Source organism: Staurois parvus, unplaced genomic scaffold, assembly GCF_062004578.1.
Source record: "Staurois parvus isolate SC_StPar_1 unplaced genomic scaffold, SC_StPar_1.0 ptg000715l, whole genome shotgun sequence".
Lineage (NCBI taxonomy): Eukaryota > Metazoa > Chordata > Amphibia > Anura > Ranidae > Staurois > Staurois parvus.
Window position 1 is genome coordinate 342,688 of NW_028318511.1, and position 144,179 is coordinate 486,866.

The following is a 144,179-nucleotide window of genomic DNA, read 5'->3' on the forward strand; positions in this document are numbered from 1 at the left end:
CATTGGTGAGGCTCACGGGGTTTCTGGGGGTACTGCGTGGCTTCGGTACGTTGAGCAGTTTAGGCAGCGGAGGGCGGTTCGCCAGTCGTTGCGTTGGGATCATAAGGACGTTGGCCTCTGGATGCGACTCATGACACCGGCGAGGGCCCCTGGTTTGTTTTTTCAGAGCGGGGCCGGCGGTTCGTTCTTCCCGGGACAATCGGCCTCCAGGCGTCAGGGGTTCTTCTGGCAGTTCCAAGAGGGGACGTGTTGATTTGGTGGGTCTTGCCGTTTTAGGCACAAATGTTCCGGGTGCGGGGGCTCCCATCCCTTGTCGCGCTGTTTCCAGCGGGGTCGAGGCCTTTCCGGAGAGCATGCTAGTAAGAGGGACGACTCCGGTGCGAGTGGAAAGGATGGGGCTTTTCTTAAAGAGGTATCCTGATCGCGCAGCTGCAGTGTTGCTGACGGCGGGTTTTTCGGAGGGTTTTCGCATCCCGTGTACTTTGACTTTGATTCCTCCCTTAGCTCGGAATTTGCGGTCGGCCTTGCGGCATGAGGAGGGGGTTTCGGCTAAGTTGCGTAAGGAAGTGGGGTTGGGACGCATGGGGGGGGTCCGTTTGCTTGCGCTCCGTTTTCGGATTTGGTTGTTTCTCCCTTGGGGGTTGTGCCCAAGAAGGAGCCGAATGCGTTTAGGTTAATTCACCACCTGTCCTTCCCTAAGGGGGGGTCGGTGAATGATGCTATTGATTCGGAGTCATGTTCGGTGTCTTACACGTCTTTTGATGTGGCTGTTTTCTGGGTCCGTCGGTATGGGCGCGGTGCGCTCATGGCAAAATCGTACGTTGAGTCGGCTTTTCGGCTGTTGCCAGTCCATCCGGACAGTTTTCGTTTTTTGGGTTGTCATTGGCAGGGCTATTTTTACGTTGATAAGTGCCTTCCTATGGGGTGTTCTATATCTTGCGCTTTGTTCGAGAGGTTCAGTTCATTCGTGGAGTGGGTGGTGCGGGATGTCTCAGGGGTGAATTCGGTCATCCAATATTTGGATGATTTTCTTTGCGTGGGTCCGCCAGATTCCGGAGTATGTGCAGTTTTGCTGGTCACTTTGCAACACTTTGCTGAACGTTTCGGGGTTCCTCTGGCGGTGGATAAGACTGTGGGCCCGGCTATGGAGATGACTTTCTTGGGCATTGTTTTGGATTCCGGCACGATGGAGTGCCGCTTGCCTGAGGTTAAGCTGGTGGCTCTACCAGGGGAACTACGTGGGGTGCTGGGGCAAGCGAAAAATTCAGCTGCGGGCCTTACAGTCGTTGTTGGGCAAAACTTCACTTCGCTTGTCGGATTCTGCCCATGGGTCGGGTGTTCTGCCGCCGGTTGGCGGCGGCGACGGCAGGGATTACCTTCCCTTTACATTTTATTCGGTTGACTCGGGATCTTCGGGAGGACTTGCATTTGTGGCACACCTTTTTGGATTCGTTTAATGGGCGGGCTCTCTGGATGTCTGGCCCTGTTAGCAATTTTGACTTGGAATGGTTCAGGGACGCGGCGGCGTCGGCGGGCTATGGGGCTTTTTCCAGGGTTGATGGAGTACGGCCTCGTGGCCAGCTTCCTGGCGGGAGGCGGGTTTTCTTCGCAACTTGGTGTTGTTGGAACTTTTTCCGGTGTTGGCGGTTGAGGTTTGGGGAGAGGATTTTCGAAATCTAAACGTGCGTTGTCACTGTGACAATTTGGGGGTGGTTCAGGTCATCAATCGGGTCTCAGCTTCTTCACGACCGGTGGTGGCCTTGCTTCGCCATTTAGTGTTGCGTTGTCTGCGTCTGAATGTTTTTCTCCATGCGGTGCGTCTCCCTGGGGTTGATAACACAGTGGCTGACGCTTTGTCTCGCTTTCAGTGGGACAAATTCCGAGAGGTGGCGCCGGCGGCGGAGCAACACGGGGTTCCTTGTCCCGACGGGCTGTGGGAGATTGCCTTGGAGTCCTTGCGGGCTGGATCCGGCGTTCGGTGAGTGAGGCGACTTGGTCTGCATACTCTAGGGTCTGGTGGGAGTGGCTGGATCTGCTACAGCGGGTTGAGATTGATCCCTGGGGGCCGGAGGTGTTTTTGGCGGTATTGTACTTTGTGGCGCGGAATTTTGAGCGGGGGGTGTCGGCTGCTGCGGTGGATCGCCGACTGGCGGGTTTGGCATTCTTCTTTAAGTTGCAAGGGTGTCAGGATTTCACTGAAGATTTTTTGGGTTCGGCAGGCTCTCCGGGGTTACCGGAGCGCTCATCGATGTAAGGATTCTCGTCGTCCGGTGTCTTTTGAGTTGTTGGGGTCTTTGTTTGTGCATTGGTGGTCTGTGTGTTCTTCGGACTTTGAGGTGTGCTTATTTCGGGCGGCTTTTGCGGTAGCCTTTTTTGGGGCGTTGCGTATTGGGGAGCTCGTTAGCCCGTCCAAATCGGTTCTTGGGGGGTTATTGGTGGATGAAGTCAGGTGCTTCGGTGAATGGGTGGAGGTGCTGGTACGTTGGTCTAAGACGGACCAATTGGGACGTGGTGGTCGGGTGCGTTTTTTCGTTCTTCCGGCTTCGCTGGTGTGCCCAGTGCGGGTGGTTCGGGAATTTTTGTCCCGTCGTCCAGTGGGGCATGGGTGTTTTTTTTTCAGGCACGCTGAGCGGGAGCTGGTGTGAGATGTCAAGCTGGACTTTCTTCAGTTGCGGCGGGCTTATCCGGGGATGGTGGTGGTGTGGTCCGACATTGTCGCCCGTGCCTCTTGGCGTTGGGCGCGGTCAGTAGAGAGGCTCAACAAGGCTCGGATTAAGGCTAACAGAGAGGTGGGGCGTTTCTTTAGTCACCATGGGGGGTTGGTGGTCTGGCGCTTGGAGTTGGAGGTGGATACTTGGCGGTATCTCAGGTGCGATGGGGTACATTTGAATGCGGTTGGGACGGATTTATGGTCCCTGGATCTGCAGGATGGCATGCAGCGGGCTGTTCGTTTGTGGCGTGGCACGCATGGGTAAGGGCTTACCCAGCGTGCTGTGGCGGTTGTTGGTCTTTGGAGGCGGTTCTTATTTGGAAGGTAAACAACAATGGTGTGGGACCCATCCGTGGTATGGGATGCCCGGGGACATTCCCAGTTAACCAAGGTTTAACTGGAAGGTGGTGGTGCTGCACTGCGGACGGTATGGTTGTCTCCGAGCTGGTTGGTTGCGGCTGGAGGCCTAGTGTATATGGTTGTCCGCAGGTGCATTTCGGATCGTTTTGGGGTGCCTTCGAAGACCAACAACAATTATGTGGGTTTCTGTTATAAGGAATGGTTGGTGTATTGTAACTTGAGTTGTTAATAAAAGGCCATGTTGGCCATTTACTCCAAAATTGGTGTTATGTCTTTTGTTAGTATAATTGGTTAAGGGGAAGGGGGTTGGTGCGGAACGGTAATGGTGGTAATGGGGAAGTGGACGAGCCTATCTCTGGTGCAATAGTCAAGAAATGCCCGTAGCGAAAGAAAGAAGAAATAGCGCAGGGCATACATGACTAGGCCCAGAGTGGGGGAAGGAAGAGCAGAAAGGGTTAAGGTAGCTCCAGGAGGATTGTGTTATTGTTAGTGGGGGGTAGCTGATTGGTAGAGGTTGGTGTAGGTGGGGTTTTGCTGCACCTTAGGATGGGAGGTTCTGTGAGGGGGAGTCAGTTAGCTGGACGGCAAGAGTGTGAGCTTCCCTCCCGCCCTCCCTGTTTGGGTGAGTTTTGGGTCCCTCCAGGTAGAGGGGGGGATTATGTTGGTTCATGGGCGGTTGTTGGTCTTTGGAGGCGGTTCTTATTTGGAAGGTAAACAACAATGGTGTGGGACCCATCCGTGGTATGGGATGCCCGGGGACATTCCCAGTTAACCAAGGTTTAACTGGAAGGTGGTGGTGCTGCACTGCGGACGGTATGGTTGTCTCTGAGCTGGTTGGTTGCGGCTGGAGGCCTAGTGTATATGGTTGTCCGCAGGTGCATTTCGGATCGTTTTGGGGTGCCTTCGAAGACCAACAACAATTCTGTGGGTTTCTGTTATAAGGAATGGTTGGTGGCGGTTGTTGGTCTTTGGAGGCGGTTCTTATTTGGAAGGTAAACAACAATGGTGTGGGACCCATCCGTGGTATGGGATGCCCGGGGACATTCCCAGTTAACCAAGGTTTAACTGGAAGGTGGTGGTGCTGCACTGCGGACGGTATGGTTGTCTCCGAGCTGGTTGGTTGCGGCTGGAGGCCTAGTGTATATGGTTGTCCGCAGGTGCATTTCGGATCGTTTTGGGGTGCCTTCGAAGACCAACAACAATTATGTGGGTTTCTGTTATAAGGAATGGTTGGTGTATTGTAACTTGAGTTGTTAATAAAAGGCCATGTTGGCCATTTACTCCAAAATTGGTGTTATGTCTTTTGTTAGTATAATTGGTTAAGGGGAAGGGGGTTGGTGCGGAACGGTAATGGTGGTAATGGGGAAGTGGACGAGCCTATCTCTGGTGCAATAGTCAAGTGTTTTGTGGAGACAGAGGGTTTGCCACGTTGTGCTAGCTGCTTTAATTTTTCCTTTTTTGTCTTGCCCTCACCATTTATTCTTTGCTGAGTTCAGTGGGTTGAGATCAGGGGGCATTAATCTGCCTGAATGGAGCAAACTAACAGCCCCCCTGTCAGGCTCGGTTCACACTGCCGCAACTTGGGATCCAACCTATGAGACCCCAAGTCACATGACGTGAAATCCCATGTTAGTCAATGAGAGCTGTCTTAGCAGTACTGAAGTCGTTCCGCCTTTTGAAAAGGTTCCTTTACTACTTCAAGGCGACTTCTATCTGACTTATGTCCATATACTTTAACAGAAGTCGCCTCCAAGTCGGATCCTCATCTATATTGATGTGATTTGGATCTGAAATTACAGGCATTCCCTGAAGGTTGCTTCAGAGTTGCTTCAAAGTAGTACTCAAGTTGCCTGGAAATGTTGCACTGCAAGTCGTACGACTTTCAGGTAGCAGTAGTGTGATCCGAGAGTAAATGTAGCCTTTTGGGAAGTGTTGCTCGTCTTTTAAAATAAATTGCAAAGGGGTATAAATCTAGGAATTACACACTTATATTTCACAATCTACTTCAACAGGTTGTCTGTTGGTGAAAGCTGTCCCTGTAAAAGCCATACATTTAAAAAAAAAAAAAAAAAAGAGTAGAGAAACTTCTGGCTGATACCTGATTCAAGTGGTCTGAAAGAAAAATAGTCATTGCTGTGAGCAGATTGTCATAACCTGAAAGGCGGGGATAGGCCTGATTGTAGGGCTGGGAGTGGCCCTCCTAAGCTTTTTACCTGCAGATCAGCTGCAAACACCTCTGCCTTCTCCACCTTCAGCCCCAGGCAGTCAGGGAGGAGTGATAGCAATCACGGAAGTCGCAACTTCTCTGGGACTCTACAGAATGGGAACTGCAACTTTACAAGATTAGGAATCCAAAAACACTGGAAAAGTAAAGTGTCAGCTCATTAGACAGGTGACATCTGTGTGTGTGCAGGACCCCGCACACCTGTGCCCAGGTACGCAGAGGGATGGTCCGGGGCCCCGCAGACGTTCCTAGGGGCAGAATAGGGCAGCAAGGAATGTAACCGTTCATGTCTCCTGGAGATCACAAATATTTCACAGCCATGAAAGAGCAGTTCCATCATTATTAGTGAGGGTGCAAGGCTTATACTGATACTTCGGAGCAGAAGGGACTTATTTCAGGACACCTGTGGACAGTGACACAGCAAGATGCAGGTAAGAACTGATACTGCATGTCTGTTCTGGTATGAAAGTAGGACTTGATAAGCAAAAGTGCCTATTGTAATTAGATGGGCTGTCTAATACCTGCACCAAGTGGACAGTAAGTTATACCCTCCCCATCATAGTACAATATCTAGACATAAGCAGCAAAACCAACTTCCCCTCCCCCATGATGAATGAGCAACCTGTGTTTAAGGACCTAGTTACATTGTTGTGAGTTAATGCGCACATTCCGACACGCTAAATTGAAAGTGATGTGGCTCCCCATGATAAAAATAGCTTTTTGTTCCTATCTTGGCTCTTTTAAAAAATATTTGTGTGGTGTGTTTTTTGCCAGCACATGAAAACATGTATATGATGTGTTGGCAACTGCTAATAACCACTTGCCCTCCAGAGGCTTTAAACCCCCCCCCTTCCTGACCTACCCATTTTTTGCAATACGGTGCTGCATTACTTTAGCTGACAATTGCGCGGTCATGCAATGCTGCACCCAAATTAAATTTGTCCTTTTTTTCCCCCACAAATAGAGCTTTCTTCTGGTGGTATTTGATCACCTCTGCATTTTTTATTTTTGCGCTATAAACAAAAAAAGATTAAAAAAAAACAAAAAAAAAAATCTAATTTCTTCATAAATTTAGGCCAAAATGTATTCTGCAACATGTCTTTGCTAAAACAAAATCCCAAAAGAAGTAAATTAATTGGTTTACGTGAAAGTCATAGCGTCTACAAATGGCGGTATAGATACTGAGTCGGGCATTCTGACCCCGGGGGAGAACTGACTAACTGCCCCGGACATCCCCAGTGATACTAATACAGCGATCAGTGCTAATAAAAAGCACTGGCACTGTACTAATGGCACTGGGCAGGAAGGGGGTAACATTTGGGGGCTCAAAGGGTTAACTGTGCTGTTTTAGTATGTAAGCACTCTGCTTTGTATTGCTCTGCTGTGCAGAGCAATACAAAGCATCAAGTTGGTGTTAACAGGGGAGATCTCTCTCCTGTCAGTGTTACTGGACGATCGCCAGGTGCAAGTGGGGAATCACCAGCTGGGACCCGGTGATCGACAGCTGTAGCCACCAATGGCGGCCCCCTACCCGGAAATGCAAAATTGTGTGTGTATATATACGTGATTTTGCGCAGCGCTGCTGCCCTGTAGCAGTAGTCCTGCTATAGTGCAGTTGGGAAGCAGTTAACAAGCTTTGAATAATGGCTGTTAACCCTATGCACTCCAAAACACCCATTGGCATATGACCATACACCTATGTAACACAAAAAAAACACCACTCTGCACATGCATAGATCTTAATGGGGAAATTTAAAGCAGCCAATTAGGTTTGCCATTCATATGTCGGGGTTTTTTTTCCCCCTGATTTGCCTATATATAGTGTAATACATGTATATACGTTTACTCAGGTTAAAGACTATTTAAACCCAACATTTCATATTCCAGATATGTGCCTGCTGTATCATGTACTTGTATGAAAAAGTATCCTTTTCTTTTTGTATTGCTTTCTTTGTGTGAAATCCCTGGTGTTCCTGCCAGTCCCTCTGCTTTTATATTAAAAACTGACCACACTAGGCATGAGAGCACAGTGTGGTCAGTTCTCTAGCTGTGCTGGGAACTCTGTGTGCTCTCCAGTGATAAGACCTCACATTACTTGGGCAAAGAAAGTGTATATAATGTTTTATATCTATACACAAATGTTTTGCCTTTCATTTTTTACTTTTACTGAAACTTGTTGTTTTACAAGGTGGGGATTTGCAATCACTATTATATTCATCTTACATTGAATTTCATCAGGAACCAATTGAAAATTTGCTAAATGAGTGACCCTATCGTCACCCATCCACCAGACCACCCTAAATTGAAGGAGCTGGGTGGAAAATTATTGGCTGAATGGTGACTGCACCCAGTCAGATGAAGCCGCTGTTTGGGTATTTTGACAGCCAGGAAGGCCAGCTATCAAAATACAATAGCTGCAATGGGAGATCAATCACTTGAAGAAGAATGGAAGGATCTGTTTTTTTTTTTTGTTTTTTTTTTGCTCAGGCCATAGTTTGTATATGTACATGGCCAAAGCTATTCTGGCTATACTTCTGTTGTGGGTCACATGAATGCAGTTAGTTCTGCTGTCCTGTGAGCCATTTTCAGCTGACATCACAGACTCAGGCCATGCTTCGAAAAGATCTCAACCATATGGTCGGGATCCGCCAAGAAGGCTAGACCAGCAGCTGGCTCAGCCTCTCAGCGAGCCATTGAGAAGCTAAGCCAGCTGCTCTCGCCCCTCCACAGCCCAGCGTTCCATTGAGTGCTGGAGGGGTAGCAGAGAGCTGGTGCTTGACAGTCACTCGAACTTAGAGACGGCAGTTTTTTTTTTGTGTTTTTGTTTTCCCCCCCCCCCCAAACTTCTTTTAAATTTAAAGTAAAATTTTAATTAGACTTGTTTCTCAATATGCTTTTAAATTTGAATTCACCTTTGTTTTTTAATGGAAAATTCTCCTAAGAGAAAAACAAAGCTTTTGTCTCAGCCAATGAGAGGGAGTCCAGGGACAGCCAAGGCTCTTGTGCATATCGCTGGATTGAGAGGGGTATCAAGTGAGTATTAGGGGGAAGGGAGGAGCAGCGCACAGAAGCTTTTTTACCTTCATGCATGAAGGTAAAAAAACGTTCTGCCTTTAGAACCACTTTAACTGCAATGTGCATATTAAGAGTGTCTGTATTTGTGCTGGTTTAGTGTAGAGTGCACTCTTGGAGAATGGCTAGGATATGGTGCAACGTCCCCTTGAGATTTACCTCTACGCCTAAACAATAGGTGAAGGTCTCTGTGTAGACGCTGTAATGGTCTTATCTCTTCAGTCATCTAGTGCTGGGGCCCAGTTGTACTGTTGGTTCACATGAGAATAGCCCCAGTGAAGCCTGCAGGCAGCAATCAGACTACTAAGATGGCTGTATGGCCTAAAGGGCTAAGTCTCTTAAGCAGCAGATGGTAAATTCCCACAGCAGCAGCTCACCAGTCCCAGTGATATTGCAGCTCACCATTCAGTCACACACAATTAGTCCACTCTCAGAGGATTCATTCTACAGGTAATGCTCGTGCACATGTATCGTCACACAAACACTATCGGGCTAAAATCCAGCATGCACCGATAAGTAGATGCACCTCTACGCGCATTGAGCACACATTCACGTGCATTGGCGCTAAAATGCCTATTTAAAGGAGACCCTGGTATGTGCTAATCGCTGGATGTTCTTCAGCTCCCCCGTGGCCTGCATTCTGGCTTATGCTGACTGATCTCTCATTGCTAACCTGACTAGTTCCTGACCTTACTCTGTGGAATTGGATACCGACCTTGGCTTGCGTCTGCCTGGTTCTTACCTCGGCCTGCTATTGGACCTCACTTTGCCTGCTTCTTGGGTATTGACCCCAGCCTGCTACCTAACCACGCTTCTGCCTCATTGTGTATGACCTTGTCTCATCCTGACTACGTCTCTCTGACCCTGGCAGATTCCTGCTATCAAGTTACCTTGCTTCATTGAGACTTGTACCTCTGTCACCACCTTCATGGGTGCTTGGATTAGGGCCGCAAGGGAAGCCCTCTTGTTAAGTTTGGCCTCTAGCCAAGGTACATTACATCCACCCTCTGCTCTTCACCCAGGTGACTCTGGCTGTCGGCACACCTGAACTCAGCACTCTGGATCCTGCTCAGGCTGCCATTATGCAGCAGTGATGGTTCACCCCCCCATCACGTTTTGTGGTTCCTTCCTCCAATTCAATGTCACTAGCAGGGGCGGACTGACAACTCATGGGGCCCCCGGGCAATAGGAAATCATGGGACCCCTGTGTCCTTGCCCACACTCAAACCACACCCAAAAAAGGCTATGAAAGGTATCAGGGGCATCTCATGGGGCCCACTACTGACCCTGGGCCCTCAGGCAGTGCCCGAGTGCCTAAATGGTCAGTTCTCCCCTGGTCACTAGTAAGCCTTGTATTGACAGAGGGGTCAGAGGAAGGTACCAGATCATAAATGATCAAATCTTTTCAAGGTTGCATGATCACTTACTTGTCAAGTTGACCTTTTAATTTTTTTTTTTTTTTAGAAAAATAATTGTATTGAAATGTGTTTAGGCACCATTGCTTTTTTTATGATCTGCCATACTAGACTTTCTCCCACCATCCATCACACTAAAAACTTTACATTTTTAAATTTTTTGGCTGGAGCCTCACCTTTTTAAGCCTTGTTCACATGGGCATATTCCAGTGTATGCCTGTGTGAGGGTCGTGTTTGCTCGTGCAAACCCACACAGATGTCCTGTTGGGAGCAGAGGCTCTGTCCATGCAGCCGCTGGGTCTCAATAGACATGAACAGGACTGCCTGCACAAAGCTGCACAGAACACATGGGAATCCTCGTGCTGGCACTCATAGCTCTCACGAGTGTACGCTGTATTATGCCTGTGTAAATGAGCCCTAATACTTTTTGCCATATAAGCATACTACCTTTTTTGCTTGTAACCAACCTCCGAGCTTAGTAAATGCACCTGCTCATAACCAGGTATTACCAGAGTCAAAGTACCAAACAAACTCTAATACACAATGACTCACAGGATCATTATTTAAGATTGATCTTTGGAAACCTGAGTCTTCCCCTGTAGGGTTGAAAAATGTTTTTCTCCTTAGTCATGAGTTTAAACTTTGCTAATCATTTTTTGTGTGCAATGCATATCAAACATATAGGCTGTAATTATAGTGGAAAACCATGCATACAGACATTATTTAAAGTGGAACTGAACTCAATAAGGGAAGGTTTGCTATACTATAGAGAAATGTAGAAATGTTAGTGTTACTAAACCCACAACGGTAAAATCAGTCAGTATAGCAAGCATGCTTTACTACATATACACATTGTGGAACCTAAGGAGTTAATCCTCTGCATTGTGTTAAATGGCTGTTTGATCCTGTCTTCTATGCCCCTCCTCCTTTTTGAAATGACCACCTGATGCAGACTGAACCCGTGGTCAGTTTGGTGTGTATTGCTAGAGAGGGGTGTTTTTTTTTTTTTTTTTTTTTTTTTTTTTTTCTTTTGGGAGGGTGCATGTGATCAGCACTGTCCAGACAGAGGGTCAGAGGTTTCACATCCTCCTAGAGCAGAAAGAAAGCTCCTAAAAGCTTTAATCAGTGCTCTGCTGAAGTCGCAAGACTGCTCTAACTGCTGATGAGAAAAGGTATTTAGCAGTTTATATTTACTAAAATAATTGCATTTCCATTTACTGTGGGATACCAGATATAGTGAATGCAGGGTCCTGGGTTTAGTATCACTTTAATTGTGTATAGCAGCACCCTGAGACAGGCATCCTTTGCCTGGAAATCCTGCAGGAAAAATTGCATTGTACCTTCTGGTGTTTGACTGTACCTATTGTCTGTGGCTACAGACTCACAGCTGCTATTGTTGGGAGATTTGGATTGAGAGTCACTACTGTGCTGCTCACTGTTCTCCTTGCTGAAGGCTCGCATTGAAGAAAAGCCCTGCCTCTACCAAGCTGGCCATCTCCACACAGACACAGAGCAGAACAAGGCATGGCAATTCCGTAATGTGAAAAGGTCATCTCCATGGTACTACGGGCAATGCTGGCGACTAGTCCCATTTTTTTTTTTTTTTTTTTTCCCCTTACGGCACAACTTAGCATTCAGTTGCTGTTTAATCGTAGGTGTAAATGCTAGCTTAAAGCACATTAGGGTCAGAAAGTATTTCTATCCTGACCAGTTCTTTTGGGGAGTGTTAGCTGTGCTGTTAAGGAATTAAAGGATAAGTTCACAAAAAATAATCCACTTTTTGCAGAAGAAATGTGCATTTACTATTTTTTTTTGTTTTGGTTTTTGTTCTGTGAGCCTGTAAAGCATTGCACCAGCGACCAATAGATTGCTAGTGCCATGCAGAACTCCTGCAGACTTGTCAGTGTATCTGTGTACAGGCAAGCAGATACTCAATGAACTACCACAGCAATCAACAGCACTGTGGTAGTTCATTGAAAACTACAAGTGGGCAGCTGCAAAGGCTGTTGGAACTTGTAGTTTACCCAGTCACAGAATACTGTGAGTGAAGTGGACAGGTGTGCGTGTGAGAAGATTCCCACTAGCTGTCAAAACATGATCAGGGAGGAACGGGGGTCACTTCTTTTTGTAACATATTGGACCCTGAATATGGGTGTAACATGTTACAAAAGGTGAACTTATCCTTTAAGTATCACCACAATAATGTTGTCAACTATACCCCCCCCCCCCCCGCCCTGCCAAAAGGAACTAGGTTCATGTAGCACTACCAAGTTGGCTGCCTCTATACACGGGACCAAGTGAATACATGTGGACATCAGGAAAAAATCAAATTCGGCAGCAAAATTGTGACCTAGGACAGAAAGTACACCAAGGGGAGGTGAGCCAAGAAAATACAGACAATGATCAGTTTATGGCCAGCTGAACCTGCTCAGCATTGCCAGTGTATTTTCCTCCAACAGGGCAGCAAAGGTGTCGCGTACAGCCTGCCAGTGATGAGAATGGCAGAGCTCTGCTGAACCTGTGTGTGTATATTGGTGGATTCGTGCACAAGGACAGAGTATGGGTGTGTAGCAAGGTGCTGGGCTACAGAAATATTGAGAAGAATTTTCCTTTTATTATTCTTCTCTCCTACTGAGATACTGATATGCTGCACTATCCTCCTCTGGCCAGCAGGGAGAGCGAATGTCAAGCAAAGCGCTGAGAATTCTGGGAGTTGTAGTTTGAGATATAAAAAATAAATGTACTGATAGTGCCGCGCTCCTGTATAAATTATCTGTAATAGTGTTATGATATCCAAATCAAACAAAACAAATGAAAATTAAACAAAATATGACATATAAAATATAATACATGATGCAGGATAATACATGATGCAGGAATTGATCATCTATTGCCTATAACATCATATAAAATTAATAGACCATAACTGTGCTTGTGATCATAAGTGAAATCTAATGGTGAGCAAAAATCAATAAATATATACACATAAAGTCCTCTTCCAATGTGAACTGCAATGGTGAAATACTACTCCCACAATCCAAGTGCAGTGTGGTCTTATTATGCGCTCACCTTAAGTTTTGCCTAAAAACAAATAGGCAAAACTGGCTTTTTGTCCTTACAGAACTGATGAGATAATCCTCCTATATGGGGTTTTCCGAATGGCAAATAGATGGTTGTAATTGAATCTTAATCCACCTGGGGTCTCTGCAGTGAATGTGACTGATGCTTGTCAGGAATGGATGGATAGATGGATATCTCCCTTTTTCCCCTCCAGGGGTCTCCTTCCTCCTGTATCAATCTCTCTCCAGTGTATCACGGATGGATAACATAAGGGAAAAAAAAAGCATGGTGCCTTTATCCTTTTTAAAGATCTATTTTATTACTGCTGGATATACTACTCACATTGATTACGTTTGCAGCAAGTAGAAAAAATGTCAGCATGGCCTGCAGTCTCTGCTGTACTCGCCGTGCTTATCCGAGACAATGTTGTGATGTCAGAGCCCCTCCCCCACGTGTTGCGTCACCGGGCCATGTGACTTCACCAGGGGGATACGATAACACTATTACAGATAATTTATATAGGAGCGTGGCACTACAGAACACTGTTTAATGAGTTGGTGTGAGTGCCAGTGAACCACAGGTGTATTACATTTTTGTTTGTCACAATCAATTGGAATATCTTAGATTCTCATCATAGTAGCTCACAAGTGTGTATATATACGTTTCATTATTGTAGTTTGAGATATAACACATAATGGAATGAATAGACTCCTTACACTACAGATCCCAATAGTCGCTGTGCAGTAGGAGGGGAGAGATGATTATTAAACTGCCTGGGAAAGTTTTCCTCTTAGCACAAAGGGAGTGAGAGAGCATTCACCTTTGCCTGGATATTGGACTGCCAACAGGAGACCACACCAGTGAAGATCCAAGCACTGCCCACATCACAGCACCTGCAGCACTGCTGCAGGGAAACTGGAGCATCCACTGACCCTCTGCTTCCCACCACTGATCACAGGAGGCTTTCGGGGGAAAAACCAAGAGGGCCTGCCTTCTACAGCGAGAGGTCACTCCAGCATCCTGGGAGCTAGTGGATGGGCTATTTGCCCAATGCTGATACTACTAGCAGGGACTGAGCCACTCAGAGCAGCACATAAAGTGTACCCAATCCATACTGCACTCTATACCGCACTTATTCCAAAACAAGACTTCCAGGTGGTTTTGGTTTGGTTTTTTTTTTTTTTTTTTTTTGTCAAAGCTTAACCCAGTGGTGTATTTTGGATTTTGTGCTGCCCTAGGCAACACAAAAATTGTCTGCCCCCACGGACAGCGACCAACACCAGTCCCCTTTCCCTTCCCATGGAGAGAGCCTGACATTGACCAACAACATCCCTGCCCCCTCCCGGCGATAGAGAGAAAGACCTTAACCTTCAAAGCTCCGGACATCCCTGGGAACAAGAGTCAAGTTCTACATACACCATCAAGCAGCCTCTCTTGGATCCTACCTGGTTCCCATGGCGTTCGTGTCCCTTCTTCTGAGGGGAGGTGCTGCCCCCCTGAAAGATTCCGCCCTAGGCAAGTGCCTTGTGGTAAATACGCCCCTGGCTTAACCACTTGCCTACTGGGCACGTTTACCCCCTCCTGCCCAGGCCATTTTTCAGATTTCAGCGCTGTTGCACTTTGACAATTGCGCAGTCATGCAACACTGTACCCGTATGACTTTTTTTTTTTTTTTCCTCACACAAATAGAGCTTTCTTTTAGTGGTATTTTAATCGCCACTGCGTGTTGGTTTTTTTTTTTTTTTTGGTTTGCACTATAAACGAAAAAAGAGCAAACTATTTGGAAAAGTTTATTCCTTTCTATTATATAATTTTGTAAACTGGTAAATTTTCTTCTTTGCTGATGTGGGTTGATGAGGCGGCACTGATAGGCTGCACTGGTGGGAATTGATGATGTAGCACTGATAATCAGGGGCTGCACTAATAATTGGGGCACTGACAGGGGCGGACTGACAACTCATGGGGCCCGCGGGCAATAGGGGATCATGAGGCCCCTGTGTCCTTGCCCAAACTCAAAAAAGCTTATGAAAAAGGTACCAGGGGCATCTCATGGGGCCCCTTACTGACCCCGGGCCGTGCCCGAGTTTCCAAATGGTCAGTCCGCCCCTGGGCAATGATAATCTGTGTTTAACCTTGAGTTTGTTTGGGTCAAGCTGGCTGGATGTGTGGTAATGTACATACAGTATACCGTGCTGAGCCAAGCTGGCTCAAAACAAATGTCCCTATGACAGATTCATCTGTCAGCCTGCTGGATGTGCGGTGAGCCAATCGGTTTCAAAACGTACCGGTACGTCCGTACTGTAATCAGCCCGCTGGATGTGTGTATGTACGGTAGCTGCGGCTACATACAGTATACACTGGGCCAATCATGGATTTTGAAGGATTTTAAGTACCGGTAAGTCACAGCCAGGGGCGGACTGACAACTCATGGGGCCCCCGGGCAATAGGGGATCATGGGACCCTTGTGTCCTTGCCCAAACTCAAAAAAGTCTATGAAAAAGGTACCAGGGGCATCTCATGGGGCCCCTTACTGACCCCGGGCCGTGCCCGAGTTTCCAAATGGTCAGTCCGCCCCTGGGCAATGATAATCTGTGCAGATTTCCTCTGTGACACTTGCTGTTTAACGGCAGTGCTTTCCTCATGCTATGACTTTGTGAGAAAAGTGCTGCAGATAACCGACAACTGTATTCATTTTGTGATCAGCTGGCATTGGACACAGCTGATCACGTGGTTACAGGCCGCTGTGATTGGCCTTTTACCTTGTGATGTCATCAGCGATCAGACAGCACTGGGGGCCATACGACACCCTCCCAGAACTGGACAACCACGCTGTAGCAGTCATTTGGCTATAGCATGGCTGTAAAACAGCTGCACCAGATTTTGCATTCTACAATTTCAGTAGATCCACCCTCCCAAATGTTCTCTTATGCCTAGTCCCTACTGTTAATACCCTTATATTTTTTTTTTTTTTTTGTATGCTAAATTGTGTTAATTACTATTGTTAATACATTTTATGCTTGCCTAGTTCCAACCATATTGGATGACAATACACTGTTTGCTTTTACTACCTGGTTTCGTGCCTTTTTTTTCTTTGATTTAGCACTACTATTGTTTTCTATGTATTACTATTTATGTATTACAGTGAATTCCTGTGATTATTGTATGTTTGTACACTCAACTTGGTGTGTCAGAGGGACTGAGATTCTTGAGAATGTCGAGGAAAGAATCTATCTGGTGGCTCCTACAGAGGTAGCGCTACAGGTTTGTGCAAAACCTAGAAAATTGCTGTTAGTACACCATTCAAAAGGATATAGGCTATGTCTGTGCACCCAACATCCAACTGCTACAGGTGGCCCTGACTCCTAGAAATGGTGAAAACTTTGTGGCTGTCCATATTGGTACAGTTTAATGTCTGTTGGAAATGAGTGCAACTAACTAGTCAGATACTAGTGCTGGATGGACGACCAGTAATGATGCATCAGCAAAATGAACAGAGTGCTCCTAATGGCTCTTGGTGCTGAAGGGTTTAATCCTAGAGTAATCTTGGGTGAAATCCTGCACCATCCCTTATCCTACGGCTGCCTAAGGTGGTTGACCTATATGGAACACATGCAGGTTCCAGCAGCAGAACTTCTTGAAAGAACATTCTCACTTTTGGGATTGCATAGCTGCTAAAGGTCCAGCATTGGCACTCCGTAACATTGCAACTCATATATGGTCTAGATCTTCCATCCTTGACATTTTATTTAAAAATATTATTCAGTTTTAAAAACACGTTTTTAACCCCCAACATAATGCTTTTTGTCACGTCAAAAATTCTTTTACAGTAAATATGCATGCTATATAAGCAGCGTCATACTGTATAACAGATTCATGTCTGGACAGGTACAATGGGAAAAAAAGTATTTCTTTTCTCCTGTCCTAGAAAAGGCTGCCACCGCTCTACACGCTTCCTGCAGTGGAAGTTATAATCCCAGCACACAGGATTGTTGTGAACCATACAGTAGTTGGCTTTTAAATGCCTCCAATATAAATGGTTTCAAGAAGTTAAAGTTCTAAAATTAACCATCTGATCTTTTGTCCCTGTTTCACACTGAATACAACTTTGAAATCGCACTACTTCACTTGAAATGGCACAATTAAAGTGCGATTTTTATTCATTTTTTTTTTTCTCCTCTGATATAACTGTGGCTTGCGACTTCATTTAGCAGACGTTATTGCAAGTCGCAATGAAATCCAGGAAAAAGATGTGAACTATTTTTGAAATCGTGCTACTTCAAATCTCACTGATTTAGACATTGTGTCATAGAAATACATTAGATACGACTTCAGGCGTGATTTGTAAATCACATGTTGCACTGGTGTGAACCAACGCTTAAAGTGGTCCCTTTGACTGACTTTATAGCTGGTCAAAAGAGAGCAGAGTTTTTGTTTTTTGTGTTTTGTGTTTTTTGTTTTTTTGTTTTTTTTTTTTTAATCCAGTTGTACTCTCATTGCATTTAAAAGGTCAGTTTTGATGAAGGCCTCTTTCATACAGGGGCCTCTAACTGCCATGGCATCTTCGGAGTGACAGGTGCAGAGTCCAGCTTAAAGGCTATGACAGGAAGCAGTTGGGCAGGTCTGAAAGCTGTTCTGACTGGTACCTGTGTGTAGGGTCCTATGCATTTAGGGACGGATGCCCAAAACACAGGTCTTCTGCTTTCCAGACATTTGCCCCTGAACGCATAGGGCCCCTAATACCAGTACCACTTGGCACAGTATTCAGCCTGTAGCAAGGGCTCAGCAGCCGATCCATCCCACTTTGCTGCCCCCTCTGCTCGGGGCTGTATAGGAGCATGAGGGAGAAGTCTGTGTCGTGCTCCCCCCGCAAGGGGAACAGTGTACGCAGAGACGGTGTGCAGCTGAGGGCTTTATCACATAAAAAGGACGTTGTCACACGCAAGTTAATCTTGAGAGTTGAACCTAGTAGTGAGTTAGCCTGACTTTATTACAGCTCACTTTGGGAAAGAAAAATCCCAGTGCTGGAATTATTGTTTAACCGCCTCCCGCCCGCCATATAAGATAATGACGGGCACAAGGCGGTTCTCTTTCTGGGAGGACATCATATGACGTCGTCCCATTCTAACCAAGCATGCGCGGCTCTGGGAGTGCGCGGCGATCGGTGGTGCGCTGTCTCCCTTAGACACAGCGGATCACCAATCAATGGAAAGAGCTGAAGATGTCGGCTCGGTCATGTAATCAGCTGTGTTCAATCACAGCCGATCACATGTAAATAGGTAAATGCCGGTTATTGGCATTCCTCTCCTCACAAGCTGTCACGCTGACAGCTCGAGAGGAGAGCCGGTAATCAGCATTACTCAGAGGGGACATGTACACTGATCTTCAGGGCACTGATCATCAGTGTGCCCTGATGATCAGTGTAGCCCCAGCAGTGCCAGCTGTCAGTGCTCCTCAATGCCACATATCAGTGCCTACCAGTGCACATCAATGCCACATATCAGTGCCCATCTGAGCTGCTTTTCAGTGTTACCTGTCAGTGCCACCTATCAGTGTCTGTCGGTGCCAGTCAGTGCTGCCTATCAGTACCACCTGCCAGTGCCACTTGTCAGTGCCATATATGAGTGCTGCCTTTCAGTGCCCATCAGGGATGCCTGTCAATGCCCATCAGTGCCACCTATCAGTTTCCATCAGTGCAGCCTATCAGTGCCCATCACTGCAGCCTCATTAGCGCACATCAGTAAAGGATAAAAATCACTTATTTACAAAATTTTATAACAAAAACTAAGAAAAACCTTTTTTTTTTTTCAACATTTTCAGTGGTTTTTGGTTTATTTGGCAAAAAATAAAAAAAAAACCCAGTGGTGATTAAATACCACCAAAAGAAAGCTCTGTCTCAAAAAATATTTCATATGGATACAGTGTTGTATTACCACGCAATTGTCATTCAAAGTGCAACAGCGCTGAAAGCTGAAAATTGGCCTGGGCAGGAAGAGGGTATAAGTGCCCTGTAGGTGAGTGGTTAAACTCTGGTCCTACAAGACAGTTGGGTCTACTTACCCGCTTGCCCACCACCCTATAGTAGAACTACTGCTACAGGGTGGCAGGACTGTGCAAAATTGCGTGTATATATACGTGATTTGCATTTCCAGGTAGGGGGTGCATGCACACTGCCCTACCCGCGCCTCCATTGGCAGCTAGGGATGTCAATCACCAGTTCCCGGCTGCCGGTGATTGCCGGCAATTGGCGATTTGTCAGGGACAGCTGACTGGGTAGAGACCTGTGGTCTGTCTCCTGTCAGGATTGATATGCTGTGTTGTATCTCTCTGCAGAGCAGAGAGATACAACACTGCATGTCTCCAAAGTAAAACATACATCGCACACAGTGAACTTATTGCCCCTTATGTTAACCCCTTCCTGCCCAGTGTCATTAGTACAGTGTCAGTGCATTTTATTAGCACTGATCACTGTATTAGTATCACTGTGGATTCCAGCGGCAGTTCCCCTCAGTGTCAGAATGCCCACTGCAGTCCCGCTATAAGTCGCTGATCGCCGCCATTACTAGTATTAAAAAAATAAGTGTGTGTGTCTAGATAGATGTACAGTTAGATAGATAGATAGTTAGATATAATATATTTGAACACAGGCACAGTTTTTGTTTTTTGTTTTTTTTTTTTTTTCTCAGGTATTTTCAAAAACGCATTCAAGCTATAGTTTTATAATGGATAAGGGCTGAAAGTGCACACTCTCAGGTTTAATTTGAGGGTATGTATATCCAAATTGGAGAAAGGGTTTATGAATTACAGCTCTTTAAGAGTAGCCATCCCTCCCTTTTTTCAATGGACCAAAAGTAATTGGACAAATTAATATAATCATAAATAAAATGTTCATTTTTAATATTTTGAGAATCCTTTACTGGCAATGACTGCCTGAAGTCTGGAATCCATGGACATTACCAAAGACTGAGTTTCCTCCTTTCTGATGCTTTGCCAGGATCTAACTGCAGCTATCTTCAGTTGTTTGTGGATCTTTTGGCCTTTAGTTTTCCCTTCAGCAAGTGTAATGCATGCTCAATTGGGTTGAGATCAGGTTATTGGCTCGGTCATTGCAGAATATTCCACTTTTCCTTCAAAAGCTCCTGGGTTGATAATGCAGTGTGTTTTGGATCATTGTCCATCTGGACTGTGAAGCGCCGTCCAAGCAACTTTGCTGCATTTGGCTGAATCTGGGCTGACAGTATATCTCTAAACACTGCAGAATTCATCCGGCTGCTTCTGTCTTCTGTCACATCAATAAACACCGATGACCCAGAGCCATTGGAAGCCATGCATGCCCATGCCATCACACTGCCTCCACCATGTTTTACAGATGACATTGTGTGCTTTGGTAAAGATTCTGGTAAAGATTAATCTTAATTTCATCCAAAGAATGCATTTCCAGAACTGGTCTGGCTTTCTTAGATGGTGGGTGTTTTTTTTTTTGTTTGTTTGTGTTTTTTTTTTTTTTTTTTTTTGTGCAAAATCTAATCTGGCTTTTCTATTCTTCAGGCTTGTGAATGGTTTGCACCTTGTGGTGAACCCTCAGTATTTGCTCTTGTGAAGTCTTCTTTTGATTGTAGTCTTTTACAATGATTCGCCCATCTCCTGGAGAGTGTCCTTCACTTGTCTGGATGCTGTGAATGGGTTTTTCTTTACCATAGAGAGGATCCTGTGATCATCCACCACTGTTGTCTTCCATGGATGTCCATGCCTCTTTTCTGTTGCTGAGCTCACCAGTGCATTTTTCTTTCCTCTGAATGTACCAAATTGTTGATTTGGCCACTCCTAATGTTGCTGCTATCTCCCTGATGGATTTGTATTGTTTTTGAAGCCTTACAATGGCCTGTTTGACTTGCATGGACAGCTCCTAAGAATGCATGATGTAGGTTCACAGCAATTGATTCCAAATGCCTAACTTAAGCAGGCCATAGACTTCTGATAAAGTTGACGAATTATCGGCGGATTTAAAAAAAAAAAAAAAAAAAAAAATCTGCCTATGAAAAAAAATCGGCCGACATTCAGATCGTTAGTGGGGAAATCGGACGGCCGTTTTTCATAATTTTAAGACATTTAGAAAATCAAGAAATGGGAAAATCCTCCTGCGTTCAACTATACGGGCCCCTATAAAATATGCCAGCTGCTATCACCTAATTCCTTTATACCTTAGGATATAACAAAGTAAACCAATAAATGGTGAAGTGCTAAACAAACACAATTTTATAAAAATAAATAAGTTATGCAAAATATTAACCAAAATCCACATTCATAATTGATGATAATACTCAATAAATAATATAAATAAATTATTATACAGCGATGATAAAAAATAACATGCATAAGTGACTCCAACAAATGTTATAGAAGTGACGTGCTCAATTTGCAAACCCACAATAAACTGTGTACAACCAAATGCCTGGTCTGCCAACCAAATAGGCTCACCCGGTTAATGTAGTGTAAATAAGTGATATCCACACTCAAATACAATATAATCAAATTAATGTAAAAAATCTACTAAATATAAATAAAGTTCAGTGCAAATAACAACTGTGCTCAATCAAATATAAAGTGCTTCAATCTTCATTCCACACTTGCTTTGTGCTCTTGGTGGTGACACTCTAGTGTAACTTATCCCACAGTGGCTAGGGTGCCGCCTCACCTCCTAGCATCGACCCCCTCAGGGTCACAACACTTTTTGGATATCCCACACCAGAAGGTGTCTCACAATCTGGCTCCACTGGTTCCAATAGAACTCCACTCCAACATCAGCGCACCTCAAGATACCCTTCCACACAATTGGACTCAGGCATGTATGAAGGAGCAAACCAAGAAGACCAATCATTAGATGTGGTGACCGCTTTAGTTTTCTTTTCTTGGGCTTTTTTCCCTTTGTTTTCACCTGGTGATTTGAACAGTAACACACCTCCAGGTATGAGAGGGCCCCCGAATCCAGCCGTCTGACCCGACTCCGAGTCCAGATCTCTAGCCCCACAGCCTCTCGAGTTCCGACATCTGATCCCCCTATTGTCCTGCACAGCCAGGCAACACACATTTCCTTCCAGACTAACACTCCAGAGGCCATAAGCAATCCTTGAACTTTGAACGTGGCATTTTTTGGGATTTTATTAGGGGATAACTTGGATGAGGGTACATAGGATGCCCAAGGAACACTGTAAAACTGAGGACAACTTCTTATGTTCAAATAGTCCGAAAGGGTTTCTCTCTCCCCCCACCCCCCCACCCTACCTTCTTCTTTTTTTTTTTTTTTTCCCTAGAGAGCTAGCCAGCCTCTCCTTGTGTACCTCCTCAGACCCCAAATTAAATCTCCTCTTCACCCAGCTGCCCTGGAATCCCTGGCCAAGAGGTCCCAGAAGCTGCTACCTTAAAAGACCAAATTGAGGTGTGGCAGTGGGACTTTTATTATACCTCCTAGGGGTTCACAAGTAGACCTATGTTATACACAGACACAAATATGCATAAAAGTTACATAGTTTGTACCTAGAGATGGTTATTTTTATATGTCAAATTTAACAAACCTCTTTCTTGGATAAAAATGTATCCAATAATGTAGGTTGATGCGCTTCATAGGCATTCCTATTTCTGGACCCACAAATCATTTACTTAAAAATATACATACAGTATTCAAATCTGAAATATCTCCCTATTTGTTGGAGAGCAGGATATCAGATATAAGAACAAGTCTTTGGGTACAGATGAAATGTGTGTCACTTATATGCGCTTACCAGCCCAAGGGAAATCGCCTTTGAAGACATCAAGGCCCGAGAACTAGAGTACAAATTCCAGTATGAGTCAAAAATTGCTTGTACATAGGACCCAAATAAATGCCGGACAGTGTCTCTGAGAGAAGCAGAAACAACTTCCCAGCTAGTTTAGAATATACAGTATCTCACAGAAGTGAGTACACCCCTCACATTTGTCTAAATATTTTATTCTATCTTTTCATGTGACAACACTGAAGAAATTACACTTTGCTACAATGTAAAGTAGTGAGTGTACAGCTTGTATAACAGTGTAAATTTGCTGTCCCCTCAAAATAACTCAACACACAGCCATTAATGTCTAAACCGCTGGCAACAAAAGTGAGTACACCCCTAAGTGAAAATGTCCAAATTGGGCCCAATCATCCATTTCCCTCCCCTATGTCATGTGACTCATTAGTGTTACAAGGTCTCAGGTGTGAATGGGGAGCAGGTGTGTTAAATTTGGTGTTATCGCTCTCCCTCTCTTACTGGTCACTGGAAGTTCAACATGGCAACTCATGGCAAAGAACTCTGAGGATCTGAAAAAAGAATTGTTGCTCTACATAAAGATGGCCTAGGCTAGAAGAAGATTGCAAAGACCTTGAAACAAAGCTGAGACCATACAGCGGTTTAACAGGACAGGTTCCACTCAGAACAGGCCTCTCCATGGTCGACCAAAGAAGTTGAGTGCTCGTGCTCAGAGGTAGTCTTTGGGAAATAGACGTATGAGTGCTTCCAGGATTGCTGCAGAGGTTGAAGGGTTGGGGGGGTCAGCCTGTCAGTGCTCAGACCATACACCGCACACTGCATCAAATCGGTCTGCATGGCTGCCGTCCCAGAAGGAAGCCTCTTCTAAAGATGCACAAGAAAGCTTGCAAACACTTTGCTGAAGACAAGCAGACTAAGGACATGGATAAGTGGAATCATGTCCTGAGGTCTGATGAGACCAAGATAAACTTATTTGGTTCAGATGGTGTCAAGCGTGTGTGGCGGCAACCAGGTGAGGAGTGCATGGTCTGGGGCTGCAGGAGTGTTGCCAGCACTGGGGAGCTACAGTTCATTGAGGGAACCATGAATGCCAACATGTACTATGACATACTGAAGCAGAGCATGATCTCCTAACTTCAGAGACTGGGCCGCAGCGCAGTATTCCAACACAATGACCCCAAACACGCCTCCAAGATGACCATTGCCTTGCTAAAGAAGTTGAGGGTAAAGGTGATGGACTGGTCAAGCATGTCTCCAGACCTAAACCATATTGAGCATCTGTGGGGCATCCTCCAACGGAAGGTGGAGAGCAAGGTCTCTAACATCCACCAGCTCCATGATGTCGCCATGGAGGAGTGGAAGAAGACTCCAGTGGCAACCTGTGAAGCTCTGGTGAACTCCATGCCCAAGAGCGTTAAGGCAGTCCTGGAAAATGACCACACAAAATATTGACACTTTGGGCCCAATTTGGACATTTGCACTTAGGGTTGTACTCACTTTTGTTGCCAGCGGTTTAGACATTAATGGCTGTGTGAATTATTTTATTTTGAGAGAACAGCAAATTTACACTGTTATACAAGCTGTACACTCACTACCTTACGTTGTAGCAAAGTGTCATTTCTTCAGTGTTGTCACATGAAAAGATATAATATTTATAAAAATGTGAGGGGTGGACTCACTTCTGTGAGATAATGTAGATATATCAAATTACAAAAGGGAAACCAATGGACTCAACAGGGATCTAGGTTCAAATATCCAAACTCTTAATAAAATATCAAGAAGGAGAAGCCCTCATTCCAGGAGACAAACATCAAGCCACCAGAATGCCATCAAAGAGACTCTCTTTATTGATGGCATTATGGTGACATGATGTTTTGTCTATATGAATATGTATATTTTCAAGTAAATGATTGATTTATGGGCCCTGAAAAAGTGAGAATACCAGCAAAACGCATTCACCTACATTATTGGACATGTTTTATATGAAAGAAAGATGTTTGTACCTAGAGATGGATCTTTTTATGTCAATTTAATAAACGATATAACGTGTGTGTGTGTGTGTGTGTGTGTGTGTAACATATTGGTCTGTTTGTGAACCCCTGAGGTGTAATTAACCTCCCTGGCGGTATTCCCGAGTGTAGCTCGGGGTAACATTTCAGTACCAAAAGCGGTAACCCCGAGCTACACTCGGGAATACCATGTGGCACTGCTCCGGCATGTGTTCTTCACTTACCTTACCCTGCGCTCCCACGATGTGTCCCCTGCAGCGTCCCCGGCCATCTCCTCCGGCCGATGCCGGCATCCGGCTTCTGTGTCCTGTCCCTGTGACGTCGGGACATACGGGCGCCGCCGCCGGCGGCGGGAAATTTTAAAATTTTAAAAAATGTCTTTTTTTTTTTTTTTTTTTTTTTTTTTACATTTTACATAGTAAAACATTGCTGTCTCAACCAATTTCACATACATTTTGTCCCGAGTGCTTTGTCCTGCGCCCTGCCTGCATTTTGTCTGTTCTTTCTGCCTGGAAACTGAGAAATGTCTTTGGCGTCCAAAAAGTGTCCCTTTAGGTCAAAAGCGGTTTAGATCAGCTAGAGAACAGCGATAGTAAATCAGAACCACTTGCAGAATTGAGTGATAATGATTCGTGGGGGAAATTCGTTATCAGACACTGAAAACGATTTTGCGACTGAGCTCAGCAATGTGCAAACTTGGCGCTATATTTCACATTTCAGTGTTTTTGGTTTGATTATATTATTGAATTAAATTTTTTATTTTTATATTATTTTTATGATTATTTATTAAATTATAATTTATGATTTTGTGTTTCAAATTGTATCATACCCGGGATGTTTACTAGACTCTTGTTCGGACAGATTTCAGTGAGTTTTTACTAAAAATTACAGCCTACAATAAAAAAAATACATATTTCCATGCAAAAAAATGGTACCGCTTTCAGCACCAAAAATCTGAAATAATCATACCGCCAGGGAGGTTAAAGTCCCACTTCCACACCCCAGTTTGTACATTTTATAATCAGGATAATACCTCAGGGAGTCATTTTCATTTAATAATTTACACCACTCCTATCATACATTTTTGTGAATTCTTAAATGAAAGCAGTCACAGATGGGGTCTAGTCAGCTTTCCCACCCGAATGCCCTTTCCTCTTTTCTGGCCCAGGGGGTGTGGGGGTTACTCAGTCCTCTCCTGCAAGCTTGTGGGTTGGTGGCTGCCATCAGGCTTTACGCTGGGCTGGCTCCTTCCCTGCTTTCCTCTCTCAGGGGATGGTGAGGCTGAGAGATTCTCCCAGCTACTCTGCCTGTAGGTAGGCCCATCTCCTGGACCCCCTCCCAGGTTCCACACACCATCCTGCTCAGTCCATCCAAACTCTCCTGCTGCTGAGCAGGCTCGGTCACTCTTAAGGGCTGTCCTGAACCCATGCCAAGCCTCCTGCTTGGGGGATTGCTCAAGATCCCTTAAGAGTGTAGACCAGCCACTCTTCATTCCTGCCCACTGATTTCTAGAGACTCCTCCAAATCCCTAGATCAGGGGTACATTCCAGAGAGCTAGTCTGCAGAGCCTGTCAGCTCTGACCAAAATTTGACCCCCTCTTATTATTCCACCAGGCTGCTGTTCAACCTCTTAACTAAAAATTATCAACTAGCTACCTATGAGGGTGCTACATAACTGTACATTGCAAGCTTCTCACATCCAGTGTCATCTTGTCCTTTACTCCCCAGCCAAACTGTCCTTGACACTCTCAATTCATTCATTGCACTTAAGTGCTTTCAATCATGGAGGGTCAGTATCACATGTGGGCCTTACTGTCAAGGTCCTACCTTTTCCCAGAGGTTATGCTGCTCCATGTGCTGGCATCCATCTTGGGTTTCTGCAGAGCATGTGGGAGTCTTTTATGCCTTCAGGCCTCTGCGGTCCATCCCCCAGAGGGGTGTGGTTGATCACATATAAGCCTGTTGTCCGCACGTGCCCTTTGCATTTGTGTCTTTGTATGTTCGTGTTAAAACAAGCTCTGTTTATACTCTCGTGGCTCTCCTGATAACTAATTCGGCTTTTGACTAGACTATTCTCTGCGGTTTCCATTTATCTGACCTCCTGTTGCTGAACCCAGCCTGTGACCTGTTATTCTTGTCTACCATTCTGTACCATTTGTCCCGATGTTATCGACCCGGCCTGCCCGACTATGTTGTCTTATCTGGTTCCTACCAGCTACACGCCATTGGCGGCGGCCATTACCGCAGCTGGGGTGTCTTGGGGGCCATGACCTGGTCCCCGGCTGCGTCAAGTCCATCCCCACCATCAGGGGCCCTGGTGAAGGGCAGCCTGGGACTTAGACTCCGCGCCTTGAGGGACTTCGGTCTGTGGGTGGTGGTCGTCAGTCGGTGCATGACCCTGCCATTAGGCCTGCCTGTCTGTTCCACAGCTCCTGCCCTGACACTTGCCTAGGGTGCTCTGCATGAAAAAGTGTGTAAACAGGTGCTGGACTACAGAAACATGCAGAAGGCATCTCCCTCTTTAGGCTCAGTTCACACATGTACTTTGTGGGCAGCGTTTTACATGGGCACAGCGGCCCTTTCATTTGAATGGGCTGCTGTGCCTGTGTTTCTCGCAAAAAAAGCTGCATGAACTTTTTTTTTTTTTTTTTACGTGGACCGCAGGAAATAACCTTGTCATTTTGAGCTTGAGGTTTCCCTGTGCTTCTGACTCCCATAAACACGCTCTGTTTTTATATGCGTAGGGCTGCCATTCAGAATGATTGGCAGCCCCTTGCATTTTCTCGCGTTTTCATTGCGGGTGGGGGAATTGCTGCTTTTCCCGCACCTGTATACACCTGCATAGGTGTGAACCGAACCTTAGAATCCATTTACTTTTACTTTCCACTGTTATGCTGAATGTTGTGTTGCACTATCCCCTCCAGTCAGCAGAGGGAGAACTATAGCCAGAAAAGCCTTTGGAATCCTTGCTGAAGATGAACCGCTGAGGTTCATGGGATTTGAAGTCCAGGAAGTAAGCCATATTGTGGGGCTTGTGGACCCTTTGTACTACAGTTCCCAAGAGACAGTGGGGCAAGCAGGGGCAGTGGAGCTGCTTTTCTGAAACTGTCCAGCTGGGTTTTTCCTCTTGGCACCAAGGGAACTGCTGAAAGGCCAGACCAGAGGAGACACCTGAGGTGGTGCAGCACAAGCCGCACTGATTAAATTTTGTCACTTTTTTGTACTTTTTACCACAAGGAAGCATTCTGTGGAGGGGGGGCTCCCTTTCTACAGTGAGGGTTCACAGCCGCACCATAGGGACTGTTGAGAAGGCACTGCCCATTCTTCATACTGATGGCAGGGACTGAGTTACTGGAAGCAGGACGTTCATTATACCGCACTTGTATTGTACCTTTACTACATGCTGGTTTATTGAATCTGTTGTTACAGTGGAACTTCACTCTTTCTCAATCAAAATTGACTGTTTTTAATGCTTTTGTTACTAACATTAGTAAATGGGAAAGTATATCCTATTTTATTTTATTTTTATCCGTTTTTACATTTTCGTTACGTACTGGTTTCCTGGCCTAGGCAAATGATGTCCTACATCCCAGGAGTTTCTTCCGCTAAACACACACTCCTGCCTGCATGCCTAAGCTATGGGCAGATGGATTCCAGGCAGTAAATGCTACATGAGTCCATCGGCCCTTAATCAAGATGGCCATGGCCATAAATGCTAGGGGGGGGTTTTTCAAAGTGATTCTTGGCAAATTAAAGGTAGCCAGCAGAAAAACCTTGTAGAGGACTGTAAAACCATCCTGCAAGTCCCCTTTTATTCATTCTTTCTTTTCTATGGACGGTGTACATCTAGTCTTTCTAGGCCTAGCATAGTCAACATTAATGCACTTTGGCAGTATAGTTCTTGTGTTCGATAAATCAAGCTTTATTACTACTGCCTACTACTCCACTACAGGTAATCTTGCTGCTGTATATGCTGATCTGGACACCAAGGGGTTTATTTCCAAAACTAGAGAGTGCAAAATATGGCCAACTTCTGCATAGAAACCAATCGGCTTCTAACCTCAGCTTGTTCAATTTAACCATTGACAAAACCTGGAAGCTGATTTCTTTCTATGTAGAAGGGAGCCTGATTCTGCACTCTTCAGCTTTAGTAAATACCCCCCCCCCCCCCAAAGTGTCATCTTAAGACTTGTCTTTATCACTAATCGCCCTGTACGCTAAATTGGTAATGAATAAGCGCTGTCTTTAACGTGAAACGCATTTTACCTGCCAGTCCCCCACTGTATTTCCACTGTCTATACTGGTTTTATCTTGGTTCAGTGGATTGTTTGGAGTGCAGCCGATCGGATGTCCTTTGTTCTCATCTATGAACCACACAAGCTGGGCTAGCACCTACAGGAGGAGTTGTGCTTGGAGATTAGGAGGCTCTCTACCTTGAGCAGCAGTAAACATATATGTGTTATTACTATTGTTAACCCATTTCTATGTGTAACAAGAAAATCAGTAAAACAGATCGTTTGCAGCCAGAAAAAATTGACTCCCTACCTCCAGCAACAATAGGTCCACCAGCAACAATATACCCCCACCAACATTAGATCTCTCAGCAGCCAGCATCAATAGACCCTCTAGCATACCCCACCACCCCTTGTCATTACATATATTCAGTGCTAGAGGTTCCGGAACTGTGTTACCCCACGTGAAAAAACTGTGACTATTACTCTGTACTAAGCATTACTTTCAGTGATGTTCTGTGATATTGCATGCTTTGTACACTCAACCTAAGGGTCTTTAGGAGGTTGGGGCAGAGAACCCATGCTATCCACCGGCTTCTGTGGGGGTAGTGGTATAAGTGTGCCTAGGAACACCCACTCCTCCAGACTGACAGTTTTGTCCATGAAAACATTTTTGATATTTTCATAAATCCTCTGAAGATCCAGCCCACTGCCTGCATCCATGATGAGGTCTCCTGAGAAGAGTAAAGAGGAAGAGTACGAGTACAGTAGGAAGAAGCTATGGACCGCTCTCCCACCAGCCATGATCTGTCTGTATTGTGTAGAGACATTATCACAGTGTCTAAAATGTAACAAAAACCGGTTTTATTTGAACATCTCATTAGCATGTTGATGGTGGGAAGGGAGGACCCAGGGATGGTGAAATATAAGCAGATTAAACTTCAGCTTTAAAGAGGGGAGTAAACCCTTCCTCTTGTGTAAATTCTTGAACAGAGACCATGGAATAGACTGCCATCCACAGGTGCTGCAGAACAAAGTCTAGGGAGTTCCTCTTTATAATGGCTTATACAAGGACCTAGGGGTTTGAGTGGCAAGATGCAATAATTCAGAATGTAGGCATGTAGAAAAATCATCAGAACTTTTTTTTTTTTTTTTTTTTTCTTTTTGCCATCATAGTCAACTAATTTTAGTTTTGGAAGACCATGACATTTCATCCAGACCTGCTATTTCAATAAATTCCCAGATATATTAAACAGATTTCATTACAATATGTAGCTAAAATTTTGCATTTGTTCAAGAGAAAATATTTCATCCTGCTTCAATTGTTCCGGCACTACAGTTGAGAATGTTGTCAGTTTTACCCCATTAACCATTGCAAAATTGTACATTTCAGAAATCAACCTTTTCCAATGAAATTCTACTAGTGTATGTCCATCTGAACACTTGAAGGCTGTAGAAATTGCTCTCAGGTCTATGGGGGTTTCTGTCATGGTGTGTTCAGTGAGATCCATGATCTAAGCAACCTTCTGCCTGCAAGAAAATCTGCAAAGATATCCAGAATGGCTAATAAACTGCTATATTTTTAAAGCTTCTCCCCATACTAGTGTTTATCTGTACCAACCGAGGGCCACTTTCACATATCTTCACTCAATCTTCTCCTTGCTAACCCTGTGCCACCAGTCGTTCAGGGGACTGGCTTTCAAATGCAGTGCTGTCAGATTCAGACAACCTGCTCAATTACACAAGATATTTTAAGAGGACAAGCGTCTAAGGTGTGGTGGTCACGGGGTCCAATGGGTACAGTCCTAAAGAGCTGATTAGAGACCTCTGGTGTGACTCGGATTGTCCAGCTAGAGAAAAGAGGGAGGCAGGTGAGCCCTCAAAGTGTGGTAAGTTATGATAATAGGATGCTTAAAAGAAGGTATATGACTAGAAAAGTGGTTCCACTGTGGGAAGGAAAGGGATCTAAAATGACTTGCAGTAGGAAGGGGGGACACAACTTTACAAGTAATCAGGTGATGAAAACCTTTCTCCAAACAGGGTTGAGGTGGTGTTCCTCTGTACCACAGGTGTTCCCATTCTAGGTCCTCTGTGGGATTTTCAGGTGGAGGTAGGGAAATGGTGCAAAGGGAATTTATGAAAAAGACCCGTTGGCTGTCTGATGTGTAGACACCCGGCATTAGGTGTCCAAGAATAGACAGGATTCATCTGTTTTATACAAAGGTAAAGTTTCTTTATTTTAGCAAAATGTTTTGTGGCTTCTTCAGTTCAAAGTGATAACAATTTTCTCTCTCTATCTATCTATCTATCTATCTATCTATCTATCTATCTATCTATCTATCTATCTATCTATCTATCTATATGTGTGTTTTAATATGTTGCCTCTTTTTTTTTTTTTCAGGAACCTGGGACACCCTGGCAAGAGAACTTGCTGCTTCTGGATCCCTTAGCCTGTACTGTGAGTACATCACTGTCGCATTTGATAGCATTAGTTCTAATGGCACGCCGCCTGCACTGGAAAACGCAACTGTACTGGGAACCGAGGTTCCCGTGCGGGCTGCGTTTCAAAAGAAGTGCAGGGACTTCTTCCCTGCGTGGCACGGGAGTCCATTCAAATGAAAAAAAACACGTCCCGCACGGCCGCATATATGTGAACCGGGGGTGACTGTCCACATGTACTGAAAGTGATGGAATGAGAATCTGAAACCTGCATTCTTCTTCCCCTTTTCCTTATTTTTATTTATTAATTCTGGGTAGTCCAGTGCTACCCAAGCAAGTAATTTCAGAAACTCCTGACTTCTCTTTATGATCATGTGTTTGTAGCAATAAACATTATCCCATGCTGTACTCTTGATCCCAGACAATGTAGTAAATTAGGGAAGTGCAGAGTCCTTTCCTAGATTAGGCTGGTAATCAAGAGGGATCCTGGATAATTAATGGTTTTTAAAGCCAATCTTCAGACAGAAGAAGAAGAAGAAAAAAAAAACTCTTGCAGGTATTTTTTTCATTTAAAGACTTGGTATCCGCATATTACAATCCCCTGTATAGCAGAGCTGAGACTGGGAAAGGGAGAAACCTCATAAAAAGCTAATCCGATATGTTTTGGTGCTCATATGTCAACATTGAACATGTTGTTTTGGAGGAGTGAGTAGAGAAATTGGCTCATTAGCCTGCTGCTTCTCCTTCCACTGTCCAGACAAAGGCTGGGGTGGGGAGGGGACCTAGTTGTATTGTGTAACTGAAATACTGCTTGAGGTGATTGTAGCCGTATTCGTGCACTTGTGACAGAAACAATTGAGTACTGACGTGATACTTTTTTTTTATTTGCACTAACATACAATTTTGAGGACAAGCTTTCGGGGGTATGTCCCCTTCTTCAAGGTCAGGGAGGTACTGCCTGGACCTTGAAGAAGGGGACATAACCTGAAAGCTTGTCTTCAAAATTGTATGTTAGTGCAAACAAAAAAAGTATCAATTGTTTCTGTAACTGAAATAGAAACCAGTCAGGTCTCCAGACTGGCTGTGCAAATTTCAGGAATGAGTAGACAGAAATACAATGCTTTTGGCAGGTAAGGGCACCAGTCAGGTTTGCTATAATATGTGTAAATTGTACCTGTGTTGAAAAATGCTAACGTTCTTTAATATGAATAGCCGGTGGCTCCAGGTTCCTGATGACCACATCTGATCAATTACATAGCACCTCTGCACCCCTGAGACTTGCAGTGCAAGTATCATTTTGCTTCAGATTGCTGACTTTGGCCTCCCTTCTCCCATCCTTTGCACCTTTCTGTTGTCCCATTTGATGGGCAGCTTGCTCAACCAATAGTAAAACATGCAGGGTTGGAGGGCGTAGAGTTAGTAAACATGCTATGCTTCCTATGCAAGGATCAGTTGCAGCAAGCATCTTGAAGTGCTTGCTATTCATTTAATGAAAAAAAATGTACATTTTTACCTTGTTTGTTTTCTTTGAGATGAGTTGGGATGTTCATAAAGGAGAAAAAAAAGTTGCTTCAGTTGTTATACTATGACACTCGTGCAGATTCAATTTAGCATAAACATGGAAAAGAAGTTCACACTGTGCCTCTGCATGGCTCCTAACTGGCCATCATTTGTAGAGACGGAACGCCTTTGTGAAAGGACCCTTGTGCCGGCCATAGACAGGTCGAAAATCGACCGATTTTTCTTCCGAAAAAAAAAAAAAAGGAGCCAATTTTCTCACTGTTAATTCATGTTGGAAAATTTGCGGCGATTTTGCCGATCAGCTGATTTTCCTGGCAATGATGGGCAAATCATCCGATTGTTTTACCGATTAAAAAATCCGCATTTTTTTTTTTCCCCAAAAACCCGTCTATGGCCTGCATTAGACTCCATGCACACTAGTGTGGTTTTTTGTTTTGTTTTGTTTTGTTTTTTTAGCTAAAAAAACTCTGGTAATAGCGTTTTTTAGGAGCGTTTGGTATTAATGTTTTTACAATACATGTAGAAAGGCTAGAAAAAAGCTGTTAGTAGCGATCAATGTGTTTGTGGGTGTGGATGTGTTTTTTATTTGTGGTGTGTGGGGTTTTTTTTTTTTTTTTTTTTTATCTGCTGGAAAAATGCTCCAAAAAACTCCTACAAAAACTTTTTTTTTTTTTTTTTTTTGCTGCTGCTAGATGCTGAAGCTCAAAAAGCCGCTCATAGCCTAAGTAGTGTGCATGATCACATAGGATAACACTATTTAGCTTCTAGGAGCAGAAAAAAATGCTAATGGCTTCTAGGAGCTTAAGAAAACGCTAGTGTGCATGGAGCCTAAGGGTCCTTTCACACAGACTGTCCATTTTTTTTTTTTTTTTTTTTTTTTTTTTTTCCCCCCCATCAGTTCAGTCACGTTTTTTCCAAGAAAAATCAGATCAGTTTACATCTGTTTTTTCTTTTTCATCCATGTTTTTACATCCTTTACCAATGCAAAAATGGAGAGTATGTCTGTGGATTTTTTTTTTTTTTTTTTCCCGATAAAAAAATGAGTTTTTCTTCTGCTCCAAATAAGGATGTCAACAGATGATTATCCGCTAGTCCGTAGAAATACACAGATGTCCATTTTTTTTCATCCATAAACGGACAGATGAAAAATAGACATACTGAAACTCCCATGTGAAAGAGCCCTTAATCTTTTGGAACCAAATCCCTCTATACACCATTCCTCCTCAGTTGTACCTCCTTTTGACCCGATGACGTCTAGACCTTTGTAACAGGTAGCGGAATCGACTGAACAAACAGAATGAACTATAACTTAACCGTGCAGAGTAGGAATAACAATGCAAACAGGGTCAAATTGGCAAGAGTATGCATACAGTATAGAACAAGGGTTTCCAAACTTTCTAAGCAAAGGGACAGTTTACTGTCCTTCAGACTTTAGGGGGGCCAGACGGTAGCCAGTGGGAGTAGAAAATGCCCCGGCATCAGTGCCCCATCATTGGTTTTACAGGGAGGAGTAGTGCCCCATTGTTTCAGTGAGAAGTATAATGCCCCATTGATGGTGTCAGTAGGGGGAATGGTGCTCCATCATTGGAGACAGTTGGTGGAATAGTGCCCAAAGGGCCACATCCGGCCCCCGAGCCGCAGTTTGGAGACCACTGGTATAGAACAATGTTAAACTAATTATGAAGTTGTATAAACAGAAGCTCTTAAACGATTAGTTCACCTTTTGTAACATATTACACCCATATTTTGTGTGTGTATTCTGTTGATTGCAGGCCCAATGCTTTGCATTTATTTATTTTTTTTAAAAGCCTGCACTTTTTTTCCCTGCAAAAAGTGCATTTATTTTTTTACAAAGGTAAACTTATCCTATTTAAGGGCAAAGTTCTCCACAAAAATACAAGGTAGAAGAAAAGCACACACTCTATATAAGGCTGTTTAGCCACAGATACTAGAGAACAGCCACTGAGTACATCCAACCACTATTTGCACTTAGCCTCTGCCACAAGCTTCTTTCACAGTCCTGGGTAGGTCTGGTCTGGATACACAGGAGAACAGCTGGAGGTATCTCTGGCACCACATTTGAGCGGCGGGAGAAGTCTCAGGGTTGCAACCACAAGCAAGCTCTGGTAGCAGTTGGAGCAGTGCTCTCTACAGTGGCTACAGCTTCTGCAGTATAAACTGCATGTTTTTTGGCTCTAGCTCAATTGTCTACATGCTGGAGCCTACAATGAAGGACCATGCACCTGACTGCAGATCACATGCCCAGCCATTCCTTATTTTGGACCCAGTGATGTTATCGCTGGGTCTCTGTACTTCTCTATGCAATGCAGACAGATCATGTTGGTGGGAAGGGCTGACAAGGTGCTGGAGTCCTCCGCTGACAAGCTTTCAGGAGTCCTCCGCTCTGATGCAAGCTGTGGTCTGGCTCTTGGAGGCCTTGCACATTGCAAAATGCTCTGTGTGCAGTGAAATCCATATAAGCTCTTTTGTGTTTTTTTTTGTTTTTTATAGTACAGGAGGGAAGCCTGTACAGCTGATGATGGGGCTCGGAGTCACCAATATTTGCTAAAAATAATCAGTTTTGGCAGGGCAATGCCTTTTGCTTTACAAGGTGCAGCCATACATTATTCTTTCTTTTGGAAATGACACCCCTTAAAGGTAGCTAGGGATCCCAAAGTGGCTTGGTGGACTGATATCTCCTCATCTCATCCACCTCAGAGCTGAATCTCTGAAATTTTGTAATATTTTTTTTTTTTTGTGGCATGAAAAGTTTTGGACCAGTCAATTTTGAAAGGTTGAGAGCATTTATTTAACATAGGTTTTCACAATCGGCGTTCCATGGAATCTTTAGGGGTCCTCCCAGATGTTGCTAGGGGTTCCTTGAGCAAGGCGCAATCTCTACTTCTCAGATAAGTTCCCACTGACACCACTGATCTTTTTAACTATCATTAAGGGGGTAATTCTTCCCAATGACCACAAGTGTAAGGAGCATTCTTTCCACTGACCATCACACTAATGTATCATGAATTGTAGATACAGTCCTTTTTAGCAGGGGTTCCCTGATTCCTGGAAAGAGGATTCTTCTCTGTTTGAAAAGATTTAGAAAGGCTGATTTAAACCCATGGATAGAGGGATTATGGTACAGGATAGCCTAAAAACAAACTACATGCAGGCTCTGAATCCTACTTTGGTCATACAGAAAAGGACCTTTTTAAGCCAGACTGGCACCCTGCAACTTTCAGACAGTATAGCAGCGGAAGTGCACAATTGCTTTAGGATGAACCACCAAATGTGCTGTGATGTCCAATCATGCACCTAGCTCTTTCTGACACTCTTCCTGAAGTCAAAGTTCACACCTGTTTGTAAGGATAGTTAGTTTGCCTTTTTAATGGTGGGGTTCTGTTCTGTCTCCAGCCAATGCAGTTTGGCTTTTCTTTTTCCCCTTGTTGGGTTTAAATACTGAGGGTGGGGCTGTTAGCCTGGCGGTGTATGAGAATAGCAGAACTATGGAGAGCTCCAACAGGTGGTGGTAAGCTACTCGTGTCTTCCTGAAGAGGGCCCCAGATCTGAGACTAATCCAGTCATTGAGGAGAGTAGTGCTGTAAGTGCAGCCTATGGTTAAGGATGTAGACTTGGATCATGGTGGCCATGTACACTGCTAAAAAAAACAAAAAACAAATTAAAGGAACACTTTTTAATTAGAGTATAGCATCAAGTCAGTTATCCTGGGATAAGTCCTGGGATATTGATCTGATCAGTTAAGTAGCAGAGGGGGTTGTTAATCAGTTTCAGCTGCTTTGGTGTTAATGAAATTAACAGGTGCACTACAGATGAAACTCGAAAACGTAGAATATCGTGCAAAAGTTCATTTATTTCCGTAACGCAACTTAAAAGGCGAAACTAATATGAGACTCATTACATGCAAAGCAAGATAGTTCAAGCTGTGATTTGTCATAATTGTGGTGATTATGGCTTACAGCTCATGAAAACCCCAAATCCACAATCTCAGAAAATTAGAATATTACATGCAATCAATAAAACAAGGATTGTACATAGAACAATATCGGACCTCTAAAAAGTATAAGCATGCATATGTACTCAGTACTTGGTTTGGGCCCCTTTTGCAGCAATTACTGCCTCAATGCGGCGTGGCATGGACGCTATCAGCCTGTGGCACTGCTGAGGTGTTATGGAAGACTAGGATGCTTCAATAGCGGCCTTCAGCTCTTTTGCATTGTTCGGTCTCATGTCTCTCATCTTTCTCTTGGCAATGCCCCATAGATTCTCTATGGGGTTCAGGTCAGGCGAGTTTGCTGGCCAATCAAGCACAGTAATCCCATGGTCATTGAACCAGGTTTTGGTGCTTTTGGCAGTGTGGCAGGTGCCAAGTCCTGCTGGAAAATGAAGTCAGCATCCCCATAAAGCATGAAGTGCTCCAAAATCTCCTGGTAGACGGCTGCGTTGACCCTGGACTTAATGAAGCACAGTGGACCAACACCAGCAGATCACATGGCTCCCTAAATCAACACAGACTGTGGAAACTTCACACTGGACTTCAAGCATCTTGCAGTGTGTGCCTCTCCATTCTTCCTCCATACTCTGGGTCCTTGGTTTCTAAATGAAATGCAAAAGTTGCTCTCATCAGAAAAGAGTGCTTTGGACCACTGAGCAACAGACCAAGTCTGTTTTTCTTTAGCCCAGGTAAGACGCTTCTGACGTTGTTTGTTATTCAGGAGCAGCTTGACAAGAGGAATACAACATTTGAAGCCCATGTCCAGGATCCGTCTGTGTGTGGTGACTCTTCATGCACTGACTCCAGCATCAGTCCATGTGAAAGTCCCCAACACTTTTGAATGGCCTTTTTCCTGACAATCCTCTCCAGGCTGCGGTCATTCCTGCTGCTTATGCACCTTTTTCTTCCACACTTTTCCCTTCCACATAACTTTCTATTAATGTGCGTTGATACAGCACTTTGGGAACATACAACTTCTTTTGCAATTACCTTTTGAGGCTTTCCCTCCTTATGGAGGGTGTCAATGATGGTTTTCTGCACAGCTGTCAGGTCAGCAGTCTTTCCCATGATTGTGATTCCTACTGAACCAGACTGAGAGACCATTTAAAGGCTCAGGAACCCTTTGCAGGTGTTATGGCTTAATTAGCTGATTAGAGTGCAACACTCTGAGCCAAGAATATTGCACCTTTTCACAATATTCAAATTTTCTGAGATTGTGGATTTGGGGTTTTCATGAGCTGTAAGCCATAATCATCACAATTGTGACAAATCACGGCTTGAACTATCTTGCTTTGCATGTAATGAGTCTATCTCATATATTTTCACCTTTTTAAGTTGCATTACTGAAATAAATGAACTTTTGCATGATATTCTAATTTTTCGAGTTTCACTTGTAGATGGACAACAATAAGACAACTCCCCCCCCCCCCCCCCCCCAAAACAGGAATGGTTTTACAGGTGGAGGCCACTGACCTTTTTTTCCCTACTCATCTTATCTGACTGTTTTTCACTAGTTTTGCATTTGGCTAGGGTCAGTGTCACTACTGGTGAGGTGATACCTGGACCCTACAGAGGTTGCACAGGCAGTCCAACTCCTCCAGGATGGCACATCAATGTGTGCCATTGTCAGAAGGTTTGCTGTGTCTCCCAGTATCTCAAGAACATGGAGGAGATTCCAGGAGACAGGCAGTTACTATAGGACAGCTGGACAGGGCCGTTGATGGTCCTTAACCCATCAGCAGTATTGGTATCTGCTCTTTTGTGCAAGGAGGAACAGGATGAGCACTGCCCTACAAACTTATCTCCAGCAGGCCACTGGTTTGAATGTCTGACCAAACAATCAGAAACTGACTTCCTGAGGGCGGCCTGAGGGCCCGATGTCCTCTAGTGGGCCCTGTGCCCACTGTCCGGCACCACAGAGCTCGATTGACCTTTGCCATTGAACACCAGAATTGGCAGGTCAGCCACTGGTGCCCTGTGCTTTTCACAGATGAGAGCAGGTTCACCCTGAGCACATGTGACAGATGTGAAAGGGTCTGGAGAAGCCATGGAGAATGTTATGCTGCTTGTAACATCGTTTAGCATGACTGTTTTTGGTGGTGGGTCAGTGATGGTCTGGGGAGGCATATCCATGGAAGGAAGCACAGACCTCTACAGGCTAGACAATGGCACCCTGACTGCCATTAGGTATCGCAATGAAATCCTTGGACCACCTACGCTGGTCACATCAAAGCCGATTTTGAAATCGTGCGACTTACAGCGACACATCTGTCTATGCAAATTGCACCAAAAGTAGTGCATGCACTACTTTTAGAAATCGGTGTGGATTTGACCACATCGGAACTGCACCTACAGTTGCAAGAAAAAGTATGTGAACCCCTTGGGATTACGTGGAGTTTTGCATGAATTGGGCATAAAATGTGCTCTGAATGTCATCTAAGTCACAACAATAGAAGAACACAGTCTGCTGAACATAATACTACACAAACATTAGACGTTGCCATGGTTTAATTGCACATAACATGTAAACATTCACAGTACAGGGAGGAAAAAGTATGTGAGGCCCTAGCTTAATGACTTCTCCCAGAGCTAATTGGAGCCAGGAGTGAGCCAACCTTGACTCCAATCAGTGTGATGATATTGGATGTGTTGCTGACAGCTGTCCTGCCCTTAAAAAACACACACCTGTTTTGGGTTTACTGGTTTCAAGAAGCACTGTCTGATGTGAACCATGCCTTGCAGAAAAGAGCTCTCAGAAGATCTACGATCAAGAATTGTTGACTTGCATGAAGCTGGAAAGGGTTACAAAAGTATCTCCAAAAACCTTGATGTTCATGTGTCCACGGTAAGACAGACTGTCTAGAAATGGAGAAAGTTTAGCACTGTTGCTACTCTCCCTAGGCTTGGTCGTCCTGTAAAAATGACTGCAAGAGCACAGCGCAGAATGCTGCATGAGGTAAAGAAGAATCCCAGAGTGTCAGCTAAAGACCTACAGAAATCTCTGGCACATGCTAACATTTGCTAATAGCAATAAAGTTCCCAGTGCTTGGCCAGGGAGACGTATATATTCAAAACTCAAGCTTTTGGATCTTCTTTCAGTATTGCCAGAGACACTCCCCAACAGTAAGCAGAATTAAACCATAGCCTAAACCCAGAAGAAAGTCTATAGAAAGCAGAAGTAGCATTTCAGACCTAGGCTGACTACAGCCCAGCAGTGTGTAATTTAGAATAGGAACAATCCTGCTTAAGGTTCCTAGTTAAAGATAAATGTCATCTTTTGATTTATGTACAAGAGGATTATTATTTCTTGCAACTCTAACGTTAACCTACATATTTTGGGAGAATTCCTTTTTAAAATTGGTATCTACTTGTAGAACATCAGTGTCCATGTACCCCCTATTTCGGCAGCCAGATTCAGTTGGGTGGGTTATGCCCCTTTTTTTGTGTGTGTGTGTGCTTTTGTTGTTTTCATAATAAATGTCTGTGTGTATATATAATATACACTTCCTATAGGTCTTAATAGAGCATATATTTCGTAACTATCATAATAGCTGCATGTTTGCATATCTCCCCAGGAACTGAAATGGGACTTTGTACTGGTATGTGATCAGAAGTCTATTGATAGTGAGGAGGAGGAGAAGAGGCGAAAGTACATGTCCAAACTGGAACTGAGGCGCTTTAAGATAAAGGTTAGAATTTAATTTTTTTTTTTTTAAACACAGCATAGGAAAGAGAACCATTGATTTGTTTAAACTCTTGGTTTGCTTAAAGCTAAACTCTAGGAACTGGACAAAATGTACTCTAGCAGAGCTGTCCCACCCCACTGCAAGGGTTAACCTGTCATACTTTCCTGCTCTGTGCAATGATTTTGCACAGAGCAGCCACAATCTTCTCGGATCCCATGCCGACACTCCTGGCTCCACCCCCTTTACCAGTGTCTCCAATAGCAAGCTGCTTGCAATGGGGGCACTGGTGTGTAGAGCTATGGCTTGCTGCTCCCCCCCTTATTGGCTCACTGACTGTGATTGACAGCAGTGGGAGCCAACAGGTTCTGCTGCTGTGTCTCAGCCACTGAGCAGAGAGAGGGAGAGAGACCCGGGACAGTCGGAGCTCTCATGTACATAGCTGGATCAAGAGGGGGCTCAGGTGACTATGGGGGGGGGGGGGGGGGAATCAGCACTATGCATGAAGGGAAAAAACTTTCAGCCTTTACAACCACTTTAACTCTGTATTGTATATGGGGAGGTGAGAGTACGAGGACGACACAATGCCCCTTAGTGAGGATGCTGCAATGGACTGGTCACACAAGTGGAGGAACCTTGCTGAAGCTGGAAATAACGCAAGTACTACCCCTCATTTCTGCGCCCCTAGGCTAAACAAGCATGCTTGCAATGATACATTTTGTCTAAGTCCCGGAGTTCAGCTTTAAAGGGGAACTCAACCTAAGCATGCAATGTGCAGTAAAAAGAAGCAGTGTAGCAGACCTCCTTATTACACCCTGCTGTGGACTGCTGGCCCATAACTCTTAAGAACATCTGACGTTTGGCATACTTTCCTAATGTCTTTTGTTTTTGGTCCTCAACTCAAAGCACTGAAGCCAGAGAGCACAACGACCAGGCAATTTGCATTTTCTGAAGGATATTATAGCTTTGTATTTTCTCAAAGGTTTAGTTTTATGAAAAATGTTTTGTCTTTTCAGAAATCTAGAGATGGAAATAAGGTTTTTTATGGTATCAGGGCACCTCCAGACATCTTTAGGAAATACGTCCGCTTACTGAAGAACCCAGATCAAGGCACCCAGAATTTGAATAATGAACATGTCTCTGAAACAAGCAGGTAAGCAGAATGTGTTCTACTGTAAAACCAGTCCTTTTCCGTTTTTTCAGATTTCACTTTACTGATGTCAAATCCAGTTAATAACTTGAAATCTGTTTGTTTGCACAGTTAATTGAATGACAACTTTTATTATCTGCCCAGCATTTTCTGTGTTCATATAATAAAAAGTACTATAAATGCAGCATGTGGAACCCGCTAGCAACAGCTTTTTAAGCCAGTTTCTGAACCGAGGCAGTTACATTTTCAGTGGTGGTGAGCCCAAGACCCCAATGACCATCCCTCTGGTTCATTACTTCTTCAGGTTCCTCATTCAGTTTAGCCCTCTGGCCATGCCAGGATTTATCCATTTAGACTCCTACGAAATGCCTCTCTATTTCCAGTGGTTTCAGGCCTAGTTCAGTGGTTCCATTGAACATCCAACATGGGGAAATGGGGACCCAGGCTGCTGTGCACATGCACCCTGGTGAATTTTGACTATCCCCTCCTTTTTGGGCAGGTGCAGTCTGCTTTCTCCACTGTAGGTGGCACTTGTCTGGCACAGTACTGCAGCTGGAGGGGAAGTCGGCAGAAACCTAGATTCTCTATGGTTTAATGGGCCTCTGGGGCAGCATTCCCATTGGCTACACTGCATCCAGGTGATCCTTGGTAGCCATCTTGGGTCAGCAGAGCCTTTCTAGGTCCCTGCCCCCTTGTTTTGGCATGCATTTTCAGAGTGGAAGTGAAGGGAAAGAGCACCTGTCTGTCAGGGAAAGTGATTAGCGGCAGGGAGAGGTTCCGGCAGAGGAGGGACACCATTGGGACTACACCATTCAGGCTGCATTCTGCCCTCTGAGACAGATGCTGTTGCTGCATCAGAGCCTGCTGGATTCTAAAGTTGCACAGAACTGAGTGTTTCTTGGTGTAGCGCTCTCCCCTGGGCTGTCTGTAAAGTTGGGCCTTTCCTTTTAATCATTTAAAAAGTTTTTATCTACAAGCGGATTAAGATATTACTGCCTCCACACCACGCTGCACCTACTCACTCTTGACAGCAATTGGTAGGCTATGTCCCTTGCAGTGGGTGTGGAAGGAGGAATAGGCCCAATCATGGATCTGCCTTAGCACTGGTACATAACTTTTTATTGGCTCAAACATCCCCCTGGTTGAGTAGAAGACTGGAGAGTGCAACGTGCCTGTATTGGGTCCTGGCCCAGCTGATCGTGGATATAATAACACCATAGAGGATGACGCCTGCCAAGTGGTGATGGTGCTACCAGAGCAGGAGGGAGCTATATTAGAAAAAAATGTTGAGCATCTGGAGGGCCTGTTTTGGAGAAAAAGTACTGGTCCCGTAGCTGAGGTGGAGATTTTGTCCAGAAGCAACAGGAGGATGAGTCTCACTTGTTATGCTGTAGCAATCCAGAACCTCTGGTTGCACCTGGAAAAGAGGGATGTGTGCAGCTGTGCTGACATTACTACATCAGATGACATGCTGAGGTACCAGTACATAATGGGCATGAAAGCTGCTGAGAAAATTGGGACGCATCCAGCCATTTCCTTGCATGAGATTGTGGTGGACGTGGTTTCGTGAGAACAAGATGCAGAAGCAATGGTGGTCTTTACCAAAAGGTATGGACCTGTGTATTTGAAGGAGGAGGTCTTGGCACCTTCAGCCCTGTCCACTCTACAGACCGCACTGAGAAAGCTGGCTCAAGATGTGGCCTCTTTGAAGCAAGAGATGCCCTCGCTTAAACAGGACTCCTCAATTCCATAGGGATGAGAATCCGTTACAAAGGGACCCTTAAGAGGACCTGGTTTGCTGGCGGTGTGGCAGCTATGGACATCTATCTAAGAACTCTATGTGGCCTGAATTAAAAAATGCACCCAGGCCGTCATTAAACTAGTGGCTTCCAGGGCACTTGGACGAACCCTGGAGCTGGCAATTCGAAGTCCCAGCACAAAATTTTATCTATAGTCTTTTTCCAAAAATACCATAATGTGTTAAAATGTACATTAGAAGGAGCACACAGCTTGTCCAATTGTAGGGTGTTACAGGGAGTGCTGCATTACTCACAAAACTGACATGAACATATTCTGCCGTAATTTCATCCTTCTTCCCTGTCTAGGGGAAAGCGCATGTGCACTTTCATTATCCTACATCCTTCTCATGTTGTCTCATTCCCTCATTTGATAATACCCCCAGTACTGTATTTTATGCATACATGTAGCAAACACTTAAAACTCAAATCTTGATTTCACAAGCTAATGCCCTTCTCTTCCCCTTCCACTTATCCCACGTATTTTTCTTAAAAGATGACCTCCTCTGTGGCCAAATTCTTTTTCGTTGTGCTTTGCCAGTCAACCAGTTTCTGTCCTTATGCATGTACCATAAGAGATTGGCTTGTTATTGAACAGTAACAAGATGTTCTAGATCATGTACAAGATCTGGTCCATGCCCCATATGTGATCTGGGGGCAGTGCAGCGTTCAATATTAAGCAGCCCCAAATCACATATGGCACATGCACCACTGCAATGACTTGTTGTGCAATAACATGCGCTGATCTCCTATTTAGTGGTCAAAATGTAGTATTTTCTTAATACCTGAATGAGAGATGCCTTCATCCAGCCTGCACAAATGTGGGAGACGTTTTGTTCTTTGACTGTTTTACAATTAGACCCCTTTAAAGTGTATATCTAGGCCTAAACCCTTTTATTATAATCTGGAAGGATTAGAACCTGTGGTATGTTTATACTGGGGCTCACTCCAAGCAAGAAGTTGGGAAAAATATATAATGGCAACAAAGGGAAATAAAATTCCTATTCTATAAAAATAGGCTAGAATACCTGTTTATTTCAACTTAAACCAGCGCAAAACCCACAAAGCAGTATAAATAAATAACCCAACCCATTAATAAACCATTAATAAATGTCAGAAATCAAATACATTGTGACACATAAAAAATAATTATGAAAGTGATTTAAATAAAATCTAAAAAATCCAGTGACAAATTCAAAAAACAGTCCCGTGAAAAAACTGTATTTTCATTGGATTCTTCTGTGCCAATAATACCTCCACCAGTGCAAAACCAACATGAACCGCACTCACCAGATATTTGGTGAGTAAAGCGCCTTTCAGGGATATTCAGGGCTCCTGGACCCCCCTTCTTCTTTTTTTTTTTTTAATGTACTCCAAATATTGCCTCCTCTAAGACATAGAAACCTCCTCTGGTTATTCCTCTCACCGAATCCACCAAAAATCCGGAAGAAGAAGAAAAACCATAGCGTGATACCGTTATAAATTCCAATCTCAAAAGAATTTTAACCAGACCACTCACATTTTAGTAGATATTAACCAGCATTTTATTGAAGCAAACCGATCTTTCTTTCATATAAAAACGATTTTACAATTTCTGTATAGAGACCCCAGAGCCAGGTATACAGCAGGATAAGACCTCAGATACAGCCTCATTCACTAGGCAAAAATGGCCCCTTAGAACGCACCGCTCGGTGTGCTTTCCACTCACCGGAAATGACGTCAGACGCCGGGGCGGCCAGCCGGAAGTACGACAACGCGTTTCACCCCACCCACAGGGCGTTCTCAATATTTTTAGCAGAGGTTCCCAGAGAATGGAAAGTTATTTCAAGGGTTCCTCTGTGTTGAAAATGTTGAGAGGCTGGGATAGTGTATGGTCAGCCGAATGGGAACCCTAGATATTTTACCTGGCCACGTGGGTAAAAATGGGCCAAGTTGCCAATGCTATTAATAGGAGACCAATTATAAGGCTGGTTTATCCTTGTCTTTATCCAAAACTGAAAACAGTTTTGCTTAGATGTATACTTTAATGATGCTTGAATATTATGTTGGTGAGATTGAATAAATGGTGGCTTCATGATTATGTGGCACAGCTCTGGTCATAACACTGTGTAGGTGTTTTTGGGACTCTCTAATTCACTACCATTGCCCAGAAACATAATGGGAGTTTAATTTGGACTATTTCTTAAATACCTCTAGAATATATATTTTTGTTCTTTGTAACTGATGCCATTGGAAATAAATATGTGGAATGGGGACTCCTTTTTTTATATTCAGTTATGTAGTGCACATATAAAATGTGTTTCTGGTTTTTTTACTTTTTTTTTTTTTTTTTTTCTTTTTATAGAATTCGCATTGTTTATTTTATACTGCACAAAACCAGCATTGAAACCAGAGGCAAAAGCGGTAAGGAAAATTGCACACTATACATTTCTTGTGAAGATTCTATCTGAAGCTTTTTACTAAAGATAATTCAGTTGACTTCAAAGGTAGTACTTTGAAATGGCACTGATTATACCCAAATGTAGAATGCTAATCTAGAAAGTTGACTGCTGGTGCAGCACTTGGGGCTGGTACTGATCATACCTAATTAAGAACATACAGTATTAGATTGCTAATCTAGAAACTGGACTGATTGTGCAGCTGCTGGGCATGAAACATAGGTCATCTGTACAGTGTATACTCTTGGATTTCTACACTATGCTCAAGAGTCTGACCATAGATAACCACTGACCCTGATATGTTACATTTGAAATGTTGCCAAGCAGAGTGAACCTGCAAAAGCTTTTCTAAATTTGTTCAGACAGTCTTGTGCGGTAGGCTCCCCAGCCAGACGGCACAACCAGGTTCCGATCTCGCAGACAGTGCTTCAGCTAAACAACACAGCCCAGTCTAGGACCTATCCCAGCCTATGATCAGGCAATGAACAAGCAACAGAAAAACTGCTAAGGTTTTTGTAATCTCCTCTAAGCATGTTATAGTGGTAATCCTGAAGAGAGATTATTTTCAGCTGCTTTTAACAAATATGCCCCAGGACACAGGTCTCAAAACTGACATGTGCCCCAACCCCAGCATTTACAGGAGGCGCTTACTTCCCCCATCCAGACCTGCTCCAGCTTCCACCATGCTGCGCTGCTGCTTGAAAGGCAAGAGGGGGATTTTCTGGGAGCTCCTGGATGTAAGGGGGAACTCTGCTGGGTACTCTTGGATGTAAGGGGAGACTTATTCATTCCTTTTTATAAAATTATTTTTTCCCAGGCCACAAATATTTGTAAAACGTACAATGTGACCTTCATGCTGAAAAGTTTGAAGACTCCTACCCTAGGAGATACTGCCCAATGAACTGTTCTCTATGTTGCCCTATATTAAAATAAAGAATTTTCACACATTCATTCATCTCAGAGGTCAGAAGAAGGCACAAAATAACAAATGAACTAATGTTTACATAGTATGTCGCATGTAGACATAGTAGAGGAAGATCAACCTGTTATAAGGCACAATCGGTTGTTCTCTCTGATGGCAGCAAATAGACCCATAGACCTGAGATTGCCACCTAATGCAACCAAAAACTGCTTGATCAGACAACTGTTCTTTCTTGTGTATAACTGCTGTCAAGTAACTTTGTAGACTGCTGGAAGATGGATGCAGAAAGACGACCTATTTTCTCAAGTAAATCTGTATAGTTTAATTTAGCACATGGGTTTGGCTGTGCTTGTCAACCACAGTTCGCAGTGCTGGTGTCTGGGTACATTACAGAGGCAGCTTTCGCATCCCCCAAAAAGTAGATTATGGAAACACAAGGCTATATTGGTCATCAGAGTAGTCCTGTCCGCTAATGAACAAAATATGTCACTGATAATCTTTCTAATCACACAAAAAAAAAATTGTAATTTCCTACTACACTTGGCATCTAATCATGACCTGCGTTTCTTCTTTCAGAAACTCTGGATGACTTGATAAAGAGTGGTGTTTTTGAGTCTGCTTTCCCGCTGCACTCTGTGAGTGTAACATTGTATTAGTGTGGTAATCACACATTCAGTAATTTGTATATACGTGTCTTCTCATATGTGGTTGTGCATTGATGGCTTGGACCACCCTTTTTGTTCTTTGCTCCTTTTTAGCTGGAGGAGACTCTTGGCAAGCAGTTGAAGCAAAAGTGGGCAAGATGGCGGGATGTCATCTACACACAGCCTGTGAAAGAGATCAGGTGATAAAGGGATCATATGTGAACATTTTGGGTTGGAGTTTCTTCTGCACCTTTGTAAAATAGCTATTGTCGGACTCTGTGGTAGTGGGGGAATACACATATACGGTGGGGAAAATAATTCCTTGATTGGTTACCAGGTTTTCACACATCTCAGGAGGGATTTTGGTCCACTATTCTTTACAGATCTTCTCTAAATCCTTAAGGTTTCTTGGCTGTCACTTGGCAACTCGAAGTTTCAGCTCCCTCCATACATTTTCTATAGAATTAAGGTCTGGAGACTGGCTAGGCCACTCCATGACCTTAATGTGCTTCCTGAGCCACTCCTTTTGGTGCCTTGTTGGTATGTTTTGGGTCATTGTCATGCTGGAAGACCCATCCACAACTCATCTTCAGTGTTCTGGCTGAGGGAAGAAGGTTCCCATCCAAGATTTTACAATACATGGCCCCCTCCCATTGGTCCCCCAATGCAGCAAAACTGGCCTATACCTTTAGCAGAGAAATTGCCCCAAAGCATAATGTTTTCACCTCTGTGCTTGTCTGTAGGAATGGTGTTTTTATGGTCCTAATCAGCATTTTTCTTCTTCCAAACATGGCAATTTAATGCCAAAGAGCTCAATTTTGGTCTCGTCTGACCACAGCACTTTCTCTGTCCTTCTCTGAATCATTTAGATGTTCAATGGCAAACTTCAGACGGGTCTGTACATGTGCCTTCTTGAGGATGGGGACCTTGCGGGCTCTGAAGGATTTCAATCCATGGCAGAGTATTGTGTTACTAATTATTGTTTGGTGACTGTGGTCCCAACTGCCTTGATCATTTACAAGCTCTTCCCATATAATTCTTGGCTTATCCCTCACTTTTCTCATCATACTTACCCTGAGGCTAAATCTTGCATGGAGTTCCAGACAAAGGGCGATTTGATTGGTTATTGTGTATTTCTTGCATTTGCAAATAAGTTGTCTCCTTCTCACCAAGCTTCTTGCTGATGGTCTTGTAGCCCATTCCAGCCTTGTGCTGTTCTTCAATCTTATCCCTTACATCCTTTGATAGCTCTTTGGTCTTGCCCATGATGGCGAGGTTTGAATGGAAGAAAGTCTGTGGACAGGTGTTTTTTTATACACATAACGTGTTCTTGTTAGGAGCACCTTCTTAAATTGACAGGATTAATCTGTACCACATGAGCTCTGTGGGAGCCAGAATAATTGTTGGTTGGTAGGGAAACAAACATTTATTTTAGTTGCTGAACTGCAACTAAATTTATAACATTTTGTATCGTGAGGTTTTTTTTTTTTTTTTTTTCTTTGGTTGATATTCTGTCTATATAATTTAAAATAAATCTATGATAAAAAATGGGTATATAGACTCTTAATTTCGTTGTAAGTGGAGAAACGTGCAAAATATGTAGGGGATTAAATAAATATTTTCTCTACTGTAATTAAAATGGTGGTGGGGTTTGTGACTACGTGAGTATTGAGCTCCATTGCCAGCCAATTTCATTTAAAAAAATATTGATTTTGGGTAAATGCAATCATCAAAAGCAGTGGTCTAAATTCTGAGACTTGTTGTACAGTTGAGACTAAAATGGATTCCTTAGCAGAGTTCATGTTGCTGAATAGAGCTGCTGACATGATTAGTATACTGGGACTGTCTTGTTTATCATAAAAGGAAATAGAAAGTTCATGTTCATTCTCCACCACTGGGCACCCCTGTCAGACAGCACATTGTTCTTCACTGGTAAATTATGCAATATAGCTGGATCACCAAATGCTCCCAGTCTACTGCTTGAGCTGGAGGAGCAGCAGGTCTGTAATTTTAATTATTTTGGTCTCACTCTTCCTGTTTGCAAGTTCCCAGTATTGGGTCAACAGCACTGTGCAATGCAGAAATTATCTTACTCGCCAAAAAATTCTAAATTCTGCTACTTCAGTTAATTTGAACCCAGACAAATTGCTAGGCAGCATAACCAGCCCCTTACAATTTTGCATCCACTACAGTCAAATCAATATAGCTTGATCAAGACTAAGATTGGATAGTGAAGGAAAATCAACTCCCTTGTCATTTAGGTTATCTGTGTTGTCGCCTCCAATCGGCAAGCTTAATTTGTTTGATAAACAGCACAGTACAATGCTGTAAAGCCTGGCTGACCTCCCTTGCCGCTTTCTCTCCCAATCTGAATGCACAGGGGATTATGGGAGGCTAGTGTGGACAGACTGAAGTACTGCCTGCCTTCATTTACACAATACACAGACAGAATATAATCTTATTGGATAATATCCTTTAGCTTACCAACAGTTTTATAGCCAGTTAGCTAAGCTCACATTCTATATATCTGATTTTTTATTTTTTTTATAAATCATAAGGTGCAGCGCTACAGAAAAGGAATACTATGTAAAGGCAAATGTATAAACAAATAAATAAACAAATGAAACAGTTCATAGTATAAGGTGACTTCAAGTGCTCTCCTCTATTTCATATCCTCCTGATGTTCAGGCGCTGTGTGAAATAGTGCTGAAGAAATGCACACTCACCAGAACGCACAGTAAAATGAGCGTTTGTCAATATAAATTCCCCTTTGGGTCATCAGATGGTCAGGATAAGGTCTGCAGTATGATAGCCTCCCTCCAGAGCTCCTGGATGTTCCTGTATGATCCCTTAGTAGGTGGCCTATGGACTTCTCCTTACAGCTTACATACGATCCTTGCCCAGCAGAGAGAAGAGTAGCTGCAAATTGATACTCCCCAAGGGAGTCAAGACAGAAACATATCCATAGTGTAGTAGGTAATTGAAAAGATTACCAGGAACGCCGTGACGTCACGCCGCCGGAGCATCGTGGAGCTCCGGCGGCCATCTTTAACATCTTTAACATTGGACGGTCAGTCCGCACATCTCTTATACACACTGCTGTGTACCACCGATAGTTTGAGTTGCTAATAAATCTTTTCAATTACCTACTACACTATGGATATGTTTCTGTCTTGACTCCCTTGGGGAGTATCAATTTGCAGCTACTCTTCTCTCTGCTGGGCAAGGAGCGTATGTAAGCTGTAAGGAGAAGTCCATAGGCCACCTACTAAGGGATCATACAGGAACATCCAGGAGCACTGGAGGGAGGCTATCATACTGCAGACCTTATCCTGACCATCTGATGACCCAAAGGGGAATTTATATTGACAAACGCTCATTTTACTGTGCGTTCTGGTGAGTGTGCATTTCTTCAGCACTATTTCACACAGCGCCTGAACATCAGGAGGATATGAAATAGAGGAGAGCACTTGAAGTCACCTTATACTATGAACTGTTTCATTTGTTTATTTATTTGTTTATACATTTGCCTTTACATAGTATTCCTTTTCTGTAGCGCTGCACCTTATGATTTATATTGTTTTTGGGGTGTATGGTTACCTGGTGTTCAGCTGCTACTTGACATCTACAGGTGCGCTCGTACACAATTTTCTTATCATCTTTTATTTTTTTTAGGTTGATCCTTTGCCCCCTTGCACTACGTAGCTCCTTGTGAATTTGAACAGGGTAATGCATATAATATACAGTCAGATTGTAACATGTGCTGTCAAATCTACAATACTTACTATTTCTCAGCCTGAGTTTTGCAGTGTAGGTGAATACAGGATACTATTGTAAAACCGAGCCTTTCCCAACCCTTTTACCCTAGAAAACCCATAAAATTTTCATGTCTTGGGGAACCCCTGCTAAAACCAATTCATTGGAAAAATGTCCTCTATATTGGTAACCAGTAGGAAGAATGCTTCCCTTTTATAGTGGTCATTGGTATCATGCAGCTGACTCTGCTAAGCGGCCTTTGAGAACTTTACAGAAACAATCAAAGATGGGGGAGGGGGGCTGCAGTCAGCCACCACTCAAGGAACCTTTTTAAAGGATAAGTTCATGTTTCGGGAACATATTACATGTTCCACCCATTTTTAGGGTGGAACATGTAACATGTTCCCAATGCTGCAGCTGCCGCCCGCACTTTTTGTTGTTTTTTTGTTTTTGTTTTTTTTACCTTGTGCAAAAGGTGAATTTATCCTTTTAACATCCTCTGGAAGGATCATGAGGTCCCACAGAACCCTGGTTGAGAATAACTGATTTAGACAGAATGGGGCACTATTTTTAAATATTTTAAATGCATAACTTGAATAGATTTGGGGGCATGTCATAATTGCTTGTTTTTTCCGCTTCTAAACATATTGTTCAGACCATATCTTCTGTCTCTTTTGGCTAAATTAATTTTTATTCTTCCTACAGAGAATATTTTGGAGAGAAGGTGGCTCTATACTTTGCATGGCTTGGATGGTACACCCTCATGCTTTTTCCTGCAGCTCTTGTTGGAATGGCAGTGTTTTTTTATGGATTTATGCATTTCAGCAGCAGCCAAATCAGGTACGCACTGGTGTTGACCGCCAGCATTTCCATACAGCAAAATTATTTCTATAATAACAAAATTACATTCTGTTACGAATTAGAAATGACACTGAAACAGTGAAGTGTGTGTGTGGTGTTTTTGTTTTTTTTGTAATATAATAATTCCAGGGAAAGCATAGTGGCTGGAAGAACTTCTTACACAGGTGATCTGTAGAGCCATTGGCAGCACAACCCTTGGCTTTGCAAGGACCTCATATATCGTCTGTGTTATGAACTCTTTGAGCTGGTTGTACCCAAGATAGGCTTCATCCTCCCTAACCCCTGCCCCCATCCCCAGATAAGCCAATGTGTAAGTCCATACACAAAAAAACTGCACAGGTTGTTGATCCTTCATATATCACTTTCCGACTGTTCTTTATTGTAAAGTTTATGAGATGTCCAAGTAGAATGGAAAATGGAACTATAAGCAAGATAATTTTTTTACCTTTTTTTTTTTTTTTTTTTTTTTTTTATACTACAGAGCTTGATGAATATGCAAAGAATTATTACATAACTGGAATATATGGGCTGTGATTTTCTTCATTTTATGCTTATATATGTAGTGGTGATTGTGAATTATAGGGAAGCTATAATGATTTATGGTCTGTTTATAGTTTTATATTGTTGTCTTTACTTGTAGAAAGGAGGAGTGCAGTAAGGGTTTATCCTCCAACTCATTAAGATCCATTTATAACACCGCAAGTACATGAAAAGCAGATACTTTACAGGGAATAGACCCTACATACAGTTCTAATAAGCCAAATTGGCTACAGGTAGTTAATATGAACAATTTCATATTTACTAAATAAGAAATAAAACAATCATACATTTAATTTTAGTGCTGAGCAGATTAAGAAAAAATATTATACAATTTTTATTATCATAAATTCACTTTTTAGTTCCTTTTAATCTTTCCTTAATCTCTTTGGCTTCTGTATATTACGTCTTGTCTATGTATTTGCTCACATGACATGATTTACCTGTCACTTTTTATAAATGCATATTCTAATTCTGCAAATGCTATTCCCCTAGTTGTAATGCTGACCGCCTAGATTCATAGCTTTTTTTTTTTAAGTGTGATTTTGTTTTTTTGGGGTGTGTGTGTGTGTGTGTGTGTGTGTGTGTGTGTGTGTGTGTGTGTGTGTGTGTGTGTGTGTGTATATATATATACAGTTGCAAGAAAAAGTATGTGAACCACTTGGGATTACGTGGAGTTTTGCATAAATTGGGCATAAAATGTGCTCTGAACATGATCTAAGTCACAACAATAGAAGAACACAGTCTGCTGAACATAATACTACACAAACATTAGATGTTGCCATGGTGTAATTGCACATAACATGTAAACATTCATAGTGCAGGGAGGAAAAAGTATGTGAACCTTTGGACTTAATAACTGGTTGACCCTCCTTTGGCAGCAATAACCTCAACCAAACGTTTCCTGTAGTTGCAGATCAGACCTGCACAACGATCTGGAGTCATTTTGGACCACTCCTCTTCACAAAACTGTTTCAGTGTAGCAATATTCTTGGGATGTCTGGTGTGAATCGCTCTCTTAAGGTCATGCCACAGCATTTCAATCGGGTTGAGGTCAGGACTCTGACTGGGCCACTCCAGAAGGCGTATTCTGTGTTGTTGCAGCCATTGTTTTGTTGAATTACTTGTATGCTTTGGGTCATTGTCCTGTTGCATCACCCATCCTCTGCGGAGCTTCAGTTGGCGGACAGATGGTCGTACGTTTTCCTGCAAAATGTCTTGATAAACTCTGGAATTCATTTTCCCATCAATGACAACAATCCGTCCAGGCCCTGAGGCAGCAAAGCAGCCCCAAACCATGATGCTCCCTCCGCCATGTTTTACAGTGGGGATGAGGTTTTGATGTTGGTGTGCTGTGCCTTTTTTTCTCCACACATAGTGTTGTGTGTTCTTCCCAAACAACTCAATCTTGGTTTCATCTGTCCACAGTATATTTTGCCAGTAGTGCTGTGGAACATCCAGGTGCTCTTTTGCAAACTTCAAACGTGCTGCAATATTCTTTTTGGACAGCAATGGCTTCCTCCGTGGTGTCCTCCCATGTACTCCATTCTTGTTTAATGTTTTCCTTATTGTAGATGTGTCAACAAAAATGTTAGCATGTGCCAGAGATTTCTGTAGGTCTTTAGCTAACACTCTGGGATTCTTCTTTACCTCATGCAGCATTCTGCGCTGTGCTCTTGCAGTCATTTTTACAGGACGACCACGCCTAGGGAGAGTAGCAACAATGCTAAACTTTCTCCATTTGTAGACAGTCTGTCTTACCGTGGACACATGAACATCAAGGCTTTTGGAGATACTTTTGTAACCCTTTCCAGCTTCATGCAAGTCAACAATTCTTGATCGTAGGTCTTCTGAGAGCTCTTTTCTGCGAGGCATGGTTCACATCAGACAGTGCTTCTTGAAACCAGTAAACCCAAAACAGGTGTGTGTTTTTTAAGGGCAGGACAGCTGTCAGCAACACATCCAATATCATCACACTGATTGGAGTCAAGGTTGGCTCACTCCTGGCTCCAATTAGCTCTGGGAGAAGTCATTAAGCTAGGGCCTCACATACTTTTTCCTCCCTGCACTGTGAATGTTTACATGTTATGTGCAATTAAACCATGGCAACATCTAATGTTTGTGTAGTATTATGTTCAGCAGACTGTGTTCTTCTATTGTTGTGACTTAGATGACGTTCAGAGCACATTTTATGCCCAATTCATGCAAAACTCCATGTAATCCCAAGGGGTTCACATACTTTTTCTTGCAATTGTGTGTGTGTGTGTGTGTGTGTGTGTGTATATATATACCGTATTTTTCGCTCCATAAGACGCACCTGACCATAAGACGCACCTAGGTTTTAGAGGTGAAAAACAAGAAAAAAAATATTCTGAACCAATGGACTGCAGACACAGTACAGGGGATGACCAGAGACTGCGGACACAGTACAGGAGATGACCAGAGACTGCGGACACAGTACAGGAGATGACCAGAGACTGCGGACAAAGTACAAGGGATGACCAAGAGACTGTGGACATAGTACAGGGGATGACCAGAGACTGTGGACATAGTACAGGGGATGACCAGAGACTGCGGACACAGTACAGGAGATGACCAGAGACTGTGGACAAAGTACAGGAGATGACCAGAGACTGCAGACACAGTACAGGGGATGACCAGAGACTGCGGACACAGTACAGGGGATGACCAGAGACTGCGGACACAGTACAGGAGATGACCAGAGACTGCGGACACAGTACAGGAGATGACCAGAGACTGCGGACACAGTACAGGAGATGACCAGAGACTGCGGACACAGTACAGGAGATGACCAGAGACTGCGGACACAGTACAGGGGATGACCAAGAGACTGCGGACATAGTACAGGAGATGACCAGAGACTGCAGAAACAGTACAGGAGATGACCAGAGACTGCAGAAACAGTACAGGAGATGACCAGAGACTGCGGACACAGTACAGGGGATGACCAGAGACTGCGGACACAGTACAGGAGATGACCAGAGACTGCGGACATAGTACAGGAGATGACCAGAGACTGCGGACACAGTGCAGGAGATGACCAGAGACTGCGGACACAGTACAGGAGATGACCAGAGACTGTGGACAGTGCAGGGGATGACCAGAGACTGCAGACAGTGCAGGGAATGACCAGAGACTGCAGACAGTGCAGGGGATGACCAGAGACTGCGGACAGTGCAGGGAATGACCAGAGACTGCAGACAGTGCAGGGAATGACCAGAGACTGCAGACAGTGCATAGGATGACCAGAGACTGCAGACAGTGCAGGGAATGACCAGAGACTGCAGACAGTGCAGGGAATGACCAGAAACTGCAGACAGTACAGGAGATGACCAGAGACTGCTGACCTTTGGGGAGGGAGGGGGAGCGGGTACCTGAATTTGACAGGTACCCGCTCCCACTTCCGCGGAGTTGCCTTCCCTCTTCTTCCCGGGCCGGCTTCTGTGACAGCCGGGTGCCCACTGCGCAGGTGCGAGAAGCGCTTCGCTTTGTGAATGGCCCGGCGCCTTCTGGGACCTGTCATGTGTCCCAGAAGACACCGGATCGTTCACAAAGCGCAGCACATGCGCAGTGGGCACCCGGCTGTCACAGAAGCCAGCGCGGGAAGACTGTGCAGCGCTGGAGCGAGGAACAGGTAAGGCCCTGCAGGAGACAACAGCTGAGCGGCCGGCCCGGTATTCTGACATGGTGGCGGCAGAAATACTGGACCGGCCGCTTTATATTCGCTCCATAAGACGCACTGACATTTTCCCCCCTTTTTGGGGGGGAAAAAAGTGTGTCTTATGGAGCGAAAAATACGGTATATATATATATATATATATATATATATATATATATATATATATATATATATACAGTCAGGTCCATAAATATTGGGACATCAACACAATTCTAACATTTTTGGCTCTATACACCACCACAATGGATTTGAAATGAAACAAACAAGATGTGTTTTAACTGCAGACTGTCAGCTTTAATTTGAGGGTATTTACATCCAAATCAGGTGAACGGTGTAGGAATTACAACAGTTTGGAACATTCTTTAAAAGAAGGAACGCACCGGTGAGCTTAGCAACACCAAAAGACCCGGAAGACCACGGAAAACAACAGTGGTGGATGACCGAAGAATTCTTTCCCTGGTGAAGAAAACACCCTTTCACAACAGTTGGCCAGATCAAGAACACTCTCCAGGAGGTAGGTGTATGTGTGTCAAAGTCAACAATCAAGAGAAGACTTCACCAGAGTGAATACAGAGTGTTCACCACAAGATGGAAACCATTGGTGAGCTTCAAAAACAGGAAGGCCAGATTAGAGTTTGCCAAACGACATCTAAAAAAGCCTTGACAGTTCTGGAACAACATCCTATGGACAGATGAGACCAAGATCAACTTGTACCAGAGTGATGGGAAGAGAAGAGTATGGAGAAGGAAAGGAACTGCTCATGATCCTAAGCATACCACCTCATCAGTGAAGCATGGTGGTGGTAGTGTCATGGCGTGGGCATGTATGGCTGCCAATGGAACTGGTTCTCTTGTATTTATTGATGATGTAACTGCTGACAAAAGCAGCAGGATGAATTCTGAAGTGTTTCGGGAATATTATCTGCTCATATTCAGCCAAATGCTTCACAACTCATTGGACGTCGCTTCACAGTGCAGATGGACAATGACCCAAAGCATACTGCAAAAGCAACCAAAGAGTTTTTTAAGGGAAAGAAGTGGAATGTTATGCAATGGCCAAGTCAATCACCTGACCTGAATCCCACTGAGCATGCATTTCACTTGCTGAAGACAAAACTGAAGGGAAAATGCCCCAAGAACAAGCAGGAACTGAAGACAGTTGCAGTAGAGGCCTGGCAGAGCATCACCAGGGATGAAACCCAGCGTCTGGTGATGTCTATGCGTTCCACACTTCAGGCCGTAATTGACTGCAAAGGATTTTCAACCAAGTATTAAAAAGTGAAAGTTTGATTTATGATTATTATTCTGTCCCATTACTTTTGGTCCCTTAACAAGTGGGAGGCACGTATGCAAACTGTTGTAATTCCTACACCGTTCACCTGATTTGGATGTAAATACCCTCAAATTAAAGCTGACAGTCTGCAGTTAAAGCACATCTAGTTTGTTTCATTTCAAATCCATTGTGGTGTATAGAGCCAAAAATGTTAGAATTCTGTCAATGTCCCAATATTTATGGACCTGACTGTGTGTGTGTGTGTGTGTGTGTGTGTGTGTGTATATATATGTATATATATATATATATGTATATGTATATATATATATATATATATATATATATATATATATATATATGTGTGTGTGTGTGTGTGTCACTGACCTGGAACAACGTATTAAAGCATAATTTACACTAGTCATACACTAAGATTTCTCTATGAATTCCCTCACCCATGCTAAATGTCATAGATGGCAGAATCATTCCTGACAGCTATTTTATCCTGAAAGCTGGTACCTGATGCTGCCAGACTACCCGATCAGTAGTTGCATCTGTGTAGATGCAGCGCTGTTCAACTAACCGTTTTCTTCCTGGCCCCTTTTTAATTTTCAGATCGAAGGATGTTGGGCAGGAGGGTGCCGACAGTGTCATCAGCAGCTAAATTTAATCAGAAACAAGACAAAATGTTCTCACTATATGACCAGTTGATGGTAATTGTCAAATGCTGTCATGTTGTCCTTTTTAAACCCTGTTTTCTCATTAGTCAGGAGATCTGCAAAGCCAACACAACCTTGATGTGTCCACTCTGTGATCAGAATTGTCCCTACTGGCCCTTGTCAGAGACATGCACATATGCAAAGGTAAGATCTAAACCCAGGACAAGCATAGGATTCTAGGGAGGAGAGAGAACCTCTGGCCTGGGGGAACAAATAAACCTTTTGGTCATTTCGTGATGGGTACAGATCTCCCAAGTTTGGCTTCTTTTGTAACTACTGGCATTTAGTCATATGACATCCCAGATACAAAAAGACGTTGGAATTGAAAGACTACCCCCCCCTGCTGAATCTTGTGATCAAAAGGTTTGAAAAGGGTGTAGGTAGCTGTAGAACATAATTTAGACATCAGTCCAACCAGGACCTGCCGTTAGTAACACATGGAGAGTGAAGTATCTACACTCCATGTCACCCAACATAAAGTATATTATTAGGACTGGTCCATTGGACAATGCCCCCCAGCCCAGTCTTCTAAACACAGCAACAATGTTCTTGTTAATTCCAGACAGACATCCAGTAAAAGACCGCTCTTGGTAAACATTTCTCCCTTTTTGCCTTTTCTCTCTTGCACAGTCTGCTCTTGGCATAAATTCTTGATCAGTCAGATATGTATTGTTACCATATTCTATTGTTAATCCTCATTAAACATGCTGTGTGTGTGACTTTTATTCTGTAATAGTTTTAATTTCTTTAATGTACAACACTAATTTTAAAGAAATCTAGTGAGAATTAATACATGCAGCAAACCCTGCTGAGTGAATAAACCCCCTGAGACTAATCTGTAGCAGGGACCATCAATGTTACCACTTTAACCACTTTGATATACCCCTGACTAGAGATGAGCGAATTATTCAAAAATTCGATTCGGCTGATTCGCCGAATTTGCGGGAGAAATTCGATTCGATGCGAATTTATTCGCCGCGAGTTTAACTTATTTAAAGGGTTTCTAGGCTTCAGAGAGCCTTTATATTAGTGCAGAACACTGTACCTTTAATTTAAATGCCCTTGGAGTCTGCTGGGGAAGAGAAATAATACTGTCAGTCAGTATGACATGCAGATGAGTGCCGTCGATCTTAGAATCACCGCACACTTCACTCATTTGGGCAGTCACGGGGCACGACGAAGAAGGAGAAGGAGAAGGAGAAGGAAAAGAAGAATGAACTATATTACTATATCAGTCTCTAATGGATGCTGGAGAGTTAAACCCCCTAACACCTGCTGTGCCCATTATGAGGGGTTCCCACCATCCCTGTGCTGAGGTTCCGGGTATGCACACCTGCTGTGCCCATTATGAGGGGTTCCCACCATCCCTGTGCTGAGGTTCCAGGTCTGTACACCTGCTCTGCCCATTAGGAGGAGTTCCCACCATCCCTGTGCTAAATTCCTGGGTCTGTACACCTGCTGTTCCCATTATGAGGGGTTTCTACCATCCCTGTGCTGAGGTCCCGGGTCTGCACACCTGCTGCACCCATTACTAGGGGTTCCCACCATCCCTGTGCTGAGGTTCTGGGTATGCACACCTGCTGCGCCCATTATGAGGGGTTCCCACCATCCCTGTGCTGAGGTTCCCGGGTCTGCACACCTGCTGCGCCCATTATGAGAAGTTCCCACCATCCCTGTGCTGAGTTCCCGGGTCTGTACACCTGCTGTTCCCATTACGAGGGGTTTCTACCATCCCTGTGCTGAGGTCCCAGGTCTGCACACCTGCTGCGCCCATTACTAGGGGTTCCCACCATCCCTGTGCTGAGGTTCTGGGTATGCACACCTGCTGCGCCCATTATGAGGGGTTCCCACCATCCCTGTGCTGAATTCCTGGGTCTGTATGTACACCTGCTGTGTCCATTGTGAGGGATTCCCACCATTCCTGCACTGAGTACCTGAGTCTGTACACCTGCCAAAAGAAAGTTTCAGGATTTTGAAGGAGCAAAATACAGTAATACTGGAACAAAAATGAGCTGCGTGGTGGAGTTGCCAGAAGAAGAAGAAGAAAAGAAGAAGAATGAAAAGAAAAGAAGAAGAATGAAAAGAAGAAGAAGAAGAATGAGAAGAAGAAGAAGAAGAATGAAAAGAAGAAGAAGAAGAATGAAAAGAAGTAGAAGAAGAATGAAAAGAAGTAGAAGAAGAATGAAAAGAAGTAGAAGAAGAATGAAAAGAAGAAGAATGAGAAGAAGAAGAATGAGAAGAATGAAAAGAAGAAGAATGAAAAGAAGAAGAATGAAAAGAAGAATGAAAAGAAGAAGAAGAAGAAGAATGAAAAGAAGAAGAATGAAAAGAAGAAGAAGAATGAAAAGAAGAAGAATGAAAAGAAGAATGAAAAGAAGAAGAAGAATGAAAAGAAGAATGAAAAGAAGAATGAAAAGAAGAAGAATGAAAAGAAGAAGAATGAAAAGAAGAATGAAAAGAAGAAGAATGAAGAAGAAGAAGAAGAATGAAAAGAAGAAGAAGAATGAGAAGAAGAAGCAGAAGAATGAAAAGAAGCAGAAGAATGAAAAGAAGCAGAAGAATGAAAAGAAGAGGAATGAAAAGAAGAAGAAGAGGAATGAAAAGAAGAATGAAGAGAAGAAGAAGAATGAAAAGAAGAATGAAAAGAAGAAGAAGAATGAAAAGAAGAAGAATGAAAAGAAGAAGAATGAAAAGAAGAATGAAAAGAAGAAGAAGAATGAAAAGAAGAAGAAGAAGAATGAAAAGAAGAAGAAGAAGAATGAAAAGAAGAAGTATTCCAGTACAGCAAAAAGTGTATCTGCAGAGAGCTCCGCTATTTCTGACAGTTCTCTGACAGTTCTGACAGTTCATTTACAGCGGTTGAAACATTGTATCTATTTATTTCCGAATAAAAACATCTGTATCCTAAATGGAAACAAATAGATACAATGTTTCAACCGCTGTAAATGAACTGTCAGAACTGTCAGAAATAGCGGAGCTCTCTGCAGTGACACTTTTGCCGGCTGATCGGGAAAAATTCGATTCGTGCACCCGAAGTTGGCTAAAATTGGGATTCGATGCGAATCGAATTTTTCCCGATATTCGAAACGAATTCCACTTCGCCTGGTTCGATTCGCTCATCTCTACCCCTGACAATGAATTAGCAGAAACAAAATCAAGTGGCTCTATTAACGCCAGACAGCCTGAACAAGGATAACACAACACACTGAAAAACAAAAGAATGCAATAACCCCTAACAACCATAGTTGGTGTACTAAAAGGCAGAGGATAACCAGGCCCGGATTTCACCAATGCTTTGATTAGTTTAAATTGTAACAAGGGCACAAAGGTTGCAATGATGCAGCTAGTAGTGTAGTATCTAAACCTCCTATGGACTACCATCAAGTCCCGCCTTATTAATGTCCCAGCTATGTTCTAGTCTGCCTGCACAATATACTAATTAAACAGTTCCCCCACAAAAGAGTAAAACTTGGATAGTAAAGTCTGTGAAAGTGGGTAGGTGTTTACCACAAAAATTATACAGGTCCCCAAAACAAATAACACATGGGGGGACCTTTTTTAGGTCTTGCCAGCTCGGTTGGGGCCCTTATGGTGGTGCACTGTTGAGTTTAATAGTCCTTGCCTGCTTTAAGTCAGTGAGACAAATGTAGCAGAAGAGTAGTAAACGTGATTGCAGTGCTAAATATGATTACATGCAATTCTATAATTCAGTGTCCACAAATGACTGTGACTAGTTGCACCTCAGTGTCCCAACCTCTGATGTGAATACTTAACAAAATGTATAATAATAACAAGTCCAATAATCAAGAAAAAGGATCTGGAATCCAGAGCACTTCAGCCTTTTATTCATGCTTCCATAAAATAATCATATACAGTGTCAAGAACAGTAGAAAGTTAACGGTTTTCACGCTTAAGACTTGCGTTAGTCTTAAGCGTAAAACGCGTTAACTTTCTACTGTTCTTTTATACTGTATGTGATTTTATGGAAGCACGAATAAAGGTTGAAGTGCAGCGGATTCCGGATCCTTTTTTCTTGTGCTATTACTGACGGCTGTGTGTGCACCTTCACGCGTAGTGGTCAGTGGGAGATTGATACTACTCACCTGGAGCAGCTTTGTTTTGAGGTTTGTTTTCCAATAATGTTCACTTCCAGCATTCACCAAGTGATTGGAAAAATACCATCCATGTCATTCCTCCATCGTATGGTAAAATTTCTAACTCCCAACAAAGGTGTGCTGTCAAACATTAGAACAGCAACGAGTTTCCCACATGGCTATATTCTTTCCACAGATGATGGGATGATATTATGCCACTCCACCAGGGGTCAGTGGCAGTTCTCACATCCACACAGTCATCCACCATAGAAAAATGCTCATATGTAAAGTAATTTTAATCATGATCCACAGTATAAATAATAAAAACATCCACCAAAAAAACTCTTAACACATGCCGCTTTGCAAACCTGCATAAGTGGCCGCCAGACCTACAGGGAATGGCAGCGTGACCTTAAGCCTTTTACAGAACGGCTCAATGTAGTTTCCAGCAAACGCGTGTCTTCAGGAGTGACGTTTGCAAGCGGCATCTGTTAGAGAGTTTTTACAGTGGAGGTTTGACATGGATGGTATTTTTCCAATCGCTTGTTGAAGGATGAAAGTGAACATTATTGGACTTTTTATGTTCTTATTTTTATACATTTTAATCACTTCAGAGGTTGGGACACTGAGGTGCAACTAGTCAGCCATTTGTGGACACTGAATTTTATTACATGTAATTATATTTAGTGTTGCAATCACATTTTATATACCTGTGTATTGTATTCTTACACGCAGCTGGTCAGTGGATGTGATTAGCACTGACTTTACTATTTCACAATTGTAGCAGAAGGAACTGGGTGGAGTACAACTCTGAACTAAAATCCATCACAAAGGTTTAACAAGTTCAGGTTGAGGGATGGAGAGAAGTTTGTCAATTGTAGAGGTATCAAGATGGGAGGGGAAGGGGAAATCTTGATGAGTTAAACAATAGTCTAGATAATGATTGTCTGGTTAGGATGGATGACTCTCAAGGGGTGATAGGATAAGACAATGATGAACTAGAGTGCTTACTGTTTAGTGCAAGGAATTAATGACCCTCTCACCAACTCCTGTGCATTAGCGGTAGATCCTGGTGTTGGAGGGGCCCCTTGTACGCTGATGTGATGACTCCGATGAACTCGCTTAACACTTCTGGATGGTTAGGATGGGCTAGCAACCCAGTTCTGTGGCTCTGGAATGCAGGGAAATAGGCTGGGGATTCTCATCTGTGTTCCTGATATACCTTGAATGGGACAGGCAGCTCTGCTCTGTGCCTCTGGTGCAGCTAAAAGTAGGTGAGCAATTATACAGTGTCTATGGACCGCTGGTGGCAGGCAGCAGGGGCATACAGGTGCTACAGGCTCACCACTCTGTTCTCACTTCTGCCTCCTCTCCAGGTCTGGCACCAAGTGATCCAGGTCTTCATGGGCAGTTTTGCAAAAACCCTCTCCCTCGAACTGTAGTTTTTCTTTTGCACATAAAGCAGTTCCACCCAGAGAGGATCAAACTACACATCCCATGATCCTTCTCTTCAGCACCTTTTCTCTCCTGGCACCTTATCTAGGCCAATCAGAAGGGAGTAATGAAAATGGGAGCATAACAGGATTGGCTGGGTCTTGCTGTCCCATAACCATTCAATGTGGTTCAGTTAGTCTTTAAAGAGGCTTTGGGCCAGTACCTGGCTACATACCCTACTGTCACATTCAAGCTTAAAACACAAGAGCATGATCTCCAACCCAATCTCAGAATTTCGGGGGAAGCCAGTCTCATTCCAAAACTGACATTTTACTTTCATGTGAAAAATATTTGACCTAAGAGGAATTTCTCTGGTATGAAGTAACTAGGCTTCAGATGGAAATCTCCTTTTAACCACTGCACACACCTGACAGAACCAGTACAGAAATGAGAATTCTAAATGTAAAATGTTGTCTTTGGTGGAGCTGAACATGATGTTTTTCCACATCTCTTGAGTTTCCGAACATTCCACACTGTAAATCTTGGAATACCGACAGCACTATGGTGGTAATATAGGCACACTTACAGTAAATTGGGATTGGATGCATTTCTAACAAGATGTTGCATATCCAGGCTTAACTGGTGTAGTGTTATCAGTGATTGGGCCAAAAAATGTATCAAATTGTCACAACGCAAGAGAAAATAATGGAAAACAAGGAATGGTGCACATAGACATGGCAATTTTAAAAATAATAAATAAATTCAGCAGGAAATCAAATCGCAACAATTTACAACATTTTACATTGAAACAGAGGTTTTTCTTACATATATTTGCAAATCCACAAAGCTTTGCAATCTTCATAAAGTCCTCTCTGCAAAATGTGGTCCCTAATTCTAAAATATGAGTTGCCAACATTGGACATACAGTACATAGCAATGACTATATTAAGCGTCGGTAAGGTAGCCCCATTCTCCATATATTTTTTTATTCTATATTTTTCTAAACTATTTGGTGCAGACACACACACTGAGGGTCTTTGGTTTCCTTAAAGACACTGTTTACCTTTTGGCACAAAAATTGCCTATGTAGGTAAGGGGTGCCTGCGATAGACACACTGCAGCTTTGACCAAAGTTGAATAATGCCCTTGCTGTAGGTGTAGGCCATTTATATTCCTCCTGAAGCCTGACTATAAGACTCCCAGCGATCACATCATCCTTTCCTGCCTTGTTGCTAGAATATTGCTAAGGAGGATCCTAACTCCTACTGTCACATCCACCATCAAAGGAGTGAACTCTCAAACGCTCTACAGCTATTGTGTCTGGGGGTGGAGAGTGCATGTGAGGGGTTTGAATAAAAAAAAAAAAGCTCACTCCTGTGAAGGTGAACAGTAAGAGCTAGGAGTCTCTCTGCAATGTCCTAGCAACAAGGCAAAATGAGATGTGATCGCTAGGAGTTTGTCCATCAGGCTTTCTAAGGCATGTAAATGAGCTATACGTATAGCAAGGGCATTGTTCAACTTTGGGGAAAGCTGCACAGTTGTTTTGTTTTTGCCTACAGACTCCCTTACTGGCATTGGCAGTGTTTTTTTTTTGGTAAATATGAACCTTGCATTTGAGCAAGTGTGGTGTGGTGTAGTACCTGCTTAAAGTGTTACTAAACCCACAACAGTAAAATCAGTCTGTATATGCAGTAAAGCATGCTTGTAATACTATCTGTGGAACATAAGGGGTTAATTCTCTGCATTGTGTAAAAGGATGTTTGATCCCGTCTTCTCTGATTCCCCCCTTCTACTGTCCCCAATCCATCTACTGATAGAACAGAGCCTTGGGGGCGACCTGCACATTCTCAGTTGGGTTTTTTTGTGTATTTATAGAGTTTGTGTGGATTTTGTTTTTTTCTCTTGGGAGAGTGCATGTGATCAGCACAGAGCCAATCGGCACTGTCCAGACAGGCAGGGGTTATGCAGCCTCATAGGCAATTGGGAGAGAATGAAAACTCCTACAAGCTTTAACCAGTGCTCTACTGGACACGGATAGCAGTCACAAGACTGTTCTAACTGCTGATGAGAAAAGGTATTTAACAGTTTAGATTTACTAAAATAATTGCATTTCCATGTTCTGTGTACTGTCGGAGACCAGATATAGTGAATGCAAGGTCCTGGATTTAGTAACCCTTTTTAAGATTGATGGGGCTGCCTTTAATTAATGCCTGTCCTCAAGATATTTATTTACATTGAAACAGAGGTTTTTGTTACGTATGTCAAGTTTGGAGCCCATACAATTTTTTTTTTTTTTTTTACTGACCAAGTTTTTCTTCTGCAGGTGACACATTTATTTGACAATGAAGGCACAGTATTCTTTGCAATGTTTATGGCAGTCTGGGGTAAGTATTACAAATATACATCACAGCACTTGAAGATTCATGGTGTACCTATACTTACAAAATAGGACCTTGCACGTATTTAAGCCTTTTTACTTCTGGAGAACATCTGAAACTTACCCTCTATCTTAGTGTAGCTCCCTTGTCCTAAATAGGCACTACTAGCCTAAATTTGGGTTTTTGGCTGAGTGGCAGTCAGCGCAAACTAATTGTGTAGCTCTTCATTGTCTTCCCTAAATGTGGTGGGGTTGTGATTTCTCACTGTCGCAAGTAGGAGTCACTGGTATCACTGTCCTATGAGGTGAACAGTTATGTATCCATGGACCACAGACTGTGTGATGTCGTCATGTACAGATGCTGGGAGGGAAAAGAAGAATCCTTCCTTCCTTCCACGGACAGCAAGCCTAGCACAGTAAGACAAACACGAGCCATCCTAGGAATGCCACCACACATGCACGAAAGATGCCAATGGCTACAGCTTGTAAAGCTTCAGGACTCGGTCAATCCCGGCAAGGGGGTGGGCTACCAACATTCCGAGGGATGAATACAGTGTGGATTGGCTACATGGCTTTCGCCCCCATGCTCTCATTCAACATGCCGACTAGGGTACAGAGGGGCAGGCTTCAGGTCTGTTTCGTGCCTCATTTTGGCATGAGCTAAAAAAGGGGCAGGAATGGCAATAGAGTTTTTTCATCCCAGCCAGGGCCTGGCACCAGGTGTGAGCAATTCATATTGGCAGACGCCCCCAAACATGCAGTTCCTGGTATCGAGGCAGCTGATTTAAAGGATAAGTTCACCTTTTCATAACATGTTACACTCCTGTTCGGAGTCTGTTTATGAATAGGCCCTGTCTCCTGCTCTTTGACAGCTAGCGGAAGATCTTCACCTTCCACTAGCTGTCATTTTTTTTTAAATATTGCCATGTGAGGCTCCGCCCATCCAACCACGCCAATCATTCACAGTCCTCTGTGGAGCACTGTGGTAGTTCATTGATTCTTCCTGTCAGTATATCTGCTTGCCTGTGCATCCCATTCAGGCAAGCAGATATACTGGCACGTCTGCAGTAGATTTACAGGTCCGCAATGGCTTACAGGCTCCTGCCATGAAAAATAATAAACGCACATATTTTTACCTGCAAAAAAAATGCATTATATAGATATATAGATATAGATTTTTTTTTTTTTTTTTTTTTTTTGCAAAAGGTGAACTTTATCATTAAAAAAAAAAACTGGTTCCTAACTTTTTTATAGCTGACTCCTAGATTCAAAGCCGATTTTGTCAAGCCCTGTAATAAATGCACATTCATTTTACCTGCAAAAAGATGTGCACTTATTTATTTTTAAAGGTGAACCTATCCTTTTTAAAGGTTTTGACACTGTTAAGCTGGACACCTCCTTAATAAAACTCTAAAAAGACCAAAGTGGCACCCAATATTCTTTCTCGGTCCCCACATTTTAGCCATGCACTCAGTCCTGGGGTGAATGCTAGCCCACCCCCTGCCTCTGGAGGTGCCATCCTGCCTTTGGAGTGTCAGGGGTGCTACCTTAGCAGTCATTATCCAGTGCCTGTATTGTGCCATTACAATTGCCAATGTGCTTTTGCCAAACTATAGATGTCCACAAATGTGTCTTGTGGCATCTGTGTCCCTGTCTATATTGCAGAGCTTTACGCACTTACTGTCAGGGGAAACCTTTGTCACTGAGATGGTAAATGAGGAGAAATCTCTCTAACGGTGTCCCAGATGTCAATAAAAACCTGACATGGGTTCTAACACTTCACCCTGTTCATAAATAAATCAAACTTTTGACTGGACCTACATTTTAAATGCTTAATTCCTCCATAACTAATATGGACGTTTTAACACGTGCGTACTGACTATGCATACAGATAGTTATGCACAAATACAAAACCTAATATGGCTGCTTTTGACTTGCAAATATTAAACACTTTTTTTTTCTCTCCATCCTGCGTGCAATACAAAAGAAATTTTATTCTTCCATCCACACTCAAAGCATGGATGGATGGATAGATGAATCTCTGCTACTGGGCCATTGTATTCTGGCAGCCGACCACCAGAATATCCAAATAGCACCTGAATTTGATTGGATGTGCAGGGGCTGATCACCCGACAGTTTTCCAGCAAGCTACTTCAACATAAGTTGAATGAACATTGGCCATACACTGATCCAATTTTGACCCAACCAACAGGAATTGCCCTGAAATTCGAGCAGTGTCTGTGTATAGCTCATTTCTCCCTTCTTTGGGCCACATACACCAGCCTAAGTCACCACAGCCATTGAATGGATCAAGGCAAGCTACCAACAACAATTATATGTATCAAGAAGAATTGTGGAAGTCCTGATCCATCCAATAGTTCTTGCAAAAGCTGGTTGAAAGTAGTTAAACTCTCTAGAAAACTACAGTGTCTACAGCAAGCATTAGAAATGCATGTCTATATGCCATGATTTAGCTGGAGGAGGTGGTCTATACTTGACATTGCATCTTCTTCTTTCTCTTTTTTTTTTTTTTTTATTTATTTATTTTTTTAATTGAACCCTTTCCCACCTACTCATATAGCCAGGTATTGTCTTAGTTCCTGTTGGGCTTTCTTAGTTCCTTGGTAGGTTTTATAAGTACTATACATACTATATTTTATTGCCCAAAAACATGCTTCAATAAATACATATACTTTGAAAAAAGACATTTCTAACCACCTAATGTCATGTGTGTATTTTTGTATTTTAGCCACTGTGTTCTTGGAACTGTGGAAAAGGCAGAGAGCAAGAGATGTGTTTTGGTGGAACCTGTACAGTTGGGACGAGGATGAGGTATAACGGTTTGATGTATACAACTCATGGGGACCCCGGGCAATAGGGGATCATGGGGCTCGTGTCCTTGCCCAAACTCAAAAAAGCCTATGGAAAAGGTACAAGGGGCATCTCATGGGGCCCCCTACTGACCCTGGGCCCTCAGGCAGTACCTGAGTTTCCAAATGGTCAGTCCGCCCCTGTGTAGTACCACGTGGAAAGACTATATATGTCTCTATTTGCTATAATTACGGTGTTATGCTTCTCATGGTATGTGCATGTGCAATAAAATGGAGCCATCAAGTGAATATGGAAGAAAATACAGATTTTTTTTTTTTTTTTTTTTGTTTCGGGATTATCATAAGGTGTAGTGCATGTACAAAATGGACAAAAGCCGTTTTGTACTCTATGCACAGAGAACTTTTCTTGCATGTTCATGGTGTGAACATTGACCACTATGTGTTTTGTGCAGGAGGAGCTGGCTCTAGAGCTGATTAATAATCCAGAATGTCAGATCCTGCAACACCAACATTCTTACCTACGCTCCACTTTGATTCTACTGGGAGTGGCTGTCATGGTATGGAATGCCGATATATTGTCTTAATATATTATCCAAGTAAATTAACCACTTTTTCATATATTGCTGCTTATCTCATCATCACCGTCTTTAAAATATTTACCTTGCAGATTGCCATATTGGTTGGTATAGCACAGGCCCTAGTTGTATACCGGGTGGTGGTGACTGTGATCTTTATGCGCTCTTCTTGGGACCTCCTTAAGGAACATGCTAACACAGCTGCAGTTATGTCTGGAGCTGTACTTCATTACCTTACCATTGTCATCATGACCAAGGTTAGTCTCCTCCAATGTTTTAAATGATACAGGATGCTGTCCTAGTATATTTCCTAGTATCGTAGGACATCTATGTTGACTGTTGCCCCAGATACAGGGCTCAATTCACAAAGTTATTTTCTTCTTAAAACCTGAGATAAAATAACTTTTTTTTTTTTTTTTTTTTTTTTCAACTTTTTTTTGCAATTTATAAAAAAAATCCCTACTAAAATAAAGCATGCGTTTTTAATCAAAATGTGAGGTATTTTACTCCTGAAACAATTCAGTATTTTTATCTGACGTGATATCCAGTGGAATGGATACAGTGGAAAAAGATTTGAATCCCTGTCAGTTTTTAGTGCTAATAAAGAGAGGTAAAATGGTTTAAATTTGTAGAACTGCCAACTCACAAAGTCAGTGCGGTCCCTGGAGCTTATGTACACTGCTGAAAAAAATTTAAAGGAACACTTGAAAACCCATCAGATCTCAATGGTGAAAAATATGCTGAATATCTATACTGATATGGACTGGGTAATGTGTTAGGAATGTAAGGATGCCCCATCGTTTGATGGAAATGAAAATTATGAACCTAAAGAGGACTGAATTCAAAGATGCCCCAAAAATCAAAGTAAAAAATTATGCAGCAGGCTAGTCCATTTTGCTAAAATTTCATTGCAGCAACTCAAAATGGTACTCAGTAGTTTGTATGGCCCCCACGTGCTTGTATGCATGCCTGACAACGTCAGGGCATGCTCCTAATGAGATGACGAATGGTGTCCTGGGCTATTTCCTCCCAGGTCTGGATTAGAGCATCACTGAGCTCCTGGACAGTCTGAGGTACAACCTGGCGGTGTCGGTTGTACCGAAACATGATATCACAGAGATGTTCTATTGGATTTAGGTCAGGCGAGTGTGGGGGCCGTTCAGTGGTATCAATTCCTTCATCCTCCAGGAACTGCCTGCATACTCTGGCCACATGAGGCCGGGCATTGTCATGCACCAGGAGGAACCCAGGACCCACTGCACCAGCCTAGGGTCTGACAATGGGTCCAAGGATTTAATCCCGATACCTATTAGCAGTCAGGGTGCCATTGTCTAGCCTGTAGAGGTCTGTGCGTCCCTCCACGGATATGCCTCCCAAGACAATCACTGACCCACCACCAAAACAGTCATGCTGAACAATGTTACGGGCAGCATAACGTTCTCCACTGCTTGGCCAGATCCCTTAATGTCTGTCACGTGCTCAAAGTGAACCTCTCATCTGTGGAAAGCACAGGGTGCCAGTGGCAGACCAGCCAATTCTGGTGTTCCATGGCAAATGCCAATAGAGCTGTATGGTGCCGGGCAGTGAGCATAGGGCCCACTAGAGGACATCCGGCCGCCCTCATGAAGTCTACTTCTGATTATTTGGTCAGAGACATTCATACCAGTGGCCTGCTGGAGGTCATTTTGTAGGGCTCTGGCAGTGCTCATCCTGTTCCTCCTTGCACAAAGGAGCTGATACTGGTCCTGCTGATGGGCTTAAGACCTTCTACTGCCCTGTCAAGCTCTCCTAGAGTAACTGCCTGTCTCCTGGAATCTCCTCGATGCTCTTGACTGTGCTGGGACACGCAGCAAACCTTCTGGCAAAGGCATGTATTAATGTGCCATCCTGGAGGATGTGGACTGCCTGTGCAACCTCTGTAGGGTGCAGGTATCGCCTCATGCTACCAGTAGTGACACTGACCATAGTCAAATGGAAAGCTAGCGAAAAACAGTCAAAAAATATGAGTAGAGAAAAAAATGTCAGTGGCCTCCACCTGTAAAACCACTCCTGTTTTGGGAGTCGTCTCATTGTTGCCCATCTAGTGCACCTGTTAACCGCTTCCCAACCGCACTATAGCTGAAAGATGGCTACAGTGCGGTTGTCTAGTTCTGGGAGGGCGTCCATGGATGTCCTCCCAAAACCCACCCCCTGCGCGCCCCCAGTGGCGCGCACCTGGCGCCGTCTGTGATTGCTGTGTATATGGACTCAGCTGATCATGTGATAAGGTAAAAGGCAAATCACAGCGTAAATACAGTTGTCTGTTATCGGCTGCACTTTCTGCATGCTGTCACAGCATGAAGAAAGTATTGTCGATAACTGGCAGATGTGACAGGGGAGATCTGCACTGATAATCAAGGCACTGATTGTCGGTGCCTCCAGTGGGTGCTATCAGTCAGTGCCCATCATTGCCGCCTATCAGTGCCACGTCATTAATGCCCACCAGCGTCGCCTTATCAGTGCCCATCAGTGAAGGAGAAAAATTACCTGTTTACAAACTTTTATAATAGAAACAAAGAGAACTTTTTTTCATTTATAGTGCAAAAAATACCCCCCCCCCCCCCCCCCGTGGCAGTTAAATATGACCAAAAAGCTCTGTCTGTGGGGAAAAAATTATAAAAATTTCATATGGATACAGTGTTGCATGACTGTGCAATTGTCATTCAAAGTGCAACAGTGCTGAAAGCTGAAAATTTGGCCTGGGCAGGAAGGGGGGTAGAAGTGGCCAGTAAGCAAGTGGTTAATTTGATTAACACCAAAGCAGCTGAAACTGATTAACAACCCCCTCTGCTACTTGACTGACCAGATCAATATCCCAGGGGTTTAATTGCCTTGATGCTATACTCCTGATTAAAAAGTGTTCCTTACATTTTTTTGAGCAGTGTATTAATGCAAAAGAAAAAAGTGACTGGAATATCAATGAAAGGAAGCTGCTTTCATAGGACACACATGGCGTATCAAAAAAACAACAAAAGTTAAAAAGACAACATTGAGGTTGGGGAGATTCCCCTTCACTTCCTGTCCATTGGCCAAAATAGAAAGTGAGAGGAAATCCCTGCAATTTAAAATAATTAGGGACCCCCAGGTCACTAGAACCAGTGTCCCCCATGGGAAGATTTCCCCTCTATTACTTGGGATTTTCTTTCACTTTCAATGATGGTATACAGGACAAATAGAGAGTGTGAATCTCCCTAATGGGGGGGGGGGGCGCACAGCAATACAAACCTGCAAAAGAGAAGGAAGCACTGTCTAAGTGCAGAGAATTTAAGTATTTAAAGGAGAAGTTCATCTTTTGAAACATGATACACCCTGAATATGGGTGTAACCTGTTACAAATGGACTGGCCCCGATACCCCCTGTATGGGCAAGCAGATATACTGACAGGTCTGCAGGAGACTTGCATGGCACCAGCGATTTGCTGATCGCTGGTGAAATGGTTTACAGGCTCCTGCAGCCAAAAATAATAAATGCACATTTTTTTTACCTGCAAAAAAAATTTGCATTTTATTGTTTATGTGCAAAAGGTGAATGTATCCTTTAATTCAGCAATGGTAATAAAAACTAACAAGAATATAGGAAGGATACGCTTGTCATAATTAACAGAAGCATCAGTTTCCCATATTGGATCCCACATGGACTGTATACTTTTATACATTTGACTCTGATTTCTCCTTCTTGTAACATTACTATTATCTGTACCAGTAATAAAAACCTGACGGGGGGTCTAATCCCTCTCCACTCTATCCAAAGTGTTTTGCCTTTTAGTTCTACTTTAAGTAAATCAGCCCACAAGACCACCCCATAGAAAACAGCGGGCAGTGTTTGCGTCCATTCTGCAGCAGCGGAGACCTGTCATCCGTCTGCTCAGCGGGGAGCAGTGGAGAGATCCCTTGCTGAGCAGGCGGATCCGCTGACAGGTCTGCCCCGTCTGAAAGGGGCCTAACAATTACATATACTTTTTAACCTTTACAGTTGCCATTTTTTTAACTTTTTTTTTTTTTTTTTTTTTCTTGATCAGATTACGGTGTATTATATCAACTCATATTAGTAATATATTTAGCAAAGTGGTTATTTGGTTTCAATTGCTAGATTGCATTAACTCAAGTGATTGATTTGAGTTGTTACTGGAGCTGCTCTTTACAAAACTAAACTGGAGAACACATTACATGAAGTCTGCTTTTGTTAAATATGCTATGGTAGCATCTTTATCATATGTATTTACTTCTCTGTGCAGGTGAATCGCGTTGTGTCTACTCATTTGTGTAATCTAGGTGAGTCACTTTCTTATGTGTTGGGTGAAGGAGACAAGTCTGTGCATGGCTATGAATAACCAAACTCCCTGCAGAAGTGTGGATGTAGGTGTAAGCAGAAACCTGAATTCCATTGTCATACTGGGAGTACAATAGGAATGAAAAAGGTCACTCCCATTATTAGACCACCTTTCTCAACTCTATACCCCAGCCTTTGAAACAAATCCTTAGAATTTGGAGAACCCCAACTAAAATTATATCTGCAGTTTAAGGTACATTAGTATGAACAGTTGGCTACAGAAATTTTAAAGAAAACACAAGTGTAAGAATATATAAGCGTATTTGATTCCCACAGGAAATCATTTATCAACACCCTCCTGCTCTATACCACAAAAATGTATTTTCATTGATAATCATGAGAATAAAGAATAAAAGACTGAAAAGTCACACAGATGAAAATTGGTTACATTTTCGGTCAGTAGAGAAATACACCCTTATGCTGAATGTTGGAAGAGAAATGCCACCTTACTGTGGTTAGTATAGTGTACATATTGGGTAGCACTAGACTTTGTTGGTGATGGGTAGGTGGAGGGTCCTCAGAGTGAGGTCCTCGATTCAAGTGTAAAAGTATGGAGGTAGGTGAAGAACACTGTGTGCATGAAGAGAGTCTTGAAAACTCCACCAGGTTTGGAAGCATTGCTTGATTGGCTGTTTTATGTCATACACCAATAAAGCGATAATGGTTTTCCAATCTGATAGGGTTTCCAAGGCAGTACTCAACACCTACCTGAACAACCCTTAGTGATGGTCGGTGTAAAAATGCTCTTGAACACTGGTTGTCAATACAACCTATTCTATTGGTGGTCAATAGAAGTATGCTTTACATTGGTGGTGAGTATAGTTTTCCCTGTAAATTGGAGATCAATGGAGAACTGCCCCATTCCATTTGTTGTCAGTGTAGTACCCCCTTGCATTGTTGGTTACCATAGAAGTACCTTCTACCTTTTGGATGTCAATGGAAATATCTGTCCCTAATATTGGTGGTGGGTGTAGGTTGGAGATCTATTTGCCAATGCTGAAGGAACCCCCAGCAACCTCTAGAGCAACAGTTCCCAACCTTTTTTATGCTCAAGGATTTCTTATCCACTTTAACACAGGGCAGTTTCACTTCTCTTCCTGCCCAGGCCAATTTTCAGCTTTCATTGCTGTTGCATTTTGAATGACAATTGCACAGGCATGCAACCCTGTGAACATATGACATTTTTATCCTTTTTTTTTGTCACACAAATAGAGCTTTCTTTTGGTGGTATTTAATCACAACTGGGTTTTTTTTATTTTTTGCACTATAAATGAAAAAAGTTTTCTTTGCTAAATTATATAGTAAACAAATAATTCTTTATAAATTTGGGCCAAAATGTATTCTGCTACATTTCTTTGAATATACCCCAAATCAGTGTTTATTATTTAGTTGGTAGGAAAGTTTTAGAGTCCACAAACTATGGTGTATATATCTGAAAAAGTGATCAGTCTTGATGTACTGATCACCTATTTAATTTCTTGAGGCACAAAAATGCCAGGACAGTACAATTACCCCCCAAATGACCAAGGTATTTAGTAAGAGGCATGGCAAGTGTGTTGTGTGGTTTTTTTTTTTTTTTTTTTCTTTTTTTTTTTTTCCTTCCCTGATTGCTTATACCTTTGACAACAGCCAGTTTTACTTCATTCAGTAGGTATTGTGATTAGCCACAGCTGGTCACATGGTACAGATAGGCTGTGACTGGCCCTGTCTGTACCATGTGATCTCTAGGACCATTCACAGCTAGCAACGCAATTGTAAGCAATGAATGGCATGAAAGGAAGCCATTCATTGTTTACAACGTTCATGTGATCTGCAGTGATTTGTCACAGCGATCACATGGTACTGGCAGTGGGTGGGCCGGTACAGTGATCAGCCATTGGCTGTCAATGACATATCACGCCACAGCGTGCGTATGACGTCCACTAGGAACAATGAAAGTCCCACTCTACCTTCCTTCGACAATAGATTGGATGGGAACTGGTTAAAACAATATTGAGGTCTCAGCGATCTCTTGAGATTTTCTGATCTACAGCTCATGAGATGTTGATGTGATCAGTCAGTTGTAGATATGATGGTAAATAAAAGCATGAATAACTTGCACGAACACTAACCTTGCATTGGTGCTGAGTGGAAATGCTAACAGTGTATCGGTGCTTAGTTGATACACTAGTGCATTAGTGCTCAATGGAAACATTTAGACCCCTTTCAAACAGGCTATGTTTTTATGGATGAAAATAGGTAAGCAAATGATCATCTGTTGCCATCCGTTTTTGTTTTTAAACGGAAGAAAGCCCTATTTTTGTTCAGTCTTCCTTCTCCTTTTTTTTTTTTTTTTTTTTAATAAACGGAACGGATGAAAAACTGTACACTTGCTGTAAACGGACAGTCTGTTTTTGCATTGGCAGTGGATGTAAAAAACTGATGTATACTTTTGAAAAACGAATCCATTTTTCTTTAGGAAAAATATGACTGAACTGATCAAAAAAAATGGAAGTCCCGTGTGAAAGGACCCGTACAGTGCATTGGTGCTTAGCAGAAACACTAACCGCACATTGGTGCTCAGGGCAAACCCTAACAATATCTTAAAGCTCAGCAGAAACATTGCATTGCTGCTTGACAGATACAGTGTTGGTGTTCAGTGGAAAATATATTCATTTGTACAGTGTTGCAGGACCCCCGTCAGGAAACCCTGCTTTACTGGGTAAAGTCCAGCATTTGCATTGCACTGCTTTGTCATACATGACTAAGGAGGCTCTGAGGGCTGCAACTGCTAAGTACACTGCTTTAGCTAGTGGGTAGAAAAGTGATAGCTGGAGCTATAGTGCTATTGCTAACTACAACTGCAACAGTCGCTGTGCAATGTGATGGGCAGTATTTCGAGCAAATAGCATGTCGTAGCTGTCACTAGTACTGTATAGAGATCTGGGCCATCCTAGTGCTGGCCAGAAATATAATCCATGAAATACAGGTGTGACAGTGTGGTCAGCCTTGATTTCCACAGTGCCAATAGCATACCTAATGTATACTTTCTGCTTTTCCCAACAGCTGCACATCTGCCTGTGCTCCTGGTAATGCCATTTGCCAGAATTAAAAGGGTAACTCTGGGCCGATCAATCTGCCTGATGGTATTAGGGCAATTCAAGGCACCATTTCGCGGATGTGAATCCACTGTAAGAGTAACTTGCATGGGAGCTACTGAAACTACCATTGGGTAGAAACCATTGTGTGGGTCCTCTCGCAGAACCCTGGCTCAGAAAGCCAGCTCTAGAAGAACCCTGGCTGAGAAAGCTGCATTAGATATTTTCCCCAGTGATCTGTTCAAAATTGAAATGTTTATGGGCACCTTCAGACCTCAGAAGAAACACCTAGCCAACAGAACTACAGAAAGAGCTCTTATCTATGGGTACCTTGTGATAGGCCTATATATGTTATTTACCTAGCAACATTTTTTACTTGTACAAAGTTACTTAATGCATAGCATTACCATTAATATTGTTCTTTCTTTAACAATTTTAAACAAAAGTACAAAAAAATGCATGTATTCCTTCCTTGCAATATGGCAACTTGGAAGTATTTTTTTTTTTATATATGGTTTATGTACAGAAGTCCCTCAAATCTAATTTTCTGATTTTGTGGGACACTTTTTGTGACTGCTTATTACGGAAGGTGGCACAGCGCTCGGAAGTCAAATTTAGAGGCAAACTAACATTTTAAGAAGGAGTTTGGCATTGACCAGGAAAAACTCCTTTTCTAAAAGTGTCCAGAGAAGGCCAGAAAAAAGGCAAAATTAAAGAGAGCGCAGACTCCACTCTACACTACCACAACTAAACGGACAAAGATCAATATAGGGAGATAAACAAAGGCATTGAATACATGAATGACGGCATTTCAATTTTATTTCATGTTAGTTTTTTTTTTTCTTTTTTTTAATAGAGCAACCACGGACTTTTACAGAGAGAGAAAACAGCTTCACCTCCAAAGTGTTCACATTTCAGTTTGTTACTCACTTCTCATCTCTGTTCTATGTGGCATTCTTTTTGGGAAGGTAACATTTATTAAACTACTTTTCTCCTTTTTCCTATCACATCATAACAGGCTCAGTTAAGTGTTTTTACATGACATACCTACCATTGTATATGTATATTTTACCAGTCCTTAGATCTGGCAGTTGCATTTTTTTTTTCACAAGAAATTGTCAATGGGTAAAGAAAATACCTGATGATCTTGCCATAAACACAGAGCCCTTGTAACTAAAGTTGTGAGATTAAAAAAAAAAAAGAGCACAATGAACCGTATTTTTGTGTGAACTACTAGTCCCATCAATCCATCAAACATGTCAGCCTTTGTTCATCTCCATTGCATGAAGTTCAGTCTGTGCAACAACCATGGCTCCCTCCTTAGATTCAGTGAAGAAATTATTGTAGTCATGAATGGACAGGAACTATTATTCATGGAATACCAGGTGAAAATGTAGAGGGGGGGAAAAAAATTAATGTAGGTGCAACATTTAAAAATAGTAAGCAATATATATAGCTTTTTTTGGGCGTTTTTAAATATGCTTTAATATCTTGGAGCATACTTCTTTTTCTTTTTTTTTTTTTTTATTTTATGGTCAAGACTAGTCAATTATACATCAGATTAATTTTTACTTTTGTAGTCTGACCTAATATATTAGGATTTTTTTTTCTAAACTGAGGAGAAATGGGTATATCCTTTAGTGTCACTTTCAGCAAACTACACAGCACTGCCACTGATATGCGCATTATTTTACGGTTTGTCAAAATCAACAACTCGTGTCCACCTTGAACAATGTCCTCTAGAAGGTGCCTACTGCCCCCCTTAACAGTAGTTGGTGACATGTGATTGTCACCTTGCCTATGCTATACAAGCATGGTAGCAGTACTGGGGAAAAACTGGGTCTCTGGGGACAGACTTGAAAATAATTATTTTCCATTTTTTTAGCCTTTTAGGTTTTTATTTTGGCAGAATTTTCTTTAAACATTGGCAAATGAAAGGTTGCATTAAAACAACTCTAGGGTACCTTTTTTTGTTTAGGATTAGTTTTTTCTTTTTTTAACCTTACATTGGAATACCTACAGATACAGTGGGGTTTCAGCTGGTGGAAATCAGTACAATGGTCCCATTTACACAGGTTTCTAAAGGTAGAATTGTTGAATGATATAGTGTAAGTTTGCATGAGCAAATATTCATGCAATTTGCACATTGCATTTATTACATCTTAGGGGTCAGTGGGGTGGGAGGTTTTGTTTGGTTTTGTTCTTTTGTATTGATATATTTCATCTATTGCTTGCTGATCACATTGAACGATAGATGCAATATAACTATTGCAGTGATCTGTTGCTGGTGGGGATGACTGTATTGGCTCTGTCTGGCTTAAAGATGTTTGTCAAAACTTAAAATACTGATAACACCAGTAATGATGTCACAGTGTTACCTCTCTAGTCACAATGAAAAAGCCCTGGACCTAAGTGGGGCATAGTCTTTAAATCTGGCTCAGAAAAGCACCGTGACTGTATGGTGTGTAATGTACCTGGTGGTGGAGCCTAACGTTTGGAGGTACACTTCTCTTAAACCTCCAGGTCAGGAGCCCTGGCAAAGAGACAGGAACGCCTGAGCTCGGAGTGGGCCCGAGTGCCTGGCTAGTCTTCTGTTGCAGGAGAGCAGTGTTTGCATTGCTGTAGAGCAGGCTGTGCTGGTGGAAGACTGGAGCAGAAGGCCGGCACAAGACAGCAGGTTCAGATGCAGGAGAGCAGGGTCAGGCAGTCCGGGTGGGCAGCTGTCAGGCAAATCAGAGTACAATACAACAGACAGACTAATAGTCCAGGGTCGGTAATAGTAGGCAGATGGGTGGATAAACAGAAGGAGCAGGCAAAGACGAAATCCAGAGACAAGCCAGGGGTCAGTACAGGTAGGGTCAAGGCAGATCAAGTTGGTATCAGGAAGTCAACACAGGAATAGTTAAGATGCTTCAGGGAATGTAGTAGACAAAGCAGAAAGGACTCCATGCCATAGTGCAGCTTAAATAGTGCTACAGAGCGCTCCTAGAGAAGGAGATGATCAGTTCATGCAAAGCATAAGGACCACATCCAGGGCTGTGTTTTATACTTGACCCAGCAAAGATATATCGATAATGAACTAATTTCATATTTCTTTTCTGAAAAACAGAATAAATGGACACCCAGGAAACTATGTGCGTATTGCAGGACACTGGAGACTGGAAGAAGTAAGTGATTTGGCTCATATGGTTATATAGGTAGAGATGTGACTGGTCCTTGACTCTCTTGCTCTTCTTTTTTTTTTTTTCCCCAAGTGTCACCCGAGTGGCTGCATCACTGACCTGTTCATACAGATGTCTATCATCATGGTACTGAAACAAACCCTTAGTAACTGTGTGGAATTTCTGTCCCCGTAAGTACTGCACTCTTAATGCTTCTTTTGCACTCTTTATGCTGTCATGTCCACATAGCCATGCATTTACCTATTATTTTGCCATGGCCAGAATTGGTGACACACTGTAGAGTGTAGATCATGAAGTCCTTTTTATTGTCTCTCTGCTGTTCCTGATCTTTTCCATTGCACATGGATGTCACTAGTTGAGGGTCTGCATATTCCCTGTTTTTAAAGTTACCTTTACATGTAATTAATAGCAACCTGCACATGATCGCCATCACATATGAAGAGTGAACTTTCAAGTTCCCTTGGAGAGAACCTAGGAAGTGACTGCTTTGAATATGCCATGTTGATAAGCCACGCTTTAGGCATCATCGCAGAATTCAGTAAAAACTGAAAATGGTGTTGGAAGACTTCAATTTGCAAATATATGAACATTTCAGCATGAGCTACTGCCCTCTGTAAACAGGCTTTTTAGAACAAGAAAGTGAAGGAGTTACTAGAAGCATATGAAAGAAGCCTAAAGCTCAATTTGGTAGCTCGGAAAAATACAAAATATTAATATGTTTATATTTGCAATATTTTGTATTTACCAGGTAAAAGTATGTGTGTGTGTGTGTGTGTGTATGTATGTATGTATGTGTGTGTGTGTGTGTGTGTGTGTATATATATATATATATATATATATATCAGTAGCCGCAGCAGGCATTTTGTATACAAATCTGGCAAGCGGATTATCAGTTGTAAGGGGGAGGTTATCCAGCAGCTGTCCACGTGCCCCTGGTACATTTACCCCCTATGTGAAATACAGTTTTAATGAAAAGGTGTAAAGGAATAAAGTTACACTGAACCTCATAACACCCACCCCGACATACACACAGATACAAAGGTAAAAACACAAAATGTTGTGTTTTTTTTTTTTTGGTTTTTTTTTTTTTTGGTTTTTTTTTTTGCTACATATGTTAACCGATCATCATATATATGCTTAACTCTAAACTGATGACCTGTAGAGGCCTTTAAAGCATCCCCTATGGAAAATTTAGGGTATCAGTTTGTCGCATTTCATGGGCACACACAATTTTGAGTCTTGACATTTGTATCTATTTGGCGCAAAATCATCTTTTATATTTTATGAAAAGTCTGAGCAATATATGTGTTTGTCCCTTTTAATCACTTCCCTCCAATAGGAAGTCATATGATGTCCTGGACTTGGAGATATTGGGATCATGTCCGCAGCTACAGGCATCATCCCAGAATCTTTCTTTGCAGCCAGCGATTACCTGTCTGTGCCCCCCCCCCCAAATTGGCACCTCTCCCGTGCGATCAGGGAGCTCAGGATCTGATCCAGTAGCTATGTCATGACATTCCTTCAGGCACTGGCAGATATAAACCCTGCCATTTGTTTTGTTCATGGAAAGTGCGTGTGTGTGTGTGTGTGTTCCCATGTTTTATAGACCCCTGATGTCTCCATAAGAAGACCTGTCACTGCCTTATTTCTATCACAAGAGATGTTTACATTTCTTGTGTAAAAAATAAGACTGCGTGAAAATAAAAAATAACAAAGTTTTTTTTAAAGCGCTCCTGTCACCCCATGCTTTTGCGCAGTGGTGAACGCATACGTTGATCACACACATGTAAAATGTGCAAGGTATTGCCACAAATGTGCTAGCGAGAGTAATAATTCTAGCGCTAGACCTCCTCTGTAACTCTTTTATAGCGTCGACTATGGTATTGTAGTTTAGTGCCATTCCATGTGTCCGTGATTTTAAAGCATGATATGCTGGGTATCTATGTACTTAACATAACAACATATTTTATACCGTTCCAACAAATGGGTTATATACAGTTTTGTTTTGTTGTGTGTTTTTTTGTTTTTGTTTTTTTTTTTTTGCATTCAAATTAATTTAATTTTCAAAAAAATTGCGTTTTGAAAAATCGCTGCTTAAATACATACTGTGTGACATGCAAAAATAACAACACCCTCCATTTTATTCCTTAGGGTCTCTCCTTAAATATATATGTTTGGGGCATGGAGTAATTTTTTTCCAGAAGTAGTTAAATTAACTTTTAGTGTACTTTTTACAATAAAAATGTGCACATTTTGGAATACAGTGTTCATGTATTTTGTGCGACAACTACATCAGTATTCAGTAGAGAGATTTTCAACCAGTAGATTTCAGTATTTATACGTTTTGTAGCTGTATCAATGGTTAAACTGTCTTTTCGTATAACTTAAAATTTTCCTGCTTGCAGTGAAGCCATAAAGCACATGTGGACTGTGCACAGTCTGTTCTGTAGGGCTATATGCAGAATCTGACAGCATATGATACACAATTAAGGAAATATTGTGTGTGTATATGTGAACATTAAAATAAATAAAATGTAATTACCACTATTTTATTCCCCAGGGTCTCTGCTTTCAGAAAATATATACTGTTTAACTAATCTTCATGCCTACAATTATTTATAAACGTGAAAAATACACAAGTGACTATGGCAGCGAAAGGGTTAATTCTGACCATAATAAAACAACAAAATATATACAAACACCTTGCAGAGTTTTGTACATGTTTCCTATGCTTACTTGGGTTTCCCCTGGGTTTCCTCCCACACGCCAAAGACATGCTGGTAGGTTAATTGACTCCTGTCCAAGCTGGCCCATGTATTTATGTTGGATTGGGACCATACTGTAGATTTTAAATTCCTGATGCTATGTACAGTGCTGCATAAATTGTCAGTGCTATATAAACACCTGTAATACATTTTTATAGAAGTTAAAAAGTGACTAGTAAGTTTAGCAATCAAGACTTGCCTAGAGGTTCAATAACCACTTACAAAGCTTAAAGTGATACTGCACAGTTTTTTGGGTTTTTTTTCAATTATCCCTTTTTGCTGTATGTGAATGATGGCACTCTAATTATCCTAGTAAAAAAACTATCCTTTTTTTTTTTTTTTTTCTAATGGATATCCAGCTGTCACATGACCCAGCTCTTTCTCATGTTGTCTTCAGGGAAACAGTGGCAGGAGGAGCTTCTAGTCCTTCTGCTGCTACCACATGTTCAAAGTGGAAAAAAAAAAGTCTTTCAGATAAAGAGTAAAAATATTTAATATAAACTTTTTTTAATTGCCATACAAATATATATTTGAAATGAAATATATTTTATTATTTTTGGAAATACCATGGTATAGGCAGATTTCTGCCAGTCACGGGCTGGGTCACGTCTCTACAACCTATGTCTTAAGAATAACAGGGAGGTGAAGCCCCCGTTAGTGTTCATGGAGGAGGGGGAGAGAGTCACATGGGCTGCTCAGATGTAATCGGGAGGAAATGCTCAGGGTACAAATACACCAAAAACTGAGCATGTGCACTAGCTGACAACACTGCTCTGCAAAATCCCCAACTGAATTGGGGACATGAACAGAATGGGGAAATGGAGAACAGCAGGATCAACCAAGTTTTTTTTTTGTTTTTTTGTTTTTTTGTTTTTTTGAAGAATACAGCAAATGAATCCCATAGTGACTGTGTAAAACTAATGAGTAAATGCTGTATTACATGCTGTTCATAATGAGGGTTTAATGACACTTTAGCTGATATATTTGGATTTGTGATCACAGAAATGAAGTCTGTGAGCTATTTGTCTCAGCATTGCTTGACTACAATTATTTGCTGAAAGCAAATGTGCAATTGTAAAAAAAATATTTACCAAAATATTTGCTATTTTTTTCCGATTTGCAGATTTATTAGTTACAAGCTGCGTAAGATGAAGGATCGAAGAAGCAGGGTGCATAGTGAACAGGGTGCTGAGGACCGTACAATGGAGTCCTGGAAAGACAATTACAGATTGGGCAAAGTTCACATATTCAGTCTGTTCGATGAATTTCTAGAAATGGGTAGGTCTCAGCCATGGCATGTAACTGGTTTCTTTTGTTGCAGTTCTGTCATCCAATCTTTCACTTGGCCTTCTTCCTATTTTATTTTTTAGTTATTCAGTATAGTTTCACAACAATCTTTGTGGCTGCATTCCCTCTTGCTCCTCTCCTTGCCTTCATAAACAATATGTTGGAGATCCGCTTGGATGCCATCAAAATGACCCGTTTACAGCGTAGACTGGTACCAAGGAAAGCAAATGATATTGGTAAGATTTGTTTTGTTTTAATTGTTCATTGTGATTTATGACTCAATATTAAATGTAGCTATGCTCTGACTATTCACACTTTGACATGTATTATTACACATGTGTCTGTGAATCATGGTGTGTTGTATTAAAGTAGCACAGTCCATTTTAAATGGGTGCTTAAGGCACTTCAGTGGATAAACAACTGCACCCACACTATTTTTGCCAATGTAGTGCACAACAATACATAGAGTACTTGTTTGTGTGTGTATACATGCATGCATTGGGGTGCCTTTCAAAATGAATTGCACAATGCAACATGTATTTTTACTGCAATGTATTAATGTGAATTCAGCCTAAATCTTGATTGAATGGCCAGTAAAGCATTTGTGGACTTATTTGATGGATTTACGAAACTGGTAGCCATCTAAAATCCATTGAGGGGGAAGTAGACTAGTAACAATGATCAAATATGTCTGTTTTCAGCAACACATTAAACCTCAAGAACAGGTTTCTTGTCATGTGAAAACCCTACGTGTGTTTTGTACTTTGCTCTTTAATCTTATATACTGTAAGTAACACTGGCCCGGTGAATGCTTTTGTTTTTTTCTTAGGTATCTGGCTGCAGGTCCTTGAAGGAGTAGGAGTTTTGGCCGTTATTACGAATGGCCTAATCATAGCCATCACATCTGACTTCATTCCTCGGCTTGTATACAGATACAAATATGGACCCTGCGCAAATGGAGACGCAGAAATTGAGTAAGATGTGAAGTTTTAAAAAAAACAAAAAAAAAAAACATGGATATAGATAATAGGGATTGAATAGGTTATCTTTTGTTCTATTTGTGCTGCAGCATGTTTTACTAGGACATTGATCTGTTTGTAGAGGTTCTTGCTTAAAACATTTCCTTACACTTACAGCCACACACTCTCTAACCCTGGTTAATTTAAGTGAAAAGCCAGTCAAATAGCTTTATGGATTTGGATTGTGGCAATAAACTAGAACACCTGGAGGAACTTGCAACTATGGGGAGAACATGCCAAGTCTGCATAGATGGCATTATTGGTTGGAATTCTGCCGAGAGCCCCACACCAATAGGTCAAGAATCAAAAAAAGCTAACTACTTAGCTATCACAAAGCCTTTTAGAAACTGAATTGCTGCTGTTGTACCATTTTCAGCATTTCAGCATCGTCCTAGGTAGGTGCTAGGTTTAGCTAGTTGGCTTTAGTTTGTGGTTTGATGAGTAAATTTAGTGTCACACTGTCGTCAGTGCGACTGAATTATTTGGTAGGTAAAAGCATAGTTGGCTCACTGTACTTGGTGAGCTGTGATCATTTAGTTAGGTCTGCTCTGTGTGCTTAGCTGCTGCCAGTCTGGTTTATTAGCTCCCTCTGCATTCGGGAAGCTTTGGAAGTTTCTGGAGAACAGGTGTGGAGTTATGCAGATGGCAGCATGAATATTAATACAGCCCCAGCCTATCCCAGAGGGACTGGCTTTGATGGCATGCTGGGTAACTGTGTTTATTCAGTAAGCACAGAGTTATGGGACTTTCCTGTACAGGATTGTCCAAGCCTGGGAGAGGGCATGTTGCCCTCTCCCAGGGCATGGGAGAGGGCATGTTGCCCTCTCAGGCAACTACTGCCATGCAACCTGAGGGCCTGAATGCTGGGACCCGGGTTCTGCTATGTTGATTGAGGGGCAGTCTACTGAAGATCTGGTCTAGTATCAGGAAGGCATCCAGTTGCTATTGGGCCTTGTGAGTACAGACATCCCTAAAGCATCTTCGATAGACTGTGCTGTTTAACCCCCCTCTGGTGCTAGGGAGTCAGCTGGAGGTCTAGCAAAGGGAACACCAGCTGGTGTCCTGAAGGGCTTTGTCCATCTGTCCTACCTTTTTAAAGAGACCCTGCTCTGGGGCTCTAAAGTACTACTACTACTACTATGACTGCTACTACTACGGCCTTAAGCTGAAGTCCATTGTTTGTTTGATTCAAGCAAGGACTCCAACATAGCTTATCCTGAAGATTAGATAATGTCCTTAACTAGTTGCCGACATATGACGTACTCCCAGAACGCGCTCTCCTGCGCGCCCCTGGCGATCTCCATGATCGCTGTGTCCTATGGACACAGCTGATCACGTGATGTGGTTAAAGGCCAATCACAGCGGCGTTTTACCACGTGATCAGCCATGTCCAACGACACGCTGATCACTGGGAAATGCAATTGCCGGTTCTCTGCTGCACTTTCCTCACGCTGTCAGAGCATGAGGAAAGTATTGCCGAGAACTAGCAGTCGTCAGAGCAGGGATCGGCACCGATAATCAAGGCACTGATGATCAGTGCCCTGATGATCGGTGCCCGGCAGTGGCGCCCACCTGTGCCAGTCAGTGGCGCTAGTCAATGCTGCCCAGCAGTGACGCCAGTCAGTGCAGCCTCATCAATGCACATCAGTAAAGGAGAAAAATTTACCTGTTTGCAAAATTTTATAATAGAAACAGAAATAATTGAGTACTGTCCGTGATACTTTAATTTGCACTTTTTTTTATTTGCAGAAGAAAGTATCACGGACAGTACTTGATTGTTTCTGTTGCAAATGCACTAATACGGCTACAATCACCTCAAACATAATAGAAATAAAACCTTTTTTTTCAAATGTTTTGCTCTTTTTTTTTTTTTTTTGTTTATAGCACAAAAAGTAAAACACCCATCAGCGAGTAAATACCACCAAAAGAAAGCTCTATTTGTGAGGGGAAAAAAAAGATAATTTCATATGGGTATAATGTTGCATGACACGCAAAATCACGTGTGTATGTGTATATATACGTGATTTTACATTTCCGCACCCTACCTGGGTCGCCAGCTGCGGCTGTCAATCACCGAGTCCCAGCCGGTGAATACTCGATGTAATATTTTTTTGTGGCCACCATTATTTTCCAGCACTGCCTTAACTCTCTTGGGCATGGAGTTAACCAGAGCTTCACAGGTTGCCACTGGAGTCCTCTTCCACTCCTCCATGACGACATCATGGAGCTGGTAGATGTTAGAAATAGGGGCGGACTGACAACTCATGGGGCCCCCAGGCAATAGGGGATCATGGGGCCCCTGTGACCTTGCCCAAACTCAAAAAAGCCTATGAAAAAGGTACCAGGGGCATCTCATGGGGCCCCCTACTGACCCTGGGCCCTCGGGCAGTGCCTAAGTTTCCAAATGGTCAGTCTGCCCCTGGTTAGAAACCTTGCGCTCCTCCAACTTCCATTTGAGGATGCCCCACAGATGTGCACCACCAGTCTGACACTCTGCCATCATTGTGGTGTTTAGGCTTTTGTATGTACTTCATTTTGTGAGTGTTTTTTGTCTTTTTCTTTTCTAATAAATCTTGGATAATATACTAGGTATTTGCACCACCTGTGTGCTTCCTTTCCAGTTTTAGATGATTTCCCAGTCTGAGGAGGGCTGCACCACCAAGAATGTATCCATAGGCTATCAACTCATTGGACTCCCTGGCCTTTTCCTGGCATTCACCCCTTTTTGATGTGCTGGAGAGAGAGTGCTTTTTATTAGATATGCATACTTGCATCAAGTCAAGCTGGCCCAATGTAACTATGCAAAAACAGAATTCCTGGAATCCAGCTTTAAATATACCTTTTGAAATAATTTTGCTATCTGTTTTGAGAAGTGCAAATAAATACATTTTGATCCTGCCAGAAATCCAGTACTGTACCTGTGCACTCTGCAATGTTATCTCAAGCATTGCTCTTTTGCCCTCTCAAGCATTGCTCTTTTGCCCTATCAGTTCAGCTCTGTGAACTACAGGGCACTGGTTCTCTATAGTATGGAGAGGAGGAGGTCTTCTGTAATCCTACAACTCAGTGCTCAGTGTACCATATCTATGGAGAAGTAGTGTTGTCACCCTAGATCACAATCACCCTATTACACCGATGCCCAACCTACCATTTAGTGGCCACCTGTGGCCCAGTGGCTTTTTTTCTGCAGCCCTTGTGGCCTTTGTAGATATTACTCTGTGTTCTCATACTTAGGTCAGGGAAATGAAAAACAAATATATTTTATTTCGACTGGATCTTATTAGGTAAATAGTTTGGTTTATTTCTTTCCAACAATCTTGCTTTTTACTGTGCTGTCAACCCCCTTGTATGTTTTTTTTTTTGTTTTTGTTTTTTGTTTCCCCCCCTCTGATCCTGTTATTGCTCTTGCTAAGATAAATGGTAAAAATAGTTTTAAAGAGTCTATAGAGAACATTGATTCATAAAAGGGGCCATAACTGTCCTGAAGCATGTCCTTAGACAATTAACGTGTTTGCAAATATGATACTGGAGATGGTCAGAGACTGCAGTCTGACCATCTCCTGTATCATATTTGCAGTCTCTGGCAATCTCTTGTAGCATGTCTGCAGTCTCTGACCATCTCTTGTAGCATGTCTGCAGTCAGTCAGCTTTCTGTAGCATTACATTCACAGAAAATGATGTGCGGCCCTTTGGTGGTGATAGGCCCTGCCTTTGTAGTAAGTTGACTACCACTGGCCTAGGACTACAAATGTGTTACTGGCAGGATCACCAGGTGAAAGTAAAAAAATGAAACCAAGTCAACTTTTGCAAGTACCACATCTAAGCTGCAATATATTACATTTGTAGGCTTGGATACACTTTATGGTACAGAGTCCTATGTGTGGTCATTTCTAGATAAAGAAGAGATCAGTGTGTGACCTCTAAACTGTTTTTCTCTCAGTTGTCTCACAGGATATATCAATCAGAGTCTGTCGACCTTTCGTACTGACGACTTTGAGAAACTGACCCAAGTCTCACCACTGATTTACCCAAATACCACTGTGTGCAGGTAACTATGCTAGCGATGGTCCAGTATCATTTTAATATTAAGGGAAAAAAGTCACTTTTTTTTTTGTCTAATTGCTCTGTTCTGCTACCTTGCATATATATCTGCTGATGCAAACTCCTTGTTGCTCTTTGTGCAGGTACCGTGATTACCGTAATACCGATAATGAATACAGTTACTCTGTACAGTTCTGGCATATCTTTGCTGCTAGACTTGTGTTTGTCATTGTATTTGAAGTGAGTAACATTACATTATATGTGTTTTATTGTGAATTTATACTGATTTTTGAACCAGAAATGCCAAAATGTAAGCTGAAGAATACCAACAATGTATCAGAATTATCTTCCATAGAATTTTAAAGTTACTCAAATTTTGGTAAATTTTACCCAAATTTGGGTAATGAAATCATCCGTATCCCCTGCCCCATTACTTTTAGCTTTCTGCCCAGGAATCTGCCAGCCAACAGCTGAATGGGGTACTGAACAGAGCACTGTGTGGGCAGCGGTACATTTTGTGATGGCTACCCAGCACAGCCATGCCCCACTTTAATAAAGAACAGCGCTGAGGCATACAGAGAGATGCCATTTCTCATTTTCCCAATCTGCAAACTGGTGTTATTTCTTAATCCATAACAGCCATAGCAAAAGGTTCTTAAAGTGGCGGATTTAAGAATTACCTGAATTTGTCACATTTGTTGGTTAAGTTACCAAAATGGGCACAAATACTTACCTGAATTTGGCATAAGTAGTTAAAGGGAACTACCACCAGAAAATTTAGAAATTCAACAAGAACCTTCTCCATACTGTATGACACAAGATAAAGGGATTCAATAAAGCATTACTGACAAACCGTAGTTAAGCATATGTGTGAAGGCTCTGTTTGCCCACATGGGGATGCACAAATGTCCCATTCATTTCACTTGGGATGAAGCAGCTGCACAGACAAAGCCATTTCTCCCAATTTGATAGTGTGCGTTTGGGGACAGGCACTTGCACAGATGTGAAATTGGGACCAGCAGCTGTCTGTGCTGCCACTGTTTCTCAACTTACATTAGTCGGAATAAATGCACGGGGATGCGCAGGAACACCTGTGCATTCCCGTGCAGGCAAACTTGGCCCTCGCACGGGTGTATGCTTGAGTACGCCCATGTGAATGAGGCCTAATTGTGTGTGTGCTTCTTTTAGAAAAGGCAACGCATTTCAAAATCAATATTTTTTTTTTTTATTTTGTACAGGAGGTTGTTTGAATATCTACTAGTATATGGCCTGCTTAAGCTACTGCCTCTTAGTAGTAACATTGCTGGCCTACATTATGAGCTCTCTTGGCTGATGAGATCATTTGATTATTGGACCTTTCAGGCTGTTGCACCCTGTCTGTGATAAGGAGGAAATCCCATTACCTTGGTGTCACCTTGAGAAAGATTTAAAGCAGAAATAAACCCACCTATTCTTTTTAGCCAAGGAAAATGCAATCTTAACCTCTGATCACATGTGCAGCACCATGGTAGCTGCAGATCAAACCGTTGTGACTCCAGCCATTTGATGGTTTTGACAAATTTTGTTTTAGGGCACAAGCAAATGTGACAGTTGTCATTCCTGGAATTCCTGAAACGTACACTTTTGAAACTGTTAAATCCTGTGTTCCGTGGAGTAACAAAACGCCTGTGATCTGATCTGGTACTATTTCTAACAGATTCAAAAACTGTAATTGTAACTGAGTAATGTCGGTTATGAAATTTAAAGGCAAATTTGTCTTTATTGAATTTTATATCAAAGTAAACAATACATAACAAGAAAATAATAAGAATATCAACAATGGAATGGGCAAAAAAAAAAACAGCATAGATATCAGTATAATCTATGGGGATGAAGGAAGGTTAATCCATACAGAGCTATAAAGGGCGGTTATGAAATTTAAACCGTTCCATGTACACATACAAAGAGGAGGAAAAAAGTGCACGGTCAGCTTAAAAAAACCTTAAGGGCACATTTACACTTGCATTGATTAGTAGAACACATGAAAGCACCTATCACTTTACCATCCATTTTTTTATGTTTTCTAAAGTGTTACTAAACCCACAACAGTAAAATCAGTCTGTATATGCAGTAAAACATGCTTGCTATACTCACTGTGGAACCTAAGGGGTTAATACATTGTTTAAAAATGCTGCTTGATCCTGACTTCTGATCTTCCCCTTCTTCCAGTGCCTCCCTCTTATCTCCTGATAAGACATATTGTGTGGAGACACTCTGCACATGCTCTGTTTGGTGTGTATTGCTAGAGAGGGTTTTTTTTTTATGGGTGAGTGAATGTAATCGGCACTGTACAGAGGTCAGGGGGTCTGCATCCTCCTAGAGCAGAATGAAAAGTCCTACCAAAAGCTTTAACATGTGCTCGGCTGGACACAGATAGCAGTCACAAGACTGCTCTAGCTGCTGATGAAAAAAGATATTTAGCATTTCCATGTTCTGTGTACTGTGGGAGACCAGATATGGTGAATGTAGGGTTCGGGGTTTAGTAACACTTTAAGTATTATTATTACAGGTACTTATAGTGCGCCGTCAATTTACGCAGCACTTTACATATATATTGTACATTCACATCAGTCCCTAACCCTCAAGGGGTGTACAACCTAAGGTCCATAACAGACATTCTTACATACACATACTAGGGCCAATTTAGACAGGAACCAATTAACCTACCCGCATGTCTTTGGAGTGTGGGAGGAAACCGAAGGAAACCCATGCAGACACAGGGAAAACATGCAAACTCTAGGCAGATGATGCCGTGGTTGGGATTCAAACCAACGACCCTAGTACTGCCACGTGGAAGTGCTAACCATTTAGCCACTGTGCTGCCCCCAGTGTTAATGAAGCTTGGCAAATGCCCTGTGTGGTTTACCCTCAGCCCTGCTGATTCTGTCGCTCAGTCCTCTCTCTCTCTCTCTCTCTCTCTCTCTCTCTCTCTCTCTCTCTCTCTCTCTCTCTCTCTCTCTCTCTCTCTTTCTCTTTCTCTTTCTCTTTCTCTTTCTCTTTCTCTTTCTCTCTTTCTCTCTTTCTCTCTTTCTCTCTTTCTCTCTTTCTCTCTTTCTCTCTTTCTCTCTCTTCTCTCTTTCTCTCTTTCTCTCTTTCTCTCTCTCTCTCTCTCTTTCTCTCTTTCTCTTTCTCTCTCTCTCTCTCTTTCTCTCTCTCTCTCTCCTAATGGCTATATTGCTCCCATGCTGTGCACCACATATGACATCTGCCAGTTTCTCCCGCTCTAGTCCCCCTGCCCTGCTGGTCCTCTGCTACTCAGTCCTTTCTCTCCAGTCCCTGCTCACCTTCCACTATAGCAATCCCATGTTGTGCACCACATGTGCTGTTTGCTAAATGGTCCGGTCCAATCCCTGGTCACCTCCTTGCTGCACAACTGATGTGATGTTTGCAGCAGACACTTTTGGTGTGTATTCAGTATATATAGATGAACTGGAAGTGACTGCTGATGATGTCTTTCCTTTTTGCATCCTGGGATTATCTCATACCTCCAAAACAAAGCAAAGCTAACTCTGATAGTGCTCCCCAACAGCACCTGCAGCAGTTGAAGGGCGCTTATTCAGACTTTTATGGGGGATTTTGAAATGCAGCAAAGCATGATAAAAGTGACAAGGGGAAAAACTTTTGATGCACAACAAAGCAGCGCAAACTCACCTGTGTGTACAGCATTGTAAGCAAACCATTTTATTTAATGACAGGTGCTTTTCTTTGTGTTTTGGAGCCCTTTAAAAATGCGGCTTTACTACTACAATTTGAAGCAAGTGTAAACCAGGTCTAATAATAATTGTTTAAAAATGTGGGTGACCACAGTTGTAAATGTTCTCATTGTTACATGAGGCTTGGTATTCATGTATTTTTAGCATATTAAATTTGTCAATTTTTTGTGTTCTTATGCTGTTTTTCTTTGTACAATTTTAGCATGTGGCCGTATGCATAAAATTTATTGCTGCCTGGTTTGTACCCGATGTGCCTCAGGCTGTAAAGAACAAAAGTCTGGAGAAGAAACTCGAACAACTTCTGAATGAGCTTGGGTAATTTTCCACCATGCATTGCTATAGAGAAGTAGCACACGTCATACACATACTGTACATGATGTAATACATTAATTACTTAGGCCTGCTGATAAGGGGGTAGCACTAGCGTTCCTGTTGGGGGGCCTGGGTCCAATCAGTTCAACACATGGTCCCGGACAACTAACAAGCAGGAGGGAAGTGGACTGTTGGGGGGGGGGGGGGGGGCAGTCCTTGAAACCGATTTTCATGTGGCTCCCCATGCAGTGTAGCCAGCTTTTCTTCCTCTACCGCCCACTGGCTGTCAGCCACTGCAGCGGGAGCCATAGGGGATCGGTTTCAGGGATTTCCACGCAACTGCTCCGATCACCCCCAACCCTTTCCCCAGAGATCCGATCTCCCTGTGCCCCCCCTCTCCCCGGAGTGTCTGGCATCTCCTCCTCTGTCCAAGTGGCTATCAGCTGCTGTGGGAACACAGGGAAATTGGTTTTGGGATGGAGAGCTGGGGACTCATAAATGTCATATTTACCAACCTCTTCCTTTCCTGAATGAACCCTATGAGCGATTGGTATCGACCGCTTTTGGTTTTCCTTCATAATTTAAATATAGTAAAGTTTGTTTACTACGCTTCAGTTTGCGAATGAACAGGAAGCCTCCTCTTCATTCAGTGCAGCTGAGCTGCAGATAGGGGATTGGGGATTTGTGTCCTCATTCTTTTTTGTCTCCAAAGCGAGACATCAGGGGTCTGTTTAACCCCTGATATTTCATCAAAGCCCACAGTGCTGTTGAAAAAAAAAGAAAAAAAAAAAAGGGGCTCATTCAGAGGTGCTCTGGCTGTGTGAGTGGTTTGTTCATGTGGCCGGAGCGGCCTGTTACTCTGTGGTGATGAAGTGGCTGTACGAATACAGCTGCAGGTCCTAGTTTGACAGGTTTGCGGGTGTGGGTGAGTGACCCCGAATACACACTGTTTTGGGCCATATACCTGCACCCATACGCCTGTCAAATTAGGACCTGCATCTATGTTGGTACAGCTGCTGTATCCCCATACCGTAACATAGGCTTCCTGTACACCGCTTGAGGTAAAAAAAGCCACACAAACCGCTGATTCACCCTGTACAGGCTACAGCATCCATGTGAATGAGCCCAAAAACCTGATTCACACACAGAGCTTTTATTACCTAAATACAGTTTTGGCTTTTAGATTTACACAGGAATTTTGTGAGTTATGTTGTGTCTTAATGATTTTGGTGAATGTAATTTTAGTGAAAATATAATTTTGGCACTTTCTGGGGGGGGAGGGGCCCTGTCATGTAGGCTGTATGGAGCTCCATGATTTCTAACAGCAGCCCTGCCTATACTAAAATGTTCCAGACCAGTAATACGTACCCTCAGTGTTTAAAACCTTCCAGACCAGTAATATGTACCCTCAGTGTTTAAAACCTAAGTGCAGCGAAATGAAAAAAAAAAAAACACAGGAAAATTAGCAGAAGGGACATAACGTACAGTCATTAGGATGTGTTCCTTGTGCTGTTCTTTTTAGGTGCAATCCTCCTCTGTCTACGCCGCCCCCCACCGCTACTGTAATCTTCTGATGTGGCAGAGGTTAATACAACTAAAAGGCTGTCACAGGCCCTCATCAAGAGAATCCAACCATGCCCGCCCTTTCTTCCCTTGGCTCCTCCATTCATCAAAGTCATTACTACGGCTTCTATGAATGAATAACTATCTATGAATGGAGGGGGCAGACCTTTCAATCATCCACCTGTACTCCATTTATAGATCCTGTTTCACTCATAAAAGCTCTAGTATGGCTTCTATGAGTTGAGCAGCAGGGCATAAAGTGTGGGCATAGGGGCTGCCTCAGGCAATTTGAGGTCTGCCTAAGTTGTATTAACCCACTCAACCCTGAAAGATTACGGCAGTGGGGGGGTTGAATGAATGGAGAAGAATTTTTGCTTAACAGTAGGATGTTTCGCTTGTGCAATGCCTCTTCTATCTGTAAGTCATGTCCCTTGTGCTTATGTTTTTGTTTTTTATTTTGGCTGCACTTAAGCAACTTAAAAACATGATACATAAATAATGTTCCTATTTAAAGCTTATTTAAGAAGTGGACAAGTTTCCCGTAAGAGTATGTTGTGTTTGGGTTTTTTTTTTTTGGACACCTCCTGTTTCTGCACCAATTAATTTATTAATCACAAAAAACCTAATACTTCGCAATCAAGTTACCCTTAACCTACATCTAACCCAAAACTCAAAATCAACCACGAACCTAACTCTTAAAGTTGAACTCCAGGCAGATATAGAAACATATTCACGCAGCTCTGTAGTAAGTAATCTGTCAAACAATTTATTTTTAAGAGCAAGCAGTCTAAGTGCCTGAATTTGACCTGGTATCAGACTTTTGCAGTCCCTGTACAGCGGGTGGACGTGTGAAAGAAAGAAGCGCCACAAGAAGCCAATTGGTTAAGCTGGCCATACATAGATAGAAAATAGTTTTGATAAAAAGTTTGATAAGCCCAATCGTTGGACGACTTAAATGTTAGTGGGCTCATTTCGATTCTCAATGCAAAGTTTTATGCCAAAAGAATGATCAGTCATGTCAGAATTTTGTTGCATAATCAAACGATTTTCTAAATATTAGTAGTGGAATCAAGTGTAAACGGCTCAAAAAAACTACAGCACATGTGCGTGTGAAAATGTTACCCCGGAAGTACATGCAAGGTCAAAAATCTTTACATTGTTTCCGCTGATTGTATGATTGACAAATGTACCATTTTATGTCGCCAACAATTGATAATGTCAACATGTGTGCAAAACTATTTGATACAATGATGGCATACCACACAATAGTTCTACAGATCTTTATCAAAAATGTTTTTTGAACGATTTCCTACCCATGTATGGCCAGCTTTAATGTGGTGACAATAAGTGTGCTGATAGGAGGAGAAAGCAGAGTGTGAAAGGGAGATGAGCTCATCACTGCCCTGCTTCTTCTTTCACTGTCCAGTCACAGGCTTGGGTGTGTCCAGTACAATCTGGGCTCAGAAGAAATGGGCTGAATGATGCTGGTCATTAGATGGAGGACATCTAATAGCAGAAAAAAGTACTACAGGGAAAATCCCTATATAAGTGAATATTGCAGCAAAAGCTTTTATTGCTTAATAGTTTTTTTTTTTTTTTTTTTTTATCCTGTTTTTGCCTAGAGTTCAGCTTTAAAGTGTACATTCTCTGTTTGGAAGGAATTGCTCTTTTATCCAGCATGCCCTTTCTCAAACTGATTTCTCAGTGGATGACTCTACCTGTAATATAACCTGGTGCATTTTCAGTGTTGCAAGTAGAAAACCTGCAGTGTCTGCCTCTCTTTAGGTGAGAATAAGTCTCACATATCTCACAAGCAATGAAAATCTGTTTTGGGTGTTGAGAATTTGATTTGTATCTCAATGCAGACTTTTCAAGCAAAGAAATCATGCTTGTGGCTCACCTCTTAAAGCAGCCAACTGACATCCTCCAATAGTTTTCATTGTGCCTTGGTATCTCTAAAACTTGGGGTTCAAATTGAGATGATGGCTTTCTGGTTGTGCTCTGACCTCCTTCATCCCACCCTGCTCTCCTTCCTATTGGTTATGAGGAAGCTGATTTACGTTTAGTGGCTAATAGGAAAGTACAGGAACCGGTGGGCTACAACAGGACCAGCCAGCTTAATAGATGGAAGACTGCTTAGGGAGGTGAGGGCTACCCCTCACAGATTTTTCACCTTCAACTAATCCCTAAACCTATACATTAATCTGAACCTACTCCTAAATCTAACCCTTAACCTTGCTCATAAATCTAACCCTCAACCTAACTGTACCCCTAAGCCTCACCCTTAAAGTTGAAGTTTGGTTATTTTTTTTTTTTTCTTCTCTACAGTTTACATTACTTACCTATAACAAAGTATGCCCCACGATATGTAGGCTATTGGATTCTGTAAATGTCTGTACTGCAGGGCTGCCCTGTCCTCTTCCTGCTGCTAAACTTCTGACACTGTGGGGGATTAACAGCTTCTGGTCTCCGAGCTCAGCTGCACTAATGATTATCCAACGGGACACACCCCCTCTTGCCCTCTCCTTCATGGAGAAATTCTTTCACTGATCACCCTGCCTGTAACACGATCTGTGAATGGGGAAAAGTCTGATCAGTCACAGGATTCTTTCCATCAATCACAGATTGCGTTATGGGCAGGGCAATGCATTCTGTGAAAGAACATTTTCCAATGAGGGAGGAGGGGACGTGTCGGGTCATCTTTAGTGCAGCTGAGTCCAGAGGTCTTAAGCTGTTAACTCCCACAGCACCAGACGTTCAGCAACAGGAAGAGGACAGGGCAGCCCTGCAGTGAGAATTTCTACAGAATTCAACAGCCTACACATCATGTGCCATGTTCATTACAGGTAAGTTTAAAAAATAAATACATTATATAGATTGTGTGCGTGTACTTTTCTTTTTTTTTTTTTAGCTAAACTTCAGTTTTAAAGTCACCCTAGCGCCCTAAATCTAATCCTAAAACAATTAGTCATGCCAACATCTGAGATCACATTCAAAAATGAATTTGATAATACAGTGCCTCAAAAGAAAATGAGCACCATGGCTGCAAAGGCAGTTGATAATTCCCTTCATCTACCCATACAATAGCTTTCCACTGTACAGAGACTTTATTACATCTCTTTGCAGAGCCACTAACTTTCCCCTACTCCATCCCACAGAGAGATGCCAGAAGAGAATGATGAGTTACCCCATGACAGATCCCCCCACCCTTACAGAAACCTGCTAGCGGACCTCAGGTAACTTTCCATGATAGAACTTCCCTGTATTACATAAGCCTAATATTACAGGAACACTTCCAGGGTACCTTGTATTCTCTCAATATATTTATAAACAATTACATAACTAAAAAAAAAAAATGCTTGAAATTTGAAATCTTTTCTTTCTTTTTTTAAGCATGATAGAGCGTTCCACAGAGGTGTGAGTATCACCAAATCTTGGGAATAACAAAGGATGTCGTCGTTGTTTATCAAGCCTCAGGGGTAACAGAAGATGTCACTGGACATACCACCAAACCTCAGGGCACAAAAAGATGTCATTAGCAATACCACCAAAGAAAATGTATATTTGGAAGTAGCCTAGGAGACTGTGAAGTAAAATGTTAACCAAATATGATTTGGTAATGTGTAAATATTATTTTATAATAAAACAGTCCTTTTTTAAAAATGTTTGTTTTTCTGAATTTAAAGAAAGTGTTGTATATGCTAGTGTAATATAGTTGTAGTAGCAGGGTTGCCTGCTAAAAACCTTGCATGGAATACACACAGCAGAGCAGGGGCGGACTGACAACTCATGGGGCCCCCGGGCAATAGGGGATCATGGGGGCCCCTGTATCCTTGCCCAAACTCCAAAAAGCCTATGAAAAAAGTACCAGGGGCATCTCATGGGGCCCCCTACTGACCCCAGGCCCTCGGGCGGTGCCCGAGTTTCCAAATGGTCAGTCCGCTCCTGCAGCAGAGTAAAGCTGTACTACATTATCTCAGGTTCTGACCAGTATTGACATGCACCGCCAGGGCTACATTTCTGGGGTTAAGGGGTAATTCTTGCTATTATAGGTAAAATATCATTTTGAGGCATTTAACTTTTCAAAGTCCATTAAGAGGTGTGTTTTGCGAAAAAAAAAAATTGTATGTATATATATATATGTATGTGTGTGTGTATATATATATATATATATATATATGTGTGTATATATAATATATTTAGTAAAAAAGCTTAGCACTGCCTGTTTTACCCTAGGTTCACACCTGAGTGTTTTCTGGAGTGTTTTTTGCAGATACGCAGTTCAGTCTATTTAACATGATCTCCTATGGGACACGTTCATATCTCTATCTCTAACAAACTCTCACCAATAACACCCCAAGAAAAGTCACACTTTCACCCTTGAAAGTAAATTATTATAAACCTTTTCACAAATATAGTAAAAAAAAAATATAAAAAGTACTGCTGGGACTGGTCTGACGGATCTAACATTTCCTCTATGTAAGAATTCTATTAAATTTTGGTCTGATACCTTTTTATTACTCTATTGATGGATCTCTTCTTTACCTCCATGAGGAATTGGGGAAATTGAACAGGGTATACATGCATGGTGCAAGCTGACAAGGAAATACTATACCCTGAAATGCTGGTTTATGCTGCAAGAGGGTAATTGCCTTGAATCCCACTAGTGTGAGGCATCACTGAATGTTCTCTTCACCTGTGATGTGCATTGGAAGCTGACAAGCAAACACAATTCATATCTAGAAATGCTTGTTGTGATTTCAAGAGGGTAATAGCATTTAATCCCACTAGTGTGAGGTGTCACGGAGTGCTCACTTCACTTTTGATGTGTTGAATTTCACTGAGTGTTGTGTGGATTTATTTATATATATTTTTTTTATTTATTTTTTTGTGTGTGTGTGTTTTTCCACATTGTCAGGAGTGTACACTGAATAATTTTTTGTGCATGATTCAAGTGTCACTAATTCATTTTATTGAATGATATTTGAAGGCAATACACTATCTCTAGTTTAATTTTTTTTTTTTTTTTTTGAGGTTTTCTGGATTGGTGAATTGAGTTAGACACACTATAGATTCTTTGAAGATTTTGGACATTAATACTATTTTGGACTATTATTTTGGATAATGATTTTTTGGTTTTTGAGACACGTTTAAGGGTATAAAAAATTTCTGAGCGGGTGATATTGGGAGATAGAGATATGAACGTTTTCACAAATAAAACTCCTGTTTTGTTTTTTTCACCCGGTGCATTTTTTGGAAAGGGTCAGGGACTTTTTTGAATGCAAAAAGTTGCATTTTTGGTTCTATAGACTTCAATGGAAACGCTACAGAAAAGCATGTAGTGCATTTTTGATGCATTTTTAAATCTGCCTAGTAACAAGAAAATATTTTGCAAAATGTGTCAAAAATGCAGTGCAAAATGCAATGCAGAAACTGCTCAAATGTAACCTGCATAGGTGTGATCCTAGCCTTAAGGATTACTGCATACATCAAAGGAAGGTAGACCTAATCTGGTTTACTCTGCTTGGATACAAGAGGAAGGCAATTATTTCAACAGCCTGTGATATACATGGCCCTTTGTGTTAGGCTATGTTCACAATAGCGTTGTGTGCAGGCGGCAGAGAGGCGTTTGGGAAGCGGTAAAAACACTTCCCAAATGCCTCTGACAATCCTGCACATTGCAGCACATGGTGCTGTTCTAACGGGAGCATTAGCGTCGCGGCAAAACGGACGCCTCTGGTCAAGTCAGGAGGTGTTGAAGCCTCCTATTCTAGTCTATGGTGCCGCTCCGCAAATGCCCAGCCGGCGTGTGCAGTTGCGACGCGTTTGCGGAGCGGTAACACCATTCAAACTTCATTATAGGAATTTGTGGGGCTTTTTTTAACGCTCGGCAAACGCCTAGCAACCGCTGCTAAACCGCACATGCGGAGCGTTTGCCAAGTGTTAAAAAACGCTCCGCAAACGCCAGACCACCGCTTGCCAAATGCTATAGGGGCGTTTGGCAAGCGTTGGTAAAACAGTCAAGTGTGAACGAGCCCTTAGAGCGGCTTTTCTCCAAATACAAGTCAGTGAGATTGCAAAGAAAATAAAACTCAGAAAAATCTCAATTGCATCAGAATTGTCGGAGATATGACCGACATCCAGCAAGGGTGATCCGATCGGTGGACTGTACCTTTTTTTTTTTTTTTTTTTTTTTTTTTTAAGGATTCAGGAACCAAACAAGGTTAAAAGTAAGGTGTTTATTTAAAAAAAAAAAAAAAAAAAAAAAAAGACATCCAACATCAGTAAATCCTAAACAATGTGATAAATAAAGGTGACTGTGAAAAACCCCAAGTCAAACCTAACCATATACAAAATGGAACACACATGCACTGGATAAGGTCAGGAAACTAGGCAAGGGGAGCAGGGAGCCAGGTACAGGGAGCAGGTCTCAGGGTCAGGTTAAAGGATTAGACTCAGCAGGAACACAGAAGATTACTGAAGGATTAAACTTCAGTCAAGGACAGGATTATATACCTCCCAGCAGCCCACGTCCGGTGCAGCATAATTACTCGGACAGCCCAGCTGCTGGAAGATACCCACTGGTGACCACCAGAGCTGTGCCCTTTGACTCTGGAAAGAACAATGCCACCAGTAGGTGACTCAGGTAATGACACAAGTCCTGACAAGAATGCACTTGAAAGCATAATGCATTTTCCTGCCAACACAAGCCCTAAGGGTGGTCATAGAAGTAGCGTTAACAGGGAGGTATGACCGGGAGTTCTGGGATCCTGCCATGATTTTTGCCCATCAGTGGCACTTCAGGTTGTATTTCATATCCCCCACCCCTGCACCTCTGTCTGGACTCACCCCTGTGGTGATCTCCTGGTTCATCCAGTCCATTTCAGCCAGTTGCCCCCCGGTTAAAGCAGAGGCCCCAGGATACAGCATCTTCAAAGCCGCCATAATTTTATTGTCTGCCTGAAGGGGAAGGGTCCGGAGCAACGAATAGCTTGAGAGCTCGGGAGGAGCAGGATGGAGGGCACTTGGCAAGTTGAGTCGCTGCAAGGCTGTAGCAAGAAGGCAAATTTACTGTAAAAAGCATACTGAGTAATAGTGTACTAAGATGGAAGAGAGAGGCCCTAAGCTTTACTGGAGCAGATGCTACTGTAGAGGAGTACAAAGATGGAGGATATCCATCATGAGACGGCTCTAGCATGTTCTACTATGCATAGTAGTATCAGTTTTAGTATCGGAGCACTTGCATGAGTACAAATTTTTTGAAAAAGGACAGGGGGACCTGATCGGAACCTCCATTCTCCTCTATGGAGTGGTAGTTGTAAACACACACATCGTGCCTACATACAACTCGACCCACTAAAAACAAACTGATGGTGATCTATTCCCCTCCATCTGGCTAGATCTTATCAGATGGCAGGCAGGTGTAAACGGATGGCTTTGTTTACACCCCACCACACAGAGGACAGTGGGCTGTGTCTCTGCTTATGCAGCGCGGACACAGACATGCTGTCTGCTGAATCAGCAGACAGTCTGTACCATGTGAAAGGGGCCTTAGAGCATGAGCCCTTGTTTTCTTCTTTTTTTTTTTAAGCTTCTGCTTCCACCCTGATCTGTGTGCAGGTAGCCTATAGATGTGAACACAGCTGCATGGAAACAGCCCTATGTCAAAATTTGATGGATGTGCATGGACCAAAATGCTGATGGTTACATAGTCTGGCTGAAAAAAAAAGCCAAAAAAAAAAAGTTATAATCCTACACCCACAGCTGATCCAGAGGAAGGCAAAAAAAACCCCAGCAAAGCATGATCCAATTTGCTCCTGCAGGGGAACAAATTCCTTCCTGATCCCCCGAGAGGCAATCAGATATTCCCTGGATCAACTTTACCTATAAATGTTAGTATCCAGTTATATTCTGTGTATCTAGGAAAGAATCCAGGCCTTTTTTAAAGCAATACACTGAGTTGGCCAGAACCAACTCTTGAGGGAGTCTATTCCACATTTTCACAGCTCTTACTGTGAAGAAACCTTTTCGCATTTGGAGAATAAATCTCTTTTCCTCCAGACATAAAGAGTGCCCCCTTGTCCTCTGTGATGACCTCAGGGTGAATAGCTCTACACTGAGTTCACTATATGAACCACTGATGTATTTATACATGTTGATCATATCCCCCCTTAATATCCTCTTCTCAAGAGAGAATAAATTCAGTTCCTCTAATCTTTCCTCATAGCTGAGCTCCTCCATGCCTCTTATCAGTTTGGTTGCCCTTCTCTGTACTTTCTCCAGTTCCCCAATGTTCTTTTTGTGAATTGGTGCCCAAAATTGAACTGCATATTCCAGATGAGGTCTTATAATGATTTGTACCGGGGTAATATGATATCTCTCTCTCTGGAGTCTATACCTCTTTTAATACAAGAGAGGATTTTGCTCGCTTTATAAACCACAGCTTGGCATTGCATGCCATTATTAAGCTTGTGATCTACCAGAACCCTCAGATCCTTCTCCACCATTGATTCCCCCCAGTTGTACCCCCCCTAGTATGTATGATGATGCATATTCTTAGCCCCCAAGTGCATAACTTTACATTTATCAACATTAAACCTCATTTGTCACATAGTTGCCCAATTAAACAGTTCATTGAGGTCGGCTTGTAAATTGGAGACATCCTGTAAGGACGTTATTCCACTGCACAGCTTGGTGTCATCTGCAAAGACTGAAATGGGATTTTGAATCCCAGACCCTATATCGTTTATAAATATATTAAAAAGTAATGGTCCCAACACTGAACCTTGGGGTACACCACTGACAACCCTAGACCATTCAGAGTATGAATCATTAACCACTACTCTCTGAATTCGGTCTTTTAGCCAGTTTTCTATCCATTTACATACAGATTTTCCAAGCCCATGGACTTTACCGTACACATTAGCCATGTGGGGAACTGCGTCAAACACTTTTGCAAAATCCAAGTATACCACGTCAACCGCCACCCCTCTGTCCAAGTATACCACGTCCACCGCCACCCCTCTGTCCAAGTATACCATGTCCACCGCCACCCCTCTGTCCAAGTATACCATGTCCACCGCCACCCCTCTGTCCAAGTATACCACGTCCACCCCTCTGTCCAAGTATACCACGTCCACTGCCACCCCTCTGTCCAAGTATACCACGTCCACCCCTCTGTCCAAGTATACCACGTCCACTGCCACCCCTCTGTCCAAGTATACCACGTCCACCACCACCCCTCTGTCCAAGTATACCACGTCCACCACCACCCCTCTGTCCAAGTATACCATGTCCACCGCCACCCCTCTGTCCAAGTATACCACGTCCACCCTTCTGTCCAAGTATATCACGTCCACCGCCACCCTTCTGTCCAAGTATACCACGTCCACCACCACCCCTCTGTCCAAGTATACCATGTCCACCGCCACCCCTCTGTCCAAGTATACCACGTCCACCCTTCTGTCCAAGTATATCACGTCCACCGCCACCCTTCTGTCCAAGTATACCACGTCCACCGCCACCCTTCTGACCAAGGTTTTGCTCACCCCCTCATAAAAAGAAATCAGATTTGTTTGACAACTTCTGTCTTTCATGAATCCATGCGGTTTGTTTCTTAAAATATTTTTTCCAGCAAGAACTCATCTATGTGGCCTTTTATTAAACTCTCTAGTATCTTCAAACCTAGACTAACAGGTCTATAATTACTTGGTACAGATTTTGATCTCTTTTTAAATATTGGCACCACACTGGCCTTACGCCAATCCAGTGAGGGGAATGTATCAAGACTGTTGCTGATGGAATATGGAGCAGCTGTGCATGGCAACCAATCAGCTTCTATCATCAGCTTGTTCAGTTAAAGTAGATCTAAAGGAAAAAATACTTCCCTTTGAGTTTCAACAGTCCAAAGCCCGTGAGGTCCCTCATCAGCATAGTCTCCCCAGCTTCTTTCACATGCTGGTCTCCAGTCATCTTGATTGGCAAGTGTGGGATGACCTCACTCCCACGCATGCACAGTTCAGTGTATATTGTACTTGCCTATGAACAGGCAGGTAAGTGTATTTTATTGCAAAAGAGACATTGCATGTCTCATCAGTATTAAAGAGCCTGTCTTTTCACAATATTTTACTGTTTGTTCCACTATGAGGCCTGGTACGCTCCTATTTGTTTTTCAATGCGTTTTGAATTTTGCAAAAATGCACTACAGTCCATTTGACATGGTTTCCTCTAGGTCATGTGCACATCTCTGTTTTCCACTGGTGCATTTTTTGAAAAGGGTCAGGGTCTATTCCTGCAGCAGGTTACATTTTAAGTTCCATAGACTGCAATGGAAACGCATCAAAATCACATTAAAAAAAACACAGTGCTTGCGCTTTTGATGCATTTGTGCTGTGTTTTTGCTGGTTTCTCCCGCAAGACAACAAACACCTCCTAAAAAAGCAAAACGCATTAAAAACCTATTAAACACGTGTGGGAAAAAAAGCTGTGAAATGCACTGGGAGAATGCATCAACCTGCACAGGTGTGAACCAGGCCTAAGCCTTAAAAAAAAAAATGAAAGCTAGAAGCTGATTGGTTGCTATAAAAACTTGCTCCATATTCTCTCACCTTCAGTTTGGATTCCCTTCAGGGTGCTTTTGGTTCTTTGCATATGTATGCCTGTCAGATTTTGACATACAGCTGACATATGGCTGCTGCATCTTTCTAAAGTATGCCTGCACACAGCACACAGCAAAAAGGGCACTAAAAAAACAAATCAAGATCATGGGTACAGGTCAACCAGGGTGCCTTCTGGGATCTTCAGGGGTGCTTTGGCAAAATCCCTAAAAAATTGCCAAAAAATTGTCAACAAGCCAGTGGGCAGATCAAGCCTGCATTTTTCACACAGTACCCACGTTTGTAATGCTGCACAATAGAAAAGCTCTATCTCTGTATGGGCCAGCCACTGGCTTAATAAACAACTGATAACGTCATAGATTGATGAAGGGGGCGCTATTTGCCTGGGGACCTCCTTGTTTGCCCTTTTCCTGCTCCTCTGTGCCAGCCCTGGGGTCACATTAGCAAATGGAACAGAATCCCATGCGTCAATGCAGTTACATGTCCCTACAGAATATATAAAAGAAACTGGTAGCATCCCATAAGCCCAAGTGCTACAGATATGATATACAGGTCAGTGTTGTCTGGTACAGCAGGGGTAGGCAACATTAAAGATGTAGAGATCGACCTGAACAATATGGGAGAAGGCAAAGATCACCGGCACAGTGTCGCCTTCTCACACCTGATTTAAGTTTTTAATAGCTGTACTACCATCACGCAATTGCATGCATTGCACAGCAATCATGGGTTTAAATCAGGTGGTGAGGAGGACACGTGAATGGTTCATGTTAATTCCTTCTGCGGCTGCAACATGTGTACAACCCTGGCCACTGCAGCTAAAGGGGGTGCAGTTGGTTCAGGGGTGGTAAAAACATGTCTTAACTATGGGGTTTTACCACCCTCCAAACTGCAAATGTAGTAAACCCTTACTGCTCTAAGCCCCATATAAAGCTGCTTTCACACACGTGCTGTGGTTTACATGCATTGCGGGTGCAGTACTTTCCTGGGTTAGTTGCATTTTGTTATAGACTTCTATTATATCTTGCAGGTGTGGTGCATTTTCTGAAAGCACACCCAAACTCCTGCGTTCAGGAGTTTTGGTGTTCTTTCAGAAACTGCATCAAACCTGCAGCATATAATAGAATTCTTTGGCTAGGCACAGGAAAGCTGCAGGTACACTGCACTACTCCAGCAGTGGGCAGACCGCAGCACATCAGTGTGAAAGCAGTCCTATGCTATTAAGCCCAGTGTATTGCTTCACACTGACCTGAAGATCTCTTCTTTCTTGCTGCTGGAGACCACTAGCCGGGATAAGAGGTGGAGTGCAGTTGGTATCACTCTGCATGGGACAGGAGCCAGCACTACAGAGGAGGCATCAACGTATGCGGCTCTTGCGCCCTACTACAGCTCCAACTTTACAAGTAATCCCTTGGCATTGCACTCTGTTTGATGCTTTGAGATGGCGGATCAGAAAACCCAGACTGTGATCTACCAGTCACCTGGCCGCGATCTACTGGTTGCTGACCCACATTATAAGTATCACCATAGATACACAGTATGTATCTAGGACACCCAGGGGCGGACTGACCATTTGGAAACTCGGGCAGTGCCCGAAGGCCCAGGGCCAGTAGGGGGCCCCATGAGATGCCCCTGGTACCTTTTTCATAGGCTTTTTTGAGTTTGGGCAAGGACACAGGGGCCCTGTGATCCCCTATTGCCTGGGGGCCCCATGAGTTGTCAGTCCACCCCTGAGGACACCCCCTCTAATGTTGGGTGTCCTATGTATGTGGATGTTGCTGCTTTGTATAAAACGATTAATCCGGCCATACATGGGTCGAATTCTGAATGAATTTTCTTTTGAAAATCTTTTCTAAGAATTTTCTTTCAAATTTCGCTCCATTAGAGGGCCACAGAGACGTCCGATTTTTATGTGATCATCGAATTTGAGTGATTGGGCATGTTGGAAATTTTTTAAAAACAAATGAATTTCTAAATAATGATCGGAGAATCATGCAAGATATATAATTGAACAAGAAACAACCATGAACTGTGACCTGGAAAGAAAAGAAAATTCTTGGCCATGAAAATCCTTTTCTGTAGCAAGATGTGAAATTGAAGGCTTGGTTAGTCAAATTTTGAAATCAATGGTGGCAACCATCAGATTACAAAATGCATGAAATTTCGTTTTTTTTAAAGAGAATTTGTTCAGAATTCGACCCATGTATGGCCTGCATTAGTTTAATTTTTTTACATTTTAGAAAGGGGTTGCCTCCAGATTGTTGTGAATTGTAAGGCCCCTCACAAAGGAGCGGCATTTGCTCTGATCAGCTGGGGATCTGTGAGGTGATTGGAGCGTAGCAGGATGGATGTCACATGATGCCCGTTCAGTTTATGCATAGCGGACCCCACTGAGCTCTATGGACGGCAGTGTGCAAGTAGACTCCACTGTTCTCATCTGCTCCACCAAAAAAAACCCACGCAGTTCTCTTCTGTTTTTTTTTTCCTCTGTATTGGATCAGAGCCGGAAGTTGGAGGGTGTAAACAGACATACAGTGCCTTGAAAAAGTATTCATACCCCTTGAAATTTTCCACATTTTGTCACATTACAACCAAAAACATAAATGTATTTTATTGGGATTTTATATGATAGACCAGCAATGGGCAAACTACGGCCCGCGGGCCATATACGGCCCGGCGGACCTTTTAATCTGGCCCGCGGAGCGTGATACATTGGCTGTCAGGATGTGTGTAGGCGGGGCAGCGTGACGAACGTGAGGGGAGCTAGGCTCCTCTCACAGTCCGCCCTGAAGACCGGAACGGCGCGGGATACATTGGCTGTCAGGATGTGTGTAGGAGGGGCAGTGTGACGAACGTGAGGGGAGCTAGGCTCCTCTCACAGTCTGCCCTGAAGACCGGAACGGCGCGGGAACACGGCGAGAGGAACGCGCGGAGCAAAGGTAAGTAAATTGACACAGGGGGGACTTGACTTACTACTTGGGGGGGAATAGTACTATGGGGGATGAAATACTATATGAGGGATGAATTAATATGGGGGATGAATTAATATGGGGAATGAATTACTATATGGGGGATTAATTACTATGGGGGATGAATTACTATAGGGGGGATGAATTACTATATGGGGGATGAATTACTATAGGGGGGATGAATTACTATATGGGGGATGAATTACTATATGGGGGATGAATTACTATGTAGGATGAATTACTATGGGGGATGAATTACTATATGGGGGATGAATTACTATGGGGGATGAATTACTATATGGGGGATGAATTACTATATGGGGGATGAATTACTATGGGGGATGAATTACTATGGGGGATGAATTACTATATGGGGGATGAATTACTATGGGGGATGAATTACTATATGGGGGATTAATTACTATGCTTACTATGGGGGAATATTACTATACTTACTATGGATGACACATACACATCATTCATCTACTCTTGGTCCGGCCCCCGGGTCCAATATATGAACCCATTGCGGCCCTCAAGTCAAAAAGTTTGCCGACCCCTGTGATAGACCAACACAAAGTGGCACATTATTCTGAAGTGGAAGGAAAATGATAAATGGTTTTCAAATTTTTTTACAAATAAAATATCTGAAAAGTGTGGCATGCATTTGTATTCAGCCCCCTTTACTCTGATACCCCTAACTAAAATTTAGTGGAACCAATTGCTTTCAGAAGTCTCCTAATTAGTAAATAGAGTCCATCTGTATGTAATTTAATCTCAGTATAAATACAGTTGTTCTGTGAAGCCCTCAGAAGTTTGTTAGAGAACATTAGTGAACAAACAGCATAATGAAGGCCAAGGAACACACCAGACAGGTCAGGGATAAAGTTGTCGAGAAGTTTAAAGCAGGGTTAGGTTATTAAAAAAAAATCCCAAGCTTTGAACATCTCACGGAGCACTGTTCAATCCATCATCAGAAAACAGAGAGTATGGCACAACTGCAAACCTACCAAGACATGACCGTCCACCTAAACTGACAGGCCGGGTAAGGAGAGCATTAATCAGAGAAGCAGCCAAGAGGCCCATGGTAACTCTGGAGGAGCTGCGGAGATCCACAGCTCAGGTGGGAGAATCTGTCCACAGGACAACTATTAGTCGTGCCCTCCACAAATCTGGCCTTTATGGAAGTGTGGCAAGAAAGCCATTGCTATTTATTATAGGTACTTATATAGCACCATCAGTTTACGCAGCGCTCTACATACATATATTGTACATTCACATCAGTCCCTAACCCTCAAGGGGCGTACAATCTAAGGTTCATTGTTGCAAGTAAGCCACAAGAAGTCCAGTTTGCGAGAAGCCATGTGGGGGACACAGCAAACAAGGGGAAGAAGGTGCTCTGGTCAGATGAGACCAAAACGCTATGTGTGGCGGTAAACTAACATTGCACATCACTCTGAACACACCATCCCCACCGTGAAACATGGCGGTGGCAGCATCATGTTGTGGGGATGCTTTTCTTCAGCAGGGACAGGGAAGCTGGTCAGAGTTGATGGGAAGATGGATGGAGCCAAATACAGAAAACCTGTTGGAGTCTGCAAAAGATTTGAGACTGGGGCAGAGGCTCACCTTCCAGCAGAACAACGACTCTAAACATACAGTCAGAGCTCCAATGGAATGGTTTAGATCAAAGCATATTCATGTGTTAGAATGGCCCAGTCAAAGTCCAGGCCTAAATCCAATTGAAAATCCATCCAATCTGACAGAGCTTGAACTATTTTGTAAAGAAGAATAGGAATAAATGTCACTCTCTAGATGTGGAAAGCTGGTAGAGACATCCCCAAAAAGACTTGCAGCTGTAATTGCAGTGAAAGATGGTTCTACAAAGTATTGACTCGGGGGCTGAATACAAATGCATGCCACACTTTTCACATATACACACAGGTTGACTCTATTTACTAATTAGGTGACTTCTGAAGGCAGTTGGTTCCACTAGATTTTAGTTAGGGGTATCAGAGTAAAGGGGGCTGAATACAAATGCACGCCACACTTTTCAGATATTACCTAGTTGCCGAATGACGGCTGCACTGTGGCCAGCCAGTTCTAGGAGGCTGTCATATGACGTCCTCCCAGAATGCGCTCTCCGGGGGGCGCGCACCCGGCGATCTCCGTGATTGCTGTGTCCTACAGACACAGCTGATCACATGATGTGGTAAAAGGCCTTTTACCACGATCAGCCGTGTCCAATGACACGCTGATCACCGGGAAATGCAATTGCCGGTTCTCGGCTGCACTTTCTTCACGCTGTGAGAGCGTGAAGAAAGTACTGCTGAGAAGCAGCAGTTGTCAGAGCGGGGATCGGCACCGATCATCAGGGCACTAATGATCAGTGGGGGATGAATTACTATATGGGGGATGAATTACTATGTAGGATGAATTACTATGGGGGATGAATTACTATATGGGGGATGAATTACTATGGGGGATGAATTACTATGGGGGATGAATTACTATATGGGGGATGAATTACTATATGGGGGATGAATTACTATGGGGGATGAATTACTATGGGGGATGAATTACTATGGGGGATGAATTACTATATGGGGGATGAATTACTATGGGGGATGAATTACTATATGGGGGATTAATTACTATGCTTACTATGGGGGAATATTACTATACTTACTATGGATGACACATACACATCATTCATCTACTCTTGGTCCGGCCCCCGGGTCCAATATATGAACCCATTGCGGCCCTCAAGTCAAAAAGTTTGCCGACCCCTGTGATAGACCAACACAAAGTGGCACATTATTCTGAAGTGGAAGGAAAATGATAAATGGTTTTCAAATTTTTTTACAAATAAAATATCTGAAAAGTGTGGCATGCATTTGTATTCAGCCCCCTTTACTCTGATACCCCTAACTAAAATTTAGTGGAACCAATTGCTTTCAGAAGTCTCCTAATTAGTAAATAGAGTCCATCTGTATGTAATTTAATCTCAGTATAAATACAGTTGTTCTGTGAAGCCCTCAGAAGTTTGTTAGAGAACATTAGTGAACAAACAGCATAATGAAGGCCAAGGAACACACCAGACAGGTCAGGGATAAAGTTGTCGAGAAGTTTAAAGCAGGGTTAGGTTATTAAAAAAAAATCCCAAGCTTTGAACATCTCACGGAGCACTGTTCAATCCATCATCAGAAAACAGAGAGTATGGCACAACTGCAAACCTACCAAGACATGACCGTCCACCTAAACTGACAGGCCGGGTAAGGAGAGCATTAATCAGAGAAGCAGCCAAGAGGCCCATGGTAACTCTGGAGGAGCTGCGGAGATCCACAGCTCAGGTGGGAGAATCTGTCCACAGGACAACTATTAGTCGTGCCCTCCACAAATCTGGCCTTTATGGAAGTGTGGCAAGAAAGCCATTGCTATTTATTATAGGTACTTATATAGCACCATCAGTTTACGCAGCGCTCTACATACATATATTGTACATTCACATCAGTCCCTAACCCTCAAGGGGCGTACAATCTAAGGTTCATTGTTGCAAGTAAGCCACAAGAAGTCCAGTTTGCGAGAAGCCATGTGGGGGACACAGCAAACAAGGGGAAGAAGGTGCTCTGGTCAGATGAGACCAAAACGCTATGTGTGGCGGTAAACTAACATTGCACATCACTCTGAACACACCATCCCCACCGTGAAACATGGCGGTGGCAGCATCATGTTGTGGGGATGCTTTTCTTCAGCAGGGACAGGGAAGCTGGTCAGAGTTGATGGGAAGATGGATGGAGCCAAATACAGAAAACCTGTTGGAGTCTGCAAAAGATTTGAGACTGGGGCAGAGGCTCACCTTCCAGCAGAACAACGACTCTAAACATACAGTCAGAGCTCCAATGGAATGGTTTAGATCAAAGCATATTCATGTGTTAGAATGGCCCAGTCAAAGTCCAGGCCTAAATCCAATTGAAAATCCATCCAATCTGACAGAGCTTGAACTATTTTGTAAAGAAGAATAGGAATAAATGTCACTCTCTAGATGTGGAAAGCTGGTAGAGACATCCCCAAAAAGACTTGCAGCTGTAATTGCAGTGAAAGATGGTTCTACAAAGTATTGACTCGGGGGCTGAATACAAATGCATGCCACACTTTTCACATATACACACAGGTTGACTCTATTTACTAATTAGGTGACTTCTGAAGGCAGTTGGTTCCACTAGATTTTAGTTAGGGGTATCAGAGTAAAGGGGGCTGAATACAAATGCACGCCACACTTTTCAGATATTACCTAGTTGCCGAATGACGGCTGCACTGTGGCCAGCCAGTTCTAGGAGGCTGTCATATGACGTCCTCCCAGAATGCGCTCTCGGGGGGGCGCGCACCCGGCGATCTCCGTGATTGCTGTGTCCTACAGACACAGCTGATCACATGATGTGGTAAAAGGCCTTTTACCACGATCAGCCGTGTCCAATGACACGCTGATCACCGGGAAATGCAATTGCCGGTTCTCGGCTGCACTTTCTTCACGCTGTGAGAGCGTGAGGAAAGTACTGCTGAGAAGCAGCAGTTGTCAGAGCGGGGATCGGCACCGATCATCAGGGCACTAATGATCAGTGCCTTGATGATCGGTGCCCAGCAGTGCCACCCGCCAGTTCTGCCCACAAGTGCCCAGCATTGCCTACCAGTGCCACCCACCAGTGCCACCAGTCAGTGCTGCCTATCAGTACCCATCATCAGTGCCAGCTCATCAGTGACACCTATCAGTATCACCTATCAGTGCCGCTTACCTGTGCCGCCTATCAGTGCCCATCAGTGCTGCCTATCAGTGCAGCCTCATCAACGCACATCAGTGAAGGAGAAAAATTACCTGTTTGCAAAATTTTATAATAGAAACAAAGAAACTTTTTTTTTTCATGTTTTTTGCTTTTTTTTGTTTATAGCGCAAAAAGTAAACCACCCAGCGATAAGTACATACCACCAAAAGAAAGCTCCATTTGTGAGAAAAAAAATTATAAAAATTTCATATGGGTACAGTGTTGCATGACCACGCAATTGTCATTCAAAATGCGACAGCATTGAAAACTGAAAATCGGCCTGGGCAGGAAGGGGGTATAAGTGCCCGGTAGGCTTGTGGTTAAGTTGTAAACCATTCTGAAAACCATTTCTCATTTTCCTTCCACTTCACAATTATGTGCCACTTTGTGTTGGTCTATCACATAAAATCCCAATAAAATACATTTACATTTTTGTCTGTAACATGACACAATGTGGAACATGTCAAGGGGTATGAATACTTTTTGAGGCACTGTATGTCCTTTTACAACCGCCTGTCCTTAGGGCTACATGCACCTTTCCATTAGGTCCGCCTGAAAAACTGTCAGGAGACCCCGAATGGAATGGACCTTTAAAAGGGACCTAAAGGTGATTTGACTGAAAAAAACCCATCTGAGAAGCACTGCTCTGCACAACCTGCAGACAAGTATACAATGGCGGATTCTCCCTCATTCCTGTTAATGTTGCAACTCTTTCCAATGATGGCCAGCAGGTGGCGCTCCCAATGCTGGAGATGGCGGCACAGAGCTGACAGCGCGCTGCCTGCTGGGAGATGTAGGAAGGACCGGAAGGCTAACCCCTGACCTCTGACCTCGCAGTATGGAGGATGAGCAGAGAGAGGCGATTATAGCTGAGCTGAAGGCGATCCATACAAGTACGTGCAGCTTGTAAGTGGTCCCGGTACACGGGATGGAGCCCACAGGACCGAGGGGACTATAGTGCCTCCATAGAGAAGCGGATGGAGCCCGGATGTACAGAGAGGGGGGAGGGGAATATTCCCGAGGCCTGTGCGGTGTGACTGCGGCCAGTGCCTGTGTTCTAGGTGATCATTACCCGTACGGGCTGTGTGGTCAGGAGATGACAATATAATCCTCATTAGAGTCTATCATACATGGCAGGGCAGACCTCTGATCGCTCCGTGCTGGGAGAGAGGACATGGGATGGGATTAACCCCTTCAGTGCCGGTCACCGAATCCCTGCCCCGGACAATGCTCAGCTGTCAGCCAGTGAATGACAACACTGCGCCCATATGAGGCTTCCTGCATTGTCCTCACACAACTAGAGCTTTCTTCTCGTGGCATTTGATCACCACTGAATATTTTTATGTTTTTGGTAAAATAAACGAAAAAAGAATACAAATGTTTAAAAAAAAACGCATTTTTCTTTGTTATGAAAGTTTGCAAATAAATGATCATTCTTTGTAAATTTTGTCCAAAATGTATTCTGCTACATTTCTTTGGTGAAAATATAAATGTTGTTTGGGTAGAGCGTTGCTGTACACTGATTTGGGCTATGTAGCAGAATACATTTTGGACAAAATTTACGCATTTGTTTCAAATTTTTTGGTATTTATTTAGCAAAAAAAACTCAGTGGTGATCAAATACAGCAAAAGAAAGCTCTAGTTGTGTGAAAAAAATGCTATAAATGTTGTTTGGGTAGAGTGTTGCTGTGCCCTGATTTGGGCTGTGTAGCAGAATACATTTTGGACAAAATTTATGAAGAATTATTTATTTGCAAATTTTCAGAGCAAACAAAAAAAACACATTTAAAAAAAAAAATTTGGTCTTTTTTTCATTTATTTTGCAAAAAGATACAAAAAAAACTCAGTGGTGATCAAATACAGCAAAAGCAAGCTCTAGTTGTGTGAAAAAAATGCTATAAAAATGTTGGTTGGGTGCAGCGACGCTGTACACTGATTTGGGATTTTTTCACCAAAGAAATGTAGCAGAATACAGTTTGGACAAAATTTATGAAGAACGATTATTTGCACGCTTTCATAACAAATGAAGAAAAATGCATTTTTTTTCAATTTTTTTTTTTTTTTTTGTTTCATTCTGCAAAAAATAAAAAAGAAACCGTGGTGATCAAATACCACCAAAACAAAGCTAGTTGTGTGAAAAAAATGCACTAAAAAGTTTGATTCGGTACAGCACACTGATTTGGGCTTTTTTCACCAAAGAAATGTAGCAGAATACATTTTGGACAAAATTTATGAAGAACAATTATTTATTTTCAAGCTTTCATAACAAACCAAGAAAAACGCATTTTTTTTTTCAAATTTTTTTGGTCTTTTTTTTTTCATATATTTTGCAAAAAATAATAAGAAAAACCCAGTGGTGATCAAATACAGCAAAAGAAAGCTCTAGTTGTGTGAAAAAAATGCTATAAATGTTGTTTGGGTAGAACGTTGCTGTACACTGATTTGGCTATGAAGCAGAATACATTTTGGACAAAATTTACGAAGAACGATTATTTATTTGCAAGCTTTCATAACAAACAAAGAAAAATGCATTTTTCTTATTTTTTGTTCTGTTTTCATTTATTTTGCAAAAAAAAAAAAAAACCCCAGTGGTGATCAGATACCACCAAAAGGAAGCTCTAGTTGTGTGAAAAAAATGCTACAAATTTTATTTGGGTAGAACGTTGCTGTACACTGATTTAGGCGATCATTTTTTCATACAAATAGAGCTTTCTTTTGGTGGCATCTGATCACCACGGGGTTTTTTATTATTTACTATATAAATGAAAAAACATTTTGAAAAAAACCCAATATTTTTTACTTTTTGCTAATAAACATGTCCAATAAAAAATGTATAAACCCGAATATCATCATAAATGGAAGCCAAAATGTATTCTGTTACATGTCTTTGGTAGAAAAAAAAATCCAAACAAGTGTATATTGTTTTGTGTGAAAGTTATGGCGTCTACAACGTATGGTATATATACAGCTATAGACACTATACTGTAATGGCAACTTAGAATTTGGCGAGCAATCCGGCGCTAGCTGACGCTGGCTGGGAGGTACACTAAGGTAATGACACTGACATCAATCACTGACATCACTGACACTAAGGCAGTGTTTCTCAACTCCAGTCCTCATGGACCCCAAACAGGTCATGTTTTCAGGATTTCCATTATTTTGCACAGGTGATTTGATCAGTTTCACTGCCTTAGTAATTACCACAGCTGTTTCATCTGAGGGAAATCCTGCAAACATGACCTGTTTGGGGTCCATGAGGACTGGAGTTGAGAAACACTGCACTAAGGGAATGACACTGACATCAATAGCGACACTAAGGCTACTTTCACACTGATCCGCCGCAAAAACGCATAGGCGCTTTTTGAGCATTTTTAAAGGACACGTGACTTAAAAACTGCACAAAAACACGTTTTAGAGGCGCTTTTTAAGCATTTTTGAGCCGCGTTTCAGGCGTTTTCCATTGATTTCAATGGGAAGAGGCGTTTTTGTGGTTTTTTTTTTTTTTACTGCCCCAACATGCCCCAAAGATGCTGCAAGCTCAAGTTTTTACACCGCACCACAAACGCAACGCCTCAGTGTGAAAACATACATAGATATACATTCACATACCTAGGGAAGCGTTTTTCTTGAGCTTTTCAGGTGCAAAGACGCTTCACACACCCCTCGGTGTGAAAGTAGCCTAAGGCAGGCCATAGATGGTGTGAATTTGTTTCCTGCAATCATGGATTTGCACAATTCCTCCATCAACACAGACAGTCCTGACAGGGCAATCCCTCCTGCCAAGCAATTGTCTTCTCCCGGTGGGGAGGCAGTAGTGGGTGGGAGAGCCATCCCTGGCTGGAGAAGACAGTGATTATTGCTACTGGCTATAACAGCGACTAGCATTGATTGCAAGTGGATCCGGCAGGCTGGTTGTACCTAAGTTTATCGATCAACTTGGTCCATTCAGGCCGCCCATATATGGTTCAAATCTCGGTCGGTTCCTGCTGAAGTGACTGAGATTCAAACCTGTCTATGGCCAGCCTAATACAAGGATTAGTGCTAATACTGTACGCTGTCATTGTATTAATGACACTGGCTGGGAAGGGGTTAATATCTAGGGGCAATCAAGGGCAATCAAGGGGTTAATTGTGTGTTTTGTTTGCAATGTGACTTGCTAGAAAATGTTATTTCTCCAGGAAAAGTCATTTCCCTAGCACAGCCCCCCCCCCCCCACACCTTCCTTGCATGCCATTCTCTTCTGGGAATGTTGAAATACTGTCTGTGCTGGCCCAGCTCCTCTGCTGATAACCTCCCTACATAACCTTTTATGTAGCAGCCAGGACAGAGCGAAGGTGAATCCTACAGATTTGAGTGGGAGCTCGGAGTCTGCTGGGGCTACTGATATAACTCCAAGGTGTCGGCATCTACCAGCAGCGTCGGCACTTGGATGTCTGCAGAAGGGAGGCCTTTACAGAAGAATTACATTCATTAAATGTACATAGAATCTTATGGGAAGAATGGCTTGGTGACAGGCTCTCTTTAAAGCCCATCAGCAGCCAATGTTCATGTTTTCAAATGTGCGGGCAGAGTGGAGGCTGAAGTTACTATTCTATTTTACTGATGAGCACAATATGTTACAAATTGATTCAGGTCCCTGGAACATACCCTATTGCCTGGCTTCAGCTTAGGCCTCCTGCTTGCTGTCTGTTCCAAGCAATGATAGGCTGTCCTTGGCTGTTCTCATGTAATTACATATGGGACGATTGCCTGCAGTTAGGGACAGATGATCACCTCTGAACACAAGCTGTTTGCATCCGAAGGCAATCATCTCTCTCTAGCCACAGGAAATCGCTCCATGCCACAGACAGCTGGGACTACTGTCAGCCTGTCATTGCTTTGTACAGGCTAAGAGGACAAAAGTAGCCACAGGAAATCGCTCCATGCCACAGACAGCTGGGACTACTGTCAGCCTGTCATTGCTTTGTACAGGCTAAGAGGACAAAAGTAGCCACAGGAAATCGCTCCATGCCACAGACAGCTGTGACTAATGTCAGCCTGTCGTTGCTTTGTATAGGCTAAGAGGACAAACGTAACCACAGGAAATCGCTCCATACCACAGATGGCTGTGGCTGCTGTCAGCCTGTCATTGCTTTGTACCGGCTAAGAGGACAAATGTAACTACATCTAGCCACAGGAAATCGCTCCATACCACAGATGGCTGTGACTACTGTCAGCCTGTCATTGCTTTGTACAGGCGAAGAGGACAAACGTAACCACATCTAGCCACAGGAAGCTACGGGATTCCTGCCACAGCTAGAGTTCAAATGCTTTGTGAATGAGGCATTATTTTTCAAACGTTTGAACACATCAAGCCTAGAAAAGACTGCTTTTGAACCCTTACATACCCAGTGAAGTGACTGGCCTCATGTGATACACAGAGATGAAACAAACCCTCCTACATAAGTTGTACCTGTTTATCTTCAACCTTCTCCTCTCTACGTCTGTTCAAAGTCCAGAATCTATAAATCCTGGCTGAGCAGTCAGAAAAGGGGGCGGAGAGAGCTGAAATTACACTCTACAGAGCTCAGTGAGCTGATTGGGGAACCCTTGTGAACCCTTACATATACCCGGTGAAGTGACTGGCCTCATGTGATACACAGAGATGAAACAAACCCTCCTATATAAGTTGTACCTGTTTATCTACTACTTTCTCTCTATTTCTGTTCAAAGTCCAGAATCTATAAATCTTGTCTGAGCTGTCAGAAAACGGGGTGGAGAGCTGAAATTACACTCTAACAGAGGTCGGAGAGCAGAATGGGGAAGGGACACTCCCTTCCCCCTCCCCCCTGTACACAGCACATAGGAACAGAGATGAGGTTGTCAATCATGATTTGTGTTGGAGCTCCCTCCCTTGTCCTTTTTTTCTCTTGGTTCTAGGAAAGAGTCTACAGTGGGATATGCTTTGTTCATATTTCATGTCCGAGGTTTACAACCACTTAAAAAGCCCATTCACATCTATGTGCACACAGCCTCTTCATTTTTAGTTGGTCCTCAATCTGCATCCTTGAGTCAAAAATTAACCTGGTCCTTTTTTTTTTTTTGACCGCGCTTGAAGCATAGCATGTTGGTTTAATGTGCATCTGAGCATTAGGTTTGCCAATGACAGTGACTGCTAGTGTTGCACAATACTGTATACATATAATATAATGAAGAATGCTTTGGGGCCTCAACTGTGTAAACGTAACGTTTCTCAGATTGCACACTAAACTGCTCTGTGATCTTTCCATTGCAGGGTGAAGTCTTTAAGACTGTTAGTGGAATTTACAGACCCTGAGAAAGGCGAGCTAACACAAGCACAGGACAAGGTAGGTATACACAATTGTTGTCTTTTGACTTTTTGGATGTCCCTTATGTTGGGATCTAAGTTTAGTGAAAGGTAAAGTTGAGATGCTTGTTTTTATCATGGGACAAGAACTTGTTAACCCCTTGGCGCCCGTGTCTCCTGGCCCTTTAAGGGTTTCAGAAGCCGGGAGGAGGGGTGGGGTTTAGGGTCATGTGACCGACGTGACGCCATCACGGCGGTCACATGATCGAGAAAGGTCCCGATCAAAAGAGATCGGGACATTTCTGTGAGTACCGGACATGCGTGCTGGGAGTGCGCAGGGCGCGCGCTCTAAGCACATATGTTTTTTTTTGTTGTTTTTTTTTAATAGAAAGCAAATGTGTGGCCGCTCGGCGTCTAGGCGCAGACACCGGGAGGCCGCACATTTGCGTTCGGCCGGCACCAAGAGGTTAAGGAAGGATAAGAACTGTCAGGTTTTTGTGGCTGCCTCTAATTCCATTGGTGGGGGGTACAAGGATAAAAACCTGATAGGTTCTTACCCTTCCCTGCTCTACAGCATTTTCATTGCTGTCTGTCCTAACGTCATGTCTTGGTGGCCATATAGAACGTTAACACAACCTCCTGTAATAAATGAGCAAGGTGTTCTAATATGACCTTACAGCTTATGGTAAGAAGGGACTAAGGCAACCAAAAAGCTCTTCAACTGAATTAGTGTGTAGCAACGTAAAGTTTTCTTAGCCCCTTACCATCCACTAGAGTCCCTTTAACTAGGCTATAATGTCCAGGGGGCAGAAAGGTCTGCCTGATCACATGACCATTGTGATTGGCCGTCAGTGTCACATGATCGGGAGGCGGTCTCAACAGCTGCTGATCATTACTAGACACCAGGACCTGTCTTTGACAGTTCGATCTCTGTGTTGGGAGTGCACAGTCATTGTGCTGTTAGCAGAGAAACCTCTGCCACTCATGGACACAGGAGGAGACTTTATTAAATCTGGAGAGTTCAAAACCTGATGCAGCTCTGCATAGAAACCAATCAGCTTCCAGGTTTTATTGTCAAAGCTTAATTGAACAAGCTGATGTTAGATGCTGATTGGCTACCATGCACAGCTGCACCAGATTCTAAGTCCTCCAGTTTTAGTAAATCTCCCCCATACTTTATATGAAGTGTATGGGTATTACAGCAAACCGTCTTTGTTGTGTGTGTTATGTGAGTGGCAAGAGGTTGAAAAATAATTTAATCGCAGGTCTCATAACATCACATATCTCAAAAGTAAGGATTATTCCTCATTTCAGGACAGTGAGCATGACCGTGCAAGTCATTGGTTTATACCCTGTTGGCCACATGCACATCCAGAATTGTTGGTGCACAGCGCAAATGTAGCCTAATGTTATAGAGCCATGTATTCCAACCTGCATACAGCTGTTTCAGTGCAGTGTATGGCTTTTATGGGGAAGGATTTGGTACCCTAGGTACCAAGGTATTTTTTTCAAATCAAAATCCACCACTAAACTAAGCCTGTCACAAGAGAATTGCCAAGGATACGATGATTTTCTGCTCTACACTACCTTACTGTGAGCTGGACAAAGCATGCAGGTCAGATGTTTCATCAAAAGCCCCAATCTGCATTCTCATCGGCACACAAAAGATAAACTGTTGCCTGGGTACAGCAATGGCAACCTTCATGTTTCACTCTGTGCTGATTTATTTAAAGTGTAACTATAGGTATTTTTTCAGTTTTAGAGTGGAGAGGGATTAGAACATCTGTGAGGTTTTTATTGTTGTTTGTTGCCCCATTAAGGAGATTTGCCCTCTCTGCTATTTTACTTTTCTCCCCGATTGTGAAAGTGAAAGAAAATCCCAAATTTTGGGTTGTCACCAGGATGGGGTTAGGTGGAAATCTTCCAATGGGAACACTAGTTCTGGTCACTTTTGAGGGATTTCCTTTTACTTCCTATTTTGGCTATGGTACAGCCCTGTCACTGGTAAATTGATTGGCTCATCCATGTAAACTGAAACATTCTGCTGGAGACCTTGAACTTCTGAAAAACAGCAGAGTTGCTGGCTAGATCACCAGATGAAAATAGAAGAAAGAAAGCCTAAAAAGGAGACTAATGCAGCCATCACATCTAAGAATTGGTAAGCTGCAATAATATAAATTCTTGTTTTTGCGTTTAATACCATTTAAGCCGTAGCAGGTTTTTGGAGTCTCCAGATACCATTATGGATGGTTGGCCCTGTCTCTCTATCTGGCCTATTTTTGTAAGCACCTTTTTGGGTGACTGATGTCTTTGAATACAAATAAGGGATCTTTGAGACTACAAAGTGCCCATACACATGTTCTAACATCTGCACGGTCTATAGGCTTGCACAATGATCAAGAAATGAATGGGGTTATTTGGTCAAAGATGCACATGGATCACCACTCTCTCATTATACTACTTAGTTAGGCTCCATTCTCACTTGTGCGACTCCAAAGTTGCACAATTTCCACTGCAACTTTTAATGCCGCTTTGATGCCACTTTAATGCTTCTTTTCTCTCTCTAGCATTCAAGCCGCATCAAATTAGTGCAGGAACCTCTTCAAAGTCACTGCGACTTTAGGTCACATAGACCTGGATCCCATCGAAAACATTGGGCTACGACTTGTTATTCGACATATTGTGTCCAAAGTCACAAGACAATTCGCACAAGTGTAAAAGGAGTCCTATCAGTTGGAAAATATCATTTTTGTCTGTATTCAGATAATTATGGTACAATATTTTATTATTGCAACATTTACAGTTCTGTTTGCAATTGCTATATCAAATTGTTAACAATTTTCTTTTCATCCAGGTATCTGAATCCCTATCTGTGTGGAAAACACTCTTTTCTGCAGCTGCGCCATCTCCAGCGTCCAGTATTTGAGCTATGTCTGAGTCAACAGAAAAAGATGATTCCCCCAAACCCTTCAGCGCATTATCCTTTGAGCGTCCTCATGATCCTGGCACCCTGTCACTTAGTGACTCAGACCCTGCTTTATCAGATGATGCAGAGGTGGAATCTGTTAGCGCTGAGGAGGAAGAGAATGACGAAGAAGACAGTAGACCGGAAGCCAAGCGTGAGTCTCCTTTGCAGCCTTTCACCTTGAAAGGAACAGATGTAGGCTTCTCCCAGCGCAGTCATGGCATTTTTGGAGCCTTGTTAGATGTACAGAAGTGTTCACCTCTTTCCCAGTTTAACACAAAAGGGAAGCAGGGAGCTAGTGCTAGTGTAGTTCCAGCTCCTGAATCGAATCCACCTGAACAAAGGGAGAAAACGACCACGTCTTCAAATACTGGAAGCTCAAGCTTTACCACTAGAAAACGCTCAGCACCTGCCAGACACCTTCCTGATTATCTAGCCCACCCAGAGCGCTGGACAAAGTACAGTCTGGAGGATGTTCAAGATACCAGTGATCGCGCCAACCGAAATACGGCACTTAACTTCTTGGCAGAGTTAAAGCATCAAAAGGAAGCTAAGGAGGCCTCCAAGGATACCACCAACCCACGCTCCTACAACCAAGATTCCTCCAGTTCTGGCGAGGGAAGAATCATGTTCACAAAGCCACAGAAAAAGAGCCAGAAAGATGGTGAGAAAAGTGAGGCACAGTCAGGACAACAGAACAAGGCCGGGGCATGGGGTGATGATGGATTGGAAGATGCTGAGGGTTCTGAAGAAAAGGCAACATCTGAATCTTTGGGGTTTCACGGGTCTAAGAAGCGGAGCCGGAAAAATATCAGGCCAAAAAAATATGACAAAGAGGAAGAGGACTCCTCATGAAGAGAGCTGGGGATGGGGAAGGTCAAAATATAATCTAATATGTTGTGGAGTAACCTTAAAAGCAATAATGAAACATAATATTAATGTGTAGTATTGTAGGTTCAGTCTATAAAAATATTTTCTTATTTGATCAGAGTTGTTTCTTTAACCTTTGAATCGCAACAACAGCATCCAGCTGAGATGATCACATATTTTGAATTCACGTTGATAGGAAGTGAGAGCAAAATGATGGACAGATGAGCTCACCAGTGTGCTGCTTCTCCTTTTACGGCCCTGTTACAAGGTGGGTAAAGGGGGAAGACCTGCAAGTGAAAATGAAACTGCAGAGAAATATCAGGTTCTCTCTCCTGCTGGACAGGCCTGTGCTGTGGGGCAGAGCTTTACAAATCTCAGGCCTGGATGGAGAGAAATCCAAATGCTTTGGCAGTTACGATAGCACCTATATATGCATTTTGTCTCTGAATTTAGCGGTTTGCTTGGAGTTCAGCTTTAAAGCCTAACTCCAGCTTTTGTTCTTAACCAAGAATTTGTGCCAGGACCTTATCCAGAGTATCGCTCCCTGCAAGCTTCTTGGACTTTAAAGTGAGAAGGTCACTAAGATGAAATTACCCAAAAAGATTTCCCTGTAAAAGAAAGCAAATACTTACCTCTCTCACTACCTACTCTGTTGAATGCTGCTCTCATACATAGAAATCATCCTTTGAAGTCTGGTCAGAAACTGACACTTCCAGGAGTGTTGATTTCCTGGTCCCAGCCCAGCCTGCTCATTGGTTCTCCGTGCCAACCCCTACATCACTACATGATACAGTAAATTGCCAATTAGTTGTAACTAATTGGCAATGTAAAGTCATCTTTGCTTTTTCTTGTTTGAAGACCTTAAAGAAGATAGACTGCCCTTGGCAATGCCTTTGTACTAATTCTGCCTACTATCATTTTTAAAGTCAGTGCAGCTGTGTGACTAGAGATGATGGATGTAGGTACTGTTTATTGGCATTACACAGGGCAGTATATTATTGTGGTCCATGCTCTCTGGCTTCGCTTATACAAGCATTCATAGTCCAGGTAGTGTGCACTTTGTGAAATGATGACACCCCAAGAGGACCAAGGAACATGTTTATTCAAGTGGGGCGCTGCCAATGGTATTGTATAAGGCTGGATATAATACAGACTGGATGTACAGCAGTTCTTGTGTCAATTAAAGAAAGTTTACAGGTCCACAGCAGAGAGGGGAGAGGGAATATTCAAGAGGCTGGAGTAGTGCTTCAAAATATTTGTTTTGAAGTCCCGTAGTCTATTATTCCTAATCTGCCAGTAAAATAGTTGTTATTCAAAGACCAAATGGCCTGCTGTCTCTCTGCTGTGGCTAAGGCTAGATCCTTTATAAAAAGAAGGCACTGATTGGCTGTTCAGACACAGAAATAGCTATCGATAGATGGCACTCACTACAAGACTGTCTGTCTGATGAGGACAATGCTCAGTGACAATAACATATAACTCAATTTTTGATTAATCCCCCCATTTTTTGCTCCACTTTGAAGAAAATGTTTCAATACAAGTACTTACCTGAAAGGCTGTTTTTTCTACATTGCCACTTCTGCCATTATGCAGTACACCCGTGGGGAGGCTCTATGATTGATATTTCATTAAAGAACTATGTGTTGCAAAACTACAAACCCAAATCATTGGTAATCGGTAATGATTCAAAAAGCAAATATATTATAACGAAACAACACAATGTTTAAATGTGTCCCAAAAATAAGTTAAATAAAAATTGCTGAGTGCCAGAAGCAAATGACCAGAGATCTTACTGGACAGTCCAGGCAGAAGGTTTTATTGTTCTTTGCACTGCATGGATGCAGAAGAGTGTGCTTCTAATTCATATTCTGCCTGCAGATGAACCACTCAGAAAAGCCATAGAAAACAATAGGCTGCCAATTAATCAAATGTTGCAGATGTCATTATGGTACAGAAGCCCTAGCACCCTAGTCCACCAAGTCTCGACAGATTCTTTCAGCTCAGCACACACTTTTAGACCTGGTATTTGCACAACACTTGCCAGGTTTCAGAACCCCCTGCCAAATTGCCTGTAGACTGCAGGGAAGGTCCACAGTGTAAATGGGCCCATAGTATTTCACACCACTACTTTACTGCTCTATAGAGGGGGCATTGAGAACTTGCAAAACAAAACACCATGGAGTTTGTTTCTCAATCCTCTTACTGACAATTCCCAATGAGAAACGTGTGAATCAGGGATGAACACATTGATAAACAGATCCCCATTGTACATAACAGGGTTTACTGATATAACATACATTAAATGATTAGGAATGCCCTAAAAGGGGCCAAAATGGTGCAGGTGTCCTGGATGATGAGCCACTGATGGGAAGAAAACCAGCCAAGTTCCCCAGAACCTGTCCTCATACCATAATTGCAGAGGTACTCATTTATCGTGCTGTGGCCTTCATAGCATGGAGACAGTGGAACAACTCCTGGGGCTGTCACAGATCAAAGAGTTGGAAGACATCTGATGTTGGCGACGCCTTTCTGCCTGGTCAACCATGACCATATATCAAAGCCAAATGTGTCCACAAACCCTCCTGGCCTAACAAAGCAGATCTTGAAAAGGGTATTAAAAGAAGAAACGCAACACCAGAAAGTTAAGGATGTGGACCAGGCAAGTTGTGTAATTTTTTATTCCTGGCAAAGGGCAGCCAGCAGGTTTGTTCTGTTGCTACATGCCACCTTGCCTGGCTAAAATTGGCGATGGTCAGCCACATATTGGCCTGGGCCTAGGGAACTGCATACAAGCTTCAGCATAGCAGTGTTTTGTCTGGGACTTTACGCATGCTCTGGGACGCTTGGTGGTATTCTGACAGGGATAAAGCTTGGTCACTGAGGAATAGGGAGACTAGTGACTGTGCTGCCATTTCCCAACTCGTGGCAGCACCAGGATCTCTTGTGGTGCACCCTGTCCTGCATCCCTTCCAGCAGCCAGAAGGTTCATCCAGTGTGCAGATAATAATATGCAGTATGCCCAGCCCATGTTTACTTGACCACATGTCGTGCCATCATGTGTACCCTGCTGTCTACAGTGCAGTGAGAGATGCATCCTGCTCAGTGTGAAGTTAGAGGACAAGGGTTGCATTTTGTGAAAAAGAATTGTATGAGTACCTGCCACTGTTGTGTAGCACAGACCATAAACCTGTGGAATGAGCTGATTTCACCAGCTAGTTTGGGAGCACCACTCCCGAACTCTGCTGCCACTGCTAGACATGAGGGTGATTTGGGGACAATTTTTCTTCCACTCCAGCAGCTGGGGAATGTTGTTGATGGAGACATTGTTGTGAGTACTGCTGACGTTCCAGCCTTCACCTTACCCCCTCATTCTGACTCCATGAGTTTACCCTGCTAGATGTGGACAAGAGAAGGCTTCTGAACCACTTGTAATACTTATTTCCCTGTCAGTGGATGCAGGTAATGTGGTGGCAGCAAATAGGCAACAAGGAGGAGTGGAGGCATTTTGCTGCTGACTTTTCTTGGTTCGGTGCTGCTGTCAAGAGTTTTGTAGTGCAATTTCAAGTCCTTCCACATGCATATAGCCTTCAAGTGGCTGATACTCTTTAAACATCTTATGTACTGCAGCATATGACACTGCTGTTAAAGGTAGATACGTTAAAAAAGGCCACATTGTATTTAAGGCTTTAAATATATCCCTCACAGCAGATCATTTGCATTCCATTCAGGCTAACTGTCCCTATCGTCTCCCCTGTGACGATCGCGGCATCAGACCCCAGCCCTTCTCACCAAACTCATGACCGAAGGACTAGCCAATCTAAAACCGCGCTGTTACGCGCGTAACAATGCCACACCCAGCTTCACTCTGCACAAAGATTTTCCAGCTAATGAACCACAATCTGTGTACCTGCAGCCTGGGAGCGATTGTTACTGGGTCAGGTTAATTACGCAATTAACCCTTCACACTGCCACCACCTCCTTTTTGTACAGAGAAAGAGGAAACTCGGCAATATTAGCAATACACTATGATGTTTGAATAATCGTTTGTATACACAATGTCACTGCAGACCGATGTATGCAGACGCTTAAAACACACAGTAGCGCTCTTCAGAGCCAGGGATTCTTAGTTTGCATTAAAGAGCTTTAGAAACCGTTCAACACTTTCAGAAAGTAAGATTTATTACTAAAAGGTCAAAACGGTGCAATAAAAATATTTACAGAAAAAGATGTAGCTAATATATATATATATAAATATGCAGAGAGCATAAACCAGCAAAGAGATAACAGAAAAAAATTTAGAGAGGTGAAGTACTTGCCAAAAGTCCTGGGTTAAGCAGATCAAGTTTCCTGAGCAAAAAGGCCTTTTCTCCCAAAGTTGGTTCCGATGTTAAAAGGGAGGATTCTTAAACTTCAACACAACTCAGCTTAGCTTAACTCCAAACATAACAGCTTTTCTAGGAACTCAGCAGGGTGTCTCCTTGAAGCAGAGAACCAATCGCCTCATTTGGGGAGGGTGTTGGAGGCGGAGACCCCAGTTAGAACCAAAATCCCTCACAGCTTATATGATGGCCCATAACCAGGGGCAGACTGACAACTCATGGGGCCCCTGGGCAATAGGGAATCATGGGGCCCGTGTCCTTGCCCAAACTCAAAAAAGCCTATGAAAAAAGGTACCAGGGGCATCTCATGGGGCCCCCTACTGACCCCAGGCCCTTGGGCAGTGCCCGAGTTTCCAAATGGTCAGTCCGCCCCTGCCCATAACTTACCCTCGGTGCATGTAGCAGCCTAGCCACTAGTAGATTAAGATGCAGAAGCATCTGCTGAATGTCTAGATATGAAATATGACATACCTGCTTGAGACGGTTAAGGAGATATCATTTTCTGCTCTCCTGTAGATGTCAGCTAGGGGGTGTAATATATCAGGCGACTTGTATTAAAGTGACCAATCTGAATATATGCCTGGTCTCCTTGTAAATCTTCCATATTCCAAGATATGAAATCATAGGGGAAAGTGGATTTTGAATGTGATGTCTGTTTTACGGCTTATCTGGAATGTCTTTAAAGCTCAGTGAAGGACTTGGTTTATGGCTTTACGATATCTCAGATTGAGAAGCTAACAGACACCCGGGCACCAGCTAGTGGGATTTATAACCATTAAGCTCTCCCGCTGAGTCTGTGATCTCTGGCATCATCCAGACCACATTCCTGAGGGAGGGGGGAAATTGGAGGGAGGCTGGTTTGGGAGTAGAAATGATACAAGATGGAGGATCCTTAGCAAGATGGGTGACCGCGTCCATCTCTGTATGCACAATTGCTACATCCCCCACCTGGAAATATATCTTCTTCCTATAACACCCTTTATGAAGCCAACTTTGGATCTTTCCTTCCACAGTTATCTAACACCCTTGAGTCCTGGAAAAAAAATTCTAGATTTCATGGCTAGAGAGGATCACTGCCCGGAAAATTATGATCCTCTCAATAATTTTGTACCCCTTTTGGCCCTTCCAGTTAATGTTCCCACACGTATTTTCAGATATATCCAGTGACTGGTGTATTAGGTTCATATGGCAGGACTCCAGACCAAGGGTCTCTAAGAATGTAAAAAGAACACACGGGGGCGCAAAAGCCTAGCGCATTACCCAAGATTTATTGAGCAGAATCAAAAAAGCTAATTTTGTGTCCTATTATCAAGCAGTGGTAAATGATCACTGCTCATTTCTCTGACATTCTCAGAGGAGAGAGTTCTCCTCTGAATGCCTTTTTATGAAGCGATGTAGATCACTTCTCCGAATGAAGGGAGAAGCGATCTACAAACGCTTTGAACGCTGGAAAATGGCTGCTTTTGCTATAATCTCACGAGATTACAGTAAGAGATCAGTCAAACACTTTACTAAGCAGCGGTAAATTGTCGCTGCTTCATTTGGGGTTCCTCAGATTCTCCAGCTCTGAGCTGGAGAATCTGGAGGGAGCACACATCGCCAGTGAAGGGCTGACATCACTCCTTCATACACTGGCCATCTGTGTGCTGTGATGATCAGCGGAGAACATGTTCTCCACTGATCATCTCTGTTTCCTAAACCACTAATGAGACTCAGGATCACCGCTGATCTCTATTTCATAAAAGGACACCTTTATACGCACACAAATAACCGATGATCGACCAACATGGCAGCAGGCTCCCAACCGCTGGCAGTGTTGGCAAGCTGACACGTTTCGAGGATGTATACTCTTCCTCAGAGCTCTGTGGAAGGGGATACATCCCCGTAATGCATCAGATTGCCAACACTACCAGCGGTTGGGAGCCTGCTGCCATGTTGGTCGATCATCGGTTATTTGTGTCATGCATATCATCTCTGTCCTTCGTGCGTATAAAACTGGCTTTTTTTATTTTTCTCAGTAAACCTTGGGTAATGCTCTAGGCGTTTGCACCCCTTGTGTGTTCTTTTTTCAATTTGTGGTTGTATTCCTCTGTCTGAGGGCTGCACTGCTAAGGCACTGTCCTGAAGGAAACATTCACCTTACAACATATTCCAGTGCAGTGACTTTCCTTTTGAGCGCTGGAGAAATTGTAAACTTGTCTTTAAGAATATCCCTTTTCAGCCAAGGGGCACCTCCAATTAAGCACTGTTACTCTGCAGCACTAATTGCTCCCTTAGCTGCCTACCCTGCGACTGCTAATACTCCATTGTGGGTGAGCATTGAGGTATTTTTAACAGTCAACCCAATGTAATATACACAATATTATGGATCACCCTGAAGCCCTAAAACATAACCATAACCCAATACTCAAGCGCTCCCTAAATTGTGGGAATTGGTGAAGTATTTTGGGAACTTGTCTCCCCCTTACTGTTGGCGTCTTGCTTCACAATCCCTCCTTTGATGCAAGCCTGGAAGAAACTAGGCGATTTCAATGGTGAGTGGCTATGCGATTGTACTGAATATATGACCTCTTAACGCAAGAGAGGTATTGACTTGCAATGATCTGCAAACTTCCCACAAGATACTGCCCTCTGACTTCTGTTTCCTCCAAATACATAACTTCATCAAGCTGCACCTGCAACATACAGTCTCACCATTGACTCTCACCTGTTTCAAGCATGTATGCGGTGGTGACCCTCTAATGAAGGTTACTTTGTCCATAATGTGCAAATCTGTGATGTCCAGTGATATATCAGACCACCCAACTTACATTACCCCACCAAAAAGACCTAGAGACCCTGCTGAAGTCATATCAATACCCCTTATACTTACCTGAGCCCGATCTTAGTCCAGCGATGTGCACAAGAGCAGAGGCTCTCACGGCACTCTCCCTCATAATTGGCTCAGACACAGCATTGGCTACTGTCAATCACAGCCACTGGGGGGGCGCAACCCTCTATGGGGAAACACCTTTTCATCATTTACCCCTCACAGGTGCTAGTGGTGTTGTCCTTAAAAAAGCCATCAGCAGCGCTCATACTCATGTTGATGAATATCCCCCATTGTGCCCTTGTGCTTCTTTCCAGTGGATTGGAGCTGACCTGTGTTAGTGCATACGTACTATGTACAGGTGAAACTCAAAAAATTAGAATATCGTGCAAAAGTTCATTTATTTCAGTAATGCAACTTAATAGGTGAAACTAATATATGAGATAGACTCATTACATGCAAAGCAAGATAGTTCAAGCCATGATTTGTCATAATTGTGATGATTATGGCTTACAGCTCATGAAAACCCCAAATCCACAATCTCAGAAAATTAGAATATTGTGAAAAGGTGCAATATTCTCGGCTCAAAGTGTCCCACTCTAATCAGATAATTAGGCAATAACACCTGCAAAGGGTTCCTGAGCCTTTAAATGGTCTCTCAGTCTGGTTCAGTAGGAATCACAATCATGGGAAAGACTGCTGACCTGACAGTTGTGCAGAAAACCATCATTGACACCCTCCATAAGGAGGGAAAGCCTCAAAAGGTAATTGCAAAAGAAGTTGGATGTTCCCAAAGTGCTGTATCAAAGCACATTAATAGAAAGTTATGTGGAAGGGAAAAGTGTGGAAGAAAAAGGTGCACAAGCAGCAGGGATGACCGCAGCCTGGAGAGGATTGTCAGGAAAAGGCCATTCAAAAGTGTTGGTGACTTTCACAAGGAGTGGACTGAGGCTGGAGTCAGTGCATCAAGAGCCACCACACACAGACGGATCCTGGACATGGGCTTCAAATGTCGTATTCCTCTTGTCAAGCTGCTCCTGAACAACAAACAACGTCAGAAGCGTCTTACCTGGGCGAAAGAAAAATGGACCTGGTCTGTTGCTCAGTGGTCCAAAGTCCTCCTTTCTGATGAGAGCAACTTTTGCATCTCATTTGGAAACCAAGGACCCAGAGTATGGAGGAAGAATGGAGAGGCACACACTGCAAGATGCTTGAAGTCCAATGTGAAGTTTCCACAGTCTGTGTTGATTTGGGGAGCCATGTCATCTGCTGGTGTTGGTCCACTGTGCTTCATTAAGTCCAGGGTCAACGCAGCCATCTATCAGGAGATTTTGGAGCGCTTCATGCTTCCTTCCGCAGACAAGCTTTATGGGGATGCTGACTTCATTTTCCAGCAGGACTTGGCACCTGCCCACACTGCCAAAAGCACCAAAACCTGGTTCAATGACCGTGGGATTACTGTGCTTGATTGGCCAGCAAACTCACCTGACCTGAACCCCATAGAGAATCTATGGGGCATTGCCAAGAGAAAGATGAGAGACATGAGACCGAACAATGCAGAAGAGATGAAGGCCACTATTGAAGCATCCCGGTCTTCCATAACACCTCAGCAGTGCCACAGGCTGATAGCTTCCATGCCACGCCGCATTGAGGCAGTAATTGCTGCAAAAGGGGCCCAAACCAAGTACTGAGTACATATGCATGCTTATACTTTTCAGAGGTTCAATATTGTTCTATGTACAATCCTTGTTTTATTGATTGCATGGAATATTCTAATTTTCTGAGATTGTGGATTTGGGGTTTTCATGAGCTGTAAGCCATAATCATCACAATTATGACAAATCACGGCTTGAACTATCTTGCTTTGCATGTAATGAGTCTATCTCATATATTAGTTTCACCTTTTAACCTCCCTGGCGGTATGATTATTTCAGATTTTTGGTGCTGAAAGCGGTACCATTTTTTTGGATGGAAATATGTAGTTTATTTATTGTAGGCTGTAATATTTAGGAATAACTCACTGAAATCTGTCCGAACAAGAGTCTATTAAACATCCCGGGTATGATAAAATTTGAAACACAAAATCATAAATTATAATTTAATAAATAATCATAAAAAATAATAATATAATTAGAGATGAGCGAAGTATTCAAAAATTCGATTCGACTGATTCGGCGAATTCGTGGAAAATATTCGATTCGAGTCGAATATATTCGCTGTGAATTTAACTTAAAAAAGGGTGTTTCTAGGCTTCAGAGAGACTTAATATTAGTGCAGAACACTGTACCTTTAAATTAAATGCCCTTGGAGTCTGCTGGGGAAGAGAAATAATACTGTCAGTCAGTATGACATGCAGATGAGTGCCGTCGATCTTAGAATCACCGCACACTTCACTCATTTGGCCAGTCACGGGGCCAAAACCAGTGTTTGGAGCCACAGTGTGGCGGTGGAGGCAGCAGCAATGGGAGGCCATACAGCAACCTATGACAAAATGGACACCAGCAGGAGTGTGAGGAGACCTCAAAGTGGCACATGGCAGAGTGGGAGCAATGGGAGGCGGTACAGGGACCCATGTCACACTGTGGACCCAGCAGCAGCGTGACGAGGCGGTACGGGGGCCCATGGCAGATTTGGGGCCTGGCAGCACCTATGGGAGGCCTGTAATCTGCCAGCAACCTATGACAAAATGGAAACCAGCAGGAGTGTGAGGAGACCTGAAAGTGGCACATGGCAGAGTGGGAGCAATGGGAGGCGGTACAGGGACCCATGTCACACTGTGGACCCAGCAGCAGCGTGACCAGGCGGTACGGGGGCCCATGGCAGATTACAGGCCTGGCAGCAGCAATGGGAGGCCCGTAATCTGCCAGCACCCTATGACAAAAAATGGAACACACCAGCAGTGTGTGAGGAGACCTGAAAGTGGCACATGGCAGAGTGTGGCGATGGAGACAGCAGCAATGGGAGGCCGTACAGGGACCCATGAGAGACTGTGGACCTGGCAGCAGCATGAGGAGGCGGTATAGGGGCCCATGGCAGATTAGGGGCCTGGCAGCAGCTATAGGAGGCCCGTAATCTGCCAGCACCCTATGACAAAAAATTGAACACACCAGCAGTGTGTGAGGAGACCTGAAAGTGGCACATGGCAGAGTGTGGCGATGGAGACAGCAGCAATGGGAGGCCGTACAGGGACCCATGAGAGACTCTGGACCTGGCAGCAGCATGAGGAGGCGGTATAGGGGCCCATGGCAGATTAGGGGCCTGGCAGCAGCTATGGGAGGCCCGTAATCTGCCAGCCCCCTATGACAAAAAATTGAACACACCAGCAGTGTGTGAGGAGACCTGAAAGTGGCACATGGCAGAGTGTGGCGATGGAGACAGCAGCAATGGGAGGCCGTACAGGGACCCATGAGAGACTCTGGACCTGGCAGCAGCATGAAGAGGCGGTATAGGGGCCCATGGCAGATTAGGGGCCTGGCAGCAGCTATAGGAGGCCCGTAATCTGCCAGCACCCTATGACAAAAAATTGAACACACCAGCAGTGTGAGGAGACCTGAAAGTGGCACATGGCAGAGTGTGGCGATGGAGACAGCAGCAATGGGAGGCCGTACAGGGACCCATGAGAGACTCTGGACCTGGCAGCAGCATGAGGAGGCGGTATAGGGGCCCAGGGCAGATTAGGGGCCTGGCAGCAGCTATAGGAGGCCCGTAATCTTCCAGCACCCTATGACAAAAAATTGAACACACCAGCAGTGTGAGGAGACCTGAAAGTGGCACATGGCAGAGTGTGGCGATGGAGACAGCAGCAATGGGAGGCCGTACAGGGACCCATGAGAGACTCTGGACTTGGCAGCAGCATGAGGAGGCGGTATAGGGGCCCATGGCAGATTAGGGGCCTGGCAGCAGCTATGGGAGGCCCGTAATCTGCCAGCACCCTATGACAAAAAATGGAACACACCAGCAGTGTGAGGAGACCTGAAAGTGGCACATGTTTGGGGCATGATTCATGGCGGATTTAGTCAGTTGTGTCAGGAACTGGTGGTTTGAAATCCAGACTAATCCACACCTGATTCATTTTCACAAACGTGAGTCTCTCCACACTTTGGGTGGACAGTCGTGTCCTCCGCGGAGTTGCAATACCTCCTGCCGCACTAAACACGCGCTCCGATGCCACGCTACTGGCCGGGCATGACAGCCTTTCAAGGGCAAATTCAGCTAGTTGGGGCCAAAGGTCAAGTTTCATTGCCCAGTAGTCAAGGGGATTGTCTACCTCGGTTGGCAGGGTGCTGTCCAAGTAGGCCTAAGCCTGTTGTTTGAGGTCCTGCTCCAGGTCCACCTGATGCTGCTGCTGCTGCGGCTGGTTATTAGTTTCCTCACTGCGCTGGTGAAGAAAGCTACTCATCATCGACTGCAGACTGAGGCAGCTGCTGCTGGTGGAGCTGCCACTGCACCTACCACCCCACCCCTCCCCTGCTGCCATGGCAGCGTAACGCGAGCGCACATGGCCCACAGTGTCTGAGGATGGACGTTGGCGCAGACAGGCAGAGACCAGCTGACTACATAGGTGGTTTTTATAGTACGTTATTTTGGCCTCCCTCTCAGCAGGTGTGAAAAAGGCCACCATTTTTGAACGGTAGCGAGGGTCCAACAAGGTGGACAGCCAAAAGTCATCCCTCTGTCTGATGGTTATTATTCGGCTGTCGGTACGCAAGCAAGCGAGCATGCTATGGGCCATTTGTGCCAAGGAATGTGAGGGACTCCCTGCCTCCATCTCCACAGCATACTGCCACGGTGCGTCTGGGTCCTCTGTCTCCTCTTCCTCCTCCTCTACCAGATGCTCCTGCTCCTCCACTCCTGTCCGCTGAGTGGAAAAACCACCCATTTCACTCAATAATTCCTGAGCACCAATGTCCTCCTCTACCTCCTCCTCTTCTTCCTGTCCTGCCCCCACAGGGGTCATGTGGCGTTGAGATCTGTGCGCCACGTCTACCGCACCCTGACCAGCCATTATTAACAGCATTTGTTCCAGGACGTGCAACAGAGGAATGACGTCGTTCATCACATAGTCCTGCCGACTCACGAATAGTGTGGCCTCCTCAAAGGGCCTGAGCAAGCGCAGGTGTCACGCATGAGCTGCCAATGGCTGACATCTAAGTTACACAGGGAGTGCCTTTATCCGCTTTTAACATCAGGAAATCTGTGATGGCCTTTTGCTGTTCGTAAAGGCGGTCTAACATATGTAGGGTTGAATTCCACCTTGTTGCAACGTCACAGCATGAGGAGTCGGTACGGGGGCCCATGGCAGATTACGGGCCTGGCAGCAGCAATGGGAGGCCCGTAATCTGCCAGCACCCTATGTCAAAAAATTGAACACACCGGCAGTGTGTGAGGAGACCTGAAAGTGGCACATGGCAGAGTGTGGCGATGGAGACAGCAGCAATGGGAGGCCGTACAGGGACCCATGAGAGACTCTGGACTTGGCAGCAGCATGAGGAGGCGGTATAGGGGCCCATGGCAGATTAGAGGCCTGGCAGCAGCTATGGGAGGCCCGTAATCTGCCAGCACCCTATGTCAAAAAATTCAACACACCAGCAGTGTGAGGAGACCTGAAAGTGGCACATGGCATGAGACACTGTGGACCTGGCAGCAGCATGAGGAGGCGGTATAGGGGCCCATGGCAGATTAGGGGCCTGGCAGCAGCTACGGGAGGCCCGTAATCTGCCAGCACCCTATGTCATAAAATTCAACACACCAGCAGTGTGAGGAGACCTGAAAGTGGCACATGGCAGAGTGTGGCGATGGAGACAGCAGCAATGGGAGGCCGTACAGGGACCCATGAGAGACTCTGGACCTGGCAGCAGCATGAGGAGGCGGTATATAGGGACCCATGGCAGATTAGGGGCCTGGCAGCAGCTATAGGAGGCCCGTAATCTGCCAGCACCCTATGTCAAAAAATTGAACACACCAGCAGTGTGTGAGGAGACCTGAAAGTGGCACATGGCAGAGTGTGGCGATGGAGCCAGCAGCAATGGGAGGCCGTACAGGGACCCATGAGAGACTCTGGACCTGGCAGCAGCATGAGGAGGCGGTATATAGGGGCCCATGGCAGATTAGGGGCCTGGCAGCAGCTATGGGAGGCCCGTAATCTGCCAGCACCCTATGTCAAAAAATTGAACACACCAGCAGTGTGTGAGGAGACCTGAAAGTGGCACATGGCAGAGTGTGGCGATGGAGACAGCAGCAATGGGAGGCCGTACAGGGACCCATGAGAGACTCTGGACTTGGCAGCAGCATGAGGAGGCGGTATAGGGGCCCATGGCAGATTAGGGGCCTGGCAGCAGCTATGGGAGGCCCGTAATCTGCCAGCACCCTATGTCAAAAAATTGAACACACCAGCAGTGTGTGAGGAGACCTGAAAGTGGCACATGGCAGAGTGTGGCGATGGAGACAGCAGCAATGGGAGGCCGTACAGGGACCCATGAGAGACTCTGGACCTGGCAGCAGCATGAGGAGGCGGTATATAGGGGCCCATGGCAGATTAGGGGCCTGGCAGCAGCTATGGGAGGCCCGTAATCTGCCAGCACCCTATGTCAAAAAATTGAACACACCAGCAGTGTGTGAGGAGACCTGAAAGTGGCACATGGCAGAGTGTGGCGATGGAGACAGCAGCAATGGGAGGCCGTACAGGGACCCATGAGAGACTCTGGACCTGGCAGCAGCATGAGGAGGCGGTATATAGGGGCCCATGGCAGATTAGGGGCCTGGCAGCAGCTATAGGAGGCCCGTAATCTGCCAGCACCCTATATCAAAAAATTGAACACACCAGCAGTGTGTGAGGAGACCTGAAAGTGGCACATGGCAGAGTGTGGCGATGGAGACAGCAGCAATGGGAGGCCGTACAGGGACCCATGAGAGACTCTGGACCTGGCAGCAGCATGAGGAGGCGGTATATAGGGGCCCATGGCAGATTAGGGGCCTGGCAGCAGCTATAGGAGGCCCGTAATCTGCCAGCACCCTATGTCAAAAAATTCAACACACCAGCAGTGTGTGAGGAGACCTGAAAGTGGCACATGGCAGAGTGTGGCGATGGAGACAGCAGCAATGGGAGGCCGTACAGGGACACATGAGAGACTCTGGACCTGGCAGCAGCATGAGGAGGCGGTATATAGGGGCCCATGGCAGATTAGGGGCCTGGCAGCAGCTATGGGAGGCCCGTAATCTGCCAGCACCCTATGTCAAAAAATTGAACACACCAGCAGTGTGTGAGGAGACCTGAAAGTGGCACATGGCAGAGTGTGGCGATGGAGACAGCAGCAATGGGAGGCCGTACAGGGACCCATGAGAGACTCTGGACCTGGCAGCAGCATGAGGAGGCGGTATATAGGGGCCCATGGCAGATTAGGGGCCTGGCAGCAGCTATAGGAGGCCCGTAATCTGCCAGCACCCTATGTCAAAAAATTGAACACACCAGCAGTGTGTGAGGAGACCTGAAAGTGGCACATGGCAGAGTGTGGCGATGGAGACAGCAGCAATGGGAGGCCGTACAGGGACCCATGAGAGACTCTGGACCTGGTAGCAGCATGAGGAGGCGGTATATAGGGGCCCATGGCAGATTAGGGGCCTGGCAGCAGCTATAGGAGGCCCGTAATCTGCCAGCACCCTATGTCAAAAAATTCAACACACCAGCAGTGTGTGAGGAGACCTGAAAGTGGCACATGGCAGAGTGTGGCGATGGAGACAGCAGCAATGGGAGGCCGTACAGGGACCCATGAGAGACTCTGGACTTGGCAGCAGCATGAGGAGGCGGTATAGGGCCCATGGCAGATTAGGGGCCTGGCAGCAGCTATGGGAGGCCCGTAATCTGCCAGCACCCTATGTCAAAAAATTCAACACACCAGCAGTGTGAGGAGACCTGAAAGTGGCACATGTTTGGGGCATGATTCATGGCGGATTTAGTCAGTTGTGTCAGGAACTGGTGGTTTGAAATCCAGACTAATCCACGCCTGATTCATTTTCACAAACGTGAGTCTCTCCACACTTTGGGTGGACAGTCGTGTCCTCTGCGGAGTTACAATACCTCCTGCCGCACTAAACACGCGCTCCGATGCCACGCTACTGGCCGGGCATGACAGCCTTTCAAGGGCAAATTCAGCTAGTTGGGGCCAAAGGTCAAGTTTCGTTGCCCAGTAGTCAAGGGGATTGTCTACCTCGGTTGGCAGGGTGCTGTCCAAGTAGGCCCAAGCCTGTTGTTTGAGGTCCTGCTCTAGGTCCACCTGATGCTGCTGCTGCTGCGGCTGGTTAGTAGTTTCCTCACTGCGCTGGTGAAGAAAGCTACTCATCATCGACTGCAGACTGAGGCAGCCGCTGCTGGTGGAGCTACCACTGCTCCTACCACCCCACCCCTCCCCTGCTGCCATGGCAGCGGAACGCGAGCGCACAGGGCCCACAGTGTCTGAGGATGGACGTTGACGCACAAAGGCAGAGACCAACTGACTACATAGGTGGTTTTTATAGTACGTTATTTTGGCCTCCCTCTCAGCAGGTGTGAAAAAGGCCACCATTTTTGAACGGTAGCGAGGGTCCAACAAGGTGGACAGCCAAAAGTCATCCCTCTGTCTGATGGTTATTATTCGGCTGTCGCTACGCAAGCAACCGAGCATGCTATGGGCCATTTGTGCCAAGGAATGCGAGGGACTCCCTGCCTCCATCTCCACAGCATACTGCCACGGTGCGTCTGGGTCCTCTGTCTCCTCCTCCTCCTCCTCTACCACATGCTCCTGCTCCTCCACTCCTGTCCGCTGAGTGGAAAAACTACCCATTTCACTCAATAATTCCTGAGCACAAATGTCCTCCTCTACCTCCTTCTCTTCTTCCTGTCCTGCCCCCACAGGGGTCATGTGGCGTTGAGATCTGTGCGCCACGTCTACCGCACCCTGACCAGCCATTGTTAACAGCATTTGTTCCAGGACGTGCAACAGAGGAATGACGTCGTTCATCCCATAGTCCTGCCGACTCACGAATAGCGTGGCCTCCTCAAAGGGCCTGAGCAAGCGGCAGGTGTCACGCATGAGCTGCCAATGGCTGACATCAAAGTTACACAGGGGAGTACCTTTATCCGCTTGTAACATCAGGAAATCGGTGATGGCCTTTCGCTGTTCGTAAAGGCGGTCTAACATGTGTAGGGTTGAATTCCACCTTGTTGCAACGTCGCAGATCAGGCGATGCTGTGCAATTCCGTTCTGCCGCTGCAGCTCAAGGAGGGTGTGCTTTGCGGTGTAGGAATGGCTGAAATGCATGCAAAGTTTACGTGACATTTTAAGGATGTCTTGCAGTGGGATGGTGGATTTTAGGAACCGCTTGACAACCAGATTGAACACGTGAGCCATGCATGGCGCATGGCACAACCTTCCTTGACGCAGAGCAGACACCATGTTCTTTCCGTTGTCGGTCAACATGGTTCCGATTTTCAGTTTGCGCGGAGACAGCCATCTGTCGATTTCTCTGTTCATTACACTGAGAAGTTCCTCCCCTGTGTGACTACGTTCGCCAAGGCATACCAGGTGCAGCACAGCGTGACACCATTGCGCCCTGCACATGTGATATGCCGGTCGGGTAATGGGACTTGGCACGGGGGTGGCGGCTGAGGACACGGCGGAAGAAGAGGTGGTAGAGGCGGACATCTTTTGTGGACCAAGGACGTGCAAACGTGGAGGCAAAAGCGGCGTGACCTGTCCAAGTTGCTGGTGCGGCTGTGACGGCACCACGTTCACCCAGTGGGCCGTAAATGACATGTACTGTCCCTGACCGTAGTTACAGCTCCACGCGTCGGCGCTGCCGTGCACTTTGGCAGAGACCGACATGCTCAAAGACTGGCCCACCATCTCTTCTACATGTGAATGCAGGGCTGGCACTGCCTTTTTGGCGAAGAAATGACGGCTTGGCACTCTCCACCGCGGCGCGGCACAAGCCATCATTTCTCGGAAAGGTGCTGAGTCCACCACTTGGAAAGGGAGGGACTGCAGCACCAGCAACTTGGACAGGAGGACGTTCAGCTTTTGCACCGTCGGGTGCGTGCTCGCAAACTGTTGTCTCTTGGAAACGGATTCCAAGAAAGACTGCTGACGGAATCCGTGAAGAGGAGTAGCAGGAGAAGGAGCATCTGAACGAGCGGAAGATGCCAACGAGCGACAACTCCCCTCAGCAGAGGTGTTGGAGCCTTGACTGGCTGATGGAGGGCGATTGACGTCGGGTGACGGAGCAAGTAACGGAGCGGGTGATGGAGCGGGGGCTGGGGCGGGCAGAACCGCCGTATCTTTATCACGGTTTTCCCAGGCCACCAAATGGCGACGCTGCATATGCTGCCGCAACGCTGTAGTCCCAACATGGGCCCCCTGGCCACGCTTGACTTTCTGGCCACATAGTCGACATACGGCTACGTTTACTTCCTCGGGCAGCTTGACGAAAAATTGCCACACCGCCGAGTAGGAAACTTTGCCCCCGATACTCCTCACTGGCTGACTGCTGCTTCCTCCGTGCACACCGGCACCACTACTGGCCGTGGTGGTAGGCTGCAGTGGAGCTGGTGCTCTACTCCGTGGCCGTTTGGCTCCACTGACACTGCTGCGATCCTGCTGCCTCCTGGGCAACCCACCGACTGTTTCGCTCGCTGCCAAGCTGCCACCCTCTTCTCCTGATGATGCGGAAGAAATTGCCTGATGACGACGAGGCTGCCAAGTGCGATCAACCTCCTCATCATCAAGTAGGGTCTCCGCCTCACTACTAGCCCCCTCGGCTGCATCTGGGTCAGGAGACAGACCTGTCTCTAGACCGGCTACCGAGCCACTCTCCTCGCCAGTACTTCTTCGCCTGGCTGCTGAAAAGGCGGATGTCTCCCCCCGTTCCTGACCGCCCTCTGTTAGCTCTTCCTCACTGTACAGTGGGGCTGAGCCCACAGCATGTGATACTTCGCTTGGTGAGGGAACACCAAAGGACAGGGGCAGGTAGAGGACACGTGATTTCAGTGAGCTTGGTCCCGGGCCATGCCAACTAACGATAAGAAAAATTAATAATAGCGCCTATGGTCAAAATTATATAACTTATATAACTTTGGGCGGAGTTTGATTGATGTGACGTCATTACGTTTTTGGCTGCCAGCTACTGCGCATGTGCTGAGTAGCCAGGCTCGTTTATGTGATTGCTGTTATGCTGTTGATGCTGGTGTCGGCTGGGACACCTCTTGAGTAAGTGCAATGAGTACCTAATAAAGGAATTGGTTTTTATAATATTGCACCATGAAGTCTTTCTGTTTCTCTCGAGTGCTTGGCATTTCCCCCCATGGATACGTTTGAAGGTGGTCCTTTATCTATTGGAGAAGTGGATTTTCGATTAACTATAAAGTTTTTCATCCTGTTATTTCGATCGATGAGGATCGGTGTGTTGCAGAGTTTCCGTTTCTGAAGATATATTTATGGATGATCTGCCATTATATTATCAAGGTTTTTTGGTGAAATTTTTCATATTTAGACACTTTTTTTGCACAAAAGTTTTTTGCACTTAAAAGTTTTTTTATATTTTTTTTTGTGGTATTGGCATATATATATTTTTTTCTGGACTTATGATTTGATGATTTCTTTATATATATTTATATATTTATACACATTTACTAGCGCAAATTATTTATTTATTCATGCCAACTAACGGTTGTGTCTGACGTACCCACCGACCGTTGGCTGTAGGTGTCAGAGGTGACCTGGGAAGAGGAAGACGACCGAGCCAACCAATCGATGACGGCAGGGTTGTCGGTGGAGACACGACCGCTGGATGACACCGGGAGCACTGGCCTCTGGCTGCGAATAGTGCTGCCTCGACCCCTTCCTCTGCTGCCACGTCTGCTCGCTCCTAAAACATTGCCTCCTCTGCCACTCCTCTGCATGTTGTCTGACATACTCTTTAATTCAACGATTCTGTGTCCCTGAGTAACAATTCTGTGTCCCTGAGTAACAATTCTGTGTCTGTCCCTGAGTAACAATTCTGTGGCCCTGAGTAACAATTCTGTGTCCCTCTGTAACAATTCTGTGTCTGTCCCTGAGTAACAATTCTGTGGCCCTAAGTAACGGTTCTGTGGCCCTCAGTAACAATTCTGTGTCCCTGAGTAACAATTCTGTGGCCCTAAGTAACGGTTCTGTGGCCCTCAGTAACAATTCTGTGTCCCTCAGTAACAATTCTGTGTCTGTCCCTGAGTAACAATTCTGTGGCCCTAAGTAACGGTTCTGTGGCCCTCAGTAACAATTCTGTGTCCCTGAGTAACAATTCTGTGGCCCTAAGTAATGGTTCTGTGGCCCTCAGTAACAATCCTGTGTCCCTCAGTAACAATTCTGTGTCTGTCCCTGAGTAACAATTCTGTGGCCCTAAGTAACAATTCTGTGTCCCTCAGTAACAATTCTGTGTCTGTCCCTGAGTAACAATTCTGTGGCCCTAAGTAACGGTTCTGTGGCCCTCAGTAACAATTCTGTGTCCCTCAGTAACAATTCTGTGTCTGTCCCTGAGTAACAATTCTGTGGCCCTAAGTAACGGTTCTGTGGCCCTCAGTAACAATTCTGTGTCCCTGAGTAACAATTCTGTGGCCCTAAGTAACGGTTCTGTGGCCCTCAGTAACAATTCTGTGTCCCTGAGTAACATTTCTGTGGCCCTAAGTAACGGTTCTGTGGCCCTCAGTAACAATTCTGTGGCCCTCAGTAACAATTCTGTGGCCCTGAGTAACGTTTCTGTGGCCCTAAGTAACGGTTCTGTGGCCCTCAGTAACAATTCTGTGGCCCTCAGTAACAATTCTGTGTCTGTCCCTGAGTAACAATTCTGTGGCCCTAAGTAACGGTTCTGTGGCCCTCAGTAACAATTCTGTGTCCCTGAGTAACAATTCTGTGGCCCTAAGTAACGGTTCTGTGGCCCTCAGTAACAATTCTGTGGCCCTCAGTAACAATTCTGTGTCTGTCCCTGAGTAACAATTCTGTGGCCCTAAGTAACAGTTCTGTGGCCCTCAGTAACAATTCTGTGTCCCTGAGTAACGTTTCTGTGGCCCTAAGTAACGGTTCTGTGGCCCTCAGTAACAATTCTGTGGCCCTCAGTAACAATTCTGTGTCTGTCCCTGAGTAACAATTCTGTGGCCCTAACTAACGTTTCTGTGGCCCTAAGTAACGGTTCTGTGGCCCTCAGTAACAATTCTGTGTCCCTGAGTAACGTTTCTGTGGCCCTAAGTAACGGTTCTGTGGCCCTCAGTAACAATTCTGTGGCCCTGAGTAACGTTTCTGTGGCCCTAAGTAACGGTTCTGTGGCCCTCAGTAACAATTCTGTGGCCCTCAGTAACAATTCTGTGTCTGTTCCTGAGTAACAATTCTGTGGCCCTAAGTAACGGTTCTGTGGCCCTCAGTAACAATTCTGTGTCCCTGAGTAACAATTCTGTGGCCCTAA

General features: G+C 43.7%; 2 protein-coding genes across 4 annotated transcripts; both read left to right on the top strand.

The window, feature by feature from the left end:
- Positions 1 to 5,327: 5,327 nt before the first annotated feature.
- ANO9 (anoctamin 9) lies at positions 5,328 to 98,652 on the top strand. Of its 2 annotated transcripts, XM_089653515.1 has the most exons (25): positions 5,329 to 5,725; positions 31,266 to 31,322; positions 40,412 to 40,525; positions 41,536 to 41,672; positions 45,810 to 45,868; positions 47,402 to 47,460; positions 47,584 to 47,669; positions 51,931 to 52,065; positions 58,360 to 58,456; positions 66,164 to 66,224; positions 68,967 to 69,049; positions 69,501 to 69,605; positions 69,716 to 69,880; positions 73,897 to 73,933; positions 77,925 to 78,036; positions 80,178 to 80,235; positions 80,323 to 80,420; positions 84,139 to 84,293; positions 84,386 to 84,538; positions 85,132 to 85,276; positions 89,262 to 89,369; positions 89,506 to 89,602; positions 93,317 to 93,429; positions 98,148 to 98,225; positions 98,383 to 98,652. In XM_089653515.1, the coding sequence occupies exons 1-25, from the start codon at positions 5,720 to 5,722 to the stop codon at positions 98,408 to 98,410; spliced, it is 2,346 nt and encodes a 781-aa protein (XP_089509641.1). In that variant the 5' UTR covers positions 5,329 to 5,719; the 3' UTR covers positions 98,411 to 98,652. The 2 variants fall into 2 exon arrangements, with proteins under 2 accessions (XP_089509642.1, XP_089509641.1); XM_089653516.1 differs by lacking the exon at positions 98,148 to 98,225 and having other exon boundaries at positions 5,328 to 5,725.
- A 15,498-nt stretch (positions 98,653 to 114,150) lies between these two features.
- Positions 114,151 to 123,645, top strand: TSSC4 (tumor suppressing subtransferable candidate 4). Of its 2 annotated transcripts, none has more exons than XM_089653518.1 (3): positions 114,151 to 114,294; positions 119,663 to 119,735; positions 122,550 to 123,645. In XM_089653518.1, the coding sequence occupies exon 3, from the start codon at positions 122,625 to 122,627 to the stop codon at positions 123,513 to 123,515; it is 891 nt and encodes a 296-aa protein (XP_089509644.1). In that variant the 5' UTR covers positions 114,151 to 114,294; positions 119,663 to 119,735; positions 122,550 to 122,624; the 3' UTR covers positions 123,516 to 123,645. The 2 variants fall into 2 exon arrangements, with proteins under 2 accessions (XP_089509644.1, XP_089509643.1); XM_089653517.1 differs by having other exon boundaries at positions 114,151 to 114,281.
- Positions 123,646 to 144,179: the final 20,534 nt, after the last annotated feature.

What these genes read in the sequence shown, in the direction of transcription:
- ANO9 (XM_089653515.1), top strand. An exon ending in TACTGGGAGTGGCTGTCATG is followed by an intron (nt 69,606 to 69,715) that starts GTATGGAATGCC and finishes TTTACCTTGCAG; the next exon opens with ATTGCCATATTGGTTGGTAT. An exon ending in CGATGAATTTCTAGAAATGG is followed by an intron (nt 84,294 to 84,385) that starts GTAGGTCTCAGC and finishes TTTATTTTTTAG; the next exon opens with TTATTCAGTATAGTTTCACA.
- TSSC4 (XM_089653518.1), top strand. Translation starts at nt 122,625, where the DNA reads ATGTCTGAGTCAACAGAAAAAGATGATTCCCCCAAACCCTTCAGCGCA.